The sequence below is a fragment of the Ischnura elegans genome, chromosome 6 (assembly GCF_921293095.1).
Source record: "Ischnura elegans chromosome 6, ioIscEleg1.1, whole genome shotgun sequence".
In the NCBI taxonomy this organism is placed as follows: domain Eukaryota; kingdom Metazoa; phylum Arthropoda; class Insecta; order Odonata; family Coenagrionidae; genus Ischnura; species Ischnura elegans.
In genome coordinates this window covers 118,988,432-119,119,058 of record NC_060251.1, presented here as the reverse complement: position 1 = coordinate 119,119,058, position 130,627 = coordinate 118,988,432, and the positions used below count along the sequence as shown (strand labels likewise).

The following is a 130,627-nucleotide window of genomic DNA, read 5'->3' as shown; positions in this document are numbered from 1 at the left end:
AGCTAATCAGACACTTTACATTGCAACGATAGCTGCACGCGAATGACGACGGCAGCGCACCAATGAATCCCACGCCGAAAATCTGAACCTAAACTACGACGTGATTCCTCAATGCCAGTTATTGGTTCTTAACCTTACGTAATGAAAATGACGTTTATTATTCATACGGCCCAAAGTTTATAATATTTTGCCGGATTCTTGTTCAGATTAAAAAAACTTACATCAATTATGAAAAATATCCAGTTTTGATTGCTGACGAGGCAAAGTATGGAGGATGTAATACCAATTAAACTTGACATGCACTCAATTTTCAAATAAGTTTCGTCATCATGTTTATGTATGAGCATAATCAGCTGTAGGAAATGATGTTAATTCATTGCTACCAAAAGTTTCTTCTCAAAGTATGCTATCAAGGCTCCATAGTGTATGCGATCTTAGGATTAATGCAACAATTTATTATTATTAAGCCAGTCCCCGCGGCCTCCAAACATGACCGACTGCCACATTATGCGGGAAAATGAGCATCACTCGATTGAAAGAATAGCGGATATAGAGATGCGAAAACAGAGACAAGGAAAACAAGTAATTTATAAATAAAGATACCATTATTGTTAAAATTATTACACCGATTAAGATAGGTTCCCACGGAGTACAAAGTTACCACATCATCCTAAATGAATGAGCAGGGAAATAGCTCAAGCTGCGTGATTCCCCATGTGTTTAAACGTGTCGTCATTGCAGAGGTCCTTCATCGCAGTACTTTGCAAATAATCAGAAAATAAAAATAATCAGATGAACGCAAGAGGGAGATCCAATTGGCGCTTTGGTGCGCGGAGAGGAAAATAACATTTTACGAAATTTGATAAGGAGTTCTCACATTTCAATCGCTCACTTTAATGCTGATGACCGCAACACTATGAAACTTCGTATGGCCAACGTGAAAGCCTTATTTTACAATGCATAACAGAAAATTCCAAACCTTGAACCGTATTCTTACCACGAATCCGAAAACGCTCTCCGTAAATCCGTGAGGCAACCAGAAAAATGCGCGGAGGGCATCGTCAAACCTACCTCAAACGTATAGTTAACGTATGACTTAACACTTTCCGTCGAATAGAATAGACAAACTATTCTCATGTTTTCGCGAGCGGCTGCCTTGGATGTTCTTCCCCACTTGGAATCCAGAGACATTTTTATTCTATCTGACGATTGTTGACCACTGGTGATGACGCTGAAAATTGTCCAGACAGAAACGTAATATTTGAACAAGTAATCACTCACTAAGTCATTCAACTCCATGGATTGGTTGGGTGAGGATAGATCTCAATCAGAACTAAGTCACAGGGGTGTAATTATCACACATGATGAGTTGGAGAGCCAATTCCCTGCCCTGGGCCACCTCACACTTAGAGGGTTTTTCATCTGAGGGTTTTCACTGCGATTTGAACCCTTCGATATGCACCCAAGGCAACCTCCATCCCCAGCGTGCCACGAAATAAAGATCTCCAAGTCCAACCGTATTCTCAATTCTCCTTTTATTTCTAACTAATGGGGAAAAGGTGAATCTTATAGGACCCTTCATTTATTAGTGGTTCAGTTAAGTGGGTTTCGCGGTTCTATGGCTGCTCTACGATAACGTCGTGTGATTTCAGAACATTCCCAAAGTCGAACCGACTTCTTCAGGCCAGAAATCCAACCCTATTCTCAGCGGTCCAGTTAATGTTATCCGGAGGGAAAATTTTCAATTATATCCGTTGATAGTAGTCGGTTCCCGAGTGGTATATTGCGACCATATTTTCAGAATTTTCAACCTAGGACGAAGTTTGAGGTTATTTGAAATTTTATACTCTTTGGAATTAGTGTGGAGGCTTCAGCCCACTGATTCAACCTGGAGTGCAAGCATTAACGCCTTCTCAGTACGCATGATAATTTTTAACGGCTTGCTTCCCAAAGTATCGGAATTATTAGGGCCTTATTCTCCTTCGCGTTTCCATCCTTGATGGATCGCGAGGGCCTAACACCTAGTACCATGAGCCTCGGTATAATTGCCATAGAAATTAAAAGAACCTGGAGAGCGTAGTGGTCTGCGCAGTGGCCCGGAAAGCCCAAGGTCCGTGGTTCAATTCCCGGTCCAGGTGAATTTTTTCTCACGGCAATTCTAGTATATTATTAGTGGTTAATTAAATCTGCATCACCCGCTCACTTACACATAAAATTTGAATTCCCGCACCAGTATTACAGTGAATTACGCGAGACAAGTGCGTTACACAACCTCAACGCAATGGCCTCGGGTGGAGAGGGAGCGAGATGAGGGAAATGGGTAATCCAGATGCGAGTCTCCTCAGCCTGGGTCAAAATCGAAGCGGACATCCGTATCTGCGTGTGCTTCCGTCGTCATCGCGTTTCTTGGGTCTGGAGGTCGAGTTAAGCGGCAGGCATCGTAGTTTTTTCAGCGCTCTTTTTTTTCGTGGTCGAGTTTTCGGCGAAGCGCAGCGGAGAATGCGGAACAGCAGCGGTGCGGTCGGAAGCGGATGCCGCCGTTGGAACATTCTGCTCGGAAGCGCAACACAACGACATAAAAAAATATTATGAGAAATTAATTCTCTCACCTGGCGGAATGCGCTTGACATTCATTTGTTTTCATTCCGATTGGCAGGCCACGCGATCGCAATTTGTTGTGTTTCTTGTGTAAAGCACAGAGACGGCAAAGCGACAGAGAGAATGAAGGTTCTAGGTGAACCCTTCGAATGATACAACGCACCGGGGCCGGGAGCCAATCCCGTGGCTTATACGCCCGATCACCCGGGGACGGGCTGGAGAGGAAGGACAAAGGAAAGAGGCGCCGCCGCGATGGGATCCCGCCGACGCCTCTGGGAAGGGAAAGGTGCGGAAGGGACGGGACGAGGGAAAAACACCCCAACGCTATAGAAGCGAAGAGGGCCCTACAATTAGCGAAACCAAGCATAAGCAATTAATGTTCCAGCGATTCTAGTGGATTTTCCTATGAGGAAGAAAAATCCATCGATCGAATCGCTAGATGCTAATCGGCAAAGCGACAGAGAAAATTGGCGCCACGAGCATTGCGACCTTTTCAGAGTCCGCCATGCTATGTGGGAGCACAAAAACAATACCGAATAAGCATCGCCTGTGAGTACCTACTCAAGGGAATGTTATTATAATTTATTACAGAACCTTGCCGCTTTAAAAACTACTAACATAGTTCAAGTGAGCATTTTACATTCTAATATTCATGATTTCGATCCTCAATTCGTCGTATTCTGCTCTGTACTGGAAATAACAAGTGTCAATACTTTGCTGTCTTGTTTACATTTGCTCGGAGGTAATATACGCGATATTAATATGCGTCAACTGAGTTTTCTCAAGGCGCTTTCTTGTGGTACTACTACTGATAGACTGCTATAGTTTTTAGTGAACTTATTGTTAGTTTGTAAAGTGGAATCTGAAGATAACTCAATATGGCTGGGGCGTCACGTTACTTCCGCGTCGATCAGTGAATATACTAGAAAATGGCCGTTCACACAACAACAATGATTTCGTGACTAATGTTCTGATTACTGCTCGGAAGATGTTCGCGAGTGTGGCCATCTTAATGACGGGCTAGGGGAGGCGGATTCCATGGTGGGTGGCCACAGCCAATTATGACCAAGGGACAAAAAAAAAGAAAAAAGGAAGGCGCTCTGGAAGCATTAGCGAGCGATTAGAACACATTAAAACAGGATACAAAGCCGGAGACAAAGATTCCGTACAGCTGAAGTCAAAATTATCATTTTATGCCTAAATTCCGAATGGCTAAATGAAAATAATTTATGTAAAAAGCTATGTATTCTATCGGAAGGAAAGCGATCTTTTTCATAGAACTGAGTTTCCGCCTCAGCCCATTAGAATGAGAATGAGGAGTATTTACGAAAACAGTGATAAAGCGATTTAATGTGTATTTTTCCGTTTCCTATGTTGCATCTGACGCATACAGTGTTCTCGTTCACACAGTATTTCGTTTTTCTTTGCTTATATTTTTTCTCCCGCTAGTAAGAGTAAGCATCGCTAATACCATTACACTTTTCATCGTACGACATCATTCCACCGAGCGTTATCAAATTTAAATAAATTATTTATAAGTTGCCACAAAATTTTATTTTTTTAATTGTAAGGTTTATTATAGCATTTAATATAAATAATGATTTGATAGATAATTTAGATTAGGTAATAATTAGGTAGATAATTTTAATGATGGATTTATACGTCGATAGCAGGTGGGTTTAGAACTATATTTCGAAAAGTACAAGAGTGCTTCATGAAGGCAGATTTAGAATAGCAAAATAAGTGGCAGTTGCAAAGGAAAATTGGTTATTTCCACCTCCTCTTTATTGTGACGAAATCAAATGGATTTTTGGCTAACCCTTGATCCCTTGTCAGTAACATATTGTAAAAAATCAATACGTAATTAATTGCGCAGTTAAACCAACAATTGGCGATTGCGATACATGCGTGGCCATTGGCTCCTACCACTGCGTTCCAAGTCAAACTACTCAACTTTCGCTGATAGATCGAATCAAAGCCTCAATCAAATAGTTATCTCTTCACACTCGCTCTCCACTCGTGTGACTCGAGCCTAACAGTCAACTACCATGGTAGCCAACTTCGACTTTGAGTAAACAAACACATGTCGAATTCGATTGTGCCGTACAATTGAACCAAATCCGTTAACGTTTCCTTCCAACTGCTACCACTTGCGCTAACTATGAAAAAGATTCCCACGGGGAGCGCATGCGATTAATTGTAAGATTGAGACAGCCAAATCCTAGGTCACACGATCTGCGATGGGTTTGATTCGCTGCCTTTGACGATAATATCCGTAACAAGCTGAAAAATTCAGCTACAATTTTCATTCCATTAAATATCCGCGATGTAGGGCAAGTGTGAAGATTAATTCTAGTTGGATTACTTCATTTGCTAAACTTTTCCATTTTTCAGAGTGCTACTGGCGCTGGAGTTATGATGTTGATCTCAGTATTATTAGGTCTCCGTGGTTATTCGAAGGCCTCGATTTTGACTTAATCCGCCGCCAACCGGACCACTTTCATTATTTACCCCGAGAGGCTTCACATGTCGATTTCGTTTTCACGAGACACTATCTTCGGTCGATATTCTACCATTCGAGCCTCACATATCTTAACACCATCACCTACTTCAATACAACAATAGGGTAGTTTCCTTCATCAAAGAAAACAAAAGGCAATAATTGCGGTTCGTTACCCACCATTAGTGTATTCATAATATACAAATTATTTCGTTTTAGAAATGCCGGTTTAGACGAATGGCAATGGTCCATTTTTATCCTCATTTGAAAAGGGCCAGATTGGCGCCCATGCGATGCCACTCCACGTGACGTCATAGGGACCTAGTTTCTATAGGAGAAGATAGGAGTTATACATCGTCTGAGGTTACCAATGCATGCATGAGGCGCAGAGCTTAGGGAAACATGTCTTAATAATCACTTATTAAAACTGGCTAAGGTTGGAAAGTTTTCCTCGTTTGATAAGGTATTAATAATCCTTATTTAAGCCAAGCGCTACCAGCCAGCAGGGTACTCAGCTACCCGCTAGCAGCCTGCGACGTATCAGCGCTAAGCCTCGCCTCAAGGTCACCTCACCGAGCGGGAGGGGGAACCAGAAATACGACGTACGGAGAGATTTCCCGGCATTCATACTTACGCGTCGCGTTTTCGCGCGCTTGAAAATTTTCACTTTTCATTTAATAGCGAAAAATAGATATTGTCATTTAAAAAACTAAAAGCGTGAAATACGTACTCCAGGAGTAATAATCTTTCGATTTAGGCAATAAAAAAATAGTAGGAAACCACCCCATTGTGAAGCATACTACGCTGATCGTTCCTTTAAAGCCTGCCGCGGGAACGCCATGGGAAAAAAATCCCTCGGACTGGGAGTCGAACCACGGACCTTTTGGAACGTTGACTGAAATGCGGGCGCGGCGTTAGCGCTGGAATTATCGGCAGCGGCTTCAACGAAAACCATATTCGCTTGTACCGTCATCTTCGATGGATCGCATGGGCTTAACATCTAACACTGAGAACATCCATTGCAAAATGCTGTAAAGAACTTGGGTAGCGTAGGGGTCTGCGCGGTGGCCACGAAAGCCAACAAAAGTTCACGATGCCATTCTCGGTTCAGGAATTTTTAAAAATTATTTTGATCGCAATGTGAACTGCACTCGAACTTTCGCAGGTCAATCGGCCTTTCAGTCTTAATAGGATATCGATGGCTAAGTTATAACAATACGTATCTCCAAAATAGCAACTTTTCAGGAGAGCAAAAAAACGATCAATTTTTTTTACGTGTCACGGAAATTAAAAACAAAAAATTCATAGACCTCAAAAGGAAGTATTCATTTGCAAACAAAGAGTTGTTCTTTGCTTATATTTTATTTTTTTTATGCTCTTACACTATGTTTAAGATACCTGACTCAAACCGGTCGAATTTGAGATACGTGTTGTTAGAACTTGGCCATTGATATGCTCTATTTTATACAAAAACCAAGTAGCGGTGATTAAATCAGGGCCCAGCTGTGAAGAAGCAAGAATTAGGAAAGGAGTGAGAAAAGACTGTGCATTGTCACCCGTAATTTTCAACGTTTAAATTGAGAAAGCCATTAATGATATCAAAGAAAAGGCATTGGGAGTGAATATCCATGGAGAAAAAATTAGCATGCTAAGATTTGCCGATGACATAGCCGTTATAGCAGAAACAGAGAAGGATTTGAAAAATATTCTGGTTAATATGGGTAAATATCAACTGAAAATAAGCACGAAGAAAACCAAGATATTAGTATGCAGCAGAAGAGAAGAAGTCAAGACTAACATTAAAATCGGGAAGCAAAAACTGATAGAGATGGATGAATTCGGTTATTTGGGAAGCGAGATAACTAGTGACGGGAGAAGCAAGGAAGAAATTATCAGCAGAATAGCCCAAGCGAAGAGAGCAGATCACCAAAAGAGAGACCTGCTTACAGCGGGAAAATTAAATATGGAAGTAAGGAAACAATTTATAAGAACCTACATTCGGAGTATTCTCCTATACGGAAGTGAGGCATGGACAATGACCGCAGCGGAGAAAGCAAGGATAGAGGCCTTCGAAATGTTACAGAAGAATGATGAAGATCAAATGGATCGACCGAGTTTGTAACGAGGAAGTCCTAAAAAGAGTAGGAGAGAAGAGAAGCCTCATGAAAACCTTAACAAGAAGACGGAACAACCTTATCGTCCACATCTTGAGACATGATGGCCTGATGAAGGCAATCGTCGAGGGACAAGTGGAAGTCAAGAACGGAAAAGGAAGACCTCGAGCAAAATATATGGAACAAGTAAAGAAGGATGTGAAAGAGAAGAAATAGGTATGTGTGAAAAGATTAGCTGATAGCAGAACTGAGCGGAGAGCTGCGTCAAACCAATCCTAGGATTGTTGACCAGTGATGATGATGAATTAACGTGAATATATATGCAGTGAAAATCGAGATAAAGAGGTTGAAATTGAAAATCCAAGAAACATTGTGAGAAGTGTATCGGCCACACCCTATGGCGAGGGACACGCTCCTCTCGCCTCTCCGCTCTTTACTTGGCCTCCACAGTGACAGTGCACGCGATAAAACAATCGCCAGTCACTGCCGTCCCGTGATCAACCGACACGCGCACGCACTCCTCCTATAAGCTATGGACTAGCAATGGTTGGATGTTGAAAAGCGGTGGGCGTGGTACGGTGGCGGGGCGTGGTGGCCGACAACATAGGAATGCAACCAAATGATCGGACAGTAGGAATCGCAACACACGGGTGCAGATGAGCCTCGCGCTTGCAAGCCGCGTGCGTGCATTGTATCACGCACGTCACACCCCGCCCACACAACGACGATACCGACGGAAGATATTTAGATTATATTAGCAATACAGCATTCGTGCGGAGCACTTAGCGTGTGATTCTAGCACGCATGCGTCGACGTTCATAGTAACAAAGCAATGCGCGGATATTATTACCTGTAGAAATTATCGTGAAGGGGTTTGGTCGATTTTGAATTAACGGGGAAATTGGTGTAGAACTTAATATAGCGCAGTGTCGTAGTTATTTTTTCTTGCGCTTTGAAGCCGTGTTTTGTTATTTCCATAGGAGACTCGTTGAAGAAGACACCTCGAGATGAAAAATAACGTTGGTAAAGAGTGGAATTGTGAAGTATACACTCGAAAGCAAATAGATGCACCCAAGAAATAGCTCGACTCAATTTCAATATGTACTTAATGTTCGGCAGTTTGGTGTTATAATTCTCCAGAAATGTAATAGATGGCGACCAGTCCACGATATTTATTTTTCTACGAAGCTGTTAAAGTATTTTTTTCGTAAATATTAATTTGTAATTATTTTTTTTATTTTGTAATTATTGAGAATTGTTGTCTGTTATCTGACTGTGACTCATTACTGAACGGCCGACACGGCCACGGATCCGCCGGAAATCTCTCCCGACAATTAAATCAAATCTCACCAAATGGCCATTCGAGATCCGTTAAGGCCGGGACACACATAACCGCACCGAGCCCGCGCCGACACACGGCCGCGGCACGGACGATTGTTGGTGACGGTGGTAGGAGAACACACTGGCCCGTCACTGCCCCGTGCGACGGCCGTCAGCATTGTCTCATTTCTGTTCCTGGTGTGGTGTGTTTTTCGGATCTTGATCATGTTTTCAAACTTTCGGGACAGTGATCTAGCGGTGATTGCCTTGGCTCTAGATGAAGAGGATAAAGAGGAAACTTTGAGGAGGCGAAGAAAGAGAACTTGGGTTGACAGTGCATGGAAATCAAGAACCATTGAGGGAGAATTTAATACCCTGTTTCATCGTCTCATGTATGATGAAATCAAGTTCTACGGATATTTTCGAATGACAAAAAATACCTTCTTCTCCATCTTCTCCTCGACAAGCTCCAAGAACATCTGAAGAAGAACGATACTTTTTGGAGGAGATGTATTCCACCAAGAGAACGTCTGGCTGTGTGCTTAAGGTATGTTCTCATATTTGTGCGTTTTTAGGAGGAGGTGACCAAATATTCTTCTTTTCTAATTTCTGTAGTTTTGCATAATTGTATAAGAGAGTCACCAGTGGTAATAGAAACACAATTTCAAAAAATCAATACTTTAATTGCCAAATTTTTAATACTGAACATGTTAATATTATTATTTTTACAATTTAAAAAACGAGGCGTGGTTCATCGTATGCACGGAAAGTGGATTCGTTATTTGTTGGTTGCTTTCGTTAAGGGAACTGTAATGAGGTGATTCATTGGTGAATGATGAACGTGAGGAGGAATCATTGCTGCCTGCGACGCTTTCATTTTTTGATAACTGCTTCAACTCAAAGTCTTGCACAGTGGTGAAAATTGAAGTTTTTGCCTGGTTTAATAATACGGGGTCCAAATATTTCAGAACTGGAGCCAGGCTAGCAAAAAAAGTATCGATAGGGTACTGTTCAGGATTGGTTGGATTAACTCAGTTTTTTTCTGCCTCTTTTTCGGCTAATATGTACGCCATAAGTTGGCTCGAAGGAGACTCTTGCGCCGGTTTTTCATAATTTGATCCCCTTCGTGTAGCATTCAATGGCCTAATAAAGTGGTTTCTTTTCCCAGAAATGGCTTGCGTGGACTCAGCTGGAGGAACTAGAGAGGTAGGCTGAACTGTAATCTGTGAACTTGTACCAGGATATTGAGAAACATCGTTTTGGCTTTCAAGCTCACTTTCGGGATCATGTTCAGGCTCTTCCACTCTTGGGTCAAATTGAGAATCATCCCTTTGGTATTCTATTGATGGCACATTTGAGAGGGTTTCTCTCTCCACAATATGATGGAGCAAAAATTCCAAAATGTCTTCGTACTTGTACTTTTGTTTTTTGGTTGCAGCTTGTCCTGATTTTGTCTTCCTCTTCTGTAGAGTTCAACGGAGCTGATATCGAAACGAGGCCCACTTTTTCCTGCACTCTTCCGGCCCTCCTAAAAAATATTCTTTTAGAATAATAATTTTATGTTAAAATCTATCAAAATATCTTTTTTCAGGTTTCTTGCAACCTGGGATACTTTCAAGACAATTTCATTCAGCTATAGGCTGGGCAGATTGACTGTAGCTGCTATCATTCACAGTACATGTAAAGCAATAGTGGACGTTATTCAAAACGAGGTCATGCCTGTGCCAGATGAAGCAAAATGGAACACTCTGGCATCTGAGTTTTGGGAAAAGTGGCAGTTCCCCAACTGTATTGGAGTCTTGGATGGGAAGCATGTTACAATTCAAGCTCCGAAGTTATCAGGCAGTCTATACTGGAATTACAAACACTCATACTCCATTGTACTTCTAGCCTTAGTTGACCCATGCTACAACTTCATTGTGGTAGACGTCGGGGCTTACGGGAAAAACTCGGATGGAGGTATTTTTTTAAAACTCGAATTTTGGAAGAGCTCTGGAGCATGGCCAGCTCAATGTTCCAAGGGGTGGAGCACTACCTGGAACAAATTTCTAACTGCCAATGGTCATTGTAGGTGATGAAGCCTTTCCTCTTAAAAGGTATATGATGAGACCTTATCCTGGAAAAGGTTTGACAGATGACAAAAGGATATTTAACTACCGTCTAAGCCGAGCTAGGAGGATTTCTGAAAATGCGTTTGGATTTTTGGTACAGAAGTTTCGCATTTTCTCCCGACGGTTGCAAGGAAATCCTGAAAACATTACGACTTTAGTACTAGCTGCTTGCGTTCTCCACAATTTCATAAGACAAAATGAAGGAAGTAACATATCAGCATTAAATGAAAGCAAAGATGGGACTGAGAGCACCAGACTCCCCAGCAGGGCCTGCAATCTTCAAGACCTACCCCGTCTACGAGGAGGGTCAACAGGAGAAGCGTTTGCTGTTCGAGAAAAACTCAAGGATTTCTTTAACTCTCCAGTTGGAAGTGTAGATTGGCAAGCGAGGGCTGCACTGGGAATATAATACGCCCAAGGTTTAACGCTAAATGACATTAGACTTTAACGTACAAGTAGAGATAATATTTTGAACTTCAACTTTCAACTGTGGAAAATTCAACTGTGTTAGTGCATTAATTATTATTATTAAATTTTAATTCTTTCTTTACCTCTTCTTAAACTTATTTATTTATATTTTTGTGAGTTCTTGGGGTTTAAGTTCAAATAAATAAAAAACAAATTTAGCCAACGCTTCGATATAATTGTATATCTTCTAAAGGGCTTGGTTATGAAAAAGAAAATGAGATAAACATATGGATGAATTAAATATAATGTGATAGTAGAATTTGGAAGCATAAATATATAAATTTACAATACTGTTTTTAGTTTATAATAAAATAAAACGATAAATTCAGTATTAAGTAATTGAGAAAAGGGAAACACAGGAGTTCACCGTTACTTAATTTGTGGTGTTTGTTTATGATAACAATGATTATTTTGTAGTCCATGGTTACATTCAGAGAAAATCAATCAAGAACTGGGAATTTCCGCACTTCTTCAATAAGTTTATCGCTCTCCATATTGCACGAGCCCGCACCGTCACCGTCAAAAAGTAAACTGAACTAGTCGGTGACGGTGCGGACTCGGCGCGGTCTCCAAGCACGATGACGGTGCGGGCACGGTGCGGTGGTGTGTGTCCCTACGCGTTTGAATGCATTGTTTTCCTTTCTCGCCGTATCACGTCCAACACTCGGCCGTGTGTCGGCGCGGGCTCGGTGCGGTCATGTGTGTCCCGGCCTTTATGAGTGTTGCTCGTTTGACAGGAGTGGAAAGGTTTTATTAAATGTGATTGATCATTCAATATATGCAATTGCAAAGAACTAGGTGAAATGTTGGACAAAATGGGATTGGGAACTTCTGAATTGTCGATTGTGATCTTGAAAATGAATAGAAACTTTCCGTTTCTCTATCCGTAGCCTATTACTAGAAATATTCGCCGCTAGAAATTGACGGTCTCAGCCTTTTCACAGATGAGTTGATTACGTCACGAACTCTTGTCGAGCGGTTCACCGCTTCACAGTACTCGAGCATGGACCTCACATGATTCGTTTTCGTTAACACTGTTGAGATTCGACCAAGTAAAATATGGACGAATTGTGGCAGCAGATGCCTATCTCTTCCATATGCACTGAGTCGGAGGCGACATCACGGCAAAAAGGGTGTTACGCGAAGTGAATTAATGTTATTATTTTTGAGAAGGCCCATATCAATGGCTAATTGTAAGTCGTAACAACACGTATATCAAAAATAGCGACTTTTCAGGAGAGCAAAAGAAACGATTGTTATTTTTAATTGTGCCCTTAAATTAAAAACCAAAAATTCATAAAACTGAAAAAGAAGCACACATTTTCAAACAAAGAGTTTTTATTGCTTGAATTTTATTTTTTATATGTCATTTCACCTTGTTTATGATACTTATTTCAAACCGGCCAAATTTTGAGATACGTGTTGTTAGAACTTATGTTAGCCATCGATATTGCACGCTTGATACCTAACTTTTCTTTCGCTTCCGAAGAATTATTTTAATGAATTGCAATTTCGCGTGGTTTGATTGAACAAGCAAATTCATAATTTTACTATGCTTACATCCAACTCTCAAACCATTATAAAATGCGTGGAATGTGGTTCTCCCCAATATGGCCGATCTGGCTTCAGCCAATCCCTTCTATGAAAATGAACCCACGGAACACTAGATAGAATTGTAATTTTTTCGGACCCCCACTACTGCTGGTAGGTTAACACCCACTTAGCCCTCCCTTGTCCCTATTCTGGATCCGTTACTGCGTGTAAATACGTACAAAGTCACTTGCATCATGCATTACTATGATTGTGATCTGGTTGTTTCGGGTTGCGCATGCGCAGAGCGACTCAGGAGACGAGTGACGCCAATTTTCAAAGGCAAGCTCTTCAGGAATATGTGTGTGCCATATTTTGGCTTGGGGAAGTTTCCGCCGCATGCGTGACCGATGGCTAATCCATCGCGCGGCCTACAGAGATCGTAATTCCATTGAATAGGGTGGTTTCCTATTATTTTTATTGCCTAAATCGAAAGATTATTACACCTGGAATACTAACTTCACGCTTTTAGGTTTTTAAATGACGATATGTATTTTTCGCGATTAAACAAAAAGTGAAAAATTTCAAGCGCGCGAAAACGCGACGTCTAAGTAGGAATGCTGGGAAAAGTCCGTGTGACGTATTTCTGGTTCCAGCTGTCGCCCTGTGAGGTGACCTAGGGGCGAGGCTTTGAGCACTGATACGACGCAGGATGCTAGCAGGTAGCAGAGTACCCTGCTAGCAGGTAGCGCTTGGCTTACATACGGATTATTAATACCTTATCAAACGAAGGAAACCTTTCGACCTAAGGCAGTTTTAATAGGTGATTATTAAGAGAAGTTTCCCTGAGCTCTGTGCCTCATGCATGCATTGGTAGTCTCAGACGAAGTAAAACTCCTATCTACTCGTATCGAAACTAGGTCCCTGTGACGTCACGTGGAGTGGCATCGCATGGGCCCCAATCTGGGCTTTTTCAAATGCGGTTAAAATTGACCATTAACATTCGTCTGAACTGGGATTTATAAAACCTATTAATTTGTATTTTATGAATATACTAATGGTGGGTAACGAATTGCAATCAATGCCTTTCGTTTTCTTTGATGAAGGAAACTACCCTATTCCAACGTCTTGAGTTTAGTAGAGGGTGAGGGACAGCCGGTGGAAGGTGGAGCTGCTGATAAGAATTAAGAGGACAAACGTCCCGTGCAATTCACTTCCGCATTAGCCTCTATCCGCATTGGTGGAGCCAGGTGACGTCATCCACGCGGCAGTCACCATTGCTGATTGTGAGACAGACGAATATTATTACAACTACGGATGATCCTCAAGTCGGCCTCTAAATGCCTTGACACCAACCGTGCATTTTAATGGGTTCGCCAAAGTCGAGTCGCTAGAAATAAGCTACGATTAGGGTTTTCAACCAAAACTTATTTTCGTGGTGATCTAATCTATTAAATGCATAACTATTCGTTGTTATTCAAATATTAAATGGAGAATATTGAGAATGAATGGATGTTTTTGCTCTTATCGTCGCTTTACGGACGTTTTGGAAAACCGATTAAAATTTTTCATGAGTGGAAATTATTAACTAATCTTCCACGGGACGGACTCCTCTTAGGCTCCTGCATGTCGTCCACTTGCTTCGATACTTCGTTCCGCTTCCACGCAGACACTTGCACACCTGACGCCCTCGCAAGTCGAGAGCTAGAACCACACTTTTATAGGACAGGCAAAACCGAAACTTCTTCGCTCGGCCATAATGCTCCGCTCTAGAAACGTGAGTGACTTCCATGGAAACGAGATCAGAGCAACGGGAAACAAAAGAGCGCTCATGGAGGCTGGGCGATAACCAAACCCCAGCAAGACAAACATAAGAAAACCAAGTTCAGCATTACCATGGAAACTTGAGAAACTAAGCAAGTGAAAAATGCCCATAAATAGATGTCTTAAGATGCTCAGACACTCATCTCCTCCTTCCCAAGCACTACGAATTCAAATAAGAACTCCCTCCTCCTCTCCCTAATCATCGGATTCGCATGGTCCGCCGTTGAATTCGTCGTTCTTTAGAGCGATTGTTTCCCTCAGTGAGAGGTTATCCCTAAGCGAGTAAGAAGACCGTAACTCTAATGACGTCACCAACTCACGAAAAGTGGGCAGTGGCAAATTTCACGTTTCCTTTTTTTTTAACTTCAATGAGAACGAATGACTGATTGAGGATTTTTTTTCCGCCGTAACTTACCTTTTCGTTCCGGATTCTATAAATGAATAACGATTTAAATACCCGACCCCTGATATTAGGAAAATCGTTCTCATAACACATGCACTGCAAGAACCAGTAAAAATATGATTAAATTGCCTATATAAGCAGTTGCTGAATACCTACGTTACGAGAATGTTATCCTACCTACGGGTTGGATCATAAATAAATTACCATTAGAGGTTCATGAAGTTCAAATGTTGCCCCTATGTTTCATTAATATTCGCTAAGAGGAGTGAATTCGCACAGAGAAGGACAGCAGTCGCTCTTCCTGTTGAATTCAATTGAAATAAATTGTCAAAAAAATGGGTGGCAATCAATGAACATATGGGATGACAACTGACATGTATGTACGCCGTTTCCTTGGATAAAGACCCAGACATACAAAAGTTACTTATAAACGGAGGCTTCCAGTTTTACTGAAAATATTTACATGTTTAGTAACAGCTGATGCTATTGGATAAATCATAATATTATATTTTTCTTGGCGAATTTTCCATTCTGATCAGCTTTACTCGTATTCAGCCTCCTGATAGCAAAAACAAACGAATTACGAAGAGACAATAGTCGTAGAAAACAAACAACGATTAATGTGAAAGCTGATCCAGACTAAGTAACGTATCACATGCAGGTTTCAAGGCCTTCTGGGAAAAAGAGTGACATTCGAGCGATATAAGTAGCCTTCGAGCGATCGAAAAAAGCGATAAAATGGGCGACAAAGCAGCAACAGCCGATCTGTCTCCCGCGCAAAAGCCTTGGGAGCGAACAAATGAAAGTTCAGTTATGACACGCCTCCATTTATGGAATCAGCGGCTAAAATAAAATCAGTTGTAACAGGGTCTCCGAGAAATCACAATGTAACGATTATCACGCGATATTTCTGATCCGGGTGAAAGAACGTGATCGCTCACTCATTGACTCATTAATCATCGATTTCAATAACAAGTCACATGTTTTAACGAACCCAACTGAATTGGCAGTCCCCGGCGTGACTTCATGGACCCGATCGATCATGTAAATGATAATCGAATGACTTCGCTGTACCACACGCATACGGTTCCATTCGGCGCGGCAACTATTCGATTCGTTTTCGATGGCGTTCGATGTGCGTGTGAATGACACAGCCTATCACCGAACGGCTAATTCCATTTGTGACGGAATTATCTTCAGAGAATACAATAGGATATTTCGATAAAATCGTAAGATACAAAAAATTGCAAAACTTCTGAGTATGATCAAAAAAACATTTACAAAGGTGATGCTCAAATACAGAAACAAAATTAATTATCGAAATACCTTCTAAATACGCCCAAAATTATCGTGCGACGGAAATACTGCCAGGTCAACCTCCTAAGTGTAATGATATCAAACATCTTCAATACTCTGTGGATAGAAGTATAATTTGAAAACTTTTAATAAGGCTCTGAATACTGATTTGAATTAATGAATAAGGCTTTCAAATACTGATTTCATAAAATTCAATCATTTAGTTATTGATTTATCAAGATAAAATATTTCTAGACTAAATTTTAATTTGTGATAAAAATTTGACATTTTCATGGAAATTCCCTTACCATCTCATACGATTCATAAACGGAAGCGCGAATGCGTGTGCAGGGCGAGACGCAAGTGGAATCGCGGCTTTCGCAATCGCACGGCTCAGCTTCGTTCGTAGCCTGAGGGACTCCAATTTCCAGCTACACGATGAAAATTTTTCAGCTTACGTCGCCTCTGAAAAATGTTCATAGATATCTTAATGAACCATGGTGACATGAACACTAATCAAAGTCATCGGAAAATTTTCACTGGGACTTGATGCGCATCACAGGGTAACATTTCCACTGGTTCACAATGAATGCTGTGTCATAGATTACAATGAGTATTGAGAATATCGTTGTATTTTAACTGGAAATTTACAATACACACGCTTGTTAATAAGCGCTAAACCCCTGTCCTAATAAAAGTGAATTGGATTCCTTTTCCATAGAACCAGTGGTGCCAATTGAAATAGTAAAATTTGTAAAGATTTTTCGGGTGATAAGTCCCCTGGACATGATGGTATAGGTGCTAGAATGTGGAAATTAATCATTGACGGTGTTGCTCCTGTGTTTGCTCACGTTTGTAACTTAAGTTTTATCAATGGTGTATTTCTGACCTCTTTGAAGAAAGCTGTTGTTATACCAGAGCATAAAAAAGGGGACAGACAGCAAATGCGCCTCTTCCCTTGCGCAACCTCTAACCCTTTTGTTTAATCGCTGCTTTTCATTAGGAACCTTCCTCCTCAATGGAAATGCGCCAACGTTATCCCGATACTCAAAGCGGAAACAAAGCTGACGTCACAAACTATCGCCCTATATCTTTGCTTCCAATACTTTCTTCCGTCTGTGAGCGCATAATTCTCAATCGGATTTTCTTCTTCACCTCTCCCTTTTTATCCCCCCAGCAGCATGGTTTCCTTCCGGGGAGATCATGCCTAACAAATCTTGCTGTCTCCCAGCACCACGCCGTAAATGCAATTGACAACTCACGTCAACTTGATGCCATCTACCTTGACTTCTCCAAAGCTTTCGACACACTCCATCATCAACTCCTCCTTCATAAACTAAGCCAGCAATTTGGCATACATGGTAAGTTCCTTAGCCTTCTCTCAAGCTTTCTTTCCCACAGAACCCAGCGTGTAATACTCGCTGGTGGATCTTCTTCTTGGTCTCCTGCGACGTCAGGAGCTCCTCAGGGCAGTGTTCTAGGACCTTATCTTTTCAATTTATATATTAATGATCTTCCGTCCCACCTTCTGTCCTCCCAAACACAAACTCTTCTATATGCGGACGATTACAAGATCTACAAGGAGATAAAAAACACCTCTGACTGCAGAGATCTCCAAATTGCCCTAAATAAAGCTTCCCTGTGGTGTGACACTTGGAAATTAAAGCTCAACCCTAAAAAATGCAGCATCATGACTATTGCGTTAAAAACACAACCCATCACTTTCAACTACACCATAAATTCATCTCCCTTGACCAGAGTTACGACGATGAAAGATTTGGGCGCTATAACCGACCCCAAACTAAACTACTCCGACCAATTCAGACTGTAAAAAAGAAAGCCATGTCTCTGTTAGGCCTTCTTTACCGCTTCACGGAAATTAAGGATCCCATTGCACTTCACTCCTATTTCTCAACGATTGTCCTTCCCATAGTTTTGTATTGCTCTCCAATTTGGTCCATGTCAGCCCCGAATAACCTAAAATCCCTCGATTGCATCCCCCACTTCTTTGCCAAAATAGTTAGGCACAGAATCCCTCACTTACGCAATATGTCCTCTGATGCTGTATTGTCTTCTCTTTCCTTGTCCAATCTGCAGAATCTCAGACTTAAAACGGACTTCAAATTTCTACACAACATATTGACCTCGACTTTTGACTGCCCTGAACTCCTCTATCTGTTTAATTTCAGAATACCGACTCGTTCCACCCGCTCGCTCTCCCTACTCCACCCTCCTATTCCCAGAATTTCCCTGACCAAGCGCTCACCTTTATATCGCCTCTCCTCCCTCCTAAATTCGCTCCCTCCTTCCATAGATCCTTTTTATCTGTCACGCAAAAAATTCACCGCACAAGCTTTGACCCATATGTCTCCTAATTGAATGTTATACTTCCCTACTGGTTAATTCTTTGTTTGTTTTTATATTGTTATTGTATTGTGTCTAATTCATGTATGTCATTGTTAAAAGTTTCACTGTAAATTGGCGTCACGGCTGTATGTGAAATTTACTCAAATAAATAAATAAATAAAAATCACGAATTACCGACCGGTATCTCTTTTGTCAGTACTTGCAAAAATTCAAGAGAAACTTATTAAAAGCTGCCCTCTGAAATTCCTAGACAATACCAAATTTTTTAGCGAAACTCAGTTTGGATTTAGACATGGATTGGGAATTGAAGGTGCTCTAGAGAAGCATATGACCGAAGTATACAATTCATTCAATTTAAGCTCGCGAACTATTGGGTTATATGTCTAAGGCATTTGATACACTCTCGCACTAAGTACTACTAATGAAATTTGAGCAAGCTGGAATGCGTGGATTATTACTGAAGTAGTTCAAAAGTTATTTGTCGACGAGATCACAATGCGTAAAAGTAAAAATAAAGTTTTAGTGAATATGTAACTATTGAGATAATTCGCGAATAATCTCCTCCGGCGGAGACATTGCCGTCATCGCCGAGTTCAAAACGATGACCGTTGAGTTTTCAATAGAACCCACGGGTTCATGGTAGAACAAAAAAAAACACAGTCCAGTTCCGCAAACTTAATGGTGCTTTTTATTTGGCGGCGCGCCACCACAATGTATGCACATGTGAATTCATAAGTTCACATGCAGGCAGCGGTCCGTAAAGGACCATCTTCTCCTTGTATCGACCTTGGTATCTCGTTCAGTGTGACTTTCGCCATTAACCGCAGTGAAAGTGGTCTTTTTTTTACCTTAAAATCGTATCGTATGCGTTAAATGTGTGGTTTACCTCACTTATTGAATCATTTACGCGTTAGTGGCGTGTGTTTTCGCGCCGCGGAAAAAATTGAGGGGTGCAGTATACCCATCTTAGAATCGCAATACCATGATTGAATAAATAAAAAAAAATATACATTTGGTTTTCCAATGAAGCTATGGGTCACAAAAAACGGTATGCAGCAACTATCACAGCATTTAAACAGAAAAAATAGGAATTTGATGGCATCTAATCAAATTAATTTATATTATTACCACGTCTACCCTTGGTTTTGAGCCATATATCGACGACAATTTGATGGATAGATTCAGAAGATATAAATAAATATATAAAAATCGATTCCACAATATACTGTGGCGTTGTCATCGCACCGTGGCTGCCTTGGTCGTATGCAATACCTTCGATTCACATTCACGCAGCCAGAAATATTCAGAGGGGGCGGGAAGCCTGAGTGGTGTACAGGTTGCCTATATTGACGTTTTATTTTTGTGGATTCACACGCATCGGAAAACCGCACATTTCATTATATCCGTCATACGCCTCGTTTGATTAATGCTCAAAGTTAAATGAATCACTTTTTATTGGAAAACATTAAATATAACGATGTGGAAAAAATGGAGTGTCTTAGGATAGCGGTGTCCCCAGTCTAGTGGTCCCCTCCTCAGCAGATGTTTCGGGGGCTGTCATTCCGGGGCTGGGGGGGTCCGAAGGCCCCTCTAATCCCCATGCCTGCTCAGGAAAAAGGCGTCTGATAACTATGACAAGTATATTTTAGACATTCTCCAATTATCTTAATTTCAACACTGTTCGGCTGAAATAAAAACTTTCACTAGAGGAGTAACCTTAATAGTTATCGTCGATTATATTTTCTTTTTTATTTCTACATTTTTGTCACTCTTTCTGAAATTCCATGACTATCTACCCGGTTATATTTACTCTCAGATTGAGAACCACAAGCACGAATATTGAAATAGTATATAAATTCTCCACACGGCCTCTATTTGATTTGTCACGTGTGGAGCCTTGAAATGGTTTCCCAACAGACACCACGGACAGACAGAGCGACCCGAATTTCACAACGGGGAAATGATAAATTATCAGGGCTGTTAAACGGATTTACATTCGCCATCATGCGAATTCACAAGTTTGCAATGCTATTCCGTACTATCGAAAATATCTTATTGCAAATATTGGGAATCGGTGGACCTACCTCTGATCTGCATCAGCCATTTTTCTAAAACTGATAAAAATACGCTCTATAAGCAAGTGGCAATATGAATCCAGCATGCATGGGATAGACTAAGACTTCTTTAACGTTATCATTTTTACCACACCTCGGTCACAGTATTCCCATAGTTTAGGAAACATTTTCGCGTGACTGAGACACAATTAGTCACCACAGTATTTCACATTCATTGGTCGGCGTTGCCTTCGTTTTAAACCCATCCGTCCTCAATTCAATCCAGGGGCGCAGCCAGGAATTGAGGCTGGAGGAGGTTTAGGTGCAACTAATACCGGGGTGTGTTGGGGTTTGGTATACCAACCAGGACAAGCGGTTGGTGCGAGATTAGTACATTGCGGAATAATAATATAAATGGTTCAAAATGGCGAGTTTTACGGCTTTCTGAGGGATGTCTTTTCGCCATTCTATCAGTAATATCAATCTAATTAAGTAAAATGGATTAAACTTAAAAATTTCTCTGAGCTCTGGGGGGGGGGGTTGTGTTATCCCCCAAAACCCTTCCCTCGCTGCGCCACTGCTAGGTTTAATCTAACGTTTTCTTTCAGTGGTTTTACTATCTATATTTCTCACTAATGATGTCTCCTTCCCTGATAGTTTGTTGCCTCTTACAGATATAAGATCAATTTAGTCGTTTTGAAACCTTGCAAGGAAGGGAGGTTACCACGAGCGGAGGGTGCGTGCGTGCCAATATGCACACGGCGCGTGCCAAAGGAGAGCGTGCGTGGGTGGGTGGCGTAGACGGCGCCGTTCATCTCGCTGCCAATCGAACGATGTATCGACCAGGGCCAAGGTCGAATCGCCGGAGGAGTAGAGACTCGAAGCCCAACTCCGGAATGCCACTCGGTAGCGTTCAGAGAATTTAAAATTACCGCTTGTGCTCGTCTTGGAAAATTGAGGCCGTGTACTTCACACAAGTCTACAGGGTGTGCATTTTAAGTAATGAAAATGAATTCAGTAAAGGCTATTTATGGAGATATCGCTACAAAACCACAGTATTCTCCAAAGTAACTTCCTTCCGCATCAACACACTTCTGCATACGAGTTTTCCTCCCTTCGTACGCACCCTGGAAGTGGAAAATTGAAATATGCTTCAGAACGTGCGTTCAAGCCGCTTCGGCAGAAGCCATGGTCTCGTGTCGACGTCCAGTGAGGGCGATACTGGCTTAGGTGAAGAGAAAAAAGTTTCTCTTGTCCATTAGGAAGGGCTCGTCACGGCAGCGGAAAGGCACTGTGTAACCAACCCATTGCTAACGCCCGCGATGAACTCTTGGGCCGTCAAACGCACAAACAGGTTGTATCGAACGCCTCTGCTCGCGACCAAGGGTAGAAATGGAGAGTTAATTTGGGGAAAGACTCATAGATCACCCAGCTGCTCCTGAATCTGCTTAGAAGAGAGGCAAAGGACGACAAAGATTCGGGTTCAACTTCAATCACATACTATTATTCATTATTATTATCATGGAGGAAAGGAATGTCCTCCATTGATCAAGGGAAGAGCATCTCCTCAATTGCCCCAATCATCTGACAGTAAAAATAAATACAGCAATGGAGGCGACTGATTTGAGTTCAGATCCGCGCGGCAGGTACCAAATTGGCATTCGGCTTGAACGGATTTAATTGCCGGGAGAGAATTCCGGCCGATCCGTGGCCGTGTCGACCGTTCAGTAATGAGTCACGGCCAGTTTACAGAAAAAATTCACAATAATTATAAATCGAGATTAACGAAAAAAATAATATAAAGCTTCCTATAAAAATAAATATCATGGACTGGTCGCCATCTATCATATTTCTGGAGATTTATAACACCAAACTGCCGAACATTAGGTTGAAAGTGAGTCGAGCTATTTCTTGGGTGCATCGATTTGCTTTCGAGTGTATACTTCTCAATTCCACTCTTTACCAACGTTATTTTTCATCTCGAGGTGTCTTCTTCAACAAGTCGCCGTTGGAAATAAAAAAACACGGCTTCAAAGCGCAGGAAAAACTACTACGACACTGCGCTATATTAAGTTCTACACCAATTTCCCCGTTAATTCAAAATCGACCAAACCCCTTCACAATGATTTCATCAGGTTACAATATCCGCGCTTATTTATTCAACGAAGACCGCCATTGGGGTATATGTGTACTGGCAACTCACGCCAAGTTCTCCGTATGGATGATTTATAGCTACCATTTTCTAAATACCGGCCTTTACTTGTGATTGCTTTCCACAGCAATCACACGAACCGAGCCGTGTTCTGTCGCCATGGGTTACCGAGCGAAATTGAGAGAGCAGTGAAGGACTTGATGATTGGAAGTGTTGTCTGAAAGAATGAATTGAACGAACAGGGAAGAGGAAGGACATAGCAGAGGCACTTGGCGACTCTCGTTGCCGTGGAAACGTGACGGGAATCTGCGGTCGATCCATCGATCTCCACACGAGAGAACGATCGATGGAAGAAAAGGGCTTCCGCTCCACGCGCGCAATTCTCAAATGCTTGATTCCATTTACTCCAAATAGACACATCTAAAGCGTTGAAGAGCTCTCCTCTTTATCGAATTTATTCGTCCATTTCAGTGGCGCAGCGAGGGGGGGTATTGGGGGATGAAACTCAGAGAAATTTTTAAGTTTGATCCATTTTATTTTTTTGGATAAGTATTACTTATAAAATAGAAAGACGTAAAACTGGCCATTTTGAACCACTATTCTTAAAAAATTTCTGGAGGAAGGTCCTCGCAGCTCCTACTAACCTTGCCCCCCCCTAGCCTTAATTCTTAGCTGCGCCCCTGGTCCATTTGGCGAGTGAGATCCACAGCCTCCCTCCCGGATGGGAGGCTGTGGACCTTTTCACTTGGTCATCACTCTCTCGAGATGTCAAAATTGATACCGGGTGAGGTCCATGCATGCTGCTGCCGCTGCCAACAGACGAAGGTGTCTCTTTTCTTGGTGAACCTCCGCTGTTCTTCCAGCCGTTGCTCGAAACAACAACATTTTGGTCGGTGTGGGAGGACTTGGATTGGCCCGGGGCAAGACCCTTTCCACGCGTGTGCGCAAGCAGTCTTCGCTTCTTGCATGTGTGTCACATTATTCCCTGTCGCTTCACATTTGTTATTGACCCTGCTCTCCTCACTACGTCTTTGCTTCCCGGAACATCATCATCATCATCATCTTGTGGTGCTCTGCCCGTCGGCAGGTCCCCCCGCGCCAATGCTGTCTCCATTCCCTCCTGTCTCCGGCCATCTCCTTGAAGTCTCCACATCTTCCAATTTTAACATTGTCAATGAACTTCAGCCTTCCCCTTCTTCTGATCACTTCCACCATTCCCTCCAAATCTCCTTTCAAAATTCCATTCCCTCTCATCAAATGCCCCAGCCAGTCACCCTTCCTTTGATTTATTTTTTCCATCAACGTTCTTTTCTATCCTATTTAATACTCGCTCATTCCTAACTCTATCCGTCCACCGTATTCCCTCCATCTTCCTCCAAACCCACATCTCAAACGCCCCAGTCCTGTCCCTGTCTCTCTTCCCCATCGTCCAAGTCTCACATCCATACATTAACACACTCCACACATAGCATCTCACCAATCTCTTCCTCAATTTTAATTCCCGGAACACTTATGAGAAATACCGTGTTTCTTTCAAAATTAATTATACAAATCTCAAATAAGATTTTAATTTGGGAATAATGATGTTGTAATATTTAATGCAAGTCGACTTAGTATGCTAGTCGAATAGCTCTGACTGCTTTTATATATTCCACAAACGAAAGGAATATTCCTTCACACTAAAAACAACTAATTATGTATTAGTTCTGAATTAATGTCGTGAAATATGAAATCATGAATGGGAACTCTCAGATGGTGTTCAGCTGCTGCAATTGCAGACGGATAATATTTCTTAGCAAACCTCTTACTTCTTGGTGGCTATGCGATGACCTTCCAACCGTTGTTTGAAACGACGGCATGCTTGGCCAATTTAATAGCCCAATACATAAAAACTCGGAAACTATGACGACATCAACTGCTTTCAGATCTGCTAAAATATTTCGGAAGGGGGCAATACGGAGTGAAGACAGTCGTATTTGCAAGAAAATCGAGGATTCCGGTAACAATTTAAACCTCCAACATTTAGAGACATTTGCCCACAGGAAAAGAAAATTCACACTGCTTGCTACCATAGAGGATTATTCAATCCAAAGGGACATAGCTTCAATGGGTACTCTAATCACGCCGCGTATTTCCCCGAGCAAACGGGATAACGACGAACCATCAGCGCCACGAGTGGCGACTTGCATAATTTGATTATTTCTCCAATAGCTCGTATAATGCGCGCGGGGCGACAACTATATTCCAGCGGCAGACTCCAAAATCCTCCAATGTAATATTCCTGAATTTAAGACGCTCTTCCACTCACCGCGCTATTAAATGGGTTTACAAAAGTCGCAAAGCGTGACGCTGAATGGCAGAGCGATTGGAAATTCACGGGGAAATAAAGAATAGTTACACGTTACATAGAACTGTTGTGATAGATCAATGTTCGTGATGATGTAATCCAACGAATTCAAAACTCCTCATTGATACATTTCCCAATTTCAAATAATATATTTCAAATATCGGGAATACATGAATCGCTCTGCACTCAGCGCCGCGTTGCGGGCATTCATTAAAACCGATTAAAACGCGCCCAAAGTGGCATCACCATTCAAGCCTGTATAGGGCGGACTGGCCCTTCTCCTATTATGCAATAGGGTAGTTCCCTTCATCAAAGAAAACGAAAGGCATTGATTGCGATTCGTTGCCCACCATTAGCGTATTCATAATACACTAATTGTTTGGTTTTACAAATCCCAGTTCAGACGAATGGCAATGGTCAATTTTATCCTAATTTGAAAAAGGCCAGATTGGCGCCCATGCGATGCCACTCCACGTGACGTCACAGGGACCTAGTTTCTACACGAGTAGATAGGATTTTTACATCGTCTGAGATTACCAATGCAAGAATGAGGCACAGAGCTCAGGGAAACGTCTCTTAATAATCACCTTTTAAAACTGCCTATGATCGGAAAGAATCCTTCGTTTGATAAGGTATTAATAATCCTTATTTAAGCCAAGCGCTACCAGCTAGCAGGGTACTCTGCTAGCAGCCTGCATCGTGTCGCCGTTCATAGCCTCGCACCAAGGTGGCCTCACACGGCGGCAGCCGGAACCAGAATGACGTCACACGGGCTTTTCCCAGCATTCATACTTTGGCGTCGCGTTTTTTCGCGCGCTTGAAAATTTTCACTTTTCATTTAATCGCGAAAAATAGATATCGTCATTTAAAAATCTAAAAGCGTGAAATACGTACTCCAGGAGTAATAATCTTTCGATTTAGGCAATAAAAAAATAATAGGAAATCACCCTATTCCCTTGCTGTCACACTTATGCTCTCGCTTGCTCAAAATCGTCCCTAGATAATTCACCCGGTAATTACATCTCGTAATATCAGCGCTACCTTTTTTCTAAGGTCGCCGCCATTGACGTACCTATGTGTACCGGAATCTCACACTAACTTCTCCCTATGGAACCTGTATCGGTAATTTGTTTCTGTAAACTCGTCTTAAGAGTGCAGCGGATCAGCGGAAGGAGATTTTCTTCTCCTGTACCGCGGTTACTCAATGTTAAGCCGCAAGCGTAAAAAAGAACATTTACCAACTCAAAACATCCAATAGGCTCAGTCAAAAATTTACAACATAAGCGGCAATGAGGCAGTCAGCAGAGGAAGGTCGTTCACAACCAACCGGAATTACTTCGGAGGTACAATCGGGAGTACTCCTTTTCAATATTTTGCGGTCATATGGAGAGTGGAAGCGGAATGAAACGAAAAAAGATGAATTAGATAAAGTGGTGATTTGTATTTGGAGAGGGATGCTTACGATTGGTACGCAGGAAAAGTAGGCTTCAACAGGAAATGGATGAAAAGAGAAACATACTCAACTTCACAGAGAAAAGGGGCACCAAAATTAAATGAAATATCTACATCTACATACAACACCGCAAGCCGCCGCGATAGGCTGTCAGGACACCAGGCGTTACAAAAAATAAATGCGCGTACGAAGTTCCTCCAAGCAATTATTCAAGTACTTACATCATTATTCCGGGGAAAAAAGAATTCCTGCGCAAATCCATTCAGAAAATATATATCACCCTCAAAAATATGTCGTTTCTGTCTGACCTGGGAATGTAGCGGGGTTCTACCATAACGCTATCCATGGCGCTCAAAGAATAACTACTTTTAATTGCTCAAGCGGCGTAAGTCTAGCACGTAGTAGCCTACGAGTCCCAAGCGTCTCCCATTCCTTCGGAATCTGAATAACACTGATACAAAATAGGATTTTTCCCCATTATTTGAAGAATATACTTTGGAAGGAAAGAAGAGGAAGACCAGAGGCACAGTGCAGATATTCAGTAGGTGCAAAGGAAACAATAAATTCGATCAAAATAAATACAAAATGTATGGTTTGGACCCACATTGTGAGGTCAAAAGTTCAAAATTGTAAAATGGTATTTGCACTCAACAAAACTTAGGACTTTTCCCCATAAGCATGCAAACTTTCATGAATATAGGCGAATTTACTAAAACTACAGGTCAAAAATAACTCCTGACGTGTGGGACAGTCCGTATTTCGCCACACCAGACGCACATATGTAATTCTTACATGGGTCGGTCGTTCCAAAGAAACGTGCGTTTTTCAAAGTCAAATTTTTTAAGCAAATATTTTACTCTCAGCTCTGAAATTAATTGCTTCGATAAGAATCCTGTCCTAATATGTTGCCCTAAAAGTGGTCGTGAACCCCCATTCATTCAAACAGTTTAAAAATTTAATCACGACAACAAGAACGGATGATACACGTATGATTTAGGAGTATTTATCAATACAATATTATACTTTAAATGATTAATATAACCACTCAAATAATCACTGTACTCTATTAAAATTATCGTTGAAAAAAATATTAAATTGAGGTCCTTCAGATCATTGTCTTGCTTTTAAATATAAATGTATTACGGAAGTCAAACCATGGGACATGCAGCGGAGGTGTATGAGTATACATATGTTTAATACATTATATAACAACACATCTTGATTAATTTGATTGAATGACTTCTCAAACGTCATTTACTAAAGTCCAATGTTGACAAATCCATTCTTTCTTTTTTAAGAGGGATGCAGGGGACATAAAACGTAACAGCATTTTGAGAATGGCCCACATGCGGCACAGTTCACAAATAAATATTGCAGTTGACATACGCAATGAGTCAGATCAGTGCTTCGAAGTGAAAGTTGGTTTGATTTTTAATTGGTGAGCCAGGTAAGGACTAAAGTTCGTTGTACACAATGGGGCGGGGTCGTCCGTTACCAAACACTTGGTGGTTTCTTTCGGCGTCAATGCTTCTGACGTCTGATATGCGTAGAAAAATGGCTTTAAGATATTCATCAGTTCATTTGAAATCTTCTTTGCTAAGCTGATGAAATAAAAAAGGTTTTTATTACAGAGCCACCTTTAACGAGCCATCTTCTTTTCACTTGGTCCACAAATTTCGGGGCAAGCGGCCGCAACCCAGTTAATATACCTCCGTTCATCTGAAAATATCCCTCTTAGAGTTCCAATTCAACACATCAGGGAGAGAAATATTTCCCTGAATTTTTGGGGCAACCTTCCGCGGCAGGATTTTTTTTTGGTTGCCAAACGCTTCATCGGGTTTTGAACCCCGGACTCTTTTCCAAAGTCATCCACATCAGGAACCTCATCGTAGCTGCGAATTGGAGTCGTCACTGCAGCCCGCCATTGCTTTGCACATCACCAGAGACGCCAACTTACCAAAAATATTGGGGGGGGGGGCCCAACCGGGGATCTTGCCCCGGGAAATTTTATAAGTAGTGAGTTTTCAGTTTTTTTAACATTTTAGAAGAGTCGTATGATCAACATTAGAGCCTAGATAACTCGAATCTCGATATCTGGACACCCCGGGGAAAATCGGCAAGCCTAACGCATTTTTTCCTCACACCCATAACGAATTTCTGAGGGGGCTCGGACCCCTCAGGAGTCGGCGTCACTGCGGCATCACCAATGGCGTTTTCACCGCGTGGGAACATGGGCGTCGAGACGAGTGCAGTTTAGATTCAATTTTCCGATTTAAAATTGAGAGACGTGGACAATAAGACATTAATAAACGTTTCTCGTAACTCCATGAACGACTTTCACTTCATTTCAAGGAGTCGCACTTCGCATTACGTTTCTATTTTGTTTCTTACCGGCCTCCGAGAACACGCCGCCTCATCTTGAATGCCTCAGGATCTTCATTCGTCCAATTAGCCTTAGAAAAACCATGACCTCTTCCCTATTAGGGTGGTTTCCTATTATTTTTTTATTGCCTGAATCGAAAGATTATTACTCCTGGAGTACGAAAATTTTCAAGCGCGCGAAAACGCGACGCGTAAGTATGAATGTCGGGAAGTCTCTCCGCGTGACGTATTTCTGGTTCCCCCTCCCGCCCTGCGAGGTGACCTTGAGGCGAGGCTTAGCGCTGATACGACGCAGGCTGCTAGCGGCTAGCCTAGTACCCTGCTGGCTGGTAGCGCTTGGCTTAAATAAGGATTATTAATAACTTATCAAACGAGGAAAACTTTCCGACCTTAGCCAGTTTTAATAAGTGATTGTTAAGACATGTTTCCCTGAGCTCTGCGCCTCATGCATGCAATGATAACCTCAGACGACGTATAACTCCTATCTTCTCGTATAGAAACTAGGTCCCTGTGACGTCACGTGGAGTGGCATCGCATGGGCGCCAATCTGGCCCTTTTCAAATGAGGATAAAAATGGACCATTGCCATTCGTCTAACCCGGTATTTCTAAAACAAAATAATTTGTATATTATGAAAACACTAATGGTGGGTAACGAATCGCAATCAATGCCTTTCGTTTTCTTTGATGAAGGAAACCACCCTATTCTCCGTATGGGGGCGTTAGCGCCAAACAACGGCGGAAGCGAATGCGACGGGTAGACTTAGTGAGGGCGCATCAAAGGCGTACCCAGGACCAAATCTATGTAAGTCAGTGGCGGTTTGCCCATAAGGACTCTCGGACGCCGCCCCTCCCAAATATTTGAAAAAGTAAAAAAAATAAATATCCATTAATTTATAATTATACATCTGATTAATCAAAGCGTTTTTTCAGTCCCATACATCGAAAGTGTTGGAAAAAAACGAAAAGAAATAGCGCGAGAAGTTCGTATTTGTAGCCGTGGGGCGCTGGCCAGAACGTCCCAATCCATCCCCATGCAGTTATATGGAGAGTGGTAGTGGTGGGGGCCGCTGGTGCTATGACGCGTCTAGCGTTGTGTCTTATGGAAGTCTTGGGACGTCGTCCGAAAATGCGCAGAGCGACGAGTGAGTTGACATCGCTGCGCAGGCCGGCGGGCGTATAATCTGGCGTCTACTTGGTGCTGCCACAGAAAAGGGACGTACGGAATCAGAATGGTCACTGTACTGGGTGTAGTTATACGATTTTAATTTTTAATTACTGGTAGGTATTGCTACAGTAAATAAATTATCCCATTATGCTTGCGTTTTTTGGTGTTTGAATTCCGGAACACATAAAATCCAACCAGTTAAAGGCCGTATTGACGAAGGAAAACTATTCTCGAGTATTTGACACAGTTCTGTTATGATTACCTACGAATTTCAAGAACCTTGGGGAAACTAATATTATAATATTTAGGCCTTAACAATGTATTCATATCTTCCCGATGATTAGAAATACGGTACCTATTTTTCAGATAAATTTGTCAAAAGACCTGCAGTATTAGGAAAAATCAGTTAACATTCCCCACTGATTTATAATTTAAGAAATAGTTGCGTGCGTGATAGGGTGAAGGATTAAGTATGATTTAAATCGTTAAGCGCGACTTTAAATAGAGTCATTCAATTAATGTCATGAAGTTCCGCGTACAATGCACCTTTTGTGTGTAGGTTCATCATTTTTCTAGCCGTCCTTGTTGTATTAGTTCATGTTCACCTAATTCCTCAGCGGCAGAGCGGTAGCTGTCTGACGGAAAATGCCCACTTGGGTCTGATTTAAGTGGCCTCGAAGAGTTCATATCAGTGCGGAAATCCTTACAGCTCCCATCTGTGGCTCAGTCGAGTCGTCTTCTTTTACGATCTAGAACTTATTTTCTATTATATCATGGCAATGATTTCGAAGACACGGTTATTCCAAATGCGACCCGTTGGCGTCTCGTGTGTTTACCACATATGAATCTTAGACTCAAGGAGATGGTCCGTGACGTCCTTTGTTTGCTTGAATGGCTTTGCTGACCTTAAATTCGTCCCTCAGCTGAATCAGCATTAGTGGACCACGACTTCTATCTCCCTAGAGTCGTCCTTATAGTAACGGCAAGACTCTCGGAAAGAACGGAGTGAAATGAGTTCAGACATCATTTTCGAGGAGTTAATTGTGCGTAATTGCCGATTAAGAAGTTTCTTAGTGCTGTGTGTACATTCAAGAAGACAATTTTGAATTAATCAACAGTGCTCGTTTTTTTAAGGGAAATATAGGGAAAAAATTTCCCAATTCTGTGTCCAGGCACCTTGTTCTTTTTGGTCGTATTTTTCGTCGGCCTATTTTGTGTTGTCCCTTGTTTATTTATAGACTAGTGCCCTTGCCATGTGTTCAATCAGAAAGAAATTGTTGTCCAGCCCTGATTTCAACGATCGTGTAATTGATCACCTTGCTGGACAAAATGAAAGAAGGATGGACTTTTGCAATATAACTAAAGGCCTGTGAGTATTTCATATTTTGTTAAAAATGTGTGAGAAATGTTTAATTGTTGATTTTAAATCATACTGTATTCAAGAAGCAACGCGAACACCGCCATCAAAGTTTACATCTGCAATAGCAAAGCGCGCGCATTCTAGTAGTGTTTGTTGCCTAGTGGAAGTCAGTGACACTCTCCTCCCTCCTCAGGTGTTAAAAGTGTCATTGCTACCTAAATCATTGCAAGTGTTGTATAGATTTGACAAATAACGTATTATGATTGCAAAACGAACAACAGAAGTGTATTTCGGGCATATCCTCACGAAGAATGTAGACGCTAAAACCTAAAGTTACGTATTTTCGTTTGTATTTGCAAAATATCGCAGCAAATATATTTTTATTCTTCAAGATCATTGATCAGTATCATCGAGAGTCCGGACTAAGCCGATCCGTATGACCGAGAGTCTACTGCATTTAGTATTTATTAATCAAGCTTTATTAGGAAAACTAGGTATTTTTGTTGAAAAGAAACGGAACGTATGGCATCACAGAATTTAATTCCTAGATTGCCGTAAAAACTTAATAAAATACACGAAATATTAAAAAATTATGCCCCCCCGGTGGAGTGCGCCCCCCCTAGCATTTGACTCACGAGCCGCCACTGATGTAAGTATAGAGGGGGCAAGACGTGGTCGTTCAAGTTGTAACACAGAAAAGGTTATGAAATCAAAACTACAAAAAATTATAACGGCGATTTAATGTTTTTTAAAAATAAATTCTTTGCTCGGAAAAATATTTTTATTTTAATTACATGTAAAATGCTAATATCACTTTTCTAGGATTTAAAGAAAATTTGTTCATAAATTTCGTTTTGAACTAAATTTACTATTGCTTCGAGGGGAGGGGCAGCTGCCCCCTATGCTGGGTACGGCAATGCGGAGTAGTGTAGAGAATGACTGTCCAGAGGACTCTGCATCGATCATTCAGCCATCCGCACCCTCTCCTAGGTTCGCGATACATAAGATAAGGATTCTACAAACGGAAGGGAATGATAAATTTCGAAGAAAACATTCTTACTCCGGCAGCCATTCTTCTATTATTATAAAGAATAAACCGCTGAGTTGCCGTCCAATTTCCACGAGTAGTTGATAAGAGTTTCTGCTCAAAAAATTATTGACAGAAAACCGCTACTTGATGGTTTATACCTATAGCTCACAAGATTGAAAATAACAGCGAACAATGCGAGAACGAGGAGTAGCTGAGACGTTCTGACCCGCTCGGCAGTAGTCAGTGACGTCATCAACTCATCCGTGAAAAGATTAAAGGCCGTCTGTTTATCCACACGAATAGCTGTGGAAGAAGTAGACAAAAAATTGGAAAAATACGAGTCTCTTTATATTTCAAACCCCAACACAATAAAAAAACGAAAAATGGCGCAAGAGTCCATTTCAAATGATAGCCAACCTGGGTGGCGGCGGTGTACAGTGCTTGCCTGACAAACTGAGGGTCGCGGGTTCTATTCCCGCCTGGGCAGATTACACCTATTCCGGTCATGGATGCTTGTGATCGTCCATTGCAACTCGATGTACCCCGATTTCAAGACCAAATAGTGGCGTTTTCGGGGAGATAAACATAAATAAACGCATTGTATAAAAATCTTTAAGAAAAAATCTTGATAATTGGGCACCAATTTAAATGAAAACTCCCCGACGCTAACCGGAAGAAGATTCACGCCGCCCTGTCTCGCTCACGAGGTGCATATCCTGTTAATAATCCTAAACATTAACAAGAAGCCTTGGAGCGCCGGGCGAACGGAATTCCCCCGAAATAAATGAGATTGTTGGCGGTTGTTGTATCCGGACCTCCACTCCCGGCCTTCGAGTTTCCATGGAAACGGAATCGACAATGAGAGTTGAACGGCCTTGTGGGGGTCTGGCCCAAGGAACGTCCAACGCTCCAAGTGGTGGTGTCGCCCTCCTCCGCGGCCTTGGCAAACAAAAGACAATCGCAGGCGCTTTCCCGCGTGATTACCCAAATTTATGCGAGGCCGTTTTGCGAGGAGTGCGCGAATTTGGTGAATTCCGCGCTCGATCGAGCCGTTCGCAACTCGAGCGGTGAGTAAATATCAACAAGAACGCTCCAGGTGACTGCGCAGTAAGACTTCATCCGAGTCCAACATTCAAAACCTCAATTTCAATATTATCAAGGGAAAACGGAGGAAGTTTGAAAGCGATTGAAATAAATGTAAGCAAATTATATCACAACCATTACTCCTATGGCTTCGCGAGGATTAAATTAAATGCAAAAAAGGACCTCAACAACTTTAATGCGATGAGCCAAGAGTGGAGGCAACTACTAAATCACAAAAAAATGAAAAACGGGAAAATCTTGGGTAGAACGTCCAATACGGCGGATCGGAAAATCGATTTTTTTCTAATCCAATTGGTCTAACGAAAAATGTTGTGGAATTGATCAATTATGAGGGGTAAAGAATTCGAGACCTCTGGGTCCCCTGACCCTCGCTCATTGGCCATTTATGGCCGATCGCCCATAGTCACGAATCGACGAATTTAATATTTTATGGCCATTCCCTACAGATTTCGCCGAGTTACTGCCCCTCCGGACTAAGCATGTCATGAATTTAGACAAATAAGCCATTGCTGAGCCACAAAATGTCAAATTTGAGTGCGCGTCCGCGAGCAAAAATATTCCAACACCCACGCAGCATGGCGGATAGATGAGCGGCAGGCCGCGCGCGTACCTTTCCGCTCGCCTCTCCCCCTCAAACACCCCGAGTGCAGCAAATTCTGGGCGTGAACTAGCGAAGCTAGAAATCTGTTTCAAATTCAGCGATGTTTAAAAAATGTAAGCAATTCTTATAGAAGAGTAAATTATTGAATATTAAAAGCAATATTTGGTTTAAAAAACACTGGTAATGTAATAAGCTGACAATGGACTCTTACTAAGATCGGGTCAGAGAGTCTAGACCAGTGGCCTAGGCAATGGCCACTTGCTCCGTTGGGTTGGGTCCCAAATCCCCCCCCCCCCCCCCCCCCAAAAAGAGCTCCATGCAGTGAGGTTTCAAATATTCAAGCATAGGCGCCGGCAGGAAAGGGTTAAAAAAAAGTCGTGGACAAAGGAATAGGACAGCATGTGACCAGAGGCGGATACAGAAAACACTCAAGGGGGGGGGGGGCGCAAAAGATATATTGAGTTGCCTTTACTTTTATCGTGATAAAAAGTAATCAAGTCACAGGCAGAGTAAAATAAAATTTTAATTAAGGTAATTATACACATATATAAGACAATACCATCTTATGATATAAAAAAGTCATAATTCTGGTTCTGCAATGCTTGGCAATACGGCCGGACCCCGCCAGGGAGGGGCGTACGCCCCCCGCGCCCCCCCATCTGTATCCGCCACTGCATGTGACCCAAAAATCAGTGGAAGGGAGCCGGGAAAATATTAGAAATGGATTACAGACAGCTGCAGAAGCTCTTGATAAAAGAAAATTCGTTAAAAAAAATGGATCTTGCAGGAAGTCTTAGATCACATTGAAGATAGAATGAAGTACAAGAATGTGAAAAAAGAGGAAGACAGAATAATTACATGAAAATAAGATACCAGATATGTCGTAAAGTGAGGAAGGCTACAGAAGCGTGCATGAAAAATATCCGTGAAGATCTAAATAACAATCTTGTGCATGGAAAAGTAGAAGCTGCCTGTAAGATGGTGAGGAACCACTTCAAGGAAAGGGACATAAGATGTAATACCCTCAGGGACAAAAATAGTGAATTGATGTTACTGCACTGCAGTGATACACTTTTGCTCAAATATAAAGAAACACATCTCAAACTTACAAATGTAAAATGAGTCGGTTTCACCAAAATGGAATCTTAACCCTTTTGTGCTGGACGTCGGGTGGAGCCAGAGGGGATTTTCATGCGTAGAACACCTACCATTGGGAATAGCTGTCGTGGGTTTTTCAATGCAAATGACTGGATGTCGGTAAGACGAGAGGTAAGAGTGGTGATCGCTGAGGTAGCAATTGTCGGACACATTCAGGCCCAGCCTCAGACCCAGCTTAGGGCCTTAGGGGATTAGGACCTTGGGGCCACTCCTCGGGAATTAGGTCCGACCCTCCCACTCAATTATGAAAATTCTCACCAAAGAAATCCGTTGGGAAGTGATTATATTGTGAATGGTATTTTGAAATGATACATTTCATTGCATACTACAATTTTTTTCTACTTTGAAATGAATTCTTTGTTTTGTTCTACGTGTAAGCAATTTTTAAACAAAATTTTAGCATTAAAGCTAATGAACTTCTGGACTTATAGTCTTAGTACATTATGTTCACTAACTTTGTCCATTTAACACTAGAAATCCGTTTTAAGTTCCACAATGATTAAAAATGTTTGTATTTCACTGGTAATGCAATAAGTTGACCATGGATTTGTGCTACGATTGGGTTAGAGGGTGTAGACCAGTGGCCGGGTAAGGGAAAGGAATTGAGTTGGGTTCTGAATCTGAGGGATGAATATACCAGAGTAACTCCAACCAAAAAAAAAGCTCAGCACAGAGAGGTTTCAAATATTCTTATGCTAATTGGAAAACATTTTCCTATTGTAGGCACTGGCAGGAAAGGGTTAATTCCTATGTGGTACCTATGTTCCAAATTATATATGTAAAACGAAAACTGTATTTACGTATGGAATAAACAAACATTATTATTATCATCATTACTAATGATTGAAAACAAAGAGAAAGTGGAGACATGGAAGGTATATCAGGATGAGTTATAAAAAGGAAACAGCCTAAGAACGAATGCTGCTGAAAACAATAGGGAAGTGTATAAAGAGGAGATGGGAGCCAAAATTTTAAGATCAGAATTTAATGTGGCAGTAAGAGGCCTGTGGATAAATAAAGCATCTGGAATTGACCATATTCTAGCAGCATTAATTAAAAATGCAGAAAAAAAGGTGTTGATCCAGCTGTACAAAGTGAAAGGTATTTAACAGGTGAGATACCACAGAGTTCCGATTCTCTCTTTGAATGTGCCGTCGCATGCGATTCTTATCCTACTCACGAACCTTTTTGTTTGAAAGCTTTCGCAGAGGTTACGTTGGAGAATTTCAGCCGTGGAAAATAAAAGAGGCAAAATATGATGTCACATAGCGTGACTCTTCCCAAGAGATTGAACAATCATCGGGGGAATCACAGCATCGCAAGATAATAACCACATCAAAAATAACTATGTCCTATATTTCAGAAAACCACCCTTGCCCTTCTATCAGCCCATGACTCTGTTGTTTTTTTGTTTCCAAAATCACACAGACCATAAATCATTCTCTTCTAATAGCCCGGTCAAAATAGAGATTGACCCTTGCATAAATTGCCAACAAGATGAAAATTTGCATGAACCTCAAGTATACCACTCTAATGAAATCCTGAAAAGTCCCCATCGATCCCGTGTGTGCAAAAAATTTTATTCAAGGTCAAAGGTCACAAAAATGAGTTTTTTTGCATTTTTTGGCCAAACGGTTGGTTTTCTGCTAAAAGTTACACAGACCATAATTGTAGATCAAAATATTATCTATAAAATTGTCATTTCACTTTTTTCTGTAAGATTTACCGTTTCTGAGAAAACGCAATTCGAATGTAGGCTGGAGCTGTATTCTCCGTAATATGCATGACTATATTGATGCGCTCTCCGAACATTATTGGACACGTAACTCGCATATAGGTTACTAGCTCTCACCTGTCCATCCGCCAACAATCGGGACAAAGGGTTTAGTATTCTCCAAAATATGCACATGTATCCTCGCCGCCTATATGGTAGTGCACGAGGTGCATTTTTTAAGCGTAGTTTCCCCAGTAGGTCTACTCCACGGTCTGTTTCACTCGTAAATCAGGTCTTATTGAGCTTCTCCTCATTTATTTCTTCTTCCTCTACATTCCCGTAAGTCGATGTAACTTGTTGTTACAGCGATAAATTATCTGTTTCGTCGTTGATGTCGGTACTTCTTCTGTTGAAAGTTCAACGTTTGAACATGCCTGGGCTTGACGACTGATGCTTGCCGTTGAACAAAATAAGCCCACTTTTTGCAACTAAATTTTGAACTACACCCTACCTTGCAGTTGCACAGGAATTAATAAAGGCGTTAAGGAGACGGGTGTAGAGTATGGATTGGCTCCAGTACATTGTGAATTAACTTCCAACCCCATTCTTCTGGACAAGGGCGTACCCAGGATCAAAACTAGGGGTGGGGGGCAAGCCATGGTTGTTCAAGTTGTAGGTAAGATTTAAGCATGGAAAAGGTGAATGAAATCAACATTTTATGGAAACTGCAACAGCTCTTTATTATCTTTAAAAATTATTTGCTTGAAAAAATGTTATTTTCCGATTCCGATGATTCCGACTGGCGATTTTTGATTCTAGGTGGGGCAGCTGCCCCCTCCTGCCCCTCGCTGGGTACGCCCATGCTTGTGGATCCAGTTAATGCCAAGTCACACTTGAACCTATTGATACAATCGATAGAAATATCTCTGAGCAGAAGCTGAGGTTGATGGAAGGCAAGTATCTTGCACACGTTTTTTATTACGTGATTGTTTAGCAAAGGATAAGTGCACGTGATTTTTGTTGGAGATCCATAGACTGAAAGATAAAGCGAATTCTGTGAGCGATTGGAGTATTAAAAATTTGTATATGTTGTTTTGAGGTAAACTGCTGATGAAAAAAACTGCAATACCCAATTTTAGCTGGGACTTGAAAAACTGAGGTCTAGCAGCAGTCATAATACATAATAGGACAAATTTGCACATACTGATTTCATAAGTTCTAAATTTAACCGCTTATCTTTTAAAATAATCTGCTATAAAACATGTGTCAATGACCACGGAATATATTTTTAATATCTATAAACATGCGAATTGGTGGAGGATAATGAGAATTATCAATTGCTAACGATTGAATATCATCTCGCATGATTGCTGACGCAGCTTCCTGGATCACTCAAGTAACTCTTCTTTTCTTGATTTAATTGATCATTATGATTATCAATTAAGCATATAAATATTAATTTTCCGGGTTTCTCAGTGATAATAACCTTGATAATGACATAGTGTACTATCGAAACCTGGGTAGGTTATTTAAACTCCTGTGGAACATACAAAAATGTATCTTCATTATGTTTCCTGTCAACAAGTTCCACCAAGTATCGCCTTCCAGCCTTAACTTGATAATAACCTTATTACCATATTTAATATTAATCGCAGTTAAACACTTCTATTACCTAGATATGAATTTTTGCGAACAGTTTTTAATTCTTCCAATGTAGACCGACAGTTGTCACTACTCTCGATGCAGGCAAATATTTCTTCCATGGCCAGATTCAATGCTTCATCTCGGGGACGACCAGTTTTACTTCCAATGGGTGGTTTTAAAAAAGAAAAACTGCAACCATGACTATAACTAGCTTCAGCAGCTACTAAATTATGTTTAAACCTTATGCGAGTGATAATATTTTTAAAATTATTATCAGAACGAATTATTATGAGCTATACACAGAACAGATTCTTTGAATGAAAGTTTAGTAACTTTACAAATTCTAAGCCAATACCTCACGCCTCGTTTCCTTTCTATTCTTTATTCCGTTCATCGCCGCAAAAGAAGGAATGATTTTTAAAACAAGCGGAGTCATTTACGTGTGCTATTGTACGAGGAGGACTAACTTCGATGTACTGGCTTGATCCACTTCATGATGTCTTTCCACTGAAGCAATAGTACTACTCCAAGTGTAATTTTTACAACATTGCACATGTTTTGCCACTGATTTTTGGCTTTTTTTGGTATTTAATGAATTTATAACTTCTTTCAGCACTTGTATCTATCAACGTCTTTGAGCCACAATCAGCAGTAGCAATTTCACTTGCAGGCAAAGGTTATTTTACAGATGAAACCATGCCCGAAAGCTGCTAAGTACTAAATACAATAGCACAAACTTTAACTTATAGTTCTAGCACTGACCACATGCTTTGATTAAGAGGGAATATTTAAAGCTAAACCCTTTGTCCTGATTGTTGGCGGATGGACAGGTGAGAGCTAGTAACCAATATGCGACTTATGCTTCCAATAATGTTCGGAGAGCGCAACAATATAGTCATGCATATTATGGAGAATAGGGCTCCAGCCTTCATTCGAATGGCTTTTTCTCAGAAACGGTAAATCTAACAGAAAAAAGTGAAATGACAATTTTGTAGATAATATTTTGATCTATAATTTTGGTATAAGCAATTTTTATCATAAAACTAACAATTTGGCCAAAAAATGCAAAAAAACTCATTTTTGTGACCTTTGACCTTGAATAAAATATTTTGCACACACGGGATCGATGGGGACTTTTCAGGATTTCATTAGAGTGGTATCCTTGAGGTTCATGCAAATTTTCATCTTGTTGGCAATTTATGCAAGGGTACCCCTATTTCTTGGGCTAATTTGACCGGGCTATAAGGAAAATATTAAATTACACGAGAAAAATTGAAGCGTGTTTCATCCCTATCCCGTCTCACCAACTGACCTTTTTTAGCCTACCTGCTTCAATTCTCTGTTTCTAGACAACAAATGCTAGGTGAGTGACTTTCTGGGCCGAATATGTCTCGATAGCTTCAACAATTACATGACATGCATGAGATTTAAAAATTAATTAGACCAAACGCGACACATTCCTGACAATATTTCTGATTATTTTTAGCTGTATGTAATTGATTGCCACTAAGTTTTTTATTTACAATTAGAATATATCAATATGCAACACTGTCCAAAAAACATAATTTTCAAAGAAACAGTGCAGCATTAACCCCTCAAACGAGCAGAGACGGATTGGAAACGCCAACTGCATATATCACATAGCTCGCCCGGCTTCGCTTAGAAGTCAACGACGTCACTGAAACAAGATCTGACTTGTTCGTCCTTGACTCCCTCATTTGTAGCCTCGTTGCAGAAATATGGAGGGAGCGCACTCCTTCCCTTCCGCCTCTCCTTTGCGCGCTTCTACTGCCCACCCCTTCCTCAAACTGAGCGGTCGAGCACCACATCGCACGTGATGTTAACACCGTTTTAAATATGTAGTGTTAATTGAGTTGCTGATTGCGCAGTTGCAATTTAATTTAATGATATACCAATAAAAATGTCCTTCATTGTGTAGAAACATTTCTATAGAGATAAGGAGAACCAATGTATGCCGTGTGCATGCACTGTGGCGTGAAATTATCCACCTCACCATACTGAAGCACTTTCGGGTGAAACGCAAGTTGGTATGCGATGAGAGAGTGACAAAATTTGGGGGAAACGTGCGCGAGGAAAATTTGAATTCAGTTGATGGCATTGGGGTAGCCAGGAATTTCGTTAGGGGGGTCGAAAACCAGGGGGGAATTTTTAAACAACACGGTACAAAGTAGAGGGTTTTAAACTAATTTTAACACCCTTCATGATTGGAAAAACTTCTTTTTTCAAAGAAATCCATTGAAAATTCATGATTTTTCAATATTTAGTTTCCTTTTATGAAGGAAATTAAAGTGTTTGTATATTTTGGGGGGTCCGGACCCCCAGGACTTCCCCCTCTTGCTACACCACTGGTCAGTGGTTTATCCAAAGATTTTTCCTATTTTCATTTCTAAATCCAAGCATAACAGTTTAGGTCTTGAGCATGTAAAGATGTTTTTAGAAACAACTTGAAAGCCTATAAAAATGATTTTTAATTTATAAAAACATTAAAAAGTGTATGAAAATCTAACAAGCATTCCTTTGATTGCATGTACCCAGAATAAACTTGAATAATTACTACGCTTAATAGCATGAAATTGAAAATGCATTTGGATCCAAAAATATCCGATCCGAATGATCTGGCTCTGAAAATCAAGGATCTGATCCGAATCTGAAAAAAATCCTGGATCCGTCCATCCCTAATTAGCATGAAATGAAGTGGAGAAGATTTTTTTTGGTGACATAGCTGTCAGTTCAGCCTGACAATAGCAGGAGGCCTAATACACAAGATGATTATATGCTGAATGAATCCAAAAAATAGCAAAGTCTAGTTCACATCTGCAAAAGCTTACAAGTTAATTGATGCAGGGTTAACTTGATAAATCTATTAATCTTACCTTATCTGACTGGTTCATGCATCACACCAGTAAGTATAATTATTCTTAGTTGGAGAAGTGGAGGACTGGCAGAGGTTTCGTGATAATGTTCCATGTTCCTTGATATAGTGCACTACAGTCAACGATTTTCTTGGGCTACTGTAAAGGTGAAGCTAGGTAATATAAAGGCATGATAAATGATAACATTTATGTAACAGCTAAACCGTGTATTAATAAAACAATTTACATAGTAACAGGGACAATAGTTCAACCAGATGGTACATACCAGCATGATCATTTTTAAGTTTCCAATTTCTATCAAATTTCATTTATAATTAAATTAAAAAAATAATATTTTCTTAAAAACTCTGGTAAAGGGCGGAGTCAACTAAATCAATTCTAAAAAACATGAAAAATATACACAAAATCAAACAAAAACATCAACTAAATGAGTTGAGTGAGATGGCTAATTGATGTGACAAAACCCCATTCTAAGATGATGAGATGAGATAAAAGGCAGTTTTAAAAGATAAGCTAGGAGCTGCAAAAGCTGAAAAATATTCTTTGGAATGTATAAATTCACACACAAATGGAAATACCACATACCTCATCACGCCACTGACTGGATGGGGTTTTAAGAACACTCTAACTTCATAACCCGAGAGAGACAATAGTTCTAAGTAGCACAGCCATTTTCTTTTTTAATACATAAGAGAGAAAGGGCTCCATGTTGAAGGGAAACATGCGTGAAAGGCATGAGATTGTTCGAATGCATCAATTTTTCTTCCAAGTCCCTTCAACTCATCTTCAATCTCCATCCATGCGTACTCACATACTGCATCGAAGCCTGGTAAAGAGAGACAGAGAAAATGGATTCATAGAAAGTCACACAGAATAAAACTCAGTATATATAATAATAAAATATACCTCAATAATAACATATAAAAAATATTCCTAAGAATATATTTATCATTCTATAGTCTATGTACGAAAATATGAATCTGAATCTTTTATGTACTTTGAATAACAATCATCATGCATATGAGACAAAAAGATGCAATGACTTTTTTGAATGTACAGTGGCGGAAAAAATTAACGCAAAGCTCATTGGCGTCTGAAACCTGCCAATAAAATTTTGCATTCATAATGCTCTCATACAGCCGGGAATTTTAAAAGCTGTATGCTCCTTACATTGGGGAAATAGTCACATCCGTCGCATTATGACAATGCGCAAAAGATCCAGCTACGAAATCTTCCCCATATCCTCCAAAGTGTGCTTCGCTCACGACTCACCTAGAATGGAGTTTACTCTCGTCGAGACATCTGTGGACACAGCCAACATACTGCGCATTTAGACTGCCTTATGGCATGACCATTCCGGTGGTGTAGTGGGTAAAGTATTGTGCAATGACACTGAGGTTCTACCGGTCAAATCTCAGTGACGGATGATTAGATGCTGCACACACACTGCGGAAATTTTTCTGATCTTGAAACTTCGAAAAACCAATCACAAGGTCCAGAGGATGTTGCACGGCTATTGAATTCCTACGTGCTTATTTATTTGTCGAAGTTCAACTCATATATTGCATAACCATCAGAGCAGTTGACTGTGGAGAGAATTTTGGCTACCTTTTCTGCGTCGTCTATCCCCGCTTCAAGGCTCCTAACATTAGGTGCAGCTGCGATGTGTCACGGCCTACCCTTCTCCCCCCCCCCCTTTCCCCCCTTCCCCCATTCAAAGCAAAACTCTTAAGAGTTCCTCAAAGCAGATTGAAAATATATTTTTGAGCCACCTTGAAACCTCTGACAAATCGGTTGTCTGTTTTCAATTCAGTATTGCCATGCTTTGCTCGATATTCTACTACCAATAATAGTTTCCCAAGGAATTCATTTGAACAACTTAACATGGCACAATTGAAAAAAATATGAAGCCGAATTGATTTAGGTTATGAAAAATTTGATGCCCATTTTATGGGATAATTATATTGATAGCTTAGCTTCAATTATTTCTTTCATGTAGTTATCCAAAACAATTGATAAATTTGATTATTGATCGATTGCTTTCCTGGTGAAATGAGAGGTGTAAATAGACGTTTGTGGACTTCATAATTTCTTTGAAACTGGATTTTTATTCACATAGATCAGTGGTTCCCAATGGTGGTACGTGTGCTCCTGGGGGGTAAGCGGCAAAACAGCTGGGTACAGTACTTGGGGATACCCCTAAAATAATCTGTAATGTCGGATGCCAGGAAATATGTATTCCTTAACCAGGAAATATGTAGACAAAATGTGCATGCGATGTTTTTATCAATACCCAGTATGTTGGCTGTGTCCACAGATGTCTCGACGAGAGTAAACTCCATTTGTTGGTGAGTCGTGGTCAAAGCACACTTTGGAGGATATGGGGAAGAATTCGTGGCTGGGTATTTTTCGTGTTGTCATAATGTGATGGATGTGATTATTTCCCTGGTATAAAGAGCATGTCCCAGCTGTATGAGAGCATTACGAGGGCATAATTTTGGAAGACAAGTAGTTCCTGAACTGGCCGCTTTCAGACACCGATGAGCTTTGCTTTAATTTTTTCCGCCACTGTACATACAACTTTCACCTGCTCCAGCCATTGCCTCAAAAAGACTTTGCCTCTCATGCACACAAAACTATAACCACCTACCACAATTAAAAAAATTGGTTGCGCATAGGAATTTAGTTTGCAACTATCTTTTGTGACATAGTTTTGACAGTGTAAATGACTGCTGGAACTGTCATTATGAATCATGCACATGCTTTGCAGGGAATAATATTTTTAATGGTCACATTCTGTTGGGCCTTATGTACTTGCAGCTACATACTACAACATTCATTTTTCATGGGCAGATTAAATTAGAAATAATTGAATAAATACTACGCTGCCACACAAACAATGTCCCAACACAACGTTTTTGTGCTAAAGATGCCTTTGTCCTGAGACTAAAGATAGAAATCTAAATGCTAGGGCATTCACCATAGACATGATTCAATGAAATACCAGTGCACTAGCTGGCAAAACACATACCTTGATGGAGTCACTGATGAGTGCAAACAAAGGCAAAATGATTTTTCCTCCATGGAATTTTGCACTTTGTGTGCACTCTTCAGGGACTCTGTACAAGTAATCACCATTTCAACTAGCTAAATATACCTGTGAAGTCTCCTCCCTTACATTTCACTAGTTTGGATATGCACTCAACCAAGCCCTAAATATGTATTATGAAAAAAAAAACACTCAGATGGGGTTTGAACCCTCCACTTCAGGGCAAGCAGGTGAAGACTTCATCCTGCTGTCATCATTATGTACTCGCTATAGCTATTTCCCGTACGGCAGATCATGCCTAATTATAGGATTTAAAACTATGGAGTCAAGTTGGCCAAGTAAAACTCTATTAATATGTGTAAACTATATCACTTAAAATACAAACGTCCACCACAAAGACAACTTTGCAGACCAAGAGAGGAGGAGAGTGCTCACATTCACGCCGCGTGCCCACGCAGGATCCACGAAGGTGTCCGCTGCATGGCGTCCCAGCCTGCGGAGCACGCATCCCGAAGAGGAGTGCGTGGCCCACACCTCACCCCCAGGGCCCACCGACACGTGCCCAAACGCCTGAGTGTGTCCACGCTCCACCTCACCCACAGGCTGCCAGTGCGTTCCCTCGGGGAAGACAGGAGTCATCTCACGGCGCACGTACAGCGTGCCCACAGAGTCCAGAGCCCACACCGTCAGCTGAGCCCTCTCCCACTCAGCCACCGAGATCTGCCGAAGCTTGCGGCCTGCAGGAGGCTCCACATGCACCCACACTTGGCCTTGCGTGACAAACATAGGGGAGAGACAGTAAACACACTTGCACAGCAATTGGAGAGTGTGGAACAAGAATCGTCCCTTCTATTTGAGGGGAAACAGGGTTGTTACAAGATTCTTGGATTTAATTTTCCCGACTTCTGCTGGACAAAAATTTGCAAGTCATGGTATTTGGAGGAGGCAGCTGACAGGGTCTTGGGTCACATGTGGGAAGGGTAAGGAAAGGATGGGTGGAGAGAAACTTAGCAACGCCATTCGCCTGTTCTTAATGAAAGGGGACGGTGGCTTCGTGCCAATCGGATGGATGGGGTGCTGTGATGCACTCAACAAAAGTGCTCTCACAGTTGGGCAGTACCTAAAAAATTTCTGCCATTGCTGGGATTTGAATCCAGTCCCACTGGGTGGGAAACCAACACTCTAGCCGGCACACCAACCCAATCCGCAAAAATCTTCATTTCCACCAAATGTATCACACTCTCATGTCATTATAGAACATTTTTGAAAAGCAAGAGCCAATAAATACAAACATCATTAACAAATACATTCGAATTGCTTTTACAAAGCATTTTTCAGCAATGAACACAGAAAAAACAACAGTAACTATAAGAAATTTCAGTCAACTGGTGAATCAAAATATGGTGTTGAATATGAATTCTTGTGGCTGAGCTTAAGGCCACCCGTTGCATTCACCAGGCTGCAGATGGCGTGTAAACCTCTGGATATAGAGGTTAGCTGTGAGATAAGCAGTCGTGGACAAAAAACAGCGGTGTTCTGAGGGGGTATTGGGCTACCGTTGGGCAAGGTAGACCATTTAAATGATACGAAAACCTGTGAAAATGCCGTGACTTGGCAACAGGGGGCTGCCAACAATTATGCCTCTCGTCACCCAGGGGAGAGGGCAGCAGATCCTCTTCACATCTGCGAAGGTGAAGACTATACAGGTCGGTACAGTCGCAGACATTTCTCTATGGGCATGGGAACATTTACTTTAATGGCTGTGGTAATGCGATGTGGAAGGCAAGGGGAAACCACCACATTATCATCCCAAGGTGTCGCAGTTACTCCACTCAATTAATATAATGTCATGATGGAATTCTCTCGAGTAAAATATTCTGGAGGTAAACTAGTTTCCCATTCGGATCTCCAGGCAGGGACTACTCGAGGGTACATAGGTCAAAGGTGATAGAATGCTAAGGATAGGAACATGGAACGTTAGATCACTTCGTATCTGCGGTAGGCTAGAGAACTTGAAGGTGGAGATGCAAAGAATGAACCTCGACGTATTAGGCATCAGCGAAATGAAGTGGCCCCAGGAAGGAGACTTTTGGAGTGGAAGCTACAGAATGATACACAAAGGACACCACGTACACAGGATCGCTAAATGGTATTGCTGGAGTAGGGATAATGCTTAGAAAGAGCGCCAGGATGCGTGTTAAAAGCTACATGCAGTTTAATTAAAGGATAGTAATCGTGAAGATAGAAACTGACTCGTATCTACTGTAGTGGTGCAGGTTTACATGCCTACATCAGAGTATGAAGATAAAGAAATAGAAGATGTCTACCAAGATATAATGGAAGTTATCAAGCAGGTAAGACGGGAAGAAAATCTTATTATTTTAGGAGACTGGAATGCCGTCGTCGGCAAAGGTCTAGATGGAAAGATATCTGGGAAATACGGATTAGGAAATCAAAATGAAAGATAAGAATGGTTACTTCAATTCTGCAGTGAACACAGGCTAGTGGTTGCCAACACTTTATTCAAAAATCCTCACCGAAGAAGATACATGTGGAAGGTGCCAGGACACCTCGGAATATACAAAAATAGACTACATTCTAGCAAAACAAACATTCAGGAACCAGGTGAAGGACTACAAAAGTTATCTACGGGCAGATATCGACAGTGACCATGACTTAGTTATGATGAAATGCCACCTAAAATTAAAAAAAAAATGAAGAAAGCCATGAAAAACATATGGCAGGTTGAGAAATTGAAGGAGCTTTAGCATTGACTGCTTTTTAAAGAAGCTGTAGAAAAGAGAATATAACGATATGACCGATAAATCAGTGGAAGAGAGTTGGAAAACCATTAGAAGTGGCCTGCAGACAGCAGCTGAGGTAGTTCTTGGTAAAAGAAAAGTTGTTATGAAAAAACCATGAATCACGCAGGATGTATTGAATCTCATTGAAGAAAGAAGAAAATAAAAGGCTGCGAAAACAGAGGAAGGCAGAATTGTAAGAGAATGATGAACAAAATATGTCGTAAAGCAAGAGGGCTAGAGAAATACGGATGAAAAATACTTGTGAAGACGTACAAAACAATCTAGTGGATGGAAAAGTGGAAGCTGCCTGTAAGATGGTTAGGAACCACTTTAAGGAAAGGGACATAAGATGTCATTCCCTCAGGGACAAAAACGGAGAACTAATGATTGAAAACGAAGACAAAAGGAAGAGATGGAAGGAATATCTGGAAGATTTGTACAAAGGAAGCAGCCTCAGAACGAATGCTATCGAAAACAAGAGGGAAGTGGATGAGGATGACCAGGGAGCCCCAATTTTAAGATCACAATTTGATGTGGCTGTACGAGACCTTTGGATAAATAAAGCATCCGCTGGGCAATTCTGCTAAATGGGGCCATACTTATGGCAGGCCGTAAGTTTCATATGGCCTGACCCAAAATTACGGCCAATACCAATTCCACTATCATGGGGCCATATTGCATCGCCCGGCCAAAAGTCTTAATGCTCTTTCTGAAGGCGAGTATGAAAATTATAATTGGTACTAAAAGTTTGGTTCACTATTTTTAAACACTGGTAATTTTTTAAGAAGGTGGTTTGTTCCCTTATCCTTCTCCTTTCCTCATGAAATCAACGTCTCTCTTTTATATATATCTAGCCAATGCCCAAGGAATCCACATGTGCTCCCGTGCAATATTAACCTTAACGAGCACCTCTCATAACGAGTGATTCACATAATGAGCTAAAAAAAATGTAGCAAAGTGACTCCCTTAATCAGCGATGTTTCGCAGAACAAGTGACGAGAAGACATCATCGTGTGAGACATCATGGCGTCACATTGAGGTTCCTGCCTGCATCTCAGCTACTAGTCTATGTTTAGGGCTCGCTCAGCTAGCATCTCACTGTCGCTTGCCAAAGTTGTATTCGGTCAAATTATTGAGTATTTTTTAGTGCAAAGCATAAATATTCTTACATGTTTATCCCCTAAGAAAATGTGTTGCAAGAGAAAAAAAACTCACCATAGAAGTCAAACGTCAAATCATTGAGAAGCAGGATCAAGGTGAGAGCGTGGCTGATCTAGCACACACATACAATCCATCTACATTTACGACTTGCATTATCCTCAAAAACAAGGATAAGATTAAGGAGTTGACGCTTCAAAGGGTGTCACAAGAATTTCTATGCAAAGGCCACGTATTCTCGATGATCTTGGAAGATTGCTTCTAATATGGATCAATGAGAAGCAACTGCGAAGACACCAGGATCATCAACGGATGAAGAACAAGTATTCAAGGCAAGCTGAGGGTGGTTTGAAAAGTTTAAGAGAAGAACCGGTATCCACAGCATTATGAGGCACGGAGAAGCAGCAAGCACAGACATTAAGGCAGCTGAGATGGGTCTCTTTTGGAAGAAGATGCCGAGGCAAACTTATACATATTACAGCAGAAGAGAAGGCATTGCCTGGCCACAAGCCAATGAAAGACCGTCTCACGTTGCTGTTTTGTGCAAATGCAAGTGCGATTTGAAAATTAAACCGCTGCTCGTTTACCATTCGGACAATCCACAAGCCTGCAAGAGGTATGAAGACCAGAAGAGCAGGCTAAATGTCATGTGCAGGTCCAACAGTAAGGCATGGGTGACTCATTACCTTTTTATAGAATGGACCAATGAAGTGTTTGGTCCGTCTGTAAAAAAATATATGTTTGAGATGAATTTGCCACTCTCTGCCTTGCTTGTCATGGACAATGCTCCAGCACATCCTCCAGGGCTAGAAGATGACTTCCTTGAAGAATTTGAATTCATCAAGATCCAGTTCCTGCCTCCAAACACCACTCCTTTGCTGCAGCCCACGGATCAGCAGGTCATTTCCAATTTTAAAAAGCTTTACACTAAAACTATCATCGAGTGCTGCTTTGAGGTAACTCAAGGAACCAATCTCACTCTCAAAGAGTTTTGGAAAGGCCACTTACACATCGTTGCCTGCCTCAAGATGATCGACAAGGCATGGGAGGGGGTCACCAAGAGATCCCTTATTTCTGCATGGAAGATGCTCTGGCCGGACAGCCCTGTTGAACACAACTCTGAGGAGTTTGAGCAAGTGCCTGTTGAGCCGGTAGTCAAAGAGATTGTGTCTCTGGCCAAGATTATGGGGCTAGAGGTGGACAGCAATGACATCGATGAGCTAGCCAGGAACTGACCACTGAAGAGTGTATGGAGCTGTATTCTGTGTCACAGCGAGAAGTTGGGGAGAGCATTTCGTCAGGGGAGGAGGAGTTAACAGCCTCAGCAGAGCAAAATCCTCCCAGCGAAATAAGGAGATGCTGAAGGCATGGGAAACTGTTACATCGTCTGTTGAGAAGCATCACCCTAATAATGCAGTAGCTATGCGCACTGCAAATTTATTTAATGATAATGCTGTCTCATTTTTGCAAAATTTTGAAGCCCAGGCAAAAACAGATCTCTCTAGACAACTTTCTAGTAAAAAAGGATGTATCATAAATATTAAATTACATAACTATGTACGTTTTGAGCATTTTTTAAAGAATGGAATACATTATCCTATTTTACATTGATTCCTAGGGAAAAAATTCTTTCGCTTAATGAGTGTTACGCATTACAAGTAAGGTTCGGGAACAAATTATACTTGTCAAGCAAGGCTCCACTGTGATTGGGTTCCCAACGTGTTTTCAGAAATGCATTGCATACTTATGAAGGTCAAGGACCACCTGAATCTTATTTTATGATTGAATAATGATTTAATTTCAACCCAATGACAAGGGGTCATTCAAACAATGGATTACTCACCGGTGGGTGAGGCAGAGTTGATGCCAAAGCGCCAGTATGCAGCACCATTGCGCCCAATGGCCCAAACTTGGTTGTGTCCCCCACAACTGATGTCCACAAATGGTTGTTCTCCACCAACAACACAGTCCCACGACGAGCCCTGAAGCACACGCAAGACATGCATAAGCAAATGACCAACAGCTCCTACCTCCAGCATGGTATCACGTCACTTGCAAACCGACCACTTGCCAACACTATGTTACCTGATCCACCAAACAGACAGCAAAAAGTGTCTCAAAATTCTCAATAAAAATGTAATTCCCATTTTAATAGCTATTGATTTATTTCATACTCGACAACCAATGTCATACTTACAAATGATGACACAGTATAGATGATAGGAATATGATAACTAGATTGCCTCTCCAGCTGAATTGAACCAAAACTATTTTCTATTCTATTTTTTATTACCTTTTTATTTTTTACTTAAAAATTTTTGAGTTCACCCAAAGTAATAAAAAATACAATAGTAGGGTAAACTATTTTCTCAATTAATCATAATTACAATTTTAATACAGTACACTCCTGATCATCCTGATGGGCTAATTAATGATGGGGAGGGAGAGACGGCACGAACGATCGGAAAACACGAATAACCCAAACTTTCTCTCAAATGTCCTTAATTTACGTAAAACAAACAATATATCATAATTTATGCAGGTATTCTGTTATTTTAGAGTGCTTCCAGGACTCAGTAGAGCTTTCTTCGCTAGTTCACGATCTTTTTAGCAGTGATAACGTGGTAGTACTCGTGTTATTAATGCTCCATGTAAGGCCTGGTTTTGAAAACCACACATCCGTGGCTGTGTGATCACAGAAAGGATACCGAAATGGTGTTAGCACAATGGTTTCAAAACCACTGCTCAACGTCGGAAACTACACTGCCAGGCACCACACGCCACGCAGTCGCCTCTCGCACAAGCTTCCTGGGTTGCAATTGCTGTGGGATGTGTATCCGTGAGCACGGAGCACAGTCGTGTGCTGCAAGGCTTGGAAAACAGGAACACGGTGCTCCTGTGAATGCAGCTAGCGGGCAATCGCTGCCATTTCACGAAGGGGATTCTTACTGAAATAATAAGCCTAGTGTATCCTAGAATTAATGCAGTAATTCTGATTATTTTGTGCCTGATTTTATTTTTTCATAAAGATTGCGGAAAAAATTGAACGAGAGTGAAAATCATGCACAGATAATGTGCAACACGGGTAAACCACAGCCGGATAATCGGGAGTCTGCAGTACAAGAAAAACTTAACACACTAATGGTACAATTAATCATCAAAACAGTCAAGGCCAGCTGAATGTCACATGCATACAAAATTCTGTACAAATTTATAATGTTGCTAACGTCAACGATAACTGTCCAAAAAACATTTACTTAGGTAAGCTAACATTTAATTCACTTGAAAGTGCATTGAATGAGATACACATCTATTAATAGGTGCATTCATGCAATAATTTTCATTCAAACATTTTATTATAATACCCTTTTTAGCCTTACTTTTTCTGTTGGAACTTAAAAGTTCAATTGCCCAACCAATTCTATTCAATGATAGTAGATGACATAGAATGCTTGATAATATTGTAACGGTTCGAACCGCGAGAGCCGCCCGCTCGCCTCCCGTTCCATCTCCACCGGACATGTGATAATAAATTCCCCAATTCCCAAAATATAAGAATGCCCCAACTTAGACTTACCGTTTCAGGGCCCCAAATCAAGTCCCCCAATTGAACGCGCCCACACGCACACTCACTCACAAAAGGATTGAAGGCACTTGTGGCAATGGCAAATAATAGCAAATTCAATAAAATCATTTTCACAACTGATTTTAATAAATTAAATGACATTGATCCAAAGATTTACACATAAATCAAAATATACCCCAATAACAAATGATAAATCTTCTTCAATAATACAACGGCGTCACCTCCAACGTGAAATTTAACCACACATCTTCTCCTTCAAAATACCAATATCACTTCACCAATGATTATTATCCAAAGACAATGATCTCTTCCAATAGCACATACATAAACGCGCCTTGGTCCATGAACAATGTGAATGGTGTGAAGTAAGACTCACAAAAGTTACATTCAAGGCAATTATGAAATCATAAATAAGTCAGTTCAAATGACCACCCGTCTTAAATCAGGGCTAAATGATACGCCAAGTAACTACTAAGATTCATAACTATTGCTCAATCTTCTCAACGCGAGCACTCAAGTCTTGCAGGGCCGTGACGAAAGACCAGTCAACAGCGAATTCACTAGGGCCTTTAATGGAGAGTTCACTAGGGACTTTCGGAGGGGGACAATCTGGATTGCAAAGGTATCTTAGGGCGTTGGGAAATTCCAAGCTTACGCCCTTCTTTGATGTCCAAGCCACCCCTCGCCAGCTGTCCACGTGCGTGCAACTCTATCCACCTGCCGAAGTCGTGCTACCACTGCTCGTCACTGCACTCACAATTCAACTTGCTTCGTGCCAGAGCGTAGGAGAGAGAGAGAGAGAGAGAGAGAGAGAGAGAGGCCTCGCGTCTCTGCCTTTTATCACCTCTCTTTTACCCATAAACACCTCCGATTCACACTAACGCCCTCTGTTACACTATTTAGAGGCAGTTTTTCAAATACCTTCCAGGAGAGAACCACAATGTCACCTCTCCCGGAAATCCAATTCCACACTATTTCACTTACACATAAACAAATATTATACATTTAAAACATAAAATTAACCCTTCACACAGATATTTAGTGCCACCATTTGTTCCCCAATGCCAAAAATGTGAGCGTGCGTGCAGACGTAACCCCAGCCGCAATATTTTATCTTTACGCGTCGGGCCGACCCCGATCCGTACCGTTACAATATAGAATGCTTGGGACCACACGCATTCTGGGTGAACTATATTTCCAGTGAATAGATAAGTTACCTGAACGTAGGCAACTCTGCAACATAGAATTACATATTTTTTTCAGAACTCGCATAGGTGTCAGCGTAAATGATGCATGGTTGAATAAGTAATTAGAAAAACCCAATTGAATTCATAAAATTTATGATTAAAGATGTGACTAAAATAGATTCAAAACATATGAAAAAGCTTTTTGTCCAAATATCACAAAGGTAGATAACTAAATCACGAAAGTAATCCTGATGAGATCACCTGTGAATGGAAGGAAAATGGCACTAAATTTGTATAATCTGAGTGGTGCATCAATACTTTGCCCCTCCACATTTTTCAATGAGCACCCATTGCAAATTCCACGTACATACATAGTTCTAGACCTGCAGAGAGTGCACACAAAAAGTTTCCACAGCTTTTCCGTGACTATAGAACCCCTCCAATAGAAGCCTCATTTTTTGAAATATTTCAATAGTGCAACACAGAAATAGTTCATAAAAATCATGGTGATGAGCCTCACAATTCAGAATGCATTTAAAAAGTATCACAATCATTGTAAAACGATCAACAAAATGTATCTCAAAACTTGGATGGTTCATAATATTTCAAATGAATATTGAAAGAAAGCTTCTTTTCTTAAGAAAGTAAGTGTAACGAAAGTAAGCTAAGAAGTGAAGGAACACTTCAAGGCTTACTGGCATGCATTGAATTCATGAAATCATCTTTTGAAGATAGTGCCCAGATGTGACAATGATAGCGTTGGGAATGCACACAGATGTCAGATTTTCTTGCAACTTATTGACTTCCCCATTTAAAAAATTGCAGACCCCCTAATTATACTGATTACTACCTCAGCACCCAGAATCTAGCAAAATCCCAAATTCGGCATCACCCAAGTCGGATTGCCAGATTTGGGAAGCTAAAATGCAGTGAAATAGACTGCACAGGGAACAGGTTATGTGGGCAATGAAAAAAGAAAGGGTCTTGAAGAGAGAAGAACTATACAGCATAACACTAGCTTGGTGCACATACAACCATAAGAACATAAAAAATGAAGCAATAGAAAGTGTAACCATGCATTACCGCAGGTGTTGACTTGGTGACTCCATGACGATAAAGCACTTCGCCCGAGTTGGCGGCAATTGCCCAAAGCGAGGCTACTCCCTCACCATCTCCTTCTATTGGCTCCTCGTCCGCCTTTCAATGAAAACAATAATAACAAGAATACATACCAATTTATTTATTTACCATGAAAAGATCAGTTAGAAGAAACTATACCAATATATGGCACTTCACAGAAAGATATATGTATATGTAGATATAAGAGTAGATATAATGCAAATTGCAAACCATTCGATAATTTACTGGATCAATTTCAAATAAAAAATTCAACACAGATTCACTAGGAAATACAGCACAACCCAAAGACAAAATCAAGGCTTCCCGAAGGGCACCCTCCCCACTTGTCTTAGCTCTGACTCTTCACCCCCAAATAGTTGGAAACCATTTGACCACAATGATTGCAATTGTGCCGATTTTGTGATGTTGGCCGCAGAAACAGGGCTGTCAGGGCCAACATCTCCATAATTTGTGAAGAGGATGCTCCAGGAGTAGGTAGGATTGCTTTGATCCAAGTGTTTGGGAGTGATATTGGCTTCCTTTTGCTATAGATTATTGCACTTCTTTTGTCAAGACCAGAATTAAATTTGCGACAAGTATGCATCAGTTTTTGGGGGAGTGGGAACTAACAGAGCAAAAAATTGGGGAAAAGCGATTAGGAAGGCAAGTGTGAATGCAAGTCTATGTCTAGAATTTCTATAAATGAAAAATGTGCCACTGGACTTAGTAACAGACCAAGCCTTAATAGTCTTAGTTCTTCTCAACCTCGATTTAACGTAAGCCAAAGTGCGTCGGACACCAAAGGAAGTGCCTACAGTAGGCCAAATGTCTAGGCCTCCCGAAGGCACACCGAAGGTGCCACCCTTTGATTTCAGGGCTTCTTCACCAAAGGCACTTACAAACAAATGCCAAATGTAATTTTTCACTTAATTAATCAATTCACTTGATTTTGAAAGTATCAAATCTTTTACGATTCAACTTTATTATAATTGTGCCAATGCCTTTACTATGGGCTCTTTCTAGGAGTTTGGATGCATGATAAAGCTACACGGTCCAAAAATTACCAAAGAGTAATTCATTTCAATTTCTGAAACTGGTACTGCTCCAGACACATTCCTTTTCATTCATCCCCTAATTCTCACACAATTACAGTCACCCTTCCTCATCATACCCTGGCGAAAAATCTGTGTAACAAATATGTGTAAAAATATGGTACATTATGTAAAATTACACATTTACTACACTTTTCTACTCACAAAGTTACACAAATCGTACAGTCTGTACATCCTGTACATCATTGATACCACATCCGTACTCAATGTGATGCATCAGATGTTACACAGATTGTACCACTAAATTACCAGTCTATTCATGCACCAGAATTGTACTCAATATATACACATCAATCACTATTTTTGGGGACACAAATGTCATCACAATGTTACCACTGTGTCGCGATACCATTATATTATGTAATTATTATTTTTTAATATAAAGGATTAAATATCGTATTTTGAAACTTGCGCCAAAGGCCAAAGCGACCGGCGGCCATCTTGCATACCAATTCCCAACAGCCGTCGCGCTGAAACATTCGCAGCTACTGTATTTTGTGACTTTGCGAATTAAGCTATTCTGTAGAATCTTATTTTACAAGCAAATTTACGTTGAAGTACGCAATGGAAGAAGTAAATAATCCGTGTTTCGCAATGAAGACTGGCAAAAAGGAATTGGTAGAATACTATTTCAGGGACTTTTTAAATCGACGCCGTTTTAAGTTCCTGTCTGTTTCTGTGTACTGAATTACCGGGTAAAGTGGATCCTAGCGGCACGAAGAGAGATGTAAGAATATATCCTTGTCAGCATCAACACATATCTGCTGAGCTGATCATGTAAATGTAAGTAAATGGAACATTTTTTCTATTCGTTAGTAAATCACCGAGGTTGTGCATGTAATCTTTCGTATGTACTAATACGATTAATGAACCGCTAATTTCTGTCCAATAAGCATTTAAGATTATTAATTACTATGTTCACAGTTTAATTACAATTTAGCATGATCTTTACTTTCGCGGCCATAGTAAAAATACAATCCATTCAGACCGATTAAGTGGAAATATCAGGGTTCTCGCAGAAGAATCCACTTTGTTAGCAGTTAGTTATGGCATTAAAGTATCAGTCTCAATCTCAATTAAATCGTATACGAAGAGTTTTTTCTTGAAAATGTATAACCATTGGAAATACGTCGAAGAATTATAATAATTAATAAGCTGTTCAAAACATAGCCATCAATTTAACTCTCTCCGATCATTATCATTTAGGTATTGATTTGTGCTTCAGTACATTTTTTACGAATGCCTAAATTGCAATGAAAGTCATAAAGAGTTTTAATGTTATCAATTTTCACAATTTGCTGGCAATTTCAGTAGAAGTTGGAATTGGGGCAGAAATAATATCTTCGGAAAATAATATTTCAACTGGTTTTAATATATATTGGATGTCAGTTTGTGAATGCAGTGTACATAACAGGACATAACTGAATTGTCAATAAGACCTGAAGATGCTGGCAATAATGCTGGTGAAACTATTGTTATACAAAATGTCTCATGCGACAGATTCCTATAAAATATTATCATCATGAATATTTACAATTCTGTGAAAGACTTGACGCATCTACCTTTGAAAATGAAGATTACAATGTATATACTTTGATAATTTCATTGCAGATTTCCTAGTTGGCCCTAATTGGAGGCAACACTTCTAAATACATAAATGATTTTAACGAACTATCCGGTATGTCATGAAAGACATCTTGGAAGCCAACTATAGCTGGATAGGCTACAAAAATAAAAGAGTATTTTCTGAGCTTGGCCTGAAAACAATAATTTTTGGTAAGTTTTATATTACATTTTTTCATCATTAGAGGAGAGATACTATCTGAGGCAATTCTAAATCAAAAGGATATTTCTTTGTGAAAACACCCCAAAAAACATCTATCCCTTTCTTCAGTAAGACTTATTTCTTATTAAGCTCTTCATCCCCACTACATAAGTTATTGTCTAACATATCTCTTCCTTATTTTCCATATAAATTGATCCTTCAAAATTTTTATAAATTACCTATGATGATTAATTGGACTACATGTTGTTGATATCATTGCCATAGAGAATACCCCTTCTTTTACAGATGCAGTTCGACTTTATCACCTAAGTGCTTCATCTAAGGAATTAGAAAATTACACAAAGCATTGGCTTAGACATGACAAATTTAGGGATGCCTAGAAGAAAGGCCATCATATTGATCATCCTAATCAGTAGTGCAGTTCTCACTTCTTTGTAGCATTAGTGTGTAATTAATTTTCCCATATTATGTCAATTGGTGTTTTAACTTTTAAGTTATATTGAATAACAATATTAAATTTCCTAAATTTGATATCTTTGTGGAAGTATTCTGAAGCTGTTTATTAGTGTGGCTTCCTTTAAAATTCTGTTAGAAAATAAATAGAGTTGTGATAACATAAATGCATTAAATTACTAGAATTTATTTTTCTGTTAATAACCAAATGAGTTTGATTAATGGTTGCACAAAAGTCCGCAGAGGTGATGACCATGTTGTCAAAGCTGGCCAGCCAATGGAAGACATAACACTGGCTTGGGGAAGAAGAAAATCTCAGGAGCCTGGCTTCGTAAGTTACTTCAAATTTTATTTTACCGATTGGCTTAATATAAGTTGGCTGGAATCAACATGGTATGAGGTAAAATAAATAAGAGCAGTAACTTAAGGGGTTGTTATTTATGAAAATGTTGTGAAAAATAAGGTTCTCTCAACCACTGTTTCATTTCATTAAAAAAAAAGAAAGATTGTTTTGACAGAAAGTGTAATGTTATGCATTAAACCAAATTTTTGTCCATTTTATCTAGTTATAAAATTTTGCTTGACAAATGTTCTTAATTTTACTTTTTCATTTAACAGGAACTATCAAGATCATCAAGAGGGAGTAGAGGAGGCAACAATTGATGATTTATAGTTCTTCTTCAAACAGCAATAAAGATTGATTTTTAAACATTCCTGCATTTATGTTTTTTATTTTAATCCTAATTACATGGTACCCTTGTTACCATTATTGTACACCTGTGTACTAAATGGTACTATAGTGTACATCATGTACACATCATGTACCACTGCAGACTCTGTACTCACTGTACACAATTCAGCGCCAATTGTTACACAAGTTACACACAAAACCTACACAGATTGGGCCACTTTACCACAAAGTTACACAGATTGTACACTGGAGTTACAACTATGTACACTATGGTTACACACAGCCTTCTCAGAGTTTACCATTTTCCTACACTAATGGTACACTCAAAAGTTACCATTAGGTTACACAAATGTTACCATTCTTTTTCGCCAGGGATCTTTTTTCTTTCGCATGAGATCAAGTGTTTAGAAAGAGAAAATGCACTAGAGCAATGGAAAAATGAGAATATGCTGGTGCATGCATTGCTATGCATATTGCCTGGTCCACAAATCATCATAGTTCATACGCCTAGATCCATGCCAGTGAGTAGTTAACAACTTGACTCCAGATCACAAAGTATGTACTCAGCACTCGCACATCCCATTTCCTGGTCTGACTGAGACGATATATATATTAGGAGAGACATTTTTCAGAACAGATAGGTATAAGAATTCCTTTTTCCCTCAAACAATAAGAGACTTAAATAAATGCTAGGAGTAATTTCGTTACAGCATTTTCTTTATATTTGTTGTTGATGGCTGGCATCTAAACACGCCTGCCACATGCCTACGGAGGCAGCTTGTGGGGTGGTATGCACGTGTAGATACAGATCCCTACAAAAATGTAAAAAGATACTGTAAAACCTATATGTAGTGAACCTCTTTATCTCATAAAACCTCCACTTATCATACCAAAGAGACACCCCCAAGACGACCTGACTACCTCCGCAATTTGTACCGAGACAACTAGAGACCATTAATGCAGCCACGATTACGTACATGGAATGACATTTTCAGTAATAAATGTTTCACCCAATTTTTTTTTCTTACACACCTTTATTATGTTGTAATTTTCACGTTAATCATTAGTTGTGGCCATTTTGTTCCATGTGAGAGCATACCTAACAGTAAATAAGAAAAAAAAGGTATCCAACTATCCTAATCATTTTAGTGACTATTGAATTAAGAGAGATCACATCATTTTTTCTCGAATCATGGCAAAAATCATGCAATAGCACTCACTTTCTGTAATTATTAAATAATAAATACATATTCACTAATGAATGAATGCTTTTTTAAACACATAAATATAATGGTTTAAAAGACAGTAGTGCCTTCATTTCCGAAAGATATGAAAAAATGGTGCCTATCACTAAAACCTCTCCATAGTGAACCTCCATACATCAAATTGCCCAAATTTTGGACCCCTCCACTTCAATATAAAGAGGTTTCACTGTACTAATACGAAGTAGGTAATCCCTAATTGATGTATGGAGGTTCACTATAGAGAAGTTTTAGTGATATGCACCATTTTTTCATATCATTTGGAAATGAAAGGCACTACTGTCTTTCAAACCATCATATTTATGCATTTAAACATACATGCATGCATTAATTAACACCTATTGGCAATTTAATGATTACACAAGGGACTTGCTCAAGTCTTCTTTAAAGTAATTTGGGTTTGCTTCATTTTCTTTTCATTATTATTTATATTCAATATTATACACATACTATATTTTCAATATTATTTTCGTTATTACGAACCTCACTTTTTTTGGTCCCGTGAACTTCATAATAACGAGAGTCTACGGTCGCCCAGCTTCACTTCGAAGGCAACAACATCACAAAATAGCAAGATCCGATATGTTTATCCTTGACTTCTTCATTTGTAGCCTCATTACTTTAAAGACAGGGGGAGCATGCTCGTTCCCCTTCACCCAAGGTCGGTAAAAGCCAGGTCATGTCACGCACTTGACCAATGTAATCCGCCATCTTGAGTCTCTAGCGCGGCGGGAATTCAAATTTTACGTGCATTTAAACGGGAGACATAGGTAAAAGGAAACACGGTTTTCTCACAACGTAATCAATGCAGGGAAGTGAAAGTTTTGTTATAGATAGTTAATAAAATGAAAATTTATGATACGTCTGTATTTTGAGTCTATGGTCCACGGTTCGACTCTGGAAAAATTGTCAACTCACGGGAAAAATAAATTTCGCACTGCAGCGCTCTGGATGCATGGGTTGTAAGGCACCAAGTCTTACTTCCTTATTTAGGAAGTCTGGTACATGAAATTTTCTATGGTTATAGAAAATTATAATATACTTGCGAAAACGGGCAGTTTTTGACACTAAAGACCTCGGTTCGACTCTGGAAAAATTGTCAACCCACGCGACAAAAATGTCTTACTTCAGCGCTCCGGGTGCATAGGTACAAGGAACAATGTTTTATTCCTTTATTTATGAAGTTAGATTCATGAAATCATCCAAGATTATAGAAAATTATAGTTTACTTAATAATACGGCCGGTTTTTTAGTCTGACGACCTCGATTTGACTCTGGAAAAATTTACAAGCCAAGCGAAATAAAATACGCTCTACAGCGCTCCGTGTGTATAGGTACAAGGAACCTTGTCTCACTTCCTTAATTAGGAAGTCAGGTGCATGATATTTTCCATGGTCATAGGAAATTATAGTATACTTGATAATACGGGCGGATTTTGACCCTGAAGACCTCGGTTCGACTCTGGAAAAATTCCCAACCCACGCGACAAAATTTTTCTTACTTCAGCGTTCCGAGTGCATAGGTACAAGGAACCATGTTTTATTCCCTTATTTATTAAGTTAAATTCATGAAATCTTCCAAAAAGATAGGGAATTATAGTCTACTTGATAATACGGGTGGCATTTTACCCTAAAGACCTCGGTTCGACTCTGTAAAAATTTCCAACCCACGCGACAAACATTTTCTTACTTCAGCGCTCCGGGTGAATAGGTACAAGGAACCATGTTTTATTCCCTTATTTATGAAGTTAGATTCATGAAATATTCCAAAGTGATTGAAAATTATAGTATACTTGATAATACGGGCAGATTTTTAGTCTGAGGACCTTGATTTGATTTTTTTAAAATGCCCAAATCAAGCGAAAAAAAAATTCGTTCTACAGCGCTCCGTGTGTATAGGTACAAGGAACCATGTCTAACTTCCTTAATTAGGAAGTCAGGTGCATGACATTTTACACGGTCGTAGGGAATTATAGTATACTTCATAATACGGGCGGTTTTTGACCCTGAGGACCTCGGTTCGACTCTGAAAAAATCCCCAACCCACGCGAAAAAAAATTTCGCCCTACAGCGCACCGGGTGCATAGGTATAAGGAACCATGTCTCATTTCCATATTTAGGAACTCAGGTGCATGAAATTTTTACATGGTCGTATGGAATTATAGTATACTTCATAATACGGGCGGTTTTTGACCCTGAGGATCTCGGTTCGACTCTGAAAAAATCCCCAACCCACGCGAAAAAAAAATTTCGCCCTACAGCGCACCGGGTGCATAGGTAAAAGGAACCATGTCTCATTTCCATATTTAGGAACTCAGGTGCATGAAATTTTTACATGGTCGTATGAAATTATAGTATACTTCATAATACGGGCGGTTTTTGACCCTGAGGATCTCGGTTCGACTCTGAAAAAATCCCCAACCCACGCGAAAAAAAAATTTTGCCCTACAGCGCACCGGGTGCATAGGTATAAGGAACCATGTCTCATTTCCATATTTAGGAACTCAGGTTCATGACATTTTACACGGCCATAGGAAATTATAGTATACTTCCTAATCTGGGCGGTTGTTTAGTCTCAGGGCCTTGTTTCAACCCTGAAAAAATGTCCAACTCACGCGACAAAACATTCCCATCATAGTGCTCAGTGTGAATAGTTTCTAATGTATCTAGATTTTTCTACTTTATTTTGAAAGTAAGGTGCATGGAATTTTCCATGGCCATAGGCAATTATACACTTTGCTCTAGCGCATAGGTTCTAGGATTAACTAATTACTTTTTTTTCCGGATTGATTACTAATATATTAGGGTTTCAGCATAGATATAATAATAATAGGGTAGTTTCCTTCATCAAAGAAAACGAAAGGCATTGATTGCGATTCGTTACCCACCATTAGTGTATTCATAATACACAAATTATTTGGTTTTTGAAATACCGGTTTAGACGAATGGCAAGGGTCAAATTTTATCCTCATTTGAAAAAGGCCAGATTGGCGCCCATGCGATGCCACTCCACGTGACGTCACAGGGACCTAGTTTCTATACGAGAAGATAGGAGTTATACATCGTCTGAGGTTACCAATGCATGCATGAGGCACAGAGCTCAGGGAAACATGTCTTAATAATCACCTACTAAAACTGGCTAAGGTCGGAAAGTTTTCTTCGTGTGATAAGGTATTAATAAACCTTTTTTAAGCCAAGCGCTACCATTCAGCAAGGCACTCAGCTACCCGCTGGCAGCCTGCGACGTATCAGCGCTAAGCCTCGCCTCAAGGTCACCTCACCGGGCGGGAGGGGGAACCAGAAATACGACGTACGGAGATATTTCCCGGCATTCATACTTGAGCGTCGCGTTTTCGCGCGCTTGAAAATTTTCACTTTTCATTTAATCGCGAAAAATAGATATTGTCATTTAAAAATCTAAAAGCGTGAAATACGTACTCCAGGAGTAATAATCTTTCGATTAAGGCAATAAAAAAATAATAGGAAACCACCCTATTATTCTTATTGGTCCCATGACTTTACATTGTTAAATATAGTACAAGTCAATACAAAAAATACATACACATTTGAAGCTTATTTGTGCTAAAATAGCTTTTGTTAACAAGGAAGAGTTTCAGATTGTAGTTGAAATTTGCCCTCGTAGGAGCATTTTTTAAGCATGAAGGCAGGGCATTACAGACCTTGGTAGGTATATGAATATATATACGTAGAAGGCAACGTTAGGCTATGTATGTGCTTCAATACCTCATTTTCTGTTACCGGAAAGAGGGCCATTGAGGACCTTATATGTTGACAGGGGTCAGTATTAAAGCTGTCCCAACATATTATTGAATTCTGCATGCATAGGGGCACATTGGCGAGGTACTGATTGGCAAACACTGCCATTTGCATGGGATCGGTTTTTATTACTTACCATGATATTTTGGTCAGGTTTTTCGCCAGACTGATAACTCTACTGTAATATGATTTCTTAGTTCGTAATACAAGGTCCCTGTACATTTTTTAAACTCAAAATGATATGATTTCTCCATATGATAATAATATACTCTCATTGAATGCTTATTAATTGTCTTAAGTTGAGGCCTATGTTGATTAGTTATAAATTGTAAATATTGCCAATCCCAATAATAAATGTAATACTAGAATAATCCGCATGCAAATATTCCAAGAATCATGGCAAATAATGTGACACAGTAATGTCAGTGTGCACTCAGGTGAGCCTTTAGGTACATTTAAGATTTTACAAATAACTGCAATAAATGAATACACATCAGAGCATTAATTAGAATAGGATGGATTCCAAACTCAATCACTGATTTTGAGGCAGCAAATGCTGCACGAAGGAAATGCATTCCAAATTGAGCAATTAGACTCAGACAATTAACAATGACAAGACAATCATGGATGTAAATAACTGAAGCGAAAAGCGCGATGTTATTGTACATTTCCATTTGTTTCTTCTGCAATCTATCGACCACAGAGCCATTCTTTTAGGATCAGAAGGAAAACGAAATATTCTTACTCCGTTTTTCGTGGAATTGGAGCAATGCGGAGCACTGCAACACACAATTTTTTGAAATTAATTCACATGCCCTATGCTAACACCATGTAAACAACAGACAGGCGGGAACCAAGATGGGAGCGTGTCACGACCTGGCTTTTACCGACCTTGCCTTCACCTATTCTTTCCGTGCTTCTACTGCCCACCCCTTCCCCTCACTGAGTAGTTGTCTCGTTCTGTTCCCTAAACTCATCGTTAATGTTGTTCTAACCATTGTAAATTGTGCAGTTGCAATTTCCTTTAATGACATACCGATAAAAATGTTTTTCATTGTTTAGAAACATTTTTATGGACATAAAGAGAACCATGTGCACGCATTGTGATGTGAAAATATTGCACTACAGTGTTGTCAAGATGGCGTCCTCGTCAGACTCGCCTAACTGTGGCTCCTGCCAAACTTCAATTAATTTGAGCGAAAGTTTTATTTCTTGCAGTTTTTGCTCTATCGTTTTCCACCTTGAGTGCTCTAAGTTGAGTGAAATCTACTTCAAGGCCTTAAATGAAGCTAACTATGTACTTCTTTTGGAAATGTTTTCGTTGCCGCCTAAGCACGTTTTCTCTCGCCTTCATGGCCGAAGACATCAAACATCTTAAGTCAGATTTGGCTTCCCTGAAAGATGTGGTTGGATCAAAAGAGCACAAAACTGCAGCAAAAGCTGGTAAAAGGGTGACCTTTGCTAATGCTGTTACCTCCTACGCATCTAACGCATACGCTCAAGAATCTTCTGTGCCTGAAAGTGTGTTGTCTACCACAGACACTCGAGAATCTTCTGAGCCGGTAAATGTGTCATCTGATGCATTATCATCCCAAGCTGTCACGAAAAACACCGGGGACGACGCTAACACCTTGCACAGCGACGCAAAAAATATCAGTGATGAAGGTTTTCGTATAGTTTCTTCCAAGAAACAAAGGCGAAAGCGGGCGAACGTTGTTGTCGGCAACAACTCTATAGCAGGCACGAACTGCCTGTTTGCTGGAGTTCCTCGTCGTATGAATATTTTCATCGGACGTGTTTCTCCAGGAACTTCTCCTGATGACATACTGAAATTTCTTTCAGTAAAATTCCCTGTGAACGACTTCAAGTGTGAGCAATTGCAATTGAATGACGTGCTTAGTTCTTTCAAATTAAATATTCCCGTTACCCTACGAAACGACGTACTAAACAGCGCTGTGCGGCCCAAAGATATTGTTATTGGTAACTTTTATCCTCCTAGAATTCCTTTCAACTCTCCTAACGCCAGTGCAACCTTGAAAATGCCGCTTAATACCTCTGCAGTGGCAAGCCCCAGTGGTCCTAGTGGGTGTAGTAGGCCTGTCACAAGGAATCAAGCTGCTGTCTGCAGTGTAACAAGGTCCTGACAAGCGGGGATTTCAGTAACTGAGGATCTTAATAGGAATATCGATCCTGCTCCTTGCAGAAATGAAAAAGAATCGAAAGGCTCGAAGGAACGCGGCGCCAGATTAGTTTCTGCACTAGTTTCACCTGTTGAAACTGAAATAGAAAATGGTGAACTAAACGACTCATACGTTTCGTACCAGTTGTCCAATGAGTGTGACCCGAATATGAATTGTGTCAGTGTACAGGAGCACAGTGGTCTTTCCTCAATCTTGTGATTAAATATTCAATGCCTAGGTAATAAACTTAGTGCTCTAGAAGTGTCAGTGACTGAGTGCCCTTATGATTTTCTTTGTATTACAGAGCATTGGCTAAAAAATGAGGAACTTGATTTCTTCAATATCAAGGGGTATAGGTTGGTGACATCTTTCTCTAGAATCAAAGCAAAGCATGGTGGAACAGCAATTTAAGCTGCCCAGAATTTAACAGTTAAGGTAATCAACATCAGTGAATTGTGCAGTGAACTGCACTGTGAGGCAAGTGCCATCTGTGTTAAAGAGTTAAATGTGATTATAATGTGTTTGTATCGATACCCAAATGGTGATTTTGAAAGTTTCTGTGAACTGCTAGAGCAAATTTTAGTCACGCTCTCTAAGTTTGGTATGGTCATAATTGTCTGTGGTGACTTTAATGTCGATATCCGATTTGACACGAGAGAGACTAACACATTCATTGCTTTGCTTTTGTCATTCAATTTGTACTGTGTGAACAGGGAGCCCACTAGAGCCAGCTCTTGCCTTGATTACATAATCACGAGTTTACCTAGCGCTTCCTATGAGTCCAATGTAATCGACTATGGTTTGTCAAACCACCTAGGCTTAGACTTCAGATTTACACTGAAAGAATAGATGCCAAGCCCACTTGTGATACCCATCATCCTACTTTTACTCGGCATATTTCACTTATTGGTGGTGAAAATATAAAATCTCTACTGTACAATGTCACCTGGTTTTCTCTCCTTCAATATCAAGATGGCAACGATAATTTTACCTGTTTTTTTGAAAATTTCATATTGCTCTTTGAACACTGCTTTCCCAAAAAATTAATGTGTAAAACTAAAGGCAAAAAGCCTGGTAATAAGTGGTTCACTAAGGAATTATCTAATTTACGAACTGAAGTAATCCAGTTACACTCCAAATACATTCACTCCGGCAACATTGAGGATAAAAAGGTCTGGCTTCTTCATAAGAAGGAGTACATTAACAAAATAAATCAATCTAAAATTATGGCAAACGGTAACCTAATTAATAATGCCGACAATAAAATAAAGGCAGCCTGGAAAGTTATAAACAATGAAACTGGCTCTTCACGCCATAACTCAGAACTCCCTTTCAACTCCGATAGCCTAAACAAGCATTTCATCGACGCAATCAATCTAATCATCTCCTCTATTAATAGCCCATCTGCTATTGCCACTGATCTTCTTAACAATCTCAGAGTCACAGCACCTGCTTTCAAATGGCAGTGGGTTACTCCCACTGAAATTTATAAAACCATCACTAGTCTTAAAAAATCCAACAGCACTGACATTTATGGATTATCTACCAATCTTATTATACAATTAGCAGCGATACTCAGCTAACCCCTTGCAATAATATGCAACACTTGCTTCCAGTCTGGCTCCTTCCCAAAAGAACTCAAGAAATCTAAAATAATCCCTATCCATAAAAAAGGTGACAGAACTTCACCCTTAAATTACCGCCCAATTTCCATTATTCCAGTTTTTGGCAAGGTACTGGAGAAAGTCATTAAAATTCAGCTCTACAATCACTTTCAAAATAACAACCTATTTACTCCTTCTCAATTTGGATTTCATCAAGGTCATTCCACATCTTCTGCTGTTAAATTTGTGGTTGATAAACTATTGGATGCTTTTGAAAATAGATCCCCCACTCGTACTAACAGCATGTGACCTTTCCAAAGTGTTTGATTGTGTTTCACACCCACTACTCCTTAAGAAATTACAATACTATGGTGTCAACAATTTGGAACTAAAACTCATGGAGTCCTATTTAACAAACCGTTCATAATGCGTCAAAATAAACAATACACTGTCAGCCCCTCTAAACATATTACGGGGTGTACCTCAAGGATCAGTCCTTGGCCCTCTTCTATTTTTAATTTTAATAAATGATCTCCCACACCATTTACCTTGCGCCTCAGTATTATATGCTGACGATACTACTCTGATACATGATCTTAATAACTCCACTTACCCCTCTGATGTTATCCTCTCCTACTACTATGACTACTATGGGACTGTCATACTTCCTCTACTTCTGTAAAATTGTCTACAGCTATATACTACATGCTAAGAAAGCTGAAAACTCTCATTCCCCCTGAATATCTTCGAGCAGTTTACTTTGCCATTTTTCACTGCCACTTAAACCATGGCATTGCGGTTTGGGGCCATTCTTCCTCCGCTAAAGAATTATGTATTTATTCTACAGAAAAGAGCAATTAGAATCAATACGAATTCAAAAGCTATGGAACATTGTTAACCTCTTATTCAAGGAGCTAGGCATAATGACATTGTATGGTCAATACAGTGGAATCCTGATTTAAGGTTTTTCAGGGGGGACAAAATTTAAAACACTAAATGCGGACAAACACTAAATGAGGACCTGCCATTTTTTTCAGGTTTTAGGGTCTGTAATGATTGGAATGGCTTTTTATGAATAAAAAATATTATTTTAAGTAACTAAAAGGTGCTGAATGCAGCAAAAAATTCTTTAATGAAATGTTCTCTGCCCTATGAAGGTTGGATAATACTTTCCAGAAATCGGCTAAAAAAATGGGTAGTAAAAATAAGTAATGAGAGGATGATAATTGTTTTAATGAAATATTTTTAGGAAATTCTAATAAACATCAACTTAAAAGCATTCCCACACGGATTATTATTGTGGACATTAGTGATTCCATTTTTATGCATATTTCAGTGATCTCGATGAAATTTAGAATTTTTTCTGTAAAAGTGACCTGTAGGTGACTATAGCATTTCTAATATAATAAAAAAGGTGTAAGTAGGTACTCGAAAAAGCGTCATTGCATCAATAAAGATGAGTGAAGTAAAGGGACAGCAGAAGATCGCTAATCCCGAATTGTAGACTACCGAATATCTAGTAAAAGGGAGGTTTTCTGGAATTTTGCCAACTTAACGTTTTCTGTTGCCTCGGCGAAACAAGGGATTTATGGCCCTAGACCCAATTCCAAAATAATCTTCAAAATTCAAAAGAGGATACTGCGTATTATCGGCAAGGTGCCTGTTTATGCTCCATGTCGCCCTCTTTTTAAGAAATTCAACATTTTACCTCTCCCCTGTGTATATATGTATGCTGTAATTGTCTGTGCAAAAAAGAATCTTTCGAATTATGCAACAAATAGTGATTACCACTGTCATTATACAAGGAGTTCTACAAGCCTCCATCAAACATTTACAAGAACCAAGAACTCAAGTTATGCACCTTGGCACATGGGCCTACTGCTATTTAACAAACTCCCACCAGAAGTGAAGGGAGTCAAAAACATATATCTCTTCAAATTAAAGCTTCGTGCGTTTCTTTTGAAAAAGTTATTTTATTCTGTGGATGATTTTCTTCATCCATAACACCTTGCTTTTTACATGATGTATGGTAACACCTTGTAGTTTTTTGTATCTGTGTATTTTTGTACCATAATTGACGTGTCCTATATTTGTGAGAACAAATCGCCGGACAAATAAATTATTATTATTATTATGAGCCTTTAAAAAGACTCCTATGCGCACATTTTGGATTTCGAGGTCATCCAAAAAAGTAGAATCTTATTTCTAGTATGCGTACAAGTCGATGGTGATTTAACACGATGATAACACCAGATTCGTTGTCATATATCCGCGGCCTCATGCAGGTCGAATGGAGGTGGGAGAAGTTGCTTACGCGGCGCGCTGATCACCTTGACTCCGACTCGCCTTGTTTCTCGGCAAGTTTTAACAAAATTTGGTTGGACCTTGAATGACGATTAGCTAAACTCTGTTAAGTGAAAAGGTTTAATCTTCAACAGAACTGGATTTCATCCGAAAAATTGTCAGTGCCTCTGGAGTTTGGCAATTTCGTCAGGGTTATGATGTCGAAGTCAACCACCAAGGGATACCTGCCGGATTTTCGTATTTTTCCGCGCTCATCTATTCTACCGTGAGTATGCGGTGATTTTTTTCCAGCATGAGCAATTTATTTTGAGTCATGGACCGTGGTAGTTCGTCAAGTCTCCGATTGTCAAAAAAATAAAAAATAAATAAATAAAATAAAAATAAATCTTTTGACATTAATTAGCACCAGATAGATATTTTTGAATCGACATCGATATCAACCAGCCGCATGTCGGTAAATTGGCTCCGGGATATCTAAATTACGATGTAAAATAATGTTGTTCCGCAGGGAAAGAATGCCGTCACTCACGGTCATGACAGGGAAACACTTCCTCTGTTCTTTCGCTGTTCCTCCGTGGAAACTGACCTTGGAATGGATTATAGAAAGAATCTTCTAGTGAACTGCGCAATTGATATTGGGCCTCCTCTTTTGAAAAGAGAAAGTAGCCGACTGAAAAAATATTGGGCTAATTATCGACTGCCCGTAGGTAGTAGAGTTGAAAGGGGCATAAGCCATCCATTGAAAACATAACGAGAAAACCATTATTGTAGCGGCCCCCGGGAGGATAACTCGTGTCATCAGTCGTCACGTATCATCGAAGTCAAGTTCAACAAGTGAAGGATAAGGTAGTTCGAGGTTATTAAGGGATGACTTTGCTCCATTAGATCGGATCTCATACAAAAAGTGCCTGGTGTTTGGATCAGAAGGGGAGCGAAACATTACGAGAAGACAAATCACCCAGCTTGCGAGTTGAAGGTCGCAGCGCTGCGCTCGCGGAAGAAAGCAGTTGAAGAAGCGTTCCCCGGTAGATTCTATCGACTCTTGGTAAACTTTCATGAGCCTGTTCTTGTTGATGAGCATAAATTCGAAGATTTAGATGAACCGTCATGAAAAAACGTTAAATCGGGCAAAAAAATCTTGAGCGGGACAAATTTTTACGACCATAAATGCGGAAAAACGCAAAATGCGGAAACACTAAATACGGATAATTTTTACATTGTCCTAATAGGGAATGAATCGGGACCCAAAAAAATAAACGCTAAATGCGGAAAAACGTTAAATGCGAAGACGTTAAATCCGGATCCGACTGTATATATTTAAATGTCTTATAAATGTAAAAATGAACCTGGACAGACATAAAACTGGTAGTGACGTTCACCATCATAACACTAGGCTAAAAAATAATCTCATTCAGCCTCAATGTAGGCTGTCAACAACAAGCAAGTCTTTTGACCATGTAAAGCTGTGCCTTTTCAACCACCTACCCCGAGAGGCCAGAGACTGTTCATTACCCAAGTTTAAGCGTTGTCTCCACCTATGGATATGTAGCCAAGTTTTCTACTTTATGAATGAATTTCTTGAATGCAGTACTCAGAATTGTATTATTTTGCTCTAGAATTTCATTGACTTTGACGAAGACTATTGCATTGTATTGTGTTTAACGTCGAATAAATCATTATTATTATTATTATCGCGAGGAAGTGCAAAATCCACCTCACCACAACTGAAGCATTTGCGGGTGAAACAAAAGTCTGTATGCAATGAGAAAGTAATAAAATTTGGGGGAAACTTATGTGAGGAATATTAAAATTCAATCAATGGTTTATCCGAAGATTGAAACCTATTTTCATTTCCAAATGCAAGTGCAGCAGTATAGATCCTGAGAGTGTAAAGATTTTATCGTATTTCAAAAATTATTTGAAAGAACATAAAATGATTTTTAATCAGTAAAAATATTAAAATGTGCATGTTAATCTAAAAAGCATTCATTTCATTAAGTGTACCCAAAAGAAACTTGAATAATTACCAAATTTCTCCGATTATAGTCCCCCTCTGAATATAGTCCCCCCCCCATAATTTTGAGGCTTGAGTTTCTGGTAAAAAATTTAAAAAATGGGTTTGAATATAGTCCCCCCTTTACTTTTACCATGGGCATTTTTGGGAAAAAGAGGGGACTATATTCAGACAAATACGGTACTTCATTTTATAGCAGGAATTTGAAAATGCATCAGGATCCAAAAATAACCGAAGATTCGGCTCCGAAAATGAAGGATCCGATCTGAATCTGGGTCTGAAAAAAATCCTGGATCCATCCAACCCTAGTAATTGGTGTCTGTTACTGAATTTCACTGCAATATTTATGGCATGTACTCACGTGGAGGGATACGCTGGCGAGAGGAGTGTGAGGCAGGGGCCTCCAGGGTCCTTGCGTTGACAATTTGGCCACACGCACCCAGCGCCTACGCCGCACGTAATCTGTGAAGCCCCTGGATGCATGGAAAGTGGCTGGGAAGTCAAAGGCATATTGCCAGCCCTCAGAATCCACACCTCCAGACACGGAAAAATCCACGCTCCACTCGGTTGCCTGTGGGAGATGTGTGTGAACAGCCAAAACATTGGAACCAATTAAAGTGATGCGAAGCCTCCTCGCATACTCAAAATATGATTGGGATTCACGTAAGCAAAGATTTAGTATTTCCATAAACATTCCAATTCTACAAGGAATGAGGATTCCAACAACAAGGATGAAATTCGCCATAGAAAAATGATTTGGCTTAGCCGGGACTTGAACCCAGATCTGCTGATTTCCATTCCTGTCAGCTATACCACCAAGCCATCCTCTTTCACGGCAAACATCACACTGGGTTCACCAAACAGATTGCCTCCCCCTGATATTTCCCGGACTTTCAATCCTGATTTTTATTTCCCTGAACCATTTCAAATCCATGATATCCCTTCATTCCATAACATCTGAAACAACAGTGAATAGGCAGCCAAAATGTTGGAGGCAGCTCAGGCAACGCTGTAACTCCACCACCTTCAACACCCAAGATTTATTTCACTCTCAAGGTCATTTTCTCATTCTTGCTCCGAATATTAAGAGGTACCCCATCAATGATCTTACGAGGAGAGGATTAGCACATTTGTCATTTAAATGACAAAATTTAAATGACAAAATTTAAATGGAAATGGGTTTGGAGTGAAGGAGATGACAGATAAAACTATTGACAGAAAGTGTACTATTGAAGGAATTCCTAAAATTCGAATGATTCCTGCTACTTTGACGGATAAATTATTTTTCAATTTGTGATCACTGAGTTGTGGGGCTTTTAAAAGTGTATCACCCGATAAATTCCTTCCTTTTGTGTGGTTGTGAGGCGATTTGTATATTACGTACCCAGTGCCAATGCCTGGATGGAAGTCTCGATGAGTCTTTAGATCGCCGATGACGCCCCGAGCGGTCGCTCCAAGATGGCCGATCTGTGGGGAGGCCCACCGACGAGTAGCGCGTCAATGGATTCCAGCGCTGGTTCTCATACACGTGCACAGCACGGGTGTCGCTCATTGCCTGCACCTTGGCTCCCGCACTAGAGCCTCTGCCTACGCCACCATCGCCTCCTGAGCCAAGGAGGTGCTGGGATGTGGTCGCTTCGCCCATGCCTGGTTCATGGAAAGCATCAGCTAAAGGTCGTCCTTCCACACCTACCCTCCCCACCCTCATGCCTCCTCAACTTCAACACAAACACATGTCATCTCTTGGCCAATGTGAAAGTTGTTCAATACTCATTGCACGCCCCTTCCCAATTTCTAACCGACCACTTCCATCTCCAACAATAACTGTACAAATTAAGTAGCCCAAATCATGTGGACACAGTTCCACCATGTAGTAAAATGACATGCCGTATTTGCTAGTGTGAGACGTGCACTTGTGTATCCTGCTAAGGAAAAAACTTCCAAGCGCTTTTTGGGTGCAGTCTGATATAGGAACTCGAGATTCATTGGTTATTATTACAGTATTCTACCAATTAAGGTAGGTTTCCATGGAGTACAGTGGAACCTCGATCTGTCGTTTTTCAGGGGGATGGATGAAAAGAACGATGAATGCGGGAAAACGATAAATGCGGGAATGGTTGTCCGGGTTGCCTATGTCCCAGGATCCGCTGGATTTTTGCGAATTATGACATTCATTAATGGATTCAAACGAGATTTCAGCTGATTTCAGGAATATTATTACTTTATCGAAAAACTTAGGTCATATTGTTGATTCGACTTATCTCTCTTTCTAATATCCTAAGGGAACAAGCCGCCTTGCTAAAAAATTTTTGAACTCAACTCGGAATTTTCACTGCTATTTCACTGTAAACATTCTTATCCACCAAATGCCATTTCAAGTACACGTATTTACGCGAGAAATGTGCGTGTTATGCCTCAAACAACTGATTTCGCCGTCGCAGTGATTGGTTATGAGATGGATCAAGAAGGCCAAAAATAGTTTATTATTGGAAATGTTCCTTTCTAGCAATGAAATTTTTAATATGATTGAGGCAATGTGGCGTTAATCGTCAGCGGCACGCCCACTTGATCCTCGGCTTCATCCCACTTCTTGTTTTCACCTGGGATCTCGCTCTACCCCCACCCCTGCCGTGATGTGCTACCGGACAAACCGAGGCGTTCTGCAATATTCACGCATTCTAGCCCGGATTTTTTTCTTCATCATCAATTATTTTGAGTCCATCTTTTAAAGTTCTCACTTGTATCTTCGGAAGGGCCATGGTCCGAAGACGAATAAGAATAAAACTAATAAAAATGAAACTGGACTCCATTGAACCCACACGGAAAACACTCGCTAGTTTTAAGTCAACCCACCCCGGAAAGTACGGAACCACTCGTACGAGGTGAAGTTCGGCACTAATGCTATCGCGTACGGCGTAGGCAGAGCTTACTGCAGAGGGTGAAGCATGACCATATGACTGCGCAATTAAATTTTTTATCCTATAGAGAAGGCAACTTACCCACTCATTTCTAACAATAAGTAGCGTAGCTCTAGATGAGCAGATGAATTCAGATTGCTAGTCGAGAGAAACAAAATATCCTGAGAAGACATCGCTTCGTTAGCAACTCAGACAAGTGAAACTTGTAGCATAACTCGTAAATTGTAACCAGACTCGTAATTGTTTTCGAAAAAAATCGCATCAACTTCCGTGAAGCTCACTATCAGCTGCGAGGATATCGGTATTCGCCAGAAATCACCATCGTATTATTCCAACTATTTCCTTGCTTAAAATGCTTAAATAACGTTAGAAATACGTCGTGTTTGGTATCAATCTTTACTAAATTACGTGCACATCACTAATATCTCAATATAATAAAAGTATAATACCAATTGCCGAAATTCATTTTTAGATACCTTTTGGGCTAATAGGTGATTCATGCAGCAGTTGACCTCCACCTTTGAAGCGAGTCGGCTAAAAAAAAGTTAGCGGTCGAGAGAGGGGGAGGCGTGAAAAAGGTTTCTTTTGTTCTCGAGTAACTTGATATTTTCTTTCGAAGCTAAGGTCGTCGTAATACGATCCCTGCTCGAGCTGGGACCTTTTTTTTTCGGAGAAGAAGAAAGCTTCAACCGGGGAGGGGGGATACCGAATCTTGGGAAATGCGCTTATGTAACTATCCCACGGCACTCTGCTTCTCCCTATCGCATTTCAATGTCCTGGGGAAGATTCAAACTATGTGTCTGTCGTTATTAGCCATAAATAACACGTAGTAAACACTTCGTCTCATTTTTATCAAACGATGAATGCGGGAAAATTATTCGACGGGACCGCGATCTTCAAACGATAAATGCGGGAAAACGATACTTCGGGGAACGATAGATGCGGGAAAAAATTACATTGTCTTTATGGAACTTAATTTGGGACCAGGAGCGGCGAACGATGAATGCGGGAAAACGATGAATGCGGGAACGATAAATCGGGGTTCCACTGTACTAAAGAAGGCATTTCAAAAATAGGCGCAGCACAAAGGCCAATTGCGTGAAAAGAGGGGAACTGGCGAGAAGGGGAGGAGCGATAGACTGAAAGAAGAGAAAAGAAACCACTTCTCATTGCTCTCAGGTAGGTAACTTGAAACTTTTGCAATTCGCTCCAGAAACTGGGAGCTTTGAAGAAGGTAGGCTGAAAAATGTCAGTTGGCTAGAAAGGGGGAGAGGTGAAATATGTTTCTATTGTTCCCGTGTAAATTCATATTTCATTCAAAGTTAAGGAGTTATGATCTTCGTAACATGAAACCTGTGGGAGCAGGCATTATCAGAGGTCTGAGGCTTGTTGGGTGGTCCTGGAGAGGAGGGAAACGTTACGAGGGGTGGACGGATGAGAAGACTGACAGGTGGGGAATATCGGATTTTGAGAAATGTGCAATGTAGGTGCTATCCTATGCGCTCCCGATCATAGCACCATCACTTGCCCAAAATTCACACTATGTGCCTACCATGTTTAGCCTATGATTCCCACTCTTTACCTCCCCTTGCTTGTGGAGCAGATAGCGCCGAAAGAAAAGTGCATATGTAAGAGACGACATCAGAACATAAGAGTTTTGCCACTATGAAATTAATACTTTGTCGTATTTTCAAAGCAGCTTTAATGTTTGCACTGAAGTGACTACACATGTGTGAGACATGTTGCCACAAATGCCAAAGCAAACTCCGATACGACTTTGAAAACACTCAAGACACCACTTTCCTTTACGGCAGCTTACAGGATACAATGTAGACAGAGATTTGAACATACATCAGTCCTGCACTTTGTCATATTTCATTCAATATACACACAGTAAGTGCTTTTTAGCGTGATGCTTCCTTTCTTCAAATATCATTATCCGCCCAGTCTTAGATGAACGACGGTTTTTATTTCAAATAACTTAAACGCCTTACAAGTTCACTACTACGCCATACCTACCAATTCACAGGTGTATGTATACATGTACCAATACTAAACTTTGGAGAAATAAGCAATAGGAATTTGAGGGAAAATGGTACACCGCTTAAATGGAAATTCGGAGGATTCACGTAAGCCAACCCCTCTTTTTTTTACCAGCATTTACATAAAAAGGTGTGCAGCTTCTAACAGTAAACACGGTAATTGGTTGAGAGCTGCATTAGTAAATAAAAATCAGAGGACCATGCAAATGTTTTCCTCCCAGTATGCTGCCTGCTACATTGTTTCACAAAATATTGTCATCTACTCTTCCACTGGCCAGTAATGAGAAACTCAAATGAACATTAACTTAGTTACCCATTGTATGAGAAATTCATGAACAATACACAGAAGTTTCCGGAACCTGAATATTCAAGAATAGTTTCCAGGTTTCATGAGATCAATCAGGAGCATTATTCTGAATTTCTGATAGAAAATGAATGCATTCAGAGATCATATGGATCTTCACATTGTTCCATGAATTATTCACTCCTTTAAGCAACGAAAAATAAACAGTGGAAATGACCACTTCCCAAGGAAGTGAGCTCTTTTAGTTATCTGTTACTCGAGCACCAAACCCAATTTACCTCAGTTCCACTAGGGCTCCACATTCAGCCTCAACACAACAATTTCCGATACTCAGTCATTCTGCAACCCTTAAACCTCAGACGTGACTCCCATTTTGCGTAAGTACAGCAAAAGATCCATAGCCCCCCTTGAAAGATTTAGATCACCATTCCACATTATTTAAAACAAAAACTTTTACCTAAGATTATATCATAGTTATAATACATTCCTTCCTCACAAAACTACCATAAATAAGAACATCACTTAAGCACCTACATGGTAAATCATTCACTTTAGGAATATCAAATGCATAAGCACACAATCTTTTTAAAAAACCAAAGGTATAAGCAAACTCAAACCATTTCCAACAAAATAAACGAACAACTAACATGCTTTCATTATAGTTTATACTTAGACAAAATATTATATTTCTATACATACTGAGGCCAATAGCTCAAAGGGAGAAAATAATGTCCAAGTTTACTTTTACAAATATACTTAATAATCAAATATCTTAATAAATCCACATACATACATAAATCTGTGGCATCATTCAAATTTGGGACCAAATTTGGGAACACAAACAAACCCCCCACGGGTCACTCAAGTCAGCCAAAAACGCACAGGAGGGTATAATGCCCTCTTCTTTGGGAGGAATTGTGTTGACACATTGCGTATGCGTGCTTCCACACACTCACCTTCCAGGAATGCCCCTCCCCAGCCGCCAGTGTGGATCCACGGAGTGCCGTCGTACGCAATCGCCCAGACAACGCCCAGAGGACAAGCCTCAACGACACGAAAATGGCCACCCACTTGCCGCCAGAAGACAGACTCCATGCCGACAATCACCTGAGAGAAGCAATCGAGACAGTCAAGTGTCATTGTTATTTCTTTATTGCTCTGTGGGTCAACAAAGGCATTGAACATGATCATCATAAATCTTATGTATAACAAATAATACAAGAATCTTGCACTGAAAACATAAAAAAACGTACAAGGTGGCCATAAAAAAGCATTATAAAATAAAATCGCAACATATATCCTTTTGGTAAAAAAATAAAAAAAAAGAAGCTTAGGAACACATTACTAAGGACAATACCACAATCTATCATTGAAAAAACTTCTCCACAGAATGCATTTATATTGATATTTTAAACTTGTAGAAATTCCTCTTAAAAAGGTAAGGGATGTTGTATTCATTTCAGGATTTCAGTAATTTATAATAAATTTCTGCTACATAATGGTGAGGACCTCTTTTTTTAGCTAAACCCTGATAGTGACCATTTGTGTGGATATTCTCTTTCCCAGTGTAAAATGACTGAATATATCACGACACTCAAACCTCTTTCCACCACACTTCTTGGGATCATGAAAAGATTTTGTTGCATGGAGGTTTTTGCTGTCTAGAGGGTGACCATTGTATAATTGTAATTTTGAATATATAAAAAGATAAAAAAAATCAATGAAAGAATTACGATCATGACACAATGCAATGAGAATACAATAACATGCATGCCCAAATGATATTATAGATAAAATAATTAAGTTTCTTCATTACATTAAATTATAAAGCATGATTACTTCGGTATATACCTGTAATAATATTTATTCAGTTAAAATGAAATTTAAGAAAATATACAGTCAGATCCTGATTTAAGGTTTTTTTATGGGGGAACAAAATTTTAAATGCTGAATGTAAAAAAACATTTCAAGGGCCTACCATTGTTTTAGGTTTTAGAATATGCAATCATTGGAATGGCTTTCTAAGGATGAAAAATATAATTTTAAGTAAAAAAAAGGTATCACAGGCAACAAAAAAATTTCATCTACAATGTGCTCTCTTCAAAGATGGTCAAAAAACACTTCAGAAAACAGCTAAAAAATGGGAAGTAAAAATGAATATGAAATTCAATAAATTATTATGTGCAATGGTATTTTTAGAGAATTATAATATCAATTTACTTAAAAACATTCATACTCAGACTCACCTTTGACCTTCACGCGATTGTCAGTCTACAAATTCCTCCACAACCCTCCTTTCTCTTTTACAAAAGCCCCCCTTAAACGTATTGGTGCATTGTATTATGTATTTGATATGAGAAATAAGGTTGTATTTTCTCTATTAAATAACACAATTGTTTAGAAACTAGTTGAGGAGTACCAAATGAAGTGCTTGGAATAGACAAAGTTATTAACTTACGTATTTAACTTTATCAAGCAGTTTCTTTATGATTATGGAGACTTACTTGTGGCGATGCGTAGCTGACTGTGGTGATTGTGGCATCCCCGTTGATTTCTATGAGCGAGATGGAGTTGGGGGAAATGCGATGGTTGAAGCAGAGGGTGGTGGAGGTCAGAGGGGCCGCGGATGACGATGAGCAGATGCTCACATTGTCTGCCATCACCTGCTGGCCCTGAATGTGAACCTGCGGAAGGAATGATACATAGTGCCCATTTGCCCACGGATCTCAAACATCCACAAGAATCAGATGCAAGGAACAGCTAAGTTAAAACAAACACATGCACCGAGGGTCAACAAATATATCCCTGACAAATAGAGTGGAGCCCCTTCACTCTTGTTTGCAAATTTCAGCATCATGTTACAAGGCACTCATCAATCCAAACAGTGTTCTGACACCTGGGAGCCAATAATCAAAGCTTTGGAAATTTGATTGTGTGAGTGAAGCTGTTTGAAAACACGTGGCTTGCATGGTCTTTTGTTGGTGTCCATATAGATTGCAATTGATGCCATCCATATTTTATGAGAAGGCTTCCAAGAATACATTTTTACACTAAAACAAATTTTTTATCAACTTAAATTACATCTAAATGCAGTTCAATGCTCTTGCAATTTCAGGGACCATCCTGGGACATCAACATGTTAAACCTATTTTCATGAGACGCAACATTAAACATGTTGTACACATTCCCAGCCTGAAGATGCCATGAAGATCTATGGAAAAACTCTTAGCTCTCTGGGGAAACACAGGATTAACAGCTGTTTTCACAGCATAAATAGATGCCAAACCGAGTCCATGCACAGTTCCATTGAAACAAATCTTTTTTGTACGAATCATTGAACATAGCTTAAATATAAAATCCTTGCAATCCTCTTTTTCTCCTGCTTGGGTCAAATCTCCATATGGCATACACCCTTATATCCATTCATCAGTATTCACCATAAAAGCTCCAATCAAGAAAAAAATCCCCATTATCACCTGAAAGCAGTCGTTGTTGGTGCCGATGGTGATGATGAAGTCATTGCCAGGCGCCAGCTCACAATTTTCTGGCCTCTCCTCCTCCTGCCATGTGCCGTTCACCATTGAGTTGCACACAACTGACACACAATTGTCACTCTCAAATCGAGGATTTAAATGTAATGCAATAGTTCGCTGGTTCTTCTTCCCAGACCCAACAATTAGATTGACTGCAAATCTAAATAAAGAGGAACGAAAATTTTTCAATTCCAGAGCATACTATACAATGCAAACTTCTGTCACCCAAAATCGCTCGTAACCCGAAATCAACGTTAACTGATATGTATCATCTTACTTATAGATTCTGCAAATATATCATTAGCTGATTCACATCCATGAAGTCAAGAGCAAGATGATGGTCCAGTTGGTGATTTTATTGGATCCTCAGATCAGAAAATAATGACTTAATACCTTTGCAAAAAATTACTTACATACTAGTATGGGCAGTAAACATTTAACTTTATAAGACTATTATTCAAGGCTTTACTAACAACATGTGCTAAAGAAATTTTGAAAATCCCTTCCAAGGCTATGAAGCCATAAATAGTATGATGTGTCCATGTGGCAACCAGAAAAATACACTGATCAAAATACATAGTTTGAATACCATCAGTTATTTAGAAATAAAAGTGTTTTAAAATGATGTACTTAGTTTTAAAATTCAATGAGCAATTAATCTTTTAGATATGGTCATCAAACTTGGGTGACAGACTTTTGCAGCAATTAACAGAACCTTCCCTTGATTGATACAAATTTTTAAAGTAAAAAATTCAAATTTGTAAGCGCGTGGTTTCTAATTGGGTTGGCACTCCAGAGGAATTATGGAATCAACTCATTTCGTGAAGGTATTTATTATCAATCACACACCGTGCGTCGCACACCTGGCCTGCGGCCTTTACACATGAGTACTTTTTGCCGACTGCCCTCTGCCTTTTCCACACGTGGCCTCCGGCTTCCCGGAAGGTGCTGATGGCAGCATCACTCCCACGCACTCACATGAGTGACTAGGCATGGGGATCAGAATAGCATTACCATCCGGTTTCACGTCTCTGCGAACTCAAGATGTTCCGCTTACAACTATACCCCCTCCAAAGTGAATTGTTGAATATCCTAAAAACACAACAATTCAATACTAGAATACATGGAAACCATTAAAATCACAATAAAACAAAGAAAGATGAAAAGTTACCCAATGATAGATGAAAGAAAGAAAAAGAAAGAAAAAAAAAAAAAACTTAACGCACTTAACAGAAAACCGTACAATTTGAAATATATGAATCAATTCAAGTGGATGAATAGGTCCAGAGTTCAATTTTCGGCCGTGGCCTACACTTTTTTAGAATCACAAATTCCCACCCTCCCAAGCACTCGTCATCTTTGCACGGGAATCCCTGGATTTTAAAAACCCTCTTGGCAATTCACTGCCCACGACCCCGCCCCACACTACTGATGCACTTCACACATTACACATTATCACTGTTAAGCAATACCCTTCATTTTTACAACCTTAACTCTAACATTGCATACCCATTATCTAGGGGTCCCCGCCCCCCATCACGTATCCTCCCCTTAGCTCTGTCAAACAATAGACCTATTAATTTATACTCATTATTCATTCCTTCAAATCAAAATTAATTACCACCATCCAATCGTGTTCTATTAACCCCACATCTTGTCCACGATCAAATACCAAACAGTTTTTTTTTTAATGGCACCAATTCTTGAGCTATTTCAAGTCCCGCTATCCCAGCGGCGACTAAAATGGCGAATACCAAGGTCATTGTTCTTGTTCGTCTTCCTCTAGAACCGTGGACAAGGGTCCTCGTGATCGGAGCGAATAGGAGTGTGAGGGTGCTGGAGCAGGGGACAGGGGAGGGGCTGCGATTCTCTCAGCTGTTCGCTGTCGGCTGCGGAGGGGGTAAGGGGACCGCCTTGTGAGGGGAGGGGAAGGCGGTGGAGGGGAGGCTGCTTCGTTCCGCTGGGAGAGGCTATCCCCTTGGCCGGTAGGAGTGGAAGGGACACCTTCCCTCTTCGCTGGCGCCTCGCCGTCTGGAGTGGGTGAGGGAGGGGGGTCAAACCCTTCCCCGCTATCCGTTCTCAGCTGGCTGGCCTGTGGAACGTCGGCGTACCGCCGCGGCTCCTCAGATTCGAACTCTATTTCACTGCAAGGGGGTAGAATTGGGGTTTGGGGAGGAAGGGGTGGATTCTTCCGGGGTCTTCCTCGGGGGCGAGCACGTCTCCTTCCTAGATCCGGGGGTGGAATAGAACCTGAGTAAGGTTTCACACGATTCACATGCACCACAATTTTTCGAAATGGAAGCTCCAACTCTAAATTGCAATCGGACAAAACTCTTATCACTCGATACGGCCCTTCCCAGGGGCAATGAAACTTTTTCACTTGCCCTGGCTTCAAACACGGGTCGCGTAAATATACGTAGTCGCCCACCTCGTATCTGCGTTGTTTTCCCTTTGTTTTTACCCCCTCTGCTTGCGTCTTTTGTGCCCTCCGATTGTTTTCCTTGCAAACTTCCCACAACTTTGTTAGTCTCGCACACAATTCTCCCACAGCCGGGTGCTCAGACGGAACACCGTTCGCCGCCACGACTTCAAAGGGGGAGGCCATCGGAAATCCGAATATCACTTCGTGGGGGGAGTACTCTGTACTACGGTGCTTTTTAATATTATACACAGAGACTGCATAGTCTAATAAAGAATCCCAATTGTTGTTATTGTAATTTACGTAATGGCTCAGTATTTGGGCGATCGTGCGATGCACTCGCTCAACCCTCCCGTTCGCCTCCGGGTGATACGATGACGTGCGTAATCGCTTCACTTCGAGCAGTCTACACATCTCGCGGAACAACTCCGATTCAAAATTGGTTCCCTGATCGGTGAGGATCGTCTTTGGAACTCCGAATCGCAAAATCCAGTGTCTAACAAGCGCCGCAGCCACCGTCTCCGCAGTTTGGTCGGCCATGGCCGTCATGACTACATACCGTGAAAAGTGATCCACAATTGTCAATATGAACCGGTTTCCTTTATCTGTTCGCGGCAAAGGGCCTACAATGTCTAGCCCTAAGAACTCAAACGGCCGCGAGGCATAAGGCACTTCCTGCAAGGGGGCCTTAGAGCCTCCATACGGGCTTCTTCGATTGCACGCAATGCAGTGCTTGACGTGCTCCCTCCCGGCTCTTTCGATACCTGGCCACCAATATTGCGATATTAGTCGAGTCACCGTTGCTTCCCTACCTAAATGTCCCGCCATTATATGATCATGGCATTGCTTGAGTATTTCCTCCCTACAGCTTCTCGGCACCACAGTCCTATTCCCCCGTTTCGTTTTCCTAAACAACACGTTGTCGATTACCGCGAAATTTTTGTCTTCCCTCCACCCTCGGCACTCCTCATCGCTCCCTTGCACATCCGCGAAGTCTATCGCTCCCTCAGCGACCACGCCCCTCACTTTCCGGCTGAGCGTGTCGGCATTTAAATGCGCCTTCCCGGGCTTGTGCGCTACTTCGTAATCGTACTCGCTTAACTTAAGTGTCCAACGCATTAGCCTGCTGCTTGGATCCTTGAGACCAAACAACCACTTAAGAGCAGCATGGTCAGTTACGATCAAGAATTTACGGCCGAACACGTAACACTTAAACTGTCGCACTGCCCACACGACAGCGAGGAGTTCCTTCTCCGTTGTAGTATAGTTTATTTCGGGGTTTTTCATTTGCCGAGACGCGTATGCAACGGGGTGTTCATCCCCATCGATCACCTGCGATAACACGGCCCCTATTGCGAAATTACTCGCGTCCGTAGAGATGATGAAAGATCGATTGAAGTCGGGGTAAATTAATACCGGACTACTCGTCAACGCTTCCTTCAAACTCTCCACAGCATTGTCGCACTCAGGCGTCCAATTAAAAGTAGTCCCTTTCCGCAGCAACGCCGTCAGTGGTCGGGCGAGGACGGCGTAGTTATCCACGAACCGGCGGTAATAGTTCGTAAGTCCTAAAAATGACTGAATTTCCTTTGCCGTTCTCGGGGTTGGGTAATCGCGCACCGCAGCAACTTTTTCTGGGTCGGGCCTGATCCCGTTGGCGCTGATAACATGGCCAAGGTACTTTACTTGTGGGAGGGCAAAGTGGCACTTAGCCAATTTCAACGACAGGCCGGCCGCTTCCAACTTTTCGAATACCTTGCTTAGCCGTGAGGCGTGAGTGTCAATCGAATCGCTAAACACGATGACGTCGTCTAGATAAACTAAACATTCCGACGGCGTCATCCCCCGTAGCACCCCGTCCATCATCCGTTGGAATGTCGCGGGCGCGTTTCTAAGTCCAAATGGCATACGGGCGTATTCGTAATGGCCGCTGTTTACGATAAAGGCGGCCTTCTCACGCGAGTTCGCGGCCATCGGAATCTGGTGATATCCGCTAGTGAGGTCGAGGGTCGTGAAGTACTTACATCCGCCTAAATATTCCAAAGTCTCTGTGATATTGGGAAGGGGGTAAACATCTGCTTTAGTGATAGCATTAAGGGCCCTAAAGTCTATGCAGAATCGATAGTTTGGCTTGCCATCCAGTGACTTTTTCGGAACCACCACCACCGGAAACGCCCACGGGCTATTGCTAGGCTGGATGACCCCCCCGTCTAATTGCTCTTTCACGAAATTCTCTATCAGGGGCTTCAGATGGTGCGGGGTCCTATAGGGTTTTTTATAAATCGGGCGGGCATCACCCGTCGGAATTTCGTGCTCCACTAGGTGAGTGGCAGGGGGCCCGCCCGTTTGCGTAAACAAATTCTGAAATTTCTCAATCACTGGGGCTAGTACTTCTCGTTCCTCCCCTTTCAAGTGCCCCAACTTATCCCGAATGTCCCTTCCGAATTCCTTCACTTCCATTACCCCAACGCACCTTTCCTCCCATCCAGTTGTCCCCTCTTCGCGGCCCGTTTGAATGTCCTCACCCGAGTGCACCTCGCTTACTCTCGCGATCAATGTCCCCTTGTTTAGCGTAAGTGTATCAGGTCCAAAATTACTTACGTGTGTGGTGACGCTTCCCTCATCGCTCACCAAGCACACACACCTGGCCACCCAGCACTCCTCCTCCTCCAGGGCAGATTCCACCAGGCACTCCTGACCCGGCCGCCAAACTTCGGTGTCCAAGAAAATAGGCAGGAGTCGCACGCTTCTACCCGGAACGATTTCAGCGCGCAGGAGTCGAACCGGTACGTCAACTGCTCCATGGCGATGGCACGTCCTCGTGGGGTATCCTCGTGGTATCTTTTCGCCCCCTCTCTTCGCCGCGTCGGGGCGGAAAGGAAGATCACGGTCGGTCGCCGCCAGCACCGGGTCCACTACCGGTGAGAGCGGGCTCCTCGTCGCCGCTAGGGCGGCCCCATCAGCCGGGGGCGATGACGGCCCGTCGGTCGGTCTCCTCCTTCCCCCTCTCTCCTTGCGCTGGGGCGAAACCACGCCCACTTTTCCTTCCATCCCGTCGGACGGGGCCCGCTGATAACAACCCACCGCGCCCATCGCCGCCTCCCTCCTAGTCGACGCACTCTCTCGCGCGTCGGCCAAATGAACTATTTTTCCATTCAATACCAACACTCCCCGAGCGAGATCAATCACTGCACCGTTTTCTCTTAAAAAGTCCATCCCCCACAGTCCTGCATAGTCGCCCAGCGAGTCCACCACTTGCGCACGCAGCATCAGTGACATGCCACCAACTCTCAAAGGGGCCACCACTTCGCCGTAATTTCGCATGTGCCCCCCCGAAATCCCTCGTATCCTCAAGGGCGAGAAAGTAGGGGTCAAATTGCCACTGCACTGTCTAGTTATTAGGGAAACTTGGGCTCCTGTGTCCACTAACACGGGCCACACCCGTCCGTCCATCTCCACTCGTACTACCAGTCCATTTGCCTCGCGGAGCGAGCAAACAGGTGTGATCGCCACCTCCTGGGGGGGCCGCGTTCGGCGATTAACTCGGCCCCACCCTAGTTTAAATCCGGCTTCCTGTCGCTCGACAGCCGCGGAGTACTCTTACAGTCCCTCGCAAAATGCCCCTGGCGGCCGCAGGCGAAGCAGGGCCCTCGGGGGCGGCTCGGACATGAGCGTGCGAAATGACCCTCCTTCCCGCACGAAAAACACGCCTTTGCCGTCGATGCAAAGACTTCCATCTCCCCAACTGGCCTCTTCGCACGCCGTTCCACCTCCACGATGCGCGTGGCGTTCTCAATGGCGTCATCAAACGTCGCTGGCATCCTCAGTCGCGTTTGTCTGCCCACCTCGCCAGAGAGACCGTTTAAGAAGGCATCCAATGCCCTCTGGTCGGCCTCTTCCCGGATGGCAGCCACCCTCTCCTCAGTGCCTTCGACAGAATAGGTCCGTACATTCGTTTCACGAACCCGATCCGCGAATTCCTGTATGGTCTCCCCCGCCTTCATCCGCAGAGTGGACAGCAACTCCCGGTAATACCGCCGGCTTTTACTCGACCTGTATCTCTCCTTCAGCAGTCCGGTAATCTCCGGATACGTCAATGCCTCTCTCCCCTCGGCCTTGGCTCGGCAATACGTATCCGCGGCCCCCTTAAGTCGCAGCCTGATCGCATGCTGTTTCTCCTCCTCCGTCCACTTACTCAGCAAGGCAGCCCTATCGAACCGTTCGAGAAAGGCATCCACATCCTCCGCTGGTCCGCCGCAGAAATTCTCAACCGACGCTAAGAGGGCGAAATTCGGTTGTCTATCCGCGTAGTTCTCAGCGGTCGGGGCGGGGAGATGCATAGGTCTCTCGGCCTCTCGAGCCCTCATTCTAGCGTTCTCCTCCTGCAGGTCCTTTAACTGCGCAGTCAACGTGTCTAACGCGCGTTGGAGATCCATTTCTTGGCCCAATATACTGACCCTGCCCGTCATCCTCACTTACCTTCACTATAGACTTGATTCCTCTTTTTGTTGGAGGCCAACATCCCACTTCTGACACCAGTTGTAAGCGCGTGGTTTCTAATTGGGTTGGCACTCCAGAGGAATTATGGAATCAACTCATTTCGTGAAGGTATTTATTATCAATCACACACCGTGCGTCGCACACCTGGCCTGCGGCCTTTACACATGAGTACTTTTTGCCGACTGCCCTCTGCCTTTTCCACACGTGGCCTCCGGCTTCCCGGAAGGTGCTGATGGCAGCATCACTCCCACGCACTCACATGAGTGACTAGGCATGGGGATCAGAATAGCATTACCATCCGGTTTCACGTCTCTGCGAACTCAAGATGTTCCGCTTACAAATTATTTATTGACACAGTTGGCCTCAACCATTAATTCATGGGCAAATTATGATAGGCAAGCAATAAAATTTAAGTCTGGAGTAAGCACGCAAAGAGGTAAATGAATTCTGTCATCTGGGATGTTATTGCTGAATAAAGAATGTGCCTGCTATGATGTATCTTGTGTTCATTTGTTATACAAATTACAAATCAAGTAACTACCCCGCATGAAGATATAAGGTTTATGGGCCCAGAGACACTGGCAAACACTAAAGATTTACGGTAAAGGGACGTGCAATACTGTAATAAGTCAGTAAATTATGGCCCAAGCAAGATGGCGGACAGTGATGAAATGATGGAATTTAGGCGTGCTATTCTAAAGGCAAATGGTCCAAACTACTATGCATGACGCTAGAGGATAGAGGCACAAAAGATAGACAAACACTGTTGGATGGCGTTAGACCCTGGCTTTGGAGACGCTGTGCACAATCGTGAAAATCATAAAGAAGCATTGGGAATGCTCAACTAGGAACAATCCAGATTCATTTGCCGGGCAAGAGCTGTGCTTTATAATTTTGTGCACGACTCAATGTTGCACGATATTGGGGAATTAGTTTTAGCCATGAAGATATGGTCCACACTTGAAGGCATGTGCACAAGCACAAAATGTTGCACACAGTTGTGAATTTGCGTGAGTTAACTAGCACAATGAAAGAAACCGACATGCATATGCAAGAGTGCATCAGCAAAATGTAAGAGACCATGCAAAAGGTACATAAAAGCGGTGTCACATTTAGCGAGCAAGTTTTTGCATATTTCCTACAACTTGGACTGCAGTACAAAGGCCTCATTTGGTCCCTAGAAAACAGCAAAGATAAGATCACGTCATGCATGGTGAGAGAAAAATTAATGCTAGAAGGAAGGAGGATGGAGAGGAACAGCAAAATGAAGAACGACCATTGAATGCTTCAAGGGATCTGAAGAACCAAGAAGGGAGAGTAATGCCACAATGAAAGATGGAGAGGGCAAAAAATTGTGTTCACAGAATGTCTGGACAGTTTGTACAATGTGTATGAGATGGAACCTCTGAAAAAAGAAGCAACTTACAGAGATTAAACAGTTCCTACCGTTTAGGCTTGTTGCTGATGGTGCCATGGATCTCCACAGTGGACCCTGTGGGCATTCCATTGGGCAGGTCTCTCGTGTATGGAGCCTGCTTCCCGCGGAATGACCACTCCATGGCAAAGTGGCCCACCTCATTCTCCCCCGTCAAGTTGTTGCCGTGGCCACGCCCCTCCCACTGCTCCAGCTACCACGACATAACAAAATAAACAAGTTCTTGCTCAAATGCATATTTCCCTGAAACTGGAACTTAACTATTTATCATGATAGGATTAAATAGAATTAAAAGAAATTCACATGAAAGACACATCTTGCGAGCTAATTTCTTTGCAAAGATTACATTTTTTAGGCCAGTTGAATAAAAAAATGGGCCAAACCATAAATTAATGTTTTTCCAGGATTTTAATACGTTGTTAAGATCAGTGCCAATATTAAAAATACAGATTTAAAAGTCTGAAAGTCCTGTGCAACACTCAGGGAGAGGGGGGGTCAAATTATAGAAAATTTCACAATTTTCATATTTACTTTTTACTTCCAAAAATATGGATTATCTGAGGTTAACAGTTTAAAAAAATTAAATATGAATACATTTTCTTCAAAATGAGACTTAAATTAGCTCTATACATGTAATAGTTCCAGATGTACTGCTCTTCAAATACATATAGGTCATTTTTTGCAAAATGTTAATTTTTCTTGATTTAGTCATGTTTTACACCAAATATTGGCCAAATTACTAAACCTTACATAAAAATACAGTCAAACATAACATTAAAAATTCAAATACCTTTAATTTAAGGGACAACTATCCTTGAAAGTTAAATAGTTATCTTGGACAGTGGCGCAGCGAGGGGGGGTTTTGGGGGATGATAAACCCCCCCCCCCCAGAGCTAAGAGACATTTTTAAGTTTAATCCATTTTGCTTAATTGTATTGATATTACTTATAGAATAGTGTTAAGGTTAATCACATATCTCTAATAAAGCTGTAAAACTAGTCATTTTGAACCATTAATCTAAAAATTTTTCTGGTGGAGGGCCCCTGCACCTCCCGCTTACCCTTGAGGGTATGCAATACCCCCACGCCCCAAAGTATTAATTGCTCCTAAAACCCCCCTAGTCTTGATTCCTAGCTGCGCCCCTGATCTCGGAGACGACTAAAAACCAAAAATTAGATTTAGGTAGAAATTCAGGTAAACGCCATGCATTACAAAGCGATTTTATTCCTCACACAAAAACAAATATAAATGGCATTTTTCCAATGAAAATTCTGTGAAATAAAAATAAAAATGCATTTTTTTCATATTTCAATGTTTTTTTTTTAATTTTTGATAGCCCTAGCTGCAAATGTTTGGTGGTTAATATCAAGGTTCTTAGACTGTAAGGTTGCCTCATTCATAACTGCACATGCGCCAGCAGAAGTCCCGTTACGTCACTGTAGACCCTGTATCCCAGCTGATCCTAGCCAATACATTGTTTGCGCGCTAGAAATTGAAAGAGAATAAGTTCCTGAGACCTTGCGCCGCCTTGTGTTCAACGCGAATCTGAACACATTTCCTGCAATTTCACTGGAAATCGTCTTTGAAATCCACTATTGATAAGACGAACTTTTTGAGGGTGAAGAGCACCTTTAACCGTCGGATATGTCGGGCTCCCGTTGTACTGTGGCAACGTGCTCCAACAGCCTATCGAAAACGAAGAAAGCTGGACGGAATGTCTCATATCACAGGTGGGTGCTTAAATTTAAAAATCTTTTTATTGTTTACATTAACTAATCGATTTCATTGACCGCATCTCGCCCCCCACACATGTGAAAAAAAAGTGGTGAAAGTGAATCAGTCAGACAAACTAAGTGGATATGCTAAACTTTCTGTGGGATTTAAGATAGTGAATAGTCCTCTGATTTGAAGGCCGTTCTCCACTCGAGCGGGCAACTATGGTGCTATTTTGAAAGCGGCAATTGTTGGTGGTTCATTTTCCATTTCTAGAAATTATTTTACCGGGCAATGTTCTTATTTCTCTCAGCATAATATTGACTCCGTTCCATCTGTATTATTTATTGCTTAACTTATGATCACTTTGAATTCCTATTACAAATGATTTGAAAATGGTAATGACGGTAAATTTGCTACTCTTTTCAATCTAAATGCTTATTTTTTCTTCCCATCGAAGTAAAGGATTTCAAAGTCCTCTTGCATAATTTTCTTTGTCTTATATATATTTTCAAAGCCCGGTGAGGAATGAAAACGGGCATAATTTCTATTAAAAAAGTGGCGGCACTGTAATTTTTTAAAGCAACTAATTCGTTTTTTGTGTATTTCCTGCAAGCCATTTAAATCTAAGTTTAAATTATATTGCGGAAGTAGCAAGGAAAACAGTGTTTTGAGAGTTACAGGAAGGGACACGGAACGGAATTGTGGACACGGAATTAACTCGCACACCTTCCCATTTCATCGCTTAATCAGAACATTATAGCGTCTGAATACACGAATTTATCTTTTTTTAAATCTTAGCATTATTATTTTCATAAATCGGCATTCAATTTAAAATTCGGCTTATAGTATTCGATAGAGGGTAACTTCAAGAACTCGCTGCGGTGAGCAGTTACGCCCGCGGAAAGGCTAGAATTTGAAATGGCACTGGAAGTTGGGTCTACAGTGACGTCAAGCCAATGGGAGCCCGAGTCGCGAATGAGGCAACCTTTACTTGGGTTAATATCACCCATGCAAATGCTAAAAATAAGCCAACCATAATTCATAAAATAATGATTGACTGTGTTATTTATCAATGTAAAAGTGATACCTGATGATAATATGACATGCCCAACTATGTATGGCTTGATATAAAGCCAATTGCTCAGTTGCTGTTAATACCGTATTTCTCAGAATATAGTCCCCCCCTCCAATTTTGAGGCTTCAGTTTTGGGAAAAAAAATGCGTTTCAATTTAGTCCTCCCTTTACTTTTACTACGGTCACTTTTGGAAATAAAAGGGGGGACTACATATACATTCATATGAATATGGTGTGTGTTCATATTTATTTGGCAAAATGCCAAAAAAATTGATTAAAACAATATTTAAATGATTTATAATTATGTTTGAAGCAATTTTGAAGACATAAGTAAATAATTTCAAAAGAAAATAAAGAAATAGATCCACAGTGTGAAAATTGATGATAGTAACGTATCAGGGATGAATTCAAAGCTCCAAAAACATAAGTCATATGTACCTACTTGATGGCACAAATGGCAATGTTTCAATTGTGCGAAAAATCCACAGAGAAAAAATCATTCGCCTTGACCGGGATTCGAACCCGGATCCCTCGATTTCCGGCCGAGTGCTTTAGCCAGTTAAGCTACCGAGTGTTAATATTTCAATTAGCACACGCTTTCTACAAATTAGGAGCATTAATCTGAAAGTGGGTGTATAAAGAAAGGTAGAAGAAAACGTAATTATATGGTTGTAATCTTAGGTGAATTTAGGGGGGAATATGGGGAAAAGTGCCCCCTCTCCCTCCCAGATGCTTAAAAAAATAGACAAGATTTACGGTCTGTTTTTAAGAAATATAATATCTTTTCTAATACCATTACTTTTGTTTTGTGATATGGAGTATGGAGATGAAGAATGCATTCTGTAGGGTAATAGTTGTATGTTTCTCTTAATCCCAAATATGAGAAGACCGTTTGCCTATCAGACCCATGAGCCCCAGAAAAAAATCCTGGATCTCTCCTTAGTTGCTATTAATTGAATCATCTAGTCCAAGAGTAATTTATATGGATGAAAAAAACATTATCAAGTTAAAATTCCCATACCTTAAGGTTTGAGGGATCAAAGACAAAAACATCACCATTTGATGTTGCTGCCCATATGGATCCAGGCTTCGGAGGGCCTTGCAGACCTTGCAACTGGCAGCAAACTGCAAATGGAAAAATATGTATGACACGAGTTCAGAAAATATGTAACATGAATTTTAGTTTTTTTTGCAACAAATATTTATTTATACATATACATTAATTTTGCTGCCTCCAAAATAGTCCCCACTAGCTATTATGCACTAGTGCCAGCAATTTCTTCCAATCCTTGAACACTTTTCAAACTTGATCTTAGGGATAGCCTTCAGCTCTGTCAGCGATTTCTTTAAATGTCATCTATGCTTGTAAAACATCGGTCGTTTGGTTCTCTTGATTTCAGGAAATATGAAAAAGTCACACCAAGCCATATCTGGCAAATATTAAGGCTGGGGCATTGTAACAGAGTTGTTTTGGGTCAAAAATTCAACAACAAGCAATGAAGTGTGAAGCGAAAATCACTGAGCCCATTAAAACACGCCCAAACTTTGAGAGACAAAGTGAGTAATGAATACAGATGAAAATTTCACAACACAGTGGAACAGGATGATTTTAGGTGGCCTTGAGATGGAGTTGGGAAGTGGGTGCTACAGATGCGTCACCAGTTGCAGACTCTACCATTTATTTCAGTTGAGATAGATCGTTGGATCGCATGCAAAGTTTTATATCTAAATGGTGGAAGCTTACCCAAATGGTGGAAGATGCTGGAAGCTTGTGTAATAACAAAGTTTTTTCAAACAGATCAACCCAGAACCGTTCAGGGTCCCAAAAAAACACTTGTAGAAAAGATAGCGGCAATAACTGTCAACAAACTACGAGAGGTTATGCAAAATTTCAAGGCCAAGCAGCAAGATTGCCTTAATTACGATGGTGGACAATTAGTGGACATAGTATTTAGAAAATAATTTTTCTCCTTTTTAATTCAAAATGGCTGTTTTTGCACATTCAGTTAATCAGCAAGAAAATATTAACCTAAAACAAAACTTATGGCAGTCGGACTCTCTTAACCCTGGAGAACGGGCCCTATCCTTCTGGGCCCGGTACACTGATTAAAACAATGCCAGGCTAGCAATGTTGGGCAAGGGCCATAAAATACGTCCTCTTAAGAGCCATGCCACAGGTCAAGATTTGATATTTCCTGTGTGCCTACCAGATGATGTTGAACCACAACAAGACTGGTCATCTAAATTTATTTATGTGAAATTCACTATGATTAATTAAATAAAAAATAAAGCAATTTCTTCAAGAGATGCCTCAAAATATTGATTATACCAGATGTAAGAATTGAGGTCCAGTCTTCGAGGTCCTTCTCAGAGGCAAACTGCAAGCGCAGGGGAGTGGTGGCCTGCGTGGAGTGGATGGCGAGGCGCGGTTGCGAGTAGAGTGCCGTGGGAGATTCCGAGTCAGCATCGTTTGCAGCAGGAGAGAGACTGCCATCGGAGGAGGCGTCGCTGACTCCCCACCCTTTGCAGGGAGCTATGCACCGAATGTCACTCAGGCTCCATTGCAACTGAGGCGACAATGAAAGAGACATTGGAGGCAGACCCCTTGTAACTTTGATATATTTTAAGGTTGAGTCGCTTCTTAATATATTTCTGTTCTCGGAACCCGTCCGGTTCTCCCCATCGGTTCTGGGTTCTCAATACTTGGTCCAAGTATGAACTATTATTATCTGAATTAATGGCAAATTAATATGAACAACCACAAGCGAATGAATAAAATTTCATCAAACATGTAAAATAGCAGGAAAGCTCTGTAACAAAATCTTAAGATTGCCTCCATAAATTTATTTGCTCAGTAAAAAAGTTTAAATAACATATTTTTAAAGGATGCATGATTGACCAATGTGTCATGTTACATCAGGCAGCTGCTGGTTCATTCGTCAGGTTTTGATTCTAAACATTCAACATTTTTACCCTATCTGGGTCTAATCTTTTTTTTTTGGCAGAAATATTGCCTGAGTACTGAACAGGTATTCACTGAAAACAATAGTGGTCGATGATGATTTTGAAGGGCTGGGCAAGATATGTTTGGAGCACAGTTCACATCAGGATCAGGGTGAAACTCCCCAAACTCCTGACAACATCATCCATTAATTTGTAGTAACTTGTGAGTCAGTTCAAAATATATTCTGAGATGTAGCTTCAATTGTTACTTTAATTGACAACTTATTCGCATGCTTCACAGACACGGTTCTTATAACCTCAACACTAAACTGGTCAACATGCCACTTCAGCAACACAGTGGATAAAGTGAGCGGCCATGAGTAAATGCAAAATTGTAATGCAGTGTTCCATTCTGCAGGATAACCACACCTTTTGATGCCTTGCATACGTTTATTAACTTACAAAGAAGTTCTCTGAACATGTCTTGCTCACATGTCGAAGAATTACTGCATATGTACATGTATCAATCGTAAGACCACTTTCAGACGAAATGATTTTCTACCAGCCACAGTTCACGGTATGGCCTGCGGCGTTGCAGAGAGTCATCTTGTCTGAAACCCACCTGAATTTCACGAGAACAGTGGCCTAAGAAAAGTTGTTTCATCTGAATATGGCCTCAATGTAGCATTGTCTGTATTTCACGCTGTAGACGGCTCATCGCTGGGCTGGATTGAAATGGGTGCCGTGCCATCAACGGCACCATTCGACTCGTTTGAAGACTTCCATAGAGACCTATGGTAAGTTGAAAGAACAGTGCCATGGATGGTGGCAGGCGAAAAGTCAGCTCGTGTTTAGCCGTGGCTATGGGAATGTTACAATTTTGGCAACGGTGACAAACTGATGAGCCTTAAATGTGAGCGAAAAACTCAAAAGAACAAAAACGTGGTCGCCATGCGGTTGGAAAGTAATATGTGTGTTTTTAATCTTTTTTTCACTTTTAGGCCTCGATTAGGCTGCAGACCATTTCGGCTTTGGGCACCAAATTCAAAGCCTCCCCACCGTTCCTAGCTGGTTGCAAAGCACCGACTTTATGCAATCAGTTCTCGCTACTGGTTCCACTGGCCAAGAACCGGCTGTACTGAGAACCTGGTACCAGAACCAACCCATCTCTAATATCTTTATAAGAAATCAGGTGCAGAAATTGCAACATTGATGATGAATAACTAAAGTCACAAATTTCAAATGAGTTCAGGAATTAAGAGTGTGATTAATAACTATGCAATTTGTATTCTATTGGAAAAAAATTGAATTATTAATGGGTTATTATGATTTCCACAGGGAATACCTAGATTTCTAAAATCCAAAATTATCTGGATGCTTCCCATTACTTAAAATTATTTGGCAAAAAAAATCACAGCCTGGAGTATAAACCCCTCAATTTTGAAGGCTTCTAAACAGGATGACTCATTTCCCTAAACTATGAAAATCTTTCACAGCCTTTCAGTTGTTTGAGGCATATGTGGAATTTACTCATCACTTAAAGATAATAACAGTAATTGTGTTTTACCACATAGATTTATAGCAGAACTTCACTGTGAACTTGGTATCAAAGAGGACCTTCATCATCAGGCAAATAAGTAATGGAAGACATGGAATTCATAGTACATAACTGGGGAGAGGTGGAATTGGGAAGGAATGTGTCGGGCTTGCGTTACGTTTACACTCCACCCCATCGCCAAAGCATATAAAACCAAACTCCTTTCTTCCTGATTCCACCTCCCCAAGTTTGAGTGACTACGAATTCAATGCCTTTCATTACTAACGTGCCTTATGGTAGAGACCATTTTCGAAACCTAGGTTACAGTGAAGTTCTGTAATAAATCAATGAGGAAAAACAAAATTATTCTTATTCTTTTACAATGTTCCACAATTGCTTGCAGCCCATAACTCAAGCCAAAAGTTTGCAAGTATGGAGCAAGCATGAGAATGATTGCAGTTCTGCGTACCAGGGTCCTGTTGCCATCAGCACTGAGCGCAGTGAGTGTCCCGGCGTCTTGCTTTGCCGCATCACCTTCCGTCTCCACACAGCCCGCACCGTACACCCACTCCAGCTCCAGAGTGCAGCTGTGAGGCGTGAGGGTCGACGAAGATGGCAGCAGACACAAAACCTTTCCACTCTTCACCCACGATGAGCTGCAATGCCAAAGTAACCCATACATATTCAATTCTTTAATGTTCTTCCCTCATATTGTAAGAAAACATTTTTTACACAATATAATATGTATAAATATGTATAGTACCTGGCCATTAAATTAAAAAGTACCACATCTCTAAGTAGTAAATGCATTTACTTTGAAAAGATATTTTCATTAGTTATTAAAATCACGATTGATTTAAAACTAATTTAATAATTGCTGAACCTAAGAGCTTAAATACATGATTATTTTAATTACACATTCTTAGTAAAGGGGAATTGCAGCAGTGTTTTGCCTTCCTAAATTAATGAAGTAGATTTGTCTGCATCTTTGGCTTAAGGTTAACTATAAAAACACTTAACCTGAGATTGGCAATGGAGACTTGTCTCACAGGTCGGCAACTCAACCTTTTTGATAATGAAGACAAAAAACAGCATGTTCCAGACCATACTCTCAGTAGCTTTCTATATCAAAGGATATGCAAGGATAGTAACAAAGATAGATACAGACCCACACAGCAGCACAAGAAGAGCAAGATGGATGCTAAACGGCCACTGCCCATGATCAAAAGGGAAGACTTACGTTTCAATCGCCTCCTCAAAATGGTTGAGCTCCAGTGGTGCTTCTTCGCGGTCCCGACGCTCCCTCATCAAGTGGAGCAATTGCGTCCGCCACGCCTGCGTTGGCCGCGAGCCCTTGCCGCTCCCATGCTTCCTCAACCCATCCCCCTCACTCGAGTCATCCTCCAGGCTAAGGCTCGCCATGTCACAACCTAGAGCAGATTCCATGAACCTGCAGGAGTACATGTGCATAACAGTATTCATTCACTCGAACACAAGAACAACCCCGATTGATGCCGTAACATCTATGTAGTACATTTCTTTTTGCATAAATTTTAATTAGAGGAGAAAATAGTCATATGTAAATAAATAAGAAAAGAAATTAAGTACTGAGAATGGGATGAGAAAAAGCAAAGAAGATTGTAATAGCAACACCTACAGGAGATCTAACTGGATCAAAAGATATCTTTCAAGTACAGTGGCGGAAAAAAATAATGCAAAGCTCATTTGAACCTGAAAGTGGTCAGTTCACAAACTACTGCTTAAAGACGTCCAAATTTTGAGCTCAGAATGCTCTCACACAACCAGGGAAAATACGCAATCATATGCTAAGCATAATGACAATGCGCAAAAGATCCAGCAATGAATTCTTCCCCATATTCTGCAAAGTAATCTTCGCCCATGACTCATCTAGAATGGAGTTTTCTCTTGTCGCGACATCTGTGAAAATAGCCGACATATTTGGATTGAAACTTTTTGAAGGCACAAACCTTCCTGCAGTGTAATGGGTAAGGTATCATGTAATGAATCAGAGGTTCCACGGATCAAGTCTCAGTGATGGATGATTTGATGCCGCACACACACAGTGGACATTTTTCTGATCCTAAAACTATGATAAACTTGAGATGTTTGCAATGCAGTCTGATTTCAGCCACCATGTTTACTCTCGTTCAAACACTCGTTGTGGGAATGGGGCCTCAATGAAAAGAGTGGTTTATCATTACTAAGCCACATGGTTACATACAAATTTACACTGATTAAATCATTGATTCATTATTACAGCTATCATACCATAGTAACAATTACTGTTACCCATAAAAATAAGGTAGTCGGGATCATGATGGTGGACCTGGCATTCTCTACCTGCCCAGCAACCATGGGTGCTCCTTGTTCATGCTTAATCTGACGCAAAGGGTTACTCTGCATCTTGAAGGCATAAGATTCCGTTACCTCAATTGTGCATTAGAAATAATGTCTATTTTGATTCTGTATATTGTACCACATTATAATATGCTGAATCTGAAGGAGTAATACAACACATTGGTAAAATTTGTAGTCTGTACGAGAATTATCATAGGGCAATAGCACAGGGCTACAAGTCGAGTGATTCATATGCAAGTCGAGTGAGATATACATTATATAAAAATGTAATTATTAAATGTAATAATGACTAACATGTATTTTTTAAATGCCTTACTTGCATTAAGATTACACCCTATCATGTAGCATCCTACGTCATAGTATAGGGAAGTGCACTAATTATTTTTTGCTGCCGAATTTGAAAGTTTAGCCTAAAAAAGAAATATTAGTATAGTCGTTTTTATTTCCTGCATCTGGGATATGCACTTTAAAACATTTTGATAGTCGGAAAATTTCATGTTGCGCTGAAACACAGTGCCTCCATCTTGATTGGGATGTGACGTCACAAGGCAGTAGTCACCAGTGGAGTATCGCTGTATTCCGTCGCCTTCTTTAGCGCGGCGAGAGTTTCCGGAAATCGGTGGAGTTTGCTTCCTAAAAATTACGACTAGCACGGAAAACATGAACTCAAAAAAGAATTATTAATGATTTTTTGTTCCAAATTGCATCTTGACGTTGAAACGAAAGCCTGGAGAAGATATTCATTCCCGTACCTAAAGCACAAGCCATACGGAATAAATCGTTCAAGGCTGCTCCTGACTCTTACCTATCGATGATATTCTGTTTTGAAGATCATTTTATGGTATTGTAAGATCTAGTTGATATTACATTATAATAATTTACTTAATAGGTACCTCATTCATATCAGAAAGTGTGTTGAGTCAAAATATAGCATCTTCCGAGTAGACCTATGTAATGTGTAAACTGGAAGTAGTTTGGTTAAAGAATTATGCCCTTCTTGAATTTTCTTACATATTTGTACAAAAAGTTAATTCCAAAATCTATTGTCTTTCAAATTAACCAATTTGTTTTCGTCTGCAGATGGAAGAATACTTCGAAAATTTTATGCAATACAAATTGATGGGAGGTAATATTAAGTCAGGGCCAAAGTTGGAACATTAGGGTAGTTTCCTTCATCAAAGAAAACGAAAGGCAATGATTGCTATTCGTTACCCACCATTACTGTATTCATAATACACAAATTACAGTAGAACCTCGGTTATACGACCCTAAGTTATACGATGACCTCACTTATACGCCGATTTTTTTTGGTCCGGTGAATAACCCCATATGAACCCATGTATTTCCAACCTCAGTTATGAAACTCTTCACCTATACGACGACCTCGGTTATGAAACGTATTTTTCCAGTCCAATGTGATAAAATACCTTACTTGTACGACTTGTCAGAGAACTGATCTACGAGAAGATAGCGGTAGGCGCGCCGATTTTAGTCTCAGGAGCGGGGGTAGTATGCGCACATTACATAGATATATCAATGAAGAATAATAAGTTTTAATTATGAGCGATGCTGTTAATTAGATATTAATTTTAACTGCAGTAGACGATCGTTAATCCGGAATATCTATCTCTAACGGAAGATTGCCTAGAATTTTCCAAGGTTATGCTTCCCGTCGCCCAGTGAAATAACACCTAAATGAGCCGTTAAAAATCCTCGCGTACCAAAATTTTGGCTTCCACGGTCATCCAAAAAATATTATCGTATTTGTAGTATGGACGTAAGCCGTTGGTGATTCAACATGATGGCAAAAACAGCATGCGTGGACTCATTCCGCGGGCTAATCCCTCATCCGCGGGACGAATTGAGCCGGAGGAAAGTTGCTTACGCGGCGTGCAGATCAAAACTGACCCAGCTTGTATCTGCGGGTTTGTGTGAAATATAGTTTGACCTTGACTGCCTGGTGGCAAGCGTGTATTTTTTAACTGAACCAGAGTTAGTACGAATGCCCTCGGAGAATAACTCGCGTCGTCAGTAGTAACGTAATCAGTAAAGTCAAATTCAAAACGCGAGAGATAAGGCAGTTCCTTTCGACTCAGGAATGACTTATAACCATTATATCGAAGTACAAAAACGGTCTGGTGTTGTTTTCAGATATGGGGAAGCAAAATATTACGTGAAGATGAGTCACACGGCTTGTGAGTCGAAGTTCCCGGCGCTGAATTCGCGGAAGAATGCCGGCAGAGAAGCTATACCCGGTAGATTCAATCTATTATTACTAAAATTTACCAAAGCCTTCGACTCCATTAATCATAACATACTAATGAATCGATTATGGGAAGCGGGTATACGTGGAACCGCATATGATTGGTTTCAAAGTTATCTTTGTGATCGAGATCAATGTGTGCGTCTCAAAAATTGCTACAGTGAAAAGATTCGACTCACCTGTGGTGTCCCACAGGGTTCTGTGTTGGGACCCATACTGTTTTTAATATATGTAAACAATTTATGTGCTGGCAGGTTTAAAGGTCAATTAACGTCATTCGCAGATGACACTGCACTAAGTTACTCTGTTAATAGTGTTGATGATCTATATGAACACATACAAAGTGATCTATTAACACTCAATATGTGGTTTTCGGCTAATTATATGTTGTTAAGTGAAAAAACGAAATATATTATGTTTAGCATGAGTAAATCTACCTCAAACAAAAGTAAACTATACTATCAATGTGCAAATTGTATAAAAGATAATGTTACTTCCTGTGATAAATGTATTTTGATCGAACAGGTTAGTCACATAAAATATTTAGGTATATATTTTGACCAAAATTGTAAATGGAAGTCTCACATAAATAAATTAAAATCAGAAATGATTACTATTGTAAGAAAATTCTACTTCCTCAGATACATATGCCCTGAATCAGTGTTAAAAATGGTATATTATGCTCTCGTTAATTCAAGATTGCAATACGGAATAGCCTGCTGGGGTGGAGCATATTTTATCAACATTAAACCATTGATAGTGGCGCAAAAAAGGGTTATCAGGGTTATAACACGATCGTATAGGAAAAGCCACTCATTTCCTCTATTCAAAAAATTAGATGTCCTCCCACTAAGGCATTTATTCATTTATAAAGTCCTTAGAATATTCTATAACCGTAGTGGTGAAAAGGCCCGACCACAAAACTATGACATTAGAGCTTGGAGAAACTTCCATATACCTAGGCCGACGACCGAAATTTATCGACAGTCATACAATTACTTAGGGCCTAAATTGTTTAGCATGTTGCCGAGTAATGTAGCAAACTCGGAAAAAAGATGGGGATTTAAATCAGCAGTTAAAAAATGGCTTATGATGTGTGAGGAAGTAGAGTTTCTACTAAGAAAGGTGGGTTAAAAAGTTTACAATAAAAGGTATATTGTATATTCTATGTATGTAATTATGCGTTTATATAAGAAAAATAAGAAAAATAGCTATCCTTGTCCAAACATTTGAAATACGTTTTGTAATAATGAATGCAATCGGCAATAGAACAAATAACTGAATACAAAGAAATTTTACTTCTCATGTGTGCTAGCACCAGACCTATGTAAAAAGTTTATGATGGTAGCCCCAAAACTACTAAAAGGGGTACCTATATATTCCAAAATATTTAAGTATGTTCTAAAATGTAATATTTGATTGTAAATGGAATAAATTATATATATATATTAAAAAATGTCATGGGAAAATTCTTTTTTAGTGCGTAAACATTATTGAGAGGGGAGATTTTTCCGGGCTCTTAATCTATTGCTGTCCATTCATCAATGACAGCAGTTGCGCGATTATTTCAAATGCTCACTTAAAAGTTTTCTAAGCACCGGAAAAGTGAACTTAGTCACGGAATATCTGGGGTACCAGTGGCGTAATTAGGAATATGCTTAGGGGGTGACGGTAGTACCTGGGGGGCGGCTTCACCCCCCACCCCTCCGAGGCAATGGGGATTCCCGTAAAATTAAAAAAAATGGCTTGCCTGTAAATATGTTCTACATCATTTTGGCACATAAAATTTAACTTTAAGTAGATGCAGTTGCTGTTTATCAAAGCTAGACTTGTGTTTAAAATTTTTTTAAATTTCTCTGAGGCTTTGGAGGGGGATCCATCCCCTCATCCCCCAACCATAATTACGCCACTGCCAGGTGCTCCATATTATCTATGGCATGGTATTTAGAGGGAGAAAACTGACAGCTGGGGTCATTTAAAATTGCGCAGTAAATTTAAATATATTTAAATATACTGCGCAATTGCACCATGAGGTAAGAGAGTGAGTATAGAAACCCTGTGTTGGAATTAGCCAGGTTGTAACGATAGGCTTAACCAGGGCTTAATGTCCCATATGCCGGATAGTGTGTTGCACTGGAAGTTCCGTCCACACTACTCTCAAGCAGGGATCGAGCCATCTCTGAAAACTTTCTGCCTCTGCCATTAACCCGGGTCCATAGGGTGTGAAACCTTCGTGATGCATTAGTGAAATTTTGCTCCCGGGGTTATTAAAAATTATAATGCGGGGTTAATTTGGATGACTTTCCTCAGGTATTTCATTTCTTCAATCTCCAATCTGGGGTTTGCCTGTAGGTCGTAAAATGAATTTCCTGAAAACCGCTTTTAATGAGTTCACTTTTTTAAAAAATTGGCTTCTCTGTGAACATTTAGTGTCATCATTCCTAAATCTCTCCAGTGTGATAGCCTTGCAGCTTAGTACCAGAAATGCTAGTCGTTCAACCGTTGGTAAAGTTGTTCAGGAATGTAAAATTATATTTCTCTTAAAGTAACACATCATCTGGGGTGTTACTTTTGAGAAAATAAGATCATTAGGCTTCAATTTCTTGCCTCCAAATGAGTAATTGCATCCTGGAAACAAACCAGCCCCTATAGGAAAGGATTTCATGCTAAATACCAAAAAACCTCACATATGAAACTTCCTCACTTATGAAACTTTTTTTGGTTTTCCGCTGAAAGTTTCATAAGTGAGGTTCTACTGTATTTGGTTTTTGAAATACCAGTTTAGACGAATGGCAAGGGTCAAATTTTATCCTCATTTGAAAAAGGCCAGATTGGCGCCCATGCGATTCCACTCCGCATGACGTCACAGGGACCTAGTTTCTACACGAGATGATAGGAGTTATACATCGTCTGAGGTTACCAATGCATGCATGAGGCACAGAGCTCAGGGAAACATGTCTTAATAATCACCTATTAAAACTGGCTAAGTTCGGAAAGTTTTCTTCGTTTGATAAGGTACAGTGGAACTTGGTTAGTACGTTTCTGAAGGGACCACGAAAAATGAACGTACTAACCAGGAAAACGTACTAACGAGGAAAGTAAATAATAGCAGTCGGGGTTATTGCAATCAGTGAAAAAGTCGTCATAATTACAATTACTATCGGTAGTTCTCATAGGATCGCCTTCCTGAACTCTTTTCACATTTAAAATCAAGAAAATGAGCGCTACCATGAAAAACAATACCATGTGAATAAAAATCGCAATTTTTCATGGACATCCCGGAGACGATTTCATGATTACGGCGTCTATCTCCCGTGATTTATCCTATATATATTTACAGAACGAGGACGAGTGAAGCTCAGACAAGCGAAGACAAGTCATTTTTCTTTCTCACAGCGTACTCGGAGAATATAACAACAACCCGGAGTAAGTCAACTGGTTTTTTAAACATCATAAAAATTGGGCAAAATTATATTGACTTTCAAATTACGGCAACAGCCGTAGACATTCGCTTCTGGAATGATACCATTTCGATTGTAAAATCGATCGATATATCGACTGATGACACGCAAGATTATTAGAGTACGACGTTATTACAAGAAAATTTTATATTAAACAGTTGAAATTTACTTTCAAAATTTGTCTAATGTCGTCTGCTTTCGTTCCGAGATCAAGTATTTTTTAGCTATCGCGTGGAGATCCAGAGGATCGTCTGCTCCCGCAACAGTAGTCAAGTAAATACGCATGACGTCGAGTTTATGGAGCAGTACTGCTTTAGATAATGTGGGAATTGTCTAATACCGTTAAGACTCATTTCTTCATCATGATAACTCGTGCAATAGCAACAATTGCCCACTCACGAACTTTGTGCGCTGCAGTGGGCACTCCCAAGCGCTCCAAAGGCAACAGGAGGTGAGGAGCTCGGGGTGGGGGAGAATTGGGGCTTCATATTGGCTGTAGTTTTTCATAGTCAGACATTCCCGAAAAATGGCAGCATTTTATTTATAATCACGTCACAAGAATTCAGAAATGCATTTGGATAAATTACGGTAGAAGAAAGAGATGTCGAATGAATGGAAGAATGTTAATGGCTAATAATAATAAATTAAATCATGAATTCAGACGTTTGCGACCCTTAAGAAGACACTAGAGAACGAATTGCGGGTTGCGTCACGGCAAGCAATTGAGCGTACTAACCAGGGAAGAGCAATTTTTTCAAACGTACTAACCAAATTCTTTTACCTGTATTTTGTTCGCATGTTACCGGGACCGAGGGAAATCGCCGTACTAAGGAGGAAAACGTACTAAGGAGGAACGTACTAACCAAGTTCCACTGTATTAATAAACCTTTTTTAAGCCAAGCGCTACCATTCAGCAAGGTACTCAGCTATCCGTTAGCATCCTACGACGTATCAGCGCTAAGCCTCGCCTCAAGGTCACCTCACCGGGCGGGAGGGGGAACCAGAAATACGACGTACGGAGATATTTCCCGGCATTCATACTTAAGCGTCGCGTTTTCGCGCGCTTGAAAATTTTCACTTTTCATTTAATCGCGAAAAATAGATGTTGTCATTTAAAAATCTAAAAGCGTGAAATACGTACTCCAGGAGTAATAATTTTTCGATTAAAGCAATAAAAAAATAATAGGAAACCACCCTATTCCCAAGATATTGGAATTGGACGTTGGAATTTTCCTTCTCCCAACCAAGATTAACTTTTCTTGAACCCATCCTGGTCAGTGAACCACAGCAACAACCAGCCAGCACGGAAATACGGCTAACATCCCATGATTCTATTTGCGAAGGGCAAACGTTCAGGCAGGCGTGAATACGTACGCAACGAATAAGTCTGGCAGCAAACGTCAGAAATAGGTCTATTAGTTTGACTCAGTTTTTTACAAAAAAATGTTTTGGCATGATAAATGGCATTGTACCAAAATATGCCCAGCGAAAAATAACTGCCATCATCTATCTATTAAAGATCAATGTGCTATTCGCACTACTCTTTCCAAACTTGTAGTTGACACGCAAATGAATATTAATTTATTACGCAATGATGAAGTCATGTATTCAAAAGAGAAGCTGCCACATATATATTCTGAAGATATTTTATGACAGCAAAAAACGGATACCCTCAAATTCAGTAATTTTTCTATGCAACAATAGTGGTAGAACTAAACGGCGTAGAAGCTGCCTTCTACTACTGCCTTGTGACGTCACGGCCAGTATTCAACATGGACACCCGTTTTAGCGGCCTTTGAATTTTTATATTTCGGATGGTTATCTCGAATCAAGTATACACTACTAGAATAAAAACTGTGGTTTTACGACATTTTGTTATTCTGAACTCTAATTCAAAAAATGTGTTTGGTGCATTTGTAACACTAGTGTACTTCCCTATTGCAGCTCCTATCTGTTATCCTTAAGAGGCCCACAGGAAGGACTACATACTTGACGGCATAAACGGACAGACACACTCGTGGTACGCACCAGGGAGGGTTCTGATGTGGGTCGATGACGCACGAGCCCCCAGTCACCCACGCCCACAGCGGCTCTGCCTTGAGGCGGCTCTTCTTCCCTCCCCCCTCCTCCAACGACGACGGCTGCTCCAATCCCCCCTCCCCGCCCTCCTCTTCGCTACCCCACCCCCCCTCCCAATCGTCATCCTCTTCGTGAGGGTGGCCAAAGGCGCACGACTCCGTCTCCGACTCGTCCCCCCCGGCTCGCTCCCCTGCATCAGCCACCGCAGCCGAGGAGTGGGAGGCTGCGTTTCCGAGAAGAGCCAGTGACGAGGCCACGGCTCCACTTGCGGCGAGGGCTGCCCTGCAATAATTGAAGAATGGGGTAAGAGGCATTGTGGCCCAACTACGATGCAATGAAAATCAAAAAAAAAAGTACAATAGTCATTGACTGTAAAACATTACAAGCAAGGAATGTGAGGGTTAACATAAAAGTGAAGAGGCAAAAACTTGAGCAGGTGGAGTGGTATGAAAATTTGGGCAGGAAGACATCAGGATGAGGATTGCAAGGAGGCATTTACGAAGAGGGAAGAGCTGATGAGAGGATCCTTGGGTCACGTAACTTCACGTCTTACTCACGTAAAGACGAGAGAGGAGTCTGATCTGATGGGTTACCAGGCACATACATTTGAGACCATGTATGGATTCGCCTCCAGATTTTGATTTCAAGTCCCTTTACCTAACTGCTAGCCAAAGACCAGGGCGAAGGGGCTTTGGCATGGCCATGTAATGATCTTCAGATTTTGATTTCAAGTCCCTTTTTCTAACTGCTAGCCAAAGACCAGGGCGAAGGGGCTTTGGCATGGCCACGTAATGATCTTCAGATTTTGATTTCAAGTCCCTTTTTTTAACTGCTAGCCAAAGACCAGGGCGAAGGGGCTTTGGCATGGCCACGTAATGATCTTCAGATTTTGATTTCAAGTCCCTTTTTCTAACTGCTAGCCAAAGACCAGGGCGAAGGGGCTTTGGCATGGCCATGTAATGATCTTCAGATTTTGATTTCAAGTCCCTTTTTCTAACTGCTAGCCAAAGACCAGGGCGAAGGGGCTTTGGCATGGCCACGTAATGATCTTCAGATTTTGATTTCAAGTCCCTTTTTCTAACTGCTAGCCAAAGACCAGGGCGAAGGGGCTTTGGCATGGCCACGTAATGATCTTCAGATTTTGATTTCAAGTCCCTTTTTCTAACTGCTAGCCAAAGACCAGGGCGAAGGGGCTTTGGCATGGCCACGTAATGATCTTCGACTAGCCACGCATCGACTCGAAAAGCTTCCTCACGTCATGCAATAATCTTCCAGATGAATGATGATGCACAAATTTTCAGGCAATGAAGAACCTGTGCCACATTGAGTGTGCCTGCTTCCATCTGCTTTACAAGAACATAGCAAAGCATTTCATGGCAGGCCAAGAAACTCAAAGAGTTGCATTTTTCATGATAATCCTACATTACTTTGAAAATGCAAAAATTTACCATTTCTGATAAACGTATTTTCATCCATTGAAATACAGTGCAACCTCGATAAAACGACACCCCACGGTGCACCAATAAACACTCGCTATAGCGAATTGTCGCTTTACCGGAGGTGGAGCAAATAATAGCCAATATACCTGTTACGAACAGTTATACAGGAACAGGAGTGGTGCGGCGACAGATAAATTTATATCCGATAAACATAAGTATAAATCTAGACGATAGGTGATGTTTTTTTGCATCACTAAATTTCCTTACTCAAACAAAGACTTACTATTCAAACAATTTATATGCCCCGCACTGAATAAAAATGCAAAGCATTGTTTAGTCAATCATTATGCCTATGCACAACCGACGAAGCCATTTTTCTATGCACTCAATGAGTGCATTTACGTAATCATTCTATTATTTTGGTATTTTCCCCTTAAAAATCAAAAATTAACAAATGAAACTGTATCGCGGTTATTTAATGCCTCAAATGTTTCCATTGGTGTATGTTTATTGTTCCTGTACATTACGCGGCAGTGATGTGAAATAACGTATTGCATTTGTTTCTGCAGTCGAAAACATTGGAAGGTTGTATAACGTTCCTGCCTTGGAAGACTTTTTCTATCAGATAATGTAATGTCTTCATTATCTATGTTAAAAGGTTTGCTAAGCTTGAAAAATGATGTGATTAAAATTGCCGTTGTTAAAAAAAGTTCCTTTTTGAGTGTTACGCTTGCGACGTATTTGAAATAATACACCGAGTTTACCACGGCACTGCAAACGAGAGTCAGTTGTTCTGTGAGTTCTTCCAGCGGCCACCAGGGGATGCTCGGCTACCCACGTGACGGAAGAGAGCGCCAGTACGACTCCGACCACTGACCTGAATAGTTCACCCCTGTGAATCCGCAACGGAGAATAAATACATCCATCCGGACAATTCACGCTCAGTAACATTGCATCGTACATCCTACATCATCGCTAAGGCGCACTACATACCTTTAGAGGCATCATTGCAAGAAATACCTCGTACTGCAAGGATTTTGTCGGGGGGTAGGATGTAAAAAAAGTTCCGTTTCGTCTATGTTATATCACGCGGGGAATACTCCTTAAGATACTTATGATAGGAGTCCTTTCTTCCACGACTTCGGATTTACACCGCAGGCATCACTAGCAATTATGAGGGGAGATAACGCTTTGGTGCTTTGCATTAGTATAATCAACCTTCCAAACTCTTGAAATTCTCGATTCGCAATCTATCCCTGAAAAACTCCGCTTTAGGCTTAGGCGTAGCCCCTTCCTCAGGAGTTCCCGCAGATTGGAGTGGGCTAAACCACCCGAGCAAATCTCCTTATAACTCTATATAGTCTGCATTCCTTGGGCGCTTTTGTTTTTTTCTAATTGTGAAGAGCGAATAGGAAGATAAATTAATTTCGACACTCTCATACTACTCCTTTATTTCTATTTTCTCGCTTAGACGTGTTTGGTGTTTTTTTGGCCATGGTGTCTGCCATAAAATGCTTTCTATTCATGCAACTGATGGACGTGCGGTTATGCTGATGACAGCTTTCTGCTGCCCGAGGAACAAAAGAAGATCAAGCATTCGCGAATGCTAATGCCACAATATTTTCACCAAAATTAACGACTTATTTATCAAACGACAGTAAACCACATAAATTTGAGATTGAACATTCCATTAACTTCATTTCTATCAGATCGCTAGCAATTACAGAGATTAAGGAGTCTTAATGTAAGTTCTTCCGGCGGTGAAACCCTCGCTATGGCGAGAGCCAACACCAAAAGGGCCTCGTAAAATCGAATTTTTTAACATGCTTATTTTAGGTCAATTGACGGTGCATCGGCTATCTCTCGTAATAGCGGGGGTGTCGCTATAGTCGTACTCGCTTTAACGAGGTTCCACTGTAGTAAATAGTGGTATACTGCTGAAAATCATTGAATAAACAAGTAAATGAAATCAAGGCCAATGATATCAGAATACCATAATACAGCTGTTTCAACATGCTGTTTTCCTTTGCATAACAATATTACCAGTGACCAAAATATTGCTTATCCTCCGAAATTTCACATCAGCTGAAAACAAGCACAAAGGAAAGCAATATATATTAGTATTCCGTAAAAGGAAAGAAGTGAAAATGATAATTAAAATAAGGAAACAAAAGCTAGAAGACGCGAATGAATTCTGTTACATGGGAAGCATAGGATGGATAATGAAGGATGTGAAGCAGAGAAATAATGTAAGAGTTAAAAGATAAGCCCAAAAAGGATTGAGTGTACAGATACGTAAAAACTAATCTTCTATTGCTGACCCAGATGAGATCAATCTGCCATCCCTATTTTTCAAAGCTGTCACTGGAATCTATTCAAGTTACATGAAGTAACCAGTCCCTCCAATTCTTTGGTTCACAGCAATATAATAATGATAATACGTAATGTCATCTTTATTTTACAAGCGGATTTAGGACTAGTGTCCTCTCTTACAATGGACTTGTTTAACAATCACACACTACACCCATGCCCAAGATGGTGATCATACCACCCAGGTGGGATTCGAACCCACGACCTCTGGGTTAGCAGTCGGGGACTTTACCCCGGTGCCACCGAGGCCGGCAAATGGGTGGTTAGGTCAAATTTGTGGTTAAGAGGCGATGTGTGATTAAGTGACATATGTACCTGTTTCTGAGAGAGGATCCGTGCACTACGTTGCCAGTGGGTCTGGCTTCCTCGGACACACCTCTCCTGAACAGCGACTCTCCCTCCGTCCCCACGCAAGCCTCCTCTCGACTCACACTGCTCTCCCGTGACATTGACGGAAGCTGCCGATTTCTGGATGAGGATTCAAGTTGGTAGCCATCAGGCAGCTGTGTTGGCACGGCCACCGGAAGTTGCATGCGGCGCCATGCCCTCCCAGTGGGCTCCGAGGGAAGCAGCACACCCGTCCTCATGTAAAGCAGTCTGTCTTCCATTCCAATCGCCCACACCTGAAAGGCAGTGCTATCATCTCCATGAAGAACCCCAACACAAGAGCAAAACACAATCTTCACCTTATACCAAACATCCCTATTTACAAGTATCCATTAAGGAGAAAATTAACTTTTTTCAGGATCAAATGTGCCCTTTGTGGGAAAGTTGCCAACTTCTATTAGGGTCTCAGATCTGAAATGTGACGGCATGACACTTACAAGTAAGAAAAGCAAACAGGAGCATTTTTAAAATACGTCACTAAGGGAGAAACTCCCCTACCTTCCACTTGTTTTTGACCTATGGTTTCAGATGACTGACTCATGCTGAAAACCAAGGCCACTCAGTTCCCCTTGCACTTGCAACCGGAGAAAGGGATGGGGGGGGAGATAAGAAGTTTGTGTAAGAGGAGCACCTTGGTCGCACCTGGAGGAGCACCGCCAGAAAGGCCGCTCTGGTGCATGCGAATGCACCCAACACTACATTTTGCACCGCCACTGCTCAGGTGTGTGGCGGCCTTCACTGCCATCTGATGTAATTGTTATAATATATCACAACAAAGAAAAGCAAAAAGGTTTAAGAAAAGTAAATAAATGAGTTTTAAAGAATTGCTGATAATGTTCTCTTACAATACGGTATTTTAAGTTATGAATGAAAACTGAAAGAATGACAGTGCAAGACACTGACCATGGCCTTGAACACGCTGGAGACCATTTCTGATTTGGGCACCAAATTCAAAATCCTTGCCACCTTCCCGAGCTGGCTCCATAGTACCAAATTCATGCGATTGGTTCTCGATACCGGTTCCGCAGGCCATGAACTGGCAGTACCGAGAACCGAATACTACCAGAAATGACCCATCTTTAATACATACGCATGTATGAACGTAGAGGATGAGATTCCCTGACTCTTTGCTGACCTGATACACCCCTGAATGAAATGGATCCTGCTCACCTGATCGTTGGGCCCCACCGAGATGACAGACATGCAGCCAACCATCTCCACCCAACCCTGGCCCAGGAGCCTCTCCGTGGCCGACCCCCCTCCCCCATTACTGCTGCGGATGCCACGACGGTACCATGTGCGCCCATCCACCGTCACGGCCCAGGCACCCCAAGTGCCCACCGATATCTGCGAGAGGGGCGCACTGGTGGCACCGCTCCCATTTGCACAGGACCCTGGGAGTGGTGCTCCAGGGGAAGGAGGCTGGAGGCTCACCCACAAGTCACCTGTGAGAGAATCGAGAACACTGCTTCACTCTCAAGACCCACAAACAGCCGTCATACAAATGAACTTTCTGTGGCCAGCTGCCTCGGCGAGAGCGTGCGAGAGATAGAGAGAGGGCATGTGCCAAATCATATAAACATCCTCCCTTTTATTTGCATGTATTCCCCACGATAGGCTCGAAGTTATCGCAACTCCCAGATATTTCACTTCCTCAGTTGCCTTTATCCACAACACTTATACTGGGAAAGTTGGACAACCTAAAGCTAACGAATCCACAGCTGTGCATTTGCTCAGACCGAGTCCTTGACCAGACTATTGGATCCACGCACATAAGCATAAAAAATGACAGACGTTGAGGCTGTGTACCTTTGAGGTGGTCCCTGGCAACGCCTGCTCGCACCAGTGCGTGTCCATTCCACAGAATGCACCAGGCATCGCCCATTGGCCCCACGCCCACCTGCTTCACTTCCTGCGCCTCCTCACTGCTGCCCACGGCCACCTCCGACCAGCCCACGCCCTCCGGACACGTCCAAGTCACGCCCTCTCGGTACAACACCTGAAAAGGATTCATTCACGAGGTTATGCTGACAGAGAGAGAGCAAAATGAAGTCAAGTGCACACATACATAGATATGGTGATGAGCCAAGTTGGTCATCTCAGTGTCTATGTCTATCCACATTTACTTGAGTGAGTCCACGTGAATGAGTCCCTCGCTAAATGATTGGTATTCAGTCTCCATAATGGTTGACACAGGTAAATGACAACCTATGGTGATCATGAGGAATACAAATTTAAATTTGATCATATTATGGCATTAATTATGCTTGCTTGAAAGCTTCTTAGTTGAAGATTTAATGAATTGTGTCTTTAAAGTACATGCAATTACGCATGTATTAGGTGTGCAACTAAGTTCCCGCTGTTTGTTAACAGATGGCTCTAGCAGTGATTATGTAGTGGTCGATTTTGACGCATCGGAAACGTCACGAATCAAGCTTAGACATTTGGTAAACAAATCGCTCGACAACAATGGTGAGTTTTTTTTTTAGTGTGATATCCTTATTGTTGCGTGAAAATCTCCGAGTTTGTGCCAGGTGACCGTCATTTGCGGGGAGTGTTTATTTCCTTCTTTCATTCGAAGAAAACAGAAGCGTAAGTGCATCGAGAGCTCCAAAAAGTTTACGGAGATGCTGCTCTCAGTTGAAAAACATGCCGTGATTGCTTCCGTCGCTTCAAAGACAGTCATTCCAATGCTGATGTGAAGGAAGACCAAAATGGTTCGAAGACACTGAATTGGAGGCATTGCTTGATGAAGATCAGTACCAAACTGAAGAAGATTTTGCATGTGCATTAGGAGTTACTCACCAATCCATTTCCAAGCGATTGGATGTGTTGGGATTAATGCAAAAGCAAGGAACTTGGATTCATTAAGATTCTACGGCATGACAATGCTTGACCCCATGTTGCAAAACCCATTAAAACCTACCTGCAAATGCTCAAATGGGAAGTCCTGACCCCCCCCTGCTGTATTCCCCACATGTAATGCCGTCCGATTATTACTTGTTCTATTCTATATGGCACATGGTCTGGCTGATCTGCGGTTGAGCTCGTACGAAGACACCTAAAAATGGCATGATTGGTGGGTAGCCTCAAAAAATGAACACTTTTACCATTACGGTACTGGCCTCTGCCACATTGATAGGGAAAAGTTGTAGCTAGTGATTGAAAATACTTTGAATGATTCATTCATAACCATTTTCTCACTACAAAGTTGTATTTTTGTTCAAAAAACAAAAGGGGGAACTCAGTTGCGCAACATATAAAAAAATAGCATGAAATGATATGACATTGTTACCAATTACAGTTGAGGTCCTCAAATCCGGAAAGCTTGAGACCAAAGGGTTTCTGGATTACTGGTTTTTCTGGATTTCTGGTCTTGAGGGCCTTCCCAAAGATATTTCCCATTTTTAATAACTCCTCTTTGATATAAAGTAGGACAAGTGAATTCTCCATTTCTCATATAATCAAGGAGAGTGAAGCTGTTTCATCACACGTATTTTTCCATAGTGAAGGGTGTACATGTGGTCCATACCTATGACACCTCTACGTAGATGCAATTGTGTAGCAAAGTAAGCCGTGAGCCGCTTCGGATTTCTGGTTTTCCGGGTTTCAGGATTCCGTATTTGAGGTCCTCAACTGTATAAAATATATTTTGTAATACTGCTAAGTGTCCTAAGACTTCGTGTTCACCTCATCCGAGTTTGCTTTCCAGTCATTTTCCCCAAGACGCACCTTTACCTGAGTTGGCATTCCTCCTGCCACCCACCTCAGTCCACTTCCTCCCACCTATGGAGTCAGCAGCATACTTTGGTCCCTAGGTGCACAATGCACAGATGACATTCGGAGCCAATGGGGGCTTTGCACAAAGTCTCGAGAGGTACGCTGAGACATCAAGGTATGGTTAGCCTGGGTAGGCACCGTTGGTATGTATGTACATATGTATGTATGTATGTATGCACGTATGTACGTACATGAAGCGGTGAAAGTGTGGCTGACTTCTGAGTTTTCTTCTTCAACATAATCCCATCCCCCCTTCCCAGCAGATAGGGGCCCGATGACGAGATTGCCATGGTAACTTATAATCTGGTGTTCAGTGGTGGGATTTGTCCAAATAATAGCGGCAGACCGGAGGATGGAATATCACCACAAGACAAGGACGTAAGATCATCATGGCAGGCAAGTTAGTATTGCCAGACAAGAATTTTAGTTGTGGCAAGTGATAGAGGACATACATGAGAGGCTATACGAGTTAGCCTGTGAAAACCAAGCCCTAATTCCTGGATGGTCAAAGTGACAGTGACTTTGACCGCAATTAATGACAACAACATTGGTTAAAAATGACTGATGACCAACTTCGTTGTGAACAATCGACAAATTACCAAAAAGATAAAAGAGTTGTTCGTCAAGGTGATTCCATTCATAGATCAATCGTACAAAAGATCTCAAGCGTGCATATCAGTGGCCAGTGGCAGATCCAGGATATGGACAAGGGGGGGGGGGGCTAAGTAAGGGTAAAAATTGGATGTCCAAGAGAGGGCTACAGTCCCCACTCTGGATCTGCCACTGGATTGCAACATGCCTAAAGCGTCTAAAATAGGCCCTAAGTTTATAGCTACATAATTTGCATTTCAATTCATTAAAGTAGGCAAATATATTGGAAAATATAACTAAATACTTTTGTGCAAAGTAGCAACCTCCAAAAATTTCAATTTTATCTAGAGCATGAGCCAACCCAATGGGAGATCCAGCCCCCTCAGATTCGCTACCACCCCCTCCCCATAAATTCTGATCTTTCTAGATAAAGCACGTGCATGAATGCATGAAACCCTTGATACATAGTTTGCAAATTTTCATGCTTAGAGGGGAAATACACACCCGTCCTTTGGCAGTGACGGCCCACACAGACAGATGACCCTTTGGAGCACCAACAATTGACTGTCCTCCCACACAGATGTCGATAAATGGCTCCTGAAAGAAAATCACATAGAGAGAGCATGATTCTCTGATGAAAGCGTGTGTGACACAAATCAGACCAAGAAAAGTGGATTCATTGTTCAATAGATCATATCAAAATGATTACAGAAGAATTCCATTAGAGTTTCTTTAGTTCTTAATTAATTAATACCTACATGCATAAGTCCACTGACCTGTGAGACAAAACCAACTAATGAACAACATCCCCTAGCATCACATACAGTGAGTCCTCGTTCTACGTCACCCCGTTTAACGTCATTTCGCGATAACGTCACGAAAATTTTGAGACCGTCATTCGTTTATCGCACTTACGCTTTGCGATAACGTCAAGTCTTTTAAATTTCGCGCGAAAAAAAAGGCGAAGCGGCGGGCGTTTCAGGTTGTTCGTATTGTGGGCGGTAATATAGTCAGTCTATACAAAGTGTAAAACGGTGTTGTTTATTGATAATTGCGATTACGGTTTAAGCAAAAATTTCTGCAAAATGAATTCTTGCGTAGGTGCGCAAGGTTTTACTTGACATAATGGTTTTCAGGAACCTAAAAAGTGATTTCAAGTCATTTTTCCGTGTAGAACTCGGAGTTTTTGTCGTCACTTTTTTCGCCGAGTTCACAATAATTTTGGTTCCTATAACTGCGACGATGTTTCAGCGATGATGATGCCCAGGCGACGCTCGCCCGGGCGACCACCATAGCAAAGCCGAAAAGCAAATGCTGGAAGATACAAAAATGGAGAAGGATTTACGTCACTGCTGCTATTGTCGTCGATGAAGACAGGAACTCGTATTTATGCAATAGTTTGGCATTCCCATCGTAAAAAATGCCCCAGATATGATACGCTAACATTTTTTTCGCATAGGAATTGTGAGGTCTAGGAGCCGATATTCACTTTTTACATTGTTTCTAATGGGATATTATGCTTTGATTAACGTCATTTCATTTATCGTCACATTTTTCAGGAACGGTAAGTGACGTTAAACGAGGACTCACTGTACTTATTTTAGCTCACTTATGGCTCACCAACTGTATAGATACCTTATTTAAGGTAATACTGCCAATATTTTGGGGAAAAGTTAAAATGAAATTATCACCAATATGCAGTAGTAGAATTGAGCGAAAGGGTGCATTGACGGCAGGGTCATTTTGCACCACTACTCAATCGTTTGATTCAAGACGCATTATAAATGGATCTTTAATACGCAATTTGTTTACATTAAATAGAGGGGAACTTTTAAATTTTATTAAAAAGACTCAAACAGATCAGAATCAAACGGCTATGAAGACGTATGGAAATATGGGATAATGAATAATATTAAAGAGGGCATATATGTTTATAGTTTATAAAAATGCAATTGGAAGTTTATTTGACAAAATCTATGGTTCAAACGATGTCTATGAGTAAACAACCAAATTAGAGTATAGACCACCCGCACAACACAACTCATTTTTGCCTACAGTTCTAAAATTCCATTTTGGGGGCTAAAACGCAGGTAAAATAATATTTATTTCAATTGAATTTACAGTTTTAGCGAATGAGTCATCATATGGTAGTCAATTATTCCACAAAAAGTAATAATAAGATAAACTATTTTAACCCTTTCGAGACGGCAGAGTTTTCGTCTTAGCAAGACTGCTGTACTGAGCCCCAAGAGACTCTTCTTTCTTGAGGTACGGAGCATTTTTGGAGGACATTCACTAAGAAGGGTCTCGCGGAACCTTTTTCGACCCCTCCCTTCTGGGACTCTGCATTATCTCCGACTCCGAGATCAGTTGTGCTCCCTCCTTTACGGGTTTACGACCATACCTGCGGCATTGGTTCACGGTCAACTTATGCATTGCTTATGTGTATTTAGCACATGGATAATTGTTGCTTGCTCGTAAATTTCAGACTTTGATTTGAATTCCTCATTTTTTCCTGAAAATTGTCAAATTTTAAACGAAATTCTAAGGTCAATATTAACTCATTTAATGCAGCAACAATTTCCATGCTAATGTTTATACAGAACTCGAGATATAAGTTAATATTTATCGTAGAATTTCGTTTAAAAATTATAAACGCAGCTCAAAAGACAAAGAATTTAATTCTTAGTTTATATTTCTTGAGAAAAGAACAAATATTTATTTCTAAAACTGACTGGATAAACAATTGCATGACCCCTTACCACTAAGAGGGGTACTAAAAGACGAGGGGTCCGGGTACCAGCTCCCGGATTCCGAGGACAAATCCTAAACCCCGCAGCCTTGGGTCCCGAGACAAAGACGACGTAAACCCGCGACCGTCATAAAAGGAGGAGAGCTAGAAAACGTATATATAAGGCTTTTGTTCTACTGGCCACGAAAATCTCACTTGTAAATATACGGCTTTCGTCTCCCGGGTTAGGAAACGTCCACATGTGTATATACAATATATATATGTCTTTAGTAGGGAAAAGGTTAAATTAGCATCAATCATAATGACAAATAATGTACCTGTGGAGCTATTTTCAACAAGAAATTCAGCCAAGGCTGAGAAAGAACAGAACCTGAACACCAAGTATTCCACTAGGAAGCTCTCTCCTAGTTTCGTGAAGAAACTACCCACAACCCACCACTCTCTTACACGTGTTTATACGGTACATATGGTTAAAGCTGTACATCTGAGGATATAAGGTGGAAAAAACTAATGATGGAGCAGCTGGGGTGGTCTGCCCAGGTAGGCTAGTCGACAATCGCCAGGAGCCCCACGTTAAGGGGGCCCTAACAACGCTCACTTCTATCGTGAAGCGTATATGAACGGCATAATAAAAACTATTCAGATTACTTCAAGCAACGTTTTTTTGCATTATAAAATTCTAAGGTTCCATTATTTGCTTTATTTAACAATAATCAGTGTAAAAAATATAAAATTAAATTAGAATATAATTTGCCAGTCTCGGTGGCGGCAGGGTGACGTTTTCGCCTGCCGAACAATCGTGGGTTTGAGTCCTGCCTGGGTAGGTTCCTCCGGTCCAGGGCGTGGTTGTTCGTGTATACTTATTACATTTGTTGAATACCCCAGTATAAAATGGCCAATAAGAGCTGTATCTGATGGTTTGAGAATAAAATAAAAAAATAAAAATACAATAAATAAAAGCATCAAAAAATGAAGTGTCAAAAAAAATAGAGAACCTGATACATAATTTTATGAAAGGGATATTCGAAAAGGCTAGAGGTTTAGTGGTGTTTTTAAGAGCCAGAGTAGCGCCAAAAATCCATTTCCAGGCATTTGATTTCCTAAAATTTTCCGGGTGAGGACCCCCAAATTCCCCGGTAAGGAGGGGCCCCATCATGAGCTGTGGGCCCCCATTCACCTCAGACTGCCCCCGTGGAGCAGTGACAGTGCAGACTGGAGTCTACTGGTTTCTAATGCCATTCGTATAAACTAAGGCGATGCCCTGACAATTCATATTGTAGACGTGTCACATCTTCTATTCCTACTTGAAGCTGACTGATAATAATGCAAGGAAATCATTGGTTTGCTGGGAAATCTCTGCCCAACTCCAGGGCAGAGTCATTCACAGCACCAATCACTCCGGCATGTGGCCTCGGCAAACTTCAAAACTACCCCCAATATCCTTATCAAACCCTCTTTACAGCTTCCACACTACTTACACAATCTATCCATTTGATCATCACCATTCTTCTCTAATACCATATGTCAACAGCTTCCAAACTAGATTTCTATGCTGTCATCAGCCATGCCTCACTACCATAAGGAAGCATACTTTACATTTAAGTTGAAATTGTGGCGGGTTCGTCGCGGAGGCCCCATTTAATGACAACCCCGGATAGACAGCGGGCGCCGAGGTCGCGGAGCTGCGGGAGCGACGGATATAAAAGGCCGTGTCTTGCGGCAGACGGGGGTTATTTTGCTGTAAAACCAGACAGTGTAAAGTTGCTTGGTGGCTACTGAATAAAAAGGCCGAAACCCGGATCAGAGTTTACTTATTTTTACGGCAACAACACATGGTGTCAGGTGTGTTATTATGTCGAATAAGCAAGTCGAAGGGATAGGAGGTCCTACCTGGTCCATACCCCAGCAGTTTTCCTTCGTGGCGGAAGATTGGCCAAGATGGAGTCGACGGTTCGAGAGGTACAGACGAGCTTCTGGACTCGCCAAAAAGCCAGAAGATGAGCAAGTCGACGCATTGATTTATGCAATGGGTGACGACGCGGACGATATACTATCATCCTTCAACCTATCGGCGGAAGAAGAAAAGAAGTACAGTATCGTGTTTGGAAAGTTTGAAGAGCATTTTGTCCCGAAGGTAAATATAATTTACGAACGTGCCCGTTTCAACAAGCGACTGCAAGGAGAGACCGAAACGGTGGAAGAATTCGTTCGTAATCTGCATATTCTCGCTAAAAACTGTAAATTTGGCACCCTGCGTGAAGAATTGGTGAGGGACCGTCTGGTAGTTGGTTTGCGGAACGCCAAGTTGTCCGAAGCCCTACAATTGGATCCGGAGCTTACGCTGGAGAGAGCCGTTACAAAGGCGAGGCAAGCAGAAGACGTGCACAGGCAACAGACGCTGATAAGGAGTAACTCAGGGGAAGATAAAACAGTCCACTCGCAGGCACGAGGATCTGAGGTGGACGTGGTGCGGAAGAAGGCTCCACGGCACCAGAAGGCATCGACGTCAACAGCCGCCCTACCCGACCAAATGAAGGTGAGTGGTCGCAAATGCCCACGGTGCGGGAAAACGCCGCAGCACGCTTTCGCACGATGTCCGGCGCGTCAATCTGCGTGCGCCCTTTGTAAAAAGAAAGGACATTGGGCAGCAGTTTGCAGAACGAAGGCGGTTGCTGAAATTGACAAGCGGCTACCCGGTGAAGACGACCATTTCTTTTTGGGAAGCATTTCGACGGGAGAAGAACCATGGAGGGTCTCACTCGTCATCGGTAACCAAGAAATCCCCTTCAAAGTCGACACAGGCGCGGATGTCACTGTCATCGGCGCCGAATTATTTAAAACGTTGAAGGGAATACAACTCGAAAACACCACAACATTCCTCCGCGGCCCAAATCGAAGCAGATTGCAGGCCAAAGGAAAATTCCGGTCACTTCTACGTTGGAAGGATCGCGTGTACGAGGACGAGATTTTCGTGGTGAATGGAGTTGAAGATGCGCTCTTGGGACGTCCAGCTATATCATCCCTGGGAATTTTGACTTGGCTGCAAGAAATAACAACTGGCCATCCGGAAGAAAATTACCAGGAACTTTTTCGTGGGCTAGGAAGAATGCCGAAACCTTACGTCATTCGCATCAAGGATGAAGCCGTGCCCTATGCGGTATCTACGCCGAGAAGAGTGCCCTTGCCATTGAGAGATAAGGTTGAGAAAGAAATCAAGAAAATGGTGGGGGAAGGAATAATAACGGCGGTAGAAGAGCCGACGGAGTGGTGCGCGCCCATGGTAGTAGTGCCTAAAGCAGACGGAGTTCGAATATGTGTAGATTTCACTAAATTAAATAAATGCATTCGGAAAGAACAGCACGAACTGCCAACCGTGGATGAATGTCTAACACTGATGAAGGCTTCAGAAGCGAAAATTTTCACAAAATTGGATGCTTGCAGAGGATACTACCAAATACCACTAGAGAGGGAATGCCGTCCGCTGACTACTTTCATTACCCCTTTTGGAAGGTATTGTTTTAACCGGATGCCGATGGGATTATCTTCAGCTGGAGAGCATTTTCAAAGACGAATGTCTGAAGCATTGACGGGGTTAAAGGGAGTAGTCAACGTTATGGATGACATACTCGTATTTGCAGCGACGCAGCCGGAGCACGACGTGAGATTGAACGCCGTCCTCCAGCGTCTTAGAGAAAATGGGATCACGTTGAATCGCGAGAAATGCCGATTTCGGGTCGCAGAGACAAAATTCTTAGGTCATGTCATATCGGCCGAGGATGGAATCAAGCCAGATCCTGAAAAAATTACGGCAATAGAGAAATTGCCGCAGCCCGAAACGGTAGCAGAGATACGTCGATTTCTTGGAATTGTGCATTATCATCTGAAATTTCTCCCTCACTTGGCGGATGTTACCCAACCGTTGAGAGAGCTGATGAGGGAAAAAGAGCCTTTGCCATGGGCTGCTACGCACACCAAAGCTTTCCAAGAAATCAAGCAAAGATTAACTAGTGCCCCATCATTAGCCATGTACGAGACAAATCGACCGACAAGAGTATTAGCCGACTCATCGTCATATGGATTGGGAGCTACACTAGAGCAGCGGCAGTCAGATGGTGATTGGAGAGCGGTATGTTTTGCGTCACGGACGTTGACAGATACCGAAAGACGCTACGCCCAATTGGAAAAGGAGGTATTAGCGCTTACCTGGGCGTGTGAAAAATTAGCAAATTATTTAGTAGGCAAGAAATTTCTTCTATGTACGGATCATAAACCACTCGTCGCACTATTGGGAACAAAACCCCTCAGCGAATTGTCCGCCAGAGTGCAGCGTTTCCGTATGCGCCTCATGCGTTTCGACTATGAGGTAATTTATGTTCCCGGAAAGAAATTGTATACGCCAGATGCTCTCTCACGATCACCAATCTCCAAAACCCCAAAAGAAGGCGATATTCTCACCGATGAAGACGTGGAATTGTACGTCGAAGCTGTGAAAACGGATTTACCAATGAGCGACAAACTCATGAAGGAAGTGTTGAAAGCGCAACGAGAAGATGAAAGAACTCGACGAATAACTAAGTATGTGAAAGAAGGCTGGCCACGTAAAGAGAAACTGCTGTTGGAGGATACCAGCTTCTACCACGAACGAGCAAATCTTTCCCTCCTTGACGGGCTACTAGTCAAGGGGACCAGGGTTTACATCCCGGAATCATGGAGGAAAGAGATATTGAGCCGTATCCACGAAGGTCATCTAGGTATTTCAAAGTGCCGGAGGCGGATGCAGCAGTCGGTGTGGTGGCCAGGAGCATCCCATCAAATACTGGAAATGATAAGCAAGTGCCCGGAATGTCTCGAACGTCGTCCATCGCGAGTAGAGCCGTTGAGACCTACGGAGACACCGGCACGGCCCTGGCAGATGGTGGGAATGGATATTTTTCATAGCAGAGGGCGTGAGTACTTAGTCATCGTAGACTACTTTTCAAAATACCCTGAAGTCGCGTATTTGGAAAATAAGCGGGCCACGAACGTGATAGCGAAAATAAAATCAATATTCGCACGTCACGGAATCCCACAAGTAGTCCGAACGGACAATGGGCCACCGTTTGGAGGAAGAGAGTTCCAGGAATTCGCGAACAAATACGGAATGGAGGTCGTAACTAGCAGTCCATACTACCCAAAGAGTAATGGACTAGCGGAAGCAGCGGTGAAAACGGTAAAAAACATACTGGCGAAAGAAAGAGACCCGTGGGTGGGGTTTCTTGCATACCGTGCATCACCCATGGAGTCGGGGTATTCCCCAGCGGAACTACTAATGGGACGTAAGCTGAGAACGACTTTGCCATTTCATCCTACGAAGTTGAATCCCAAATGGCCCAGGCTCACGGTCCTACGGGATAAGAATAAGGTCATCGCGGAGAGACAGAAGAGGAACTACGACCGACGACACCGGACGAAAGAACTACCCCTATTGCCTGCGGGAGCCACCGTTTGGGTGAGAGATCGTCGGGAGTATGGAACGGTTGTCGGAGAGTCGGGCCATCCCCGGTCCTATCTCATTGAGACGGGTAGTGGAGTCATCAGGAGGAATCGGGTGGCGCTGACATTAGCTGAACGGCAGCCGAGTATTTCGAGTGATTATGAAGCATTTTTTCCAGACCTCGAGTCTACAGCGAAGAGCCACAGCCCACCAGAGACGGGAGTATTCAGGACGAGATACGGACGACTTGTGCGTCCCCCTCAACGATACACTCCTTAGACCCGTTTCCCTGTTCCTTTCCCTGTTTTATTCAGTGTTTTTTCAGAAGGAGAGATGTGGCGGGTTCGTCGCGGAGGCCCCATTTAATGACAACCCCGGATAGACAGCGGGCGCCGAGGTCGCGGAGCTGCGGGAGCGACGGATATAAAAGGCCGTGTCTTGCGGCAGACGGGGGTTATTTTGCTGTAAAACCAGACAGTGTAAAGTTGCTTGGTGGCTACTGAATAAAAAGGCCGAAACCCGGATCAGAGTTTACTTATTTTTACGGCAACAACACAGAAATTAACTGGATCCAAATTTCAATGCTAACATTTAAAGCAGATTCCTTTCTTTGAAGAGAATTCTCTCAGCTTGGAATATTATATTATTTATTTACTCCTAATTTTGAAACATTTCTAGTCACTTGGCTACCCAGAAGCAGATCTCCTTCATCTCCACACATGTTAGGTAAAGAGTGAAATGGAATGTTCTACTTGGAAGTTTCACCACCTGGGACAGAAACGTATCCAGACATCAGAAACCTATATCTCACTTGGGTGCCTTCCACTGCTAGAGTGATAATTAGGAGTGCACTTTGACCTTTCTCACCTCAGTGGGGTCTTTGTCATTTAAGGGTGGAATAGCGCTCCATCCATCGACTGCTGCATAGACACGATGGCGGACCCACTTCCGACGCCGAACACAAGACTTCCAAGATTTCTCAGGGTGATAGGCAGCTGGGAAGTCAACAGCATAAGTCCAGCCCTGAAGATAAAATTGAATAATTATAAAATCCAAAGGTAGAACTTCAAACTACAATCTGAGTAAAAAAGGTCAATCCAGGCATTCACAGAGAATAATGTATGGATAATCCCAATAGATAGAACCACAAACACGGACGAAAGTCTGTTATTCCTATGACCAACTCCAATTGGGTTATTCACCAATGGCATCATTTTTGTTGTTGCATTGCATAAACTTCTTTGATGACTTTTAGTTGCTAACATTTTAATCAGTGGCGTAGCCAGGGGGTGGGTCCGGGGGGTCCGGACCCCCCCCCCCCCAACTATAAAAACACAGTTACTTTGCATCATAAAAGTAAACAACATATTGAAAATTCGTGAATTTACAAAGGATTTATTTGAAAAATGAAGTTTTTTTCGATTATTATTAGTGTTAAAATTAGTTTAACACCTGTTACTTCGTACCCTGTTTTTCAAACATTTTCTCCCCTGGTTTTGGACCCCACCTCCGAATGAAATTCCTGACTACGCCACTGATTTTAATGTTTTTTCTCAAGTATTTCTTAATCTTTGTATCTTGCACACTTTGCTGCTATTTCATTTTTCATTAACCCTTTCCTGCCAGCACCTAAAAAAGGAAAATGTTTTCCGAGCCGTGAATAGCAAGAGAATATTTTAAACTTTTCTGTACAGAGCATATTTTGGGGATAAGTTGTCCAGCTACATCAGACTCCCACTTATCCGGCTGCTGATCACTCATGTTGCAGATTCTCTGAGACTCCTTTGATGTTTACTGCGATCTTCATAAAAAATATAATCAGACGGAAAGCATAATGATTATTGCATTTTAATGCAAGGCTGTGCGTATCAGGCTTATTATTTTCATTAGAATTCCCTTTGCCTAATGGAATTATTTCATATATTTGCTGACAAGAAATGTTTAAAGTTTACGCGGATGTCTGTTCTGACATTAAAGAAGATGATGGGTGGCGAGAAAAAACTTTAAATTACATAATCATAAAAGAGTCTCCCACGGTTAACCAATTGTACATTAAGAAAATCGGTTTCTATGATCTTGAAACGTTTTTTTCGCACCGAAAATGCACAGATATTTCTGTGGCCTCACATGAGGTTGAATGCAACCCAAGGGACCTGAGATTTGATCGCACTAAGGCATGTTTAGACGACGTCCACCAGTCAAGCGTGTCAACCGCACAGGTCAAACAAGAGACGGGGGAGCAGAGGCAAAGGCAGAGGGGGAAGTGTAAACAGAGACAAAGGAAGTAGGTACAGATTGTATGAGTTGCAGCCAGGTGCTCACCTGCGTTTGCCGGAGCAAGAGCAGTTATAATACATGAGAGTACAACCACATTATTGTTGCCAAAAAGTTAGAGGTCAGGCGAAGAAAGCTCTCAATGAGTCCTGAGAGCCAGCTAAAATAACAGAATATGCACATAAATAACACACATACAGTTTGATTTGCATACATTATTAACTTTACAATATATTAAAGTGAAATTTGGATTATCTGTGCATTATTCCGATTATCTGTGCTGCCTCTCCCCATCATTAGATTAAACACGAGTTTGGTGCATTTGTGTTTCCATTGAAAAGTGCTTTTTCTTAGCACGTGGGTGTGAAGAGACAGTGACCGACCTCTGCGTCGAGGGGCTGTCCATTGAGGGAAGCCTCGACTCGCCACGAGCTCTCCTCCCATTGCCATGCCGGCGACGGCAGAACCACCCTCTCCAGCTCACGCTCCACCAGTCCATCCTCGGATGAGAAGTGTGGCCGGTCCGTGGGCAGCAAATTCTTGCTGAATCCATAGCCAAGAGGGATCCAGCGCTGGAACGAATGTGAAATGAGGACTATGTGTGTTAATCATGACACACGTTTTAATTAAGTTCATTGCATACAAAGCTCCCACGCACAAAACTATGCCCTGAAATTGAGCTTGGGGGTGAGTAGTTGAGCTTTGGCCCTTAACCATATGTCCACTTAACCATATTACCATGCACACCTTTTAATCCTTCCCAGTGGCATTAAAAAACAGAGTGCCCATCATACACTAGGGTACCAGAGTATTTCCACTTTATATGGCATTAAGAGGAAAGAGACACAGGCCACTTTCCAATTGGCAATTATTCACCCTTTGTGCACTTTTCATTCGTCAACTTACGGATGTGACGACAGCAAGGGAGAATCCAATCGGCGAGGGTGCAAGGGAACGAAGGGTAAGTGAACAAGGGAACGCGGATGCTCCCTCATTAACGTGCCCTCGTAGGAAGTGGACGTGTAAATGGCGGCAATGGAAAACTCAGAAATCTTGAACTGGAGTTGTAAGTAATTTTGTGTTTATTATGAGCAAAGAGAGCGTCCAATCGGTGCCAGAAAAGTCAAAATACTAAGCTGTCTAAATTACAAACGTAAACTAATCAAGAAGCAGGGTGAAATTGATTCTTAAATCAACTACCAGATGTCCTAACACTACCTTGCGCTTCACATTTCGTTACTGCCAATAGTTCGCATTATTTCCATTCACACTTTATGGCGCCAGTGGAGCATTAGCAAGGGAGCAGGGTGCAAGGGAGACAGGGAACAAGGGAATGAGTGGACTGGACTACGTGGATTGGAAAACGGCCACAAAAACAACCTTTTTCTTAGTTTCTTCATTCAATCCTTGCTGGTTGTGGAGTCCCAAGTTGAGACAACCTGCCAGGATTGTAATACTACACACAATATAGCACTGGTGTTTTTGATACTATAATTTTCTTAAATCAAATGCCCAAAAAACAGTATGCACCTCCTACAAAGTGTGTGTGGTGCATGGAAAAATACAGTAGGTTTTAAACTTACAAATGTAAGAGGCGGCTGTTGTCTTCCTTACCTCATTTCCTTTCCCAGCCAAACTCAGCGATAACTCCTTTTCTTTTGGCTCCCACGATTCCCCCACCACCCAACCCCAACAGGAAGTGCTCGCATGGCCACGTAAGGTAAGACATCTTTCTTAAGATTGTGAGCCTGCTACGCCCCCGAGAGAATAACAGAAAAACGCTTACCAGAGGGAGATGACAGTACGCTGGGCAGTCAACGTGTGTATTCAAATGAAGTAAGAATAAAGTGTGATTTCTCCGACATGTGACTTCTCCCTTTTTCTGTGTGACTTTCCTTACACTCCTGCAGATGACGAGGACGAGAGCACCCAGCAACTTACACAAATATAATTTCACTGATGTTGTTTAGTTTTCATGTTGCTGTACTCTGCAGCCCTGAGGATTCTCAAATGAAGGTGCGATACAAAGGTTGATGCATTATTCTGGAGACCAAATCTCAACGAATCATCCACATATATTATAAAAAAAAGGATTGGTCAAGAAATACTGCATTGTTATGTCCACAAGATAAGAATAAAAAGGCTCAACACTTTCACTTCCACTCTGTCTTCGCCAATACCTTTGTATATACATAGTTTAACATAATTTTATACCCAGGGCTGGAGGTGTAATGTTCAGCAACCGCTGATGTGTCCCATTTATGAAGCTGCATTGCTCTTTTGGGCTCTTTAAGCATTTGGAAGATAGATTGCTCGCTCTGTCCCACGTAGCTTCTGCCACAGCAGGAGGGAATCTCATACACTTCCACACATTGAAGAGGATGATGGCAATCTTTCAGTAAAGGTAGGACATATTTAACTTTCTTCACCCTGAGGAAGCGAGTATTGATGTTGCCTTTCTGAAGGATTCTAGCAATTCTATCTGTGATTCCGGAGATGTATGGGGGTTTAGTAAATGCTAATGCCTTTTTCTTGATATGGTCGTCCTCTTGAAGTCTTTCTGCTGTCTTTCTTTCATTGCTATTTTTATGACTGAGAGACTGGAGCCATTACTTCACAGAGCTCACATAAGGTGCCGAATTTCACTTTGGATATGCTCTGCATCACACACAATTTTGGCACTGTGGGTTCCCATTTTTATGATGCAGGTATTTTGTTGTTGATGATAATGTGATGTTGAGTTTAAATATCTGTCAGCATGGGTCTTCTTTCTACACACTGAGTGGCCTAGACTTCAACCCATATTTCTTTGAACCTGGACTAGATTCAAATATGAATCAAACTTGCCAGTCTGGTGAGAGTAACCATCTCTGCAGCTTCCCTTTAGCCTGATGAAATATAAAAGTCAGTTATGTACTCTGGTTGCAATTTGTCCTCAGTATGAATTTGAATCCCCAAATTCAAATGTCAATCTCAGTTTGCCATTTCCCAGCCAGCCAAATAAACATTTTACCTTCAATTTTATGAGTCAAAATTAATTTTCCAGCCACAAAAATGCTCATCTTCGTCCATATGGCCTTTACTAGCAACTGACTGATCAATAATACCTAATTTCATTTCCAGTTAAAGGACCCTATTTTCAGACAGTGAAAAATTGATGTTATAATATACAAGCAGAAATTTTTACGCTGGATTCCCGCTTAGTGTCAAGTTTGATTGAAGCTTAGTGTTCAGTTTACACCAAGTGTGCACGGTTGAGATGTGTCCATATGATTAAATCTTGAATCCAGCTTTCTGGCCTCAATTGTCAAGTTTGATTCAAGCCTGACTGACCAGTTAGGTCAAGCGGGAATCTGGCTTGATTCCAGCTTGCGTTGCTGTCAGGGAAATTTACTTTAGTAATTAATGTCAAGAACATGCAGCCCGGATTTAAATTTGAGTTCTGTAAGATACACATGCTATGCACAAATATTAAGTTTCTACTTTTTCAAAAATGAAGTGCAGAGCTGAAGATTTTTTTCATGACATATACCAAGGCTTTGTACTTCCATATCATTGGCCAGTTACACTTCTTTCCAGGAATTAATAAAAGACAAAAGAGGTTACCTATAGCTTCAGCTGAAAAGCATCTTATAGTCATGTTACAGGGAACAAATTGCGATAGATGTAAAACATGACAACCCAGTTGTCAAGATGAGCATCTGGACGTAGGTACTTAATTAAATAAATAAACGATACGTTAACTCACCTGGTTTTCAAAAGCCTCTTCCTTAATGCGAATCGGTAAATCTACGGAATGGACAAGCACGTATATCTGTCGGTCGCCGCCGAGAGCCCAAACACTTCTACCTCCCGCAGAAGCTTGCTTAATTTCCACACCTAGGTATGGTAATTCCTGCCATATCACGTAGTCATTGGATGGATCTTCAAATTCCCCACTGAAACAAAAGGAATGGACGAGAACAATGAGTTTACACGCGAGAACGAGTAAATATTTAGATGGGGTAATTTAGACAGCATAATCATCACCACACGCAATACGGATAGATGAACGAATACCTGTCGACAGTGCATCCTGAATGCCCATCGTGAGGAGTAAGTAGTTTGTGAAGCCTGCCTTCATTGCTCACGGCAAAAAGGGGCATCACTAAAAGGACACAATCGCCAGCAGCACCAAATAGGAACGAAGTCAGTGAATCAAAAAAGCATACAGAGTCATCGTTTCACAGAGCAGCAAATGAACTGAAAGCCGCAACGGTCAAATTCAGTGTTCCTCACTTCGATATTTCTGTGAAACTAGATTTAATTTCCTGCACAACTGACGGTTAAGAAGAGTTTTTCTCAAAGTCTACTCCATGATAAGCCAAGCTGGAATGTGCTATCGGAAATTCAGGACAAGGATCTCGCAATAATAACATCAAATAGCAGTCTTAAGATTCTATGCAAAGCTATAAATCCATAGAATTATATTCCACTAATAAGTACTCCTTGTCATTAAAAGTGAGACGTAGAAACTTATTTCTGTCAACAATATACACCATTCATTAATTGGGCACCGAATCGCTGTCCGCAGCTGACTACGCCTCCTTTTGGTGCAATGCCACAGTCATTTGATACACAGCTGAGCATCGTGATGCGTGGACTATACTGGCGCTAAAGTTGAATTCACAAGGATCTGAGCATTGGAAGGTTTTGGATCTGAGGCTTCCCTAAGGTATGGTTCGCATGAAACTCTGAAAGAATTCTTAAGAATTTACGAAATCTACATAAAATACAGAGAATAAATTAGAGCTCCCATAAACACACTCTCTATCTATCTTAAACAAATCTTTTACGACAAATAAGAACTGCATTAATGGAGGCCCTATGATAAGATTATGCAAGTACTCAATGGTGGCAGGGGCGATAAAATTTTGATATTGAAAAATTTCCAACAAAGGGGCCATTAAAATAGACTAAATAACGTAGGTATCGTTATCACTATCGTGAAAGGGTGAAAGTGTCTGACTGGAAACGATCTTCTCTTTCTTGATTCTTGATATTAAAGATAAGATAAAACGATTACTGTACGAAATATTTTCTTTATTTTAATGTGAAAGTTATAAATATGAAATTAAATGATTGAGGCTCCGTAATACACAAAGCAAAACGAACGTAATGAGGACAGTATTAAAAATTTTGTCTATTTTTGAAGCGTCTGGGGGGGGGGGGGGGGGGCGTGCCCCTTTACCCTTCCCCAACAACCACCAATGACTATCGTCATCATCGCCTTTTCTGCCTGT

At 41.2% G+C, this 130,627-nt stretch overlaps 1 protein-coding gene across 1 annotated transcript; it reads right to left on the bottom strand.

Moving 5' to 3' along the window:
* Positions 1-41,781: 41,781 nt before the first annotated feature.
* LOC124161467 (tectonin beta-propeller repeat-containing protein) lies at positions 41,782-129,932 on the bottom strand. The gene is made up of 23 exons (XM_046537788.1): positions 129,405-129,932; positions 129,094-129,283; positions 125,729-125,917; positions 123,939-124,094; positions 115,351-115,443; positions 112,285-112,474; positions 111,646-111,920; positions 110,404-110,711; positions 106,229-106,561; positions 97,338-97,547; positions 96,567-96,753; positions 93,947-94,184; positions 92,639-92,742; positions 88,838-89,019; positions 80,416-80,632; positions 79,444-79,623; positions 77,896-78,046; positions 73,060-73,322; positions 72,037-72,246; positions 54,458-54,571; positions 50,445-50,583; positions 45,075-45,409; positions 41,782-42,416 (listed from the first exon to the last, which is right to left on the bottom strand). Exons 1-23 carry the CDS (start codon positions 129,488-129,490, stop codon positions 42,366-42,368), a joined length of 4,401 nt encoding a protein of 1,466 aa, XP_046393744.1. The 5' UTR covers positions 129,491-129,932; the 3' UTR covers positions 41,782-42,365.
* Between the last annotated feature and the right edge of the window lie 695 nt (positions 129,933-130,627).

Bases quoted from the DNA above. Each gene is read 5' to 3' on its own strand.
- LOC124161467 (XM_046537788.1), bottom strand. From the start codon at position 129,490: ATGCCCCTTTTTGCCGTGAGCAATGAAGGCAGGCTTCACAAACTACTT. The intron at 129,284-129,404 runs GTATTCGTTCAT...CTTTTGTTTCAG, and splicing joins TCAGGATGCACTGTCGACAG to TGGGGAATTTGAAGATCCAT. The intron at 79,624-80,415 runs GTGATAATGGGG...TTCCTTCCGCAG, and splicing joins CCAACAACGACTGCTTTCAG to GTTCACATTCAGGGCCAGCA.